This window comes from Euleptes europaea, chromosome 13 (genome assembly GCF_029931775.1).
Source record: "Euleptes europaea isolate rEulEur1 chromosome 13, rEulEur1.hap1, whole genome shotgun sequence".
In the NCBI taxonomy this organism is placed as follows: domain Eukaryota; kingdom Metazoa; phylum Chordata; class Lepidosauria; order Squamata; family Sphaerodactylidae; genus Euleptes; species Euleptes europaea.
Window position 1 is genome coordinate 50647513 of NC_079324.1, and position 133302 is coordinate 50780814.

Genomic DNA, 133302 nt, shown 5'->3' on the forward strand with positions numbered 1-133302 from the left:
CTTCCTCCGCCTGGACTGAGAGAGTTCTGAGAGAACTGCGACTGGCCCAAGGTTACCTGCAGGCTTCATGTGGAGGAGTGGGGAATCAAACCCAGTTCTACAGATTAGAATCTGTCTCTCTTAACCACTACATCATGCTGGCTCTTTGTGGTCAAGGGGATGTAGCTCAGTGGTAGAGCACATGCTTTGCATGTATGAAGCCCTGGGTTCAATCCCCAGCATCTCCACATTTTACGGGAGGGGCTGTGGCTCAGTGGTAGAGCCCCTGCTTGGCCTGCAGAAAGTCCCCAGTTCAGTCCCCGGCATCTCCAGTTAAAAGGAGCAGGGAGTGGGCAATTTGAAAGACCTCCACCTGAAACTGAAGAAGTGAGCTGTGACTCATGAAAGCTCATACGCTGCCAGAAATTTTAGGGGAGGGGCTGTGGCTCAGTGGTAGAGCATCTGCCTGGCATGCAGAAGGTCCCATGTTCAATCCCCAGCATCTCCAGTTAAACGGACTAGGCAAGTAGGTGATGAGAAAGACCTCTGCCTGAGACCCTGGAGAGCCGCTGCCGGTCTGAGCAGACAATGCTGACTATGATGGACCAAGGGTCTGATTCAGTAGAAAGGCAGCTTCATGTGTCATCATGAGTAAGGGGAATACATTTCTCCCTTTTCAAATTCCCCGCCTGATTAATGGTTCAAACCCAAGAAAGAGCTACTTCACCAAAGTAATGAGCTATTCAGACTTGTTTGGCTGGCTGGCAGCACAGAGAGTGCAAGGCTTTCATACACAACCTATGTAAGACTGCGGGTGGGGGTTTATTGGAAACGACTCTTTGAAGCACCGGGGGCAGATTCAAGCAGCAAGAAGTTAAGCTTCAAGAATTTTAGGATTCAAGAAAGAGGCGAGATTGGAGCTTTCCTGACTGGCAGCTCAGGGGATATTTGTGAGCCCTGACTTGGATAGCCCCAGGCTAGCCTGATCTCATCAGATCTCGGAAGCTAAGCAGGGTCAGCCCTGGCAAGTATTTGGATGGGAGTCCTCCAAGGAATACCAGGGTCGTGATGCAGAGGCAGGCAATGGTAAACCACCTCTGAAGGTCTCTTGCCTTGGAAACCCTACAGGATCACTTTCAACTATGGGATCAAGTCAACTGTGACTTTATGGCGCTGTCCACCACCACAGAGAGGGTCCCATGATATAGAACCAAATGAAGTTAGGTGAGCAATCCCCACAACCTCTCCATTCATTTACCTTTCAGAGGATTGCCCTTGGTTTTAATGAACCAGGGTGTATAGAGCCCTTTCCTGGTGTAGTGGTTAAGAGCGGTGGTTTGGAGCGGTGGGGTCTGATCTGAAGAACTGGGTTTGATTCCCTGCTCATCCACATGAGCGGCGGAGGCCAATCTGGTGCCCTGGATTTGTTTCCCCACTGCTACACATGAAGCCAGCTGGATGACCTTGGGCTAGTCGGTTCTCTTACCCCCACCTACCTCACAGGGTGTCTGTTGTGGGGTGGGGAAGAGAAGGTGATTATAAGCTAGTTTGATTCTTCCTTCAGTGTTAGAGAAAGTCAGCATATAAAAACCAACTCTTCTTCTTCATCATCTTTGATGAAAAGACCCCAGGGAAGGACCTTTTAGCATTAATGTGATAATTTGGAACATGTTTGCAGCTGCCGGTTTTATCACCATCTCTAATGGCACAGCCCTTTCCCTAATTACCATTCCTGAGCAAAACAAAACCTTTTCCTTCTTGCTAAAGAGCGAGGACGGGCTCAAGAACCCCGGGATTATTTCCTTGTCCTGCCCAATCTGTCAGTTATCTCTTTCTCAAGATAACAATCCACGAACGTTACTGCATTGGCAGTTAAGCTGTCCCTGGATAAGAGAGTTAAAATCTGCACTCAGTAACAAAGTCAAGTCAAATTAAAGTCGATTCTACAAATAAGGTTGCAACTTAAAGCTTATTTACTTCAACCACCCTGTCTGTCCACCGCCTTTTTAGCTGGCTCCTAGAAACTCAGGGCAGTATGTGTGGTTCTCTTTCCTACCTTGTCTTCACAATAACCCTGTGAAGTAGGTTATACTGAGAGAGACTGGTTGTTCAACGATCATCCAGTATGCTTCATAGACAGGGTTGCCAACCTCCAAGTGGTGGCTGGAGATCTCCTGGGATTACAACTGATTTCCAGGCCACAGAGATCAGTTCCCCTGGAATAAAATGGCCACTTTGGAAGGTGGACTCTATGGCATTATATCCCATTGAAGTCCCTTCCCTCTCCAAACCCCACCTCCTCAGGCTCCACCCCTAAAGGAGGAGCCAGCCAATGTGGTGTAGTGGTTAAGAGCAGTGGTTTGGAGCGGTGGACTCTGATCTAGAGAATTGGGTTTGATTCCCCACTCCCGACTCCTCCACATGAGTGTTGGATGCTAATCTGGTGAACTGGATTTGTTTCCCCACTCCTACACATGAAGCCAACTGGGTGACCTTGGGCAAGTCACAGCTCTCTCAGCCCCACCTACCTCACAGGGTGTCTGTTGTGGGGAGGGGAAGGGAAGGTGATTGTAAGCCGGTTTGATTCTTCTTTAAGTGGTAGAGAAAGTCGGCATATAAAAACCAATTATTATTATTATTCCTTCTTCTTCTTCCTCTTCTTCTTCTTCTATCTCCAGGTATTTCCCACCTCGGAACTGGCAACCCTTTTGCAAGTGCTAGGAGGGGCAGCAAGCAAGCAAGTGACATGTGGGCAGGCAGCGGGGTAGAAGCACAAGGTCAGGTGAGGAGTACAAGCAGAGGTGCTCGATGTCAAGCAGAAGAGGGGCGGGGGAAGTGAGCGGTCTCTTCTCGGACCCAACAAAACCTGGAACTGAACCCAAAAGTTTCTGATTTCAGTTTTAGTTCCTTGGCCATTTCTTAAGCTGCGGCTCAGTTCCTTACCTAGTTTTCCAAGTCGACATGGAGAGGAGATGAGCTGTGGCTTGGGGCTAGAGCACCTGTTTTGCATGCAGAAGGTCACAGGTTCAGTCCTCGGCATCTCTTGTTAAAAGGTTCTCAGTGAGCAGATGATGAAAAAGGACCTTTCTAATTAGGGCTGCCAGATCCCTCTTCGCCACTGGTGGGAGGTTTTTGGGGTGGAGCCTGAGGAGGGCAGGGGAGAGACTTCAATGCCATAGAGTCCAATTGCCAAAGTCGCCATTTTGTCCAGGTGAACGGTTCTCTATCGGCTGGAGATCAGTTGTAATAGCAGGAGATCTCCAGCCTGCATTCTGCACCTTTACTGTCCCAGAATGTCACTTGGCTGATCTGTGTTTTATTCCTTCTTATGTATGTATGTGCCGTCAAGTTGCAACTGACTTATGGTGACCCCAGCAAGGGGCTTTCAAAGCAAGTGAGAAGCAGAGATGGTTTACCATTGCTTTCTTCTGCGGAGTCTTCCTTGGTGGCCTCCCATCCAAGTATCGACCCATCATAGCATATAAGATCTGATGAGATTGGGCTATGTCATGTTGCCTGCATTCCTTCCTAATTGTGGTTTAACTAGGACTCCATTCCTAATTGTGAAGAACTTGTGTAATTCAACAAGAACTTGAATTAGAGTATGCACACTTCACTGAAACTTTCAGTAATCCTCCAGTGTGGTGTAGTGGTTAAGAGCAGTGGAATCTAATCTGAGGAACTGGGTTTGATTCCCCACTCTACCTAGGGTTGCCAACCTCCAGGTACTAGCTGGAGATCTCCTGCTATTACAACTGATCTCCAGCCGATAGAGATCAGTTCACCTGGAGAAAACATCTGCTCTGGCAATTGGACTCTATGGCATTGAAATCCCTCCCCTCCCCAAACTCCGCCCCAAAAAACTCCAGGTATTTCACAACCCGGAGCTGGCAGCCCTTCCACCTGAAGCCTGCTGGGTGACCTTGGGCTAGTTTCAGTTCTCTACAAACTCTCTCAGCCCCACCTACCTCACAAGGTGCTTGTTGTGGGGGAGGGGGAAGGGAAGGCAGTTGTAAGCCACTTGGACTCCTTTCGGTAAAGAAAAGCAGGGTATAAAAACCAACTCTTCTTCTTCAGCATTTTGTTTGTATCTTCTGTCTTTCTATTGCGCACATCTACATTGATTAAAAGTACTGCCTTCCAAAAACAGCCTTTTGACCACACCAATGATTGCATTGATATTCTTCAATGTGCAGTGTTTTATTGATGTACACATGCGCTCCAGTGCATTGGAAACATACCATGCAAAAAGAATCTTGATATGACTGTACATAAATCTAATCAAGAGACAGGAAAGTCCAGAAGGTAAATGATTCCAGTTGGGCAAAAGCCAACCACATGAGGATCTTACCTAGACTTAGGGTTGCCATCTTCCAGGTATTAGCTAAAGACAACAAGTACCTACACTGAAATAGCAAAGACTTAAAACGTGAACAGCGTGCAAGGCTCTCTTAGAAAATACATAAATGAAATACAAACTCATAAGTTATATCTCAATTGTTATCTAGTTTTCAACCAAAGTGTTCTATATGCACACACAACAACCCTAGTCTAACCTAAATAATTGTTCATGAAAATGACAAAGAACCAAACAATATAGTTGATAGGTTCTTGTAGGTTATCCGGGCAGTGTGATTGTGGTCTTGGTAAAATACCAAGACCACGGTCACACAGCCCGGATAACCTACAAGAACCAATGAACTCTGACCGTGAAAGCCCTCGACAATAATATAGTTGATAATGTCTCAAATTTACATCAACTCATATAAATGTCCCAGAGGGTTTCTGAAGTCAATTTCTGTCGTGCTGCATACAGCAGCAATCAATCAAAGCGACCAGACGGTGCAGATAAGGTCCGGGGAAGATCTTCAAAGCGGCAACAGCCTAAGATACGTGATCTCCCGGGCTGGAGATGGCAAGGGACGTGGCATCAATACACCCACGTTTCAGACTTTCTTCAGCCTGCCACAAATGAGTTATTTCTTCCGTAGAAGTTTTACTTGCAGCACATAGCCGCCCAAAAAACCTCCCACTGGTGGCAAAGAGGGACCTAGCAACCCTACCTAGACTGGACTTTTGTAATGTTTCATAAATATATTTGTGCATAATAATTATAATATACAGGAGGGAAGATACAGAGGAACTGAAGGTACGATAGCTGTGACAAATTGCAGATAAATGGTGCGCTGTCCAAAAAATATGGTTTTTTTTTGGGGGGGGGGGACCAGCATAATGGTGATTCCTAATGCATCAGTTCTATTTTGGAAACAAGACCTGTAATTTGGAACTATTCCTTGGCTCCACCATCAACCAAAAGGGAGACTGCAGCCAAGAAATCAGAAGGAGATTGAGACTGGGAAGGGCAGCCATGAAGGAGCTAGAAAAGATTTTAAAGTGTAAGGATGTGTCACTGGCCACCAAGACTAGATTAATTCATGCCTTCGTATTCCCTATTACTATGTATGGGTGTGAAAGCTGGACAGTGAAGAAAGCTGATAGGAAGAAAGTAGATTCCTTTGAAATGTGGTGTTGGAGGAGAGGGCTACGGATACCGTGGACTGCCCAAAAAACAAATCATTGGGTTATAGATCAAATCAAGCCTGAACTGACCCTAGAAGCTAAAATGACTAAACTGAGGCTGTCGTATTTTGGCCATGTCATGAGACGACAAGAGTCACTGGAAAAGGACTTCCGGTGGTGTGCTGGGATGAGTACGACGTTCTCTCAGGCTGTCCTGAGAGAAATCCAAGTTTGCGCTAATTTAGGGGTGATATATGCACCCCAATCCGACCCTTGCAAGTGGGTCGGACAGCAGGAATTCCCTGCAGCCCGCAAACGCAGTTTGACCTCCCAAAGACTCTGAGGGAGCTTTTATAAGTCCCCCAGAGCTCTGGACGCCGGTCCTGCGAGGGCAATTAGGGAAAGGAATCGCCAAAACGCAGCTTTGGCACAAGGCTCTACCCTCCACCACCTTAACACCAACACAAGGACTATTTTAAGAAAAGAACCTCACCTCTCGATGCCCAAGTGAGTACAAAGAACCCTTCGTTTTTTACTGGCATCACCGTATAACTGGGGGGTAGATGAAGATATTCCCAGTGCCCCTGCTCCTCCCTTATCTCAATCGGGAAAGTTTGATTCGTAAATTCCATCAGGATTAGCGGCAGGAGCCTTATCAGACAGATCAGCTTAAATCAAAACAAAGAGTTGGAAGGACGCTTAGATGATGGACTAAAATTTCCACCAATGAGAAGCAACTTCGAGGGAAGGGGAGGGTGAATTTCTTCCTGATTTTCTGGTGAAAAAGAGTTTCCTGCCACGTTAGCAGCAAGGGATTCATCAGACCGGAAGCCCCTCTATACCACCCTCTCTATCATCTGAGTCACAACAACAGGAAGCAAGCTGGAGGACCGGATACGCGTCGCACTTGAGTTACACAGAAATAGTTCCTAAAGGAAACAACCATCGAGATGAGGCGGTAGAAGGTCCACGGCAAATACAACTTCCGGAATACTTCCTGGTAGACCCGACCTAGAGCGTCCAATAAAACTCGTTGGTATTTCAAAACTTTATTAAGCTGTTTTAAAGCCAAATTTAGCTCTTTTCAACCCGAAAAAATTATCAAGCTGATCATTGAACTACCTTCTATTAACTACCACCTGGAGGGCCCTGTCTGAAGACATGACTTTTACCAGTCTTATTCCAATGTAAATGTCTGGAACTCGACCCCGTTCTGGCTCATTGCATAGCCCTGCCTATACTAAATTGAAGGACTCAGTACAAGTCTTAGCCATGGATAAGAAATTACAAGATATGCTAGCCAAACAAACAGAGGCAACAAATAAGCAGCTTGAACAGATGTCTACACAGATGTCTACACAGATGGCACAGTTAACTTCTATGATGACAAACCTAGGTCAAGCATCTCAAGCTATTGATCACAAATTGGGTGTGATAACAGGAGATCTTAAAGAAGTAAAAACCCAAATGAGCATTATGCAGTCAGATATGCAAACAATGGACTTATCAATAAAGAAAGTGATGGAAGAGCATAAGGATACAAAGAAAAAATTAGTAAGCCAAGAAAAACAGATTGAAACAATACAATTAAATCAGATAACTGTAAAAGATCAAATAGCAATGATGGAGATGAGAGTGAGAGAGACCAACCTTCGTCTGCGCAACCTTCCAGATATGATGGGAGACAACAAAGAAACTGTAATCCCAAATCTGGCTTACCTGTTTCAGATGGATCAACAAGAATTGAACCAAGCTATTAACAGAGTATACAGAATACCATTACCTGCTAGAATGAAAAGATCTAAGCCAAGAGACTTGATGATAGTGTTCTATGACACTAGGATTAAGGATAAGATCATGAAGATGCATTATGACAACCCGGTGTCAGCAGGAGACATTCCTCTAATTTTATTAAAGGACATACCAAGACATTTACTCTCACAGAGGAATAATTACAAAGAATTTGTGTCTGTTTTGAAAGCTAATGGTATCAAATATCGCTGGATTATGCCACAAGGCTTGGCTTTTACCTACAAAGAAATGAAAATGACAATTACATCTACAGCAGATGTGGGAAAATTTCTGAGAAAATATAAATCAGATCTTAAAGGATTAACTGGGGATCAAAAGGAAGAGGAAGAAGAACAAGAAGAAGAAGAAGAACCACAGGGAGCAGCAGGAGGAACTAAATTATAGACTGCATATTTTGCTTCAATAATCATTGTACCATGGCAAAAGTAATTTCTTGGAATGTGAATGGTTTGAATGAAAAAACTAAAAGGGCTAGAATTTTTAAATATCTACAGAAGTATAAATACTCCCTAATTTGTTTACAAGAGACTCATATAGCAAAAAAACACAAAAAATATTTGGATAGGCAAATGCTTGGACAAGCATTTGTGGCATCGGCCGAAACAAAAACTAAGGGAGTAGTAATATATGCTCATTCTAGCCTTAGTCCTGAACTACTATATAAAGACAACGAAGGGAGAATTGTAATTATAAAAACCAAAATATTGGGGCAAAAGACGATTGTAGTAGGAATATATGCTCCCAATGAAGGAAAAACAAAATTTTATGGACAATTGCATGAACTGATCTCTCAGTATGCTAATGACCAGATTTTATTGATGGGTGACTTAAATGGCGTTATTCTCCCAATTTTGGATAAAAAATCAAAAGCAAAAGACGAAAATGAAGGATGTTTACCTAAAACTTTCTTCACCATGGCTACAGAATTGGAATTACAAGACATCTGGAGAACAATGAATACTACAGCCAAAGAATATACCTTTTATTCAGCGAGACATCACTCCAGAATAGACATGATTTGGTCTAGTAAATCAATTTTTACGCAACTACGTAAAATACATATTTTACCAAGAACTTTCTCTGACCACAATCCGGTTACATTTGAGTGAAACAATAAACAAGCATTTAGATGGCGATTGAATGATAAACTTCTAAAGGAAAATAAGATTCAAAAAGAATTATATGATCTGATTAAAGATTTTTTTGAAGTCAATCTTAATGGAGAAACTATGTTGAATATAGTGTGGGATGCGTTTAAAGCAGTTCTAAGAGGATTTATGATACAGAAACATGCAGCATGGAGGAAAACTCAACTACAATTTACCAATAATATACTTTGGGATTTACAAAATTTGGAACAAGAACTTGTTATGGCGTTACAAGAAGAAGAGAAAAATGAAATACAAATGAAGATTTCTGTATCTAAACATCAATTAAATTTGGTCATAATGGAGGAAATGAACAAAAACTTAAAATTTGCCAAACAAAAATATTTTGAACATGCTAATAAACCTGGGAAATTTTTAGCAACACAACTGAAAGACTCATTTCAGAAGAAGATTATAACAAAAATTCAAACTGCTAAAGGACCAGTTCATTCAACTACAGATATACAAAAAGAATTTGTTTCATTTTACACTAAGCTGTATCAGAAAGAAAATATTTCAAAACAGAAAATAGATAAGTTTTTAAGTTCAATACAGATGAATATCCTCTCAACAGACCAACGAGAATGGATAGATGCTCCAATCACAAGGGAAGAAATACAAGAAGCAATAATGAAACAAAAGACGGATAAGACACCTGGACCAGATGGAATAACTGCTTTATTTTATAGAACATTTAGGGACAACTTAGCAGACTTCTTTGTATCACTTTGCAATACAATTTTGGATAAGGGAGTAGCCCCAGAAACTTGGTCGCATGCATACATATCGTTGATACCCAAGGAAGGAAGAGACCCAGAAAGAACATCAAATTATAGACCTATTTCGTTGTTAAATGTGGACTATAAGATTTATGCCTCGATCTTATCGAATAGGATAAGAAAATTCATCAAAGACCTTATACATGAAGATCAGGCGGGCTTTGTTCCAGGAAGGCAAATTAAAGATAATATAAGAATCTTATTGGACTCATTAGAATATTATGACCAGAATATACAACGATCAGCCGCCTTTGTATTTTTGGATGCGGAAAAAGCCTTTGATATGGTCTCATGGGACTTTATGGAAAAAACATTGGTAAAATTAAATTTTGGAGACCATTTTTTGAAAGGTATATCAGCCATTTATACATCCCAACATGCGAAAATTTTGGTGAATGAATCAATGTCGGAAAATTGTCAAATTAAGAAAGGAACTAGACAAGGCTGTCCTTTGTCTCCGTTATTATTTTTGTTGGTGTTGGAAACACTATGTTGTAAACTAAGGAGTATGGAGGACATTCGTGGTCTAAAAATTAAAAAACATGAATTTAAATTGAGAGCATTCGCGGATGACCTCCTGTTAATTCTGGAAAACCCAACACAATCAATGAAGTTACTACAAGAGACTCTGGACGACTTTGGGGAAATATCGGGATTTAAAGTCAATCAAGAAAAAACAAAGACAATATTCAAAAATTTATCAGAAATAGAACAACAGGAATTCAGTACGTTTACAGGTTGGGAGAAGGCCAATAAAGTTAAATACTTGGGAATCTGGATCTCAGCGAAGAGCAAAGAATTGTTAACCAACAACTATCTTAAATTATGGGGTAAAATAAAAACTGATATGATTATTTGGTCAAATAAAAAGTTGTCACTATTGGGACGTATTTCAACAATTCAAATGAATGTGTTACCAAAAATGCTCTTCTTATTCCAAAACTTGCCTATAATATCACATGTTAAATACTTTGATACTTGGAGGAAAGACATTTTAAATTTCATCTGGCAAAGGAAAAAACCGAGGATTGCTTATAGATATCTGGTGGACCTTAAAGTTAGAGGAGGCTTAGCACTACCAAACTTTCAACTTTACGCTGAAGCGGTAGCCTTAACATGGCTAAAAGACTGGATAACCTTATCAAATACACGTTTATTGGAGCTTGAAGGCTTTAATAATATTAGTGGATGGCATGGCTATTTATGGTATGATAAAATTAAGATACAAGCATCATTTAGGAATCATATAATCAGGTCCTCTCTACTGCGCATCTGGATGAAATACAAACACATTTTGGAACCAACAACTCCGATGTGGATTTCACCGCAAGAAATGCTAACACTTCGACCACTTAGACCGGACAAATTCATAATCTACCAGGAATTAATTAATTGGGAGGGGAAAAAATGTTATTAAAGGAATTTCAATTTCTCAAAGAGGATTTACAATGGTTGCAATATTGTCAGATTAAATCAGTTTTTGTACAAGATATGAAAAATGGATTTTCTAAAGAAAAGTCCCCTTTCCACAAGATGTTACTAGAGAACAATCTGAAATTGATCTCTAAAATGTACAATCTACTCTTAACATTATATTGTGAGCAGGAGACAATTAAACCAACTATGATTGATTGGGCTCAAAATATTGGACATGATATTCCTTTAAACAAATGGGAAAGACTTTGGTCAAAAGACTTGAAAGGAATAAATGCGCAATCAATTCGAGAAAATATTTATAAAATGATGTATAGATGGCATTTAACACCTAAGAAGATGGCAAAGATATATAAAGTGACATCCCCCAAATGTTGGAAATGCAATAAGGAAATTGGTTCCTTTCACCATATGTGGTGGACTTGTGATAAAGCTAAAGACTTTTGGGATATGATATACAATGAACTGAGACTAATAGTACAAAAAAATATACCCAAAACACCAGAAATGATGCTATTAAGTATGATACCTGACGACTTGTTAATACAAAGAACTTTTTTGATTTATGCTACAACAGCTGCGAGACTGCTTTATGCAGCAAAATGGAAGGGGGCAGAAATTCCCGAGAAAAAAGACTGGATTGGGAAAATGTTCGAATTGGTGGAAATGGCAAAACTTACAGCCATTTTAAATGAAAAAGACAAAGTTCGATTCTTAGGGGAATGGGAGGATTGGATGAAATACTGTGAATATGAATTAAAACTGGGGAAAATGGAAGAATACTTATTAATCTGATCTAGAAGATACAATTAATAGTAAGAGTTATAATCATTTAGATTAATAGAAAATGTTCTATGAAAGTTAAATGAATTTATAACAGTTAAGATCAGACCAATTACGATGGGATGAATATTTTATTAAGAGGCGGAGAGAGGTGATGGGGAAGTCATAAATTTTCCTCTAATTTGTTTTTTTTGTTATGAATTCAAGAAATTATAACAACATAGAGTTAGAATTTTGATTTTGAATTTCATATTGCTTTTATTGTTGTTTACTATCATGGAAAATTTGTATTATAAAAACCAATAAAATTATTATAAAAAAAAAAAAAGAGTCACTGGAAAAGACAGTCATGCTAGGAAAAGTTGAGGGCAGCAGGAAAAGAGGAAGACCCAACAAGAGATGGATTGACTCAATAAAGGAAGCCACAGCCTTCAATTTGCAAGATCTGAGCAAGGCTGTCAAAGATAGGACATTTTGGAAGACTTTGATTCATAGGGTCACCATGAGTCGGAAGCGACTTGACGGCACTTAACACACACACAATTTGGAACTCCAGACTCCAGGAGAAGAATTTTGGAAGCTCTTGTACCGCACTGCTGAGATTTCTTCAACCCTAAACGTTTTGAATGTGTACAGTGGCCATTTAATGCATCATTTCTTCTGGGCATAATGCACTGGTACAGGCTTGTTTGCACTTTATAAAAAGCACTTATTGCATCTGCCATCTATGAGAAATGGAGAGCAACTTTTAACCTGTGATGGTCATTAATCTTAATTTACAAAACATGCTAAAGGTTGCATGCGCATGCTTGGACTAAAAATAAGAATAAAAATTTTGCACCCCAAAAATGTGGAGACTGAAGACATTTGCAACTCATTTGCCCAACTGATTTGCTTCTGCTAGTCAAAAAAACTATGTAGGGCATAAACCGCACCTCTTTGCATTTCATGGTCTTTTAAACACATGAAAAAAAATGCCTCTAAATCTGTGTGTGTGTAGATGCTGACAGAAGATACACTTCATTAAGCTGATGATGAAGGCTCTGGTCCACAAAGGTTTGCACCACAATAAAGCTGATAGGCTATAATGTACCACAAAACTCCTTTTTGGTTTTGAAATCAGGATACTGAAGCATCCAACTTCTGGGTATCCTAGTCTAGTCTTTGTGATTCCACCACATAAAAAGGATTAGAATCTTGTTACTTTTTAAAAAGAAGAATGGAATATCCCAAAGTTTACATTGAGAGCCAGTATAGCGTAGTAGTTAAAGGTGTTGGCCAATGAACTGGGAAACTGGATCAAACCCGCATTTGTGCCATGGAAGTTTGCGGGGTGCCCTTGTGTCAGTCACACACTCTCAGCCTAACCTACCTCACAAGGATAAGAGGATAAAATGGAGAAAAGGAGAACGATGTAAGCCAATTTGGGAAAAGGCAGGAGATAAATTTAATTAATTAATTAAATAAATACATTTAGCACCAGGTTCTGCACCTAGAGGAGCCCCGTGGCGCAGAGTGGTGAGCTGCAGTACTGCAGTCAAAAGCTCTGCTCACAACCTGAGTTCGATCCCGAGGGAAGTCGGTTTCAGGTAGCCGGCTCAAGGTTGACTCAGCCTTTCATCCTTCCGAGGTCGGTCAAATGAGGACCCAGCTTGCTGGGGGTAAAGGGAAGATGACTGGGGAAGGCACTGGCAAACCACCCCGCAAACAAAGTCTGCCCTGGAAACGTCCGGATGTGACGTCACCCCATGGGTCAGGAATGACCTGGTGCTTGCACAGGGGACCTTTACCTTTTTTTTGCACCTAGGCACCACTTCGATGTAATCAGTTCAGCCCTTAATAATATTTCACTTTGACAGATTGGTGGAGCCAAGATGAAGTTACATTAGGGTTTCCAACCTCCAGGTTCTAGCTGGAGATCTCCTGCTATTACAACTGATCTCCAGCCGGTAGAGATCAGTTCCCCTGGAAAAAATGGCCGCTTTGGCAATTGGACTCTATGGCACTGAAGTCCCTCCCCTCCCCAACCAACCCCCCTCCACAGGCTCCACCCCAAAAACCTCCCGCCGGTGGGGAAGAGGGACCTGGCAACCCTGAGTTACATGTTCAAGATCAGTACAGCAGAGTAGAATTTAACCTTTTGGGTCCAAGTTCAACCCATTCCCCATTAAACCAAAGAAAACCCCGTATAGACACTTTGAAATATTAGGCCTAAAGGAGCTGTTTTCTCTGTGTTACATTCTGGAACCAGAGCAAAGTAGGTTTAAACAAGTGGGAGGCCAGCGAGACTCGCAGGGGGGGGGATCCCAACTCTCCCCCCCCCCCATTACAGCTCCAGGCTCTACTACCCACCCTAAGCTCTGCTCCCAGCTGCTGCAGTGGAGGACACCGGGAGCTGCTCAGGGCTCAGAGGTGCTCCCAGGCGCCACTGGTGTTGCCACCCGGCACAGAGCCGCTCCACCACCACCGCGGCCACTACAGGGCCCGGAGCTACTCCTGCCGTCTGACACCGCGGCCAGACCCGAACCGTTCCAGGCATCTGCCGCCACTGCAGCTGGGCCTGGAGTGGATCACCGTGGTGACGGTGGCCACCGCCAGTTCAAAAGGTAAGAACGTTGTCTGTGCAGACAACACTACTTTTAAATGGGAGAAATTTAAACCCTCAAGGTATTTTTTTTTTAAGTTTTCAGGTTTTTCTGCAAACCTCTGTTTTGCATGGGTGTGTGGTCCCGATCCCCGGATTTATGTATCCACGGATGGAGGTCACAAGTCGCTATTAGATATCATGGCTGAAGAGCAAAGAATGAGCCTGTAGCAGAGGTGGAAACTGATTTTCATTTCATCTTTCCTCTGTGTTTCCCATTCCCTTTGACTGGCAGTATACTTCAATAGACGCATGTTTCTTTAATTAGTGTATAATCTTTCTATCCCAAGGAAAAAATGTATTTTTCCCTTCATTTATATCCTATCCTTCTCCCCCATTGGGAACCCAAGTTGGATTGTATTATTCTCCTCTCCTCCATTTCCTCCTCACAACAACCCTGTGAGGTAGGTTAGGTTGAAAAAAAGTAACTAGCCCAGGATCACCCAGTAAGCTTCCATGGCAGAGTGGGGATTCAAACCTGGGTCTGCCAGATCCGAATCTGACACTCTAACCACTATACACAACACTGCTGTTTCATTCAGCACTGGTTTTATGGGCATTCGCTTGCAAACAAATGTGTTTAGGATTGTGGGGGGAAATGGTTAGCGGTGAAGCATCTATCTGCTTTCCCAACTGGGGCTCTCCATCAAGCATCCTGATGTTCCTCTGTTGGCAGAAAGGAGGTATTTTTCCATAGATGAAGCTTAAACCCACTCTGAGCCTCTCGCCTGATACATATTATGTTAATGCCCAATCAGATCATTGATCATGCAGAAAAGAAAGCAGGGGAGAGGCATTTGTAATGCAAATGAGCATTCTCTCCAAGATAGGTGCATATTCCCATTACAAGTCAATCGATGCAAAACCACTGTAAGCAAAGCAGCGGGCTTCTTGGAACCATTAGCAACAGCCCAAATTAAGCCCTTGGCTAAAATTGGAAAAGGCTGTTTACGAAAATAGGATTGCATGTTTGGCTGTTGTGCTCACGGCACAGCAACAAAAGCTGAACTCCCACAAGCTCTGGGGTGTAAAATAGCAATGCGAGCACAAAGAGGCGAGATACAACTACCAGCATGTCTACATCGTGTTGCTTCCGGGGGCTTTCTGCACCTAGGCTGCAGAAGATGCGAAATAACTGGCCAAGATGCTAAACTGTGAATCACAGCTTCATGATCTGAATCTCATTTCTGCTGCGAACTCGCAGGGTAGCCTTACACAAGTCACACTCCCTGCCCATCACATTTTTCTTCTGCCTTGTGCAACTCGCTGCCACAGGGTGTAGGTGTAGATCCATCACAATGTCTCCACAGGTGGAAGGACTTCTGCTCACAGAGCATGATTGACTTTCTTGCCTCCCATCTCCATCTCCAAAGGGCTTGGTCCACTCACAGGCCTTCTGGGGGAGCCACTGAAGAAATTAGGGTGCCAAACTAGGTAGACCATTGGTGAGGTCCAGCAGGGCTGTTTTTATATTAATCCTGCCGTTTCAACCAGGGCCTACCACTGTGCAGGGTGGGTGGGCAGGAGGGACATTTGTAGGGTTGCCAACCTCCAGGTACTAGCTGGAGATCTCCTGCTGTTACAACTGATCTCCAGCCGATTTAGATCAGTTCACCTGGAGAAAATGGCCACTTTGGCCATTGAAGTCCCTTTGGCATTGAAGTCCCTCCCATCCCCAAACCCTGCCCTCCTTAGGCCCTGCCCTAAAAACCTCCCGCCGGTGGTGAAGAGGGACCTGGCAACCCTAGTCATTTGGCCCACGCCTCATTCATAGAGGGCCTCATTCTTTTGGCCTTTGATATGTTTTACAACTTGTTTTTATGTGCATCATATGTCATCTTTTTATTATGGCTAGGGGCCTCACCTGAATAGCCTGGGCTAGCCTGATCTTAGAATCATAGAATTATAGAGTTGGAAGGGACCACCAGGGTCATCTAGTCCAACCCCCTGCACAATGCAGGACATTCACAACTATCTCCCCCCCACCACACCCCCAGTGACCAGAAGATGGCCAAGATGCCAAGATCTTGTCAGATCTCAGAAGTTAGGCAGGGTCGGCCCTGGCAAGTATTTGGATGGGAGACCTCCAAGGAATACTGGGGGCGTGCTGCAGAGGCAAGCAATGGTAAACCACCTCTGAATGTTTCTTGCCTTGAAAACCCCACCAGGGGTCACCTTAAGACAGCTGTGGCTTGAAGGCAAAAAAGGGGGGGCTTCAAAATCCACAAGTGGCCCAGGTCTCTCTGGACCTCTGAGAGGATTGAATCTGGGATCTTCGGCATGCAAAGCAGATGCTCTACCACTGAGCTACGGCCCCTCCCCATACAAGATCTCTTTGCACTATTTCATAGGACAGCGCTTCAGGTAGCTGAAGAGTCTCCTCAATGCTAAGGATACCCAGTTCATTCAACTTCTCAGTTTCTAGATGAGTCTACGCAGAGGGTTTGTTATTAGGGTTGCCAACCTCCAGGTACTAGCTGGAGATCTCCTGCTATTACAACTGATCTCCAGCTAATAGAGTCAGTTCACCTGGAGAAAATGGCAGCTTTGGCAATTGGACTCTATGGAATTGAAGTCCCTCCCCTCCCCAAACCCCACCCTCCTCAGGCTCTGCCCAAAAAACCTCCCGCCGGTACCGAAGAGGGACCTGGCAACCCTATTTGTTATTATTATTGATACCAAAACCTTTGCCTCTCGTGAGTTCATCTTGTCGAAGTGCTTTATTCTTTGCAGGAGATGTTAGCCATTGGCAGGGCAAGAGGGCTTCCTGGAAAAGGACCAACCGATCAGTGAAAAGGCAAACATTCTCCCCCACCCCCACCCCGAAATAAAATTCATGTCGTTGTGCTGGCTGCTAATGAAATAATCAATTTGTCCTTGGGTCTCACCATCACCACCCCCTTTGCAATTGCCGTTCAAAATAAAGCTATAAAAAAGCCCCGATATGAGAGGCAGCAAAGCAAAGAAGGAGCAAAAATGGGTAATGAAAACCATAAGGCCTAACGATGCCCCCGGGTGTGATACTGAAAGAGAAGCACCAAACTTGGAAGAGCACAGTGAGGGTTGGCAATTAGAGACCACTTCTGTGGATTCAAAGCCAAGAGGAGGAGGCATTTATTAAGAGCAGGGGGGGGTGCAGAATCAAGAAACCTCTAGGGTTGCCAACTCTGGCCTAGGAAATTCCCGGAGATTTGGGGGCAGTGCCTGTGGAGGGGGGAAATGGAAAAGGGATTTCACCTAGAATCTATGATATTTCATAGAGTTTGCCTCTAAGACTGTCATTTTCTCCAGGGGATCTGTGGAGTCAGGAAATCAGTTGTCATTCCAGGAGAGCTCCAGGCCCCACCGAGAGGTTGCAGATGATGCAGGATTACGTTTCGATCCAGAAAAGAACTTCTCAGGGAAATACGGCTCAGTTTAGATTTCATCTGAGCATTACGAATGGTTAGGGTTGCCAGCCTCCAGGTACTAGCTGGAGATCTGCTATTACAACTGATCTCCAGCTGATAGAGATCAGTTCACCTGGAGAAAACATCCGCTTTGGCAATTGGACTCTATGGCATTGAAGTCCCTCCCCACCCCAAACCCCGCCCTCCTCAGGCTCCACCCAAAAAACCTCCCGCCGGTGGCAAAGTGGGACCTGGCAACCATACAAATGGTGCATTCATAATTCAAACCAGGTAGTTACTGTTGGAAGTGAAGAATTCTGTGATGTCTCTTAGCCTCAGACTCCAGAGGGGGACTATAGAGAGTCAGAGTGATAGAGCCGTCAGGATTTGTGCATCCCTTCCTTTCTACTGCTCTGATGCTATCCCTTTGATGTGCAGATTGCTAGTCTTAGGGAATCTTCCTTCCTTCCAGCTGATGCCTCCTCTGCCTCTTCCTCTCCATCTTGCTACCATGAGAGCAGAATATGCTGCCCCCATCTCCATCCACCCTAGCTAGTTAGACTAGATTAGAATCCGGTCTCTGCTCTATCCTGCCTAGAATGGAGTTCCTTACATCAAAGGACTCGTATTAATTGGCTGACATAAAAAGGCTCCACAGCAGCACACACAAACACACCAGGTAATTCCACTGTGCCAGGTGCATTCAGTACGCTGTTAATATTCTATCCGTTATAAAACGGTTGCACAAGACTGCTGCTATCATACTGCCCTTGTACAAATCTACAGTGAGACCACCCTTGGAATGCTGTGTACAGTTCTGGTCACCACACCTAAAAAAGGATAAGGTGCAGAAAAGAGCAAGCAAAATGATCAGGGGCCTAGAGCAACTGCCCTGTGAGGAGCGGTTAAAACGCTTAGGGCTGTTTAGCTTGGAAAGAAGGTGGTTAAGGGGAGACATAATAGAGGTCTATAAAATTATGCATGGTTTGGAGAGGGTGGAAAGGGAGAAGCTTTTCTCCCTCTCTCATCATACTAGAGTGCGGGGTCATCTGCTGAAGCTGGAGGGTGAGAGATTCAAAACTGCATTCCAAACAAAATCCTAAACAAGGATATTGATCCCATCCCAATGAACCTTCCAAAAGGGAAGTAACAGCGTTCAACCCACTAAGTCCGGCACTAATTAGCCACGATTATGAGTGATACATTGGGGTGGGTGAGGGTTAATTGCGCTCAAAAATAGGCTTTTGTCTTTCTCAGGGCAGCTGCAAAAATCTCCAGCCTCCACTGCTAGATCCAAGACAAAGAGCCTTTGAGTGGGAAAAGAACAGGGAATGTGAACAGGGCCGCAGAGTTGCAAGATGGTCTAGGAGCAGAGGTTGACCCAAGTGGCAGCTTTTCCACCTCTCCATAGGATCAGCCTCCAAGAGGTAAAATACACTACAAAACATCGCTGAGGCCAAAAAGGCAGCGTAATGCGAGGAAGCAACAGGCAGATAGTGGTGGCCAAGAGCTTCATTTCAAGAATTCAAGTATGTCAAGGACGACTGCACATTTCTCATCCCAGCTGTTTCCGCTTGAAAATACCGATTTCAATTTCACTTCTCCTTGGTGCAATTCAGACTCATTATTCTTCACTTTCATGCTGTTTTTGATTTCGGCACACTGACTTAGAGCCAATGTGGTGTGGCTGTGCAGCGCTGTACTAGGCAACCCTTGCTATGAAGCTCCCTGCGTTGACTCATTTCTTTCTGCCTAACCTACCTCACAGGACTGTTATGAAGATAGCATTGGGCCAACTACATATGCCACTCCTAGCTCCTTGTAGGAAGGGCAGTAAAAAGAGGTAAATAAGTCTTTCCTATATATGTCTTTTTATTTTTAGTTCTTTTATAACCCACCTTTCTCTCCAGTAGGGACTCAAAGAGGCTGTTCTCCACTCCCCCATTTTATCCTCAAAACAACCCTACAAGGTAAGTTAGGCTGACAGTATGGTCTTTTATGCATGGCTGTTTCACTTGCCGTCACCCCTCTGATGACTTTAGGCCTTTGTGTAGATTATGCATGCCGTTTCCAACCATCAGAGGTCACCTTCGTCTCCCCCTGCATTTTGCCCTTGTTTTCAAATTCGAAATAAAACGCGGGCCAAATGCAGGGAAACATGCATATTTGGATCATCCCTAATGAAAAAGTAGTGACCCAAGCCCTTTTGTGTGCACCTCCAAAACCACAGATTCTTGGCTCCCTGTTTCACTCTGAAGGCAAGGGTCCACCACCGTGCAGGAATGTGGCACAACCGAGGAGATTCCCTCGTAGGAGTGGTTCCTTTCGAGAAGAAACACACAAACGCTTGGGCTGCTGCGTTATCAGAAAGTACAGCCACGTCAGCGATTCTCACAGCCCCGCAACAGAATCTAACTCTGTCGCCGTCTTACACCCTTTTAACTTCGCAGGTTTGGCAAACAGGAGTTTACCGGTGGCGGAGGTGAATGCTACCAGGCCAGCTCCTAGCTGAATGATGTAGCTTCAAAATCTGATAGACACCCCGATACGAGAGTCTTCGCTGCCATTTCCAGAGCCTGAAATTCAAACGTTAAAACTTCCACTTGCTGAAACATACATTCCATTTCAAACAAAATTTCCCCCATGTTCTTTCTTGTCTCTAGTGATTCTCACCAGTGCTCACAAACGGCAGCTTTCCTCCCTCCGTTCGCTCTAAAATAAACTTTGCTCTCAAGGGTTTTTTTTTTCTTTCTTTTTTACATTATAAATTCTATTCTATTGCTGATTTCCTTGCTTTTACTCACTTGTTAAGCTTCTCAAACTTGATTCTGTGTATTTTTGACGGACATTTAATGTATTATTATTAACGCAAGGCCTTGAGAGCTTTTTGCTAGAAGGTGTTGTTTTTAAAAATGAAAGTCAATCAATAAATGCATTCCCTCTTCAAATAAGGGAACAATAAGAAAGCTGGAGAAAAGGGCTACATTTACATGAAAACCTGTGAGGGATAAAGGTCCCCCCTTCCCAAGCTTTCTAGAGTCAATTGCAGTCTCACAGCAGCATTTTAATCTGCTATAGGTATGCAGGGTCTAACAGCCATTACTAGGGTTGCCAACCTCCAGGTACTAGCTGGAGATCGCCTGCTATTGCAACTGATCTCCAGCCGATAGAGATCAGTTCCCCTGGAGAAAATGGCCACTTTGGCAATTGGACTCTGTGGCACTGAAGTCTCTTCCCTCCCACACCCTGACCTCCTCTGACTCTGCCCTAAAAACCTCCCACTGGTGGCGAAGAGGGACCTGGCAGCCCTAGCCATTATTGAGGATTTTGTCAACAACTCTCAGGGTTGTTGTAAGGATAAAATGGAGAAGAGGGAAACTTGTAAGCTCGATGCAGGATGTGTAGGATAAAAATGGATGTGAAGAGCCTAGATTCAGTCTAAGCTAGGATTGCCAACCTCCAGGTGGGGCCTGGAGATCTCCCGGAATCACAGCTGGTCTCTAGATGACCGATCAGTTCCCCTGGAGAAAATGGCAGCTTTGGGGGGGGGTGGACTCTATGGCAATATACCCTGCTGAGATCCCGCCCCTCCACAAACCCCACCCTTCCCAGGCTCTACCCCCAAATTTCCAGGAACTTCCCAATCCTAGAGTCGGCAACCCTGGTTTAAGCCCATGTCTTTTATAAGAGACCCGCGTCTCACCCCTTTCCCTCTTCGCAAGTAAGGAACGGCTGATGGGAAGATCAGGCCCTCCATTTTTAGCGAGGCAAAAACCCACCCTGAAGCATTTGGCAAGTCGAGGCAAGCTCTCTCGCCCTCTCGTGCGTCACACGACTTTTTGGGTGTCAATCTAGGCTCTGCCCGAAGCCGCTTGCGTCACAGCGGTGCTCTTCACAAATAAGGACATTAGCCGGCTTGGCACACAGATGCACAGCCTTAATGCAATCGCTGGAAAGAACTTCCCAGCTGACGCAGCCGGATCTCCACAGCCTTAACTGACGTGAGGTTCAGTCTTGGCAGGAATGGCCCCCCTGCCGCGGCACTGCGAAAGGACATCTAGATCAATCCTAGAACAGCTGTGCTGAATATTTATGTCATATTTTTCTCTCTCACTTAGAAGAAGAAGAGTTGGTTTTTATATGCCGACTTTCTCTGCCACTTAAGGAAGACTCAAACCGGCTTACAATCACCTTCCCTTCACTACCCCACAATAGACACCCTGTGAGGTAGGTGGGGCTGAGAGAGCTCGAAGAGAACTGTAACTTGCCCAAGGTCACCCAACTGGCTTCAGGTGGAAGAGTGGAGAAACAAATCCAGTTCACCAGATTAGCCTCCACCACTCATGTGGAAGAGTGGGGAATCAATGTCTCAATCTTGGTAATCCTTACAAGCAGCCCTGATTATTTAATTACTGCATTTTTTTAAACCAGTTCTTACTCCAAGGAGTAAGGCAGTTTAGGTGGAGAGCATGTGGGGCTCTCCTATATTTCTTTCTTTTCACTTATTTATACTCGGCTTCTCTCCAGCATGAGCCAGCGTGATGTAGTGGTTAAGAGTGGTGGACTCTAATCTGGAGAACGGTTTGAATCCCACTTCTACACATGAAGGCAGCCAGGTGACCTTGGGCTAGTCACAGCTCTCTTAGAGCTCTCTCAGCCCCACCTACCTTACATGGTGTCTGTTGTGGGGAGGGATGCTGATTGTAAGCTGGTTTGATTCTTCCTTAAGTGGTAAAGAAAGTTGGCATATAAAAACCAACTCTTCTTCTCCTCCCCCCCCATGGGGAATCAAGTTCCAAAGAAACACACACACAAATTAGGCACATATTTATTTATTTGTTTCAAAATGTATATCCTGCCTTTCCTCATGGTTCAAGGCAGCTGACAATAATAGCCTGATCTCATCAGATCTCAGAAGCTAAGCATAGATGGTACTTAGAAGGGAGACCAACAAGGCAAGGGAGACTCTGCCAAGGAAGGCGATGGCAAACCACTCCTGCTTCTCACTTGCCTTGAAAGCCCCTTGCTGGGGTCACCATAAGTCGGCTGCAACTTGATGGTACTTTACACACACATACACACACACACACACATATACAAGGCAGCGTGGTGTAGTGGTTAAGAGTGGTGGTTTGTGGTGGTGGACTCTCATCTGGAGAACCAGGTTTGATTCCCCACTCCTCCATATGAGCAGCGGAGGCTAATCTGGTGGACTGGATTTGTTTCCCCACTCCTCCACATGAAGCCAGCTGAGTGACCTTGGGCAAGTCACACTCTCTCAGCCCCCCCCACCTCACGGGATGTCTGTTGTGGGGATGGAAAGGGAAGGTGATTGTAAGCCAGTTTAAGTCTCCCTTAAGTGGTAGAAAAAGTCGGCATATAAAAACCAACTCTTCTTCTATGAGAGAACTTCAGCTCCTGGATCCACTGGAGTAGCTTATCCTGTGAGCTTCAAGGGATAGCAGGGATTTGAATGTGGATCCCCCAGATCCTGGGGCAACATTTTAACCACTACACCAAGCTGGCCCAGATAATGTTTGGGTCAGGGCACTGGGGCAGCCCCTGCCACCCCATCAAAGCTTAAAAAAAATGAAATGCATGCAGCAACCTCTCTCGCCCCCCAAATCCGCATGACAATCTGTTTCCACTTTGTACTTCCTGGCTCCCTGCTAAGCTTAGTTAAAAAGTGTCGCCCAATATTGCCAAAAATGTATTTTGATGTCTCAGATGGAAGGCAAAGCTGGACAGCTGGTACAACTGCTAATGGCAGACGTCTCCGCTATTTCCCGCCAACTGTGTGAGGCAGGATGCTGGACTAGATGGACCACCGCTCTGATCCCCCAGGGCTCTTCTCACGTTCTTCTGTAAAGACAGCAGAGACAGAGCAAAATCGGTAGATGCTGAGTTGGATACATATCTTAGCCTGGAAGGTTTCTCAGAACACATTGCAAAACCTGAAGGCTATAGAATTTCACTGGCGCACAAATTTCTCCCAAAAACTGAGCACAAACCATGGCTGGTGGCAAAATGGTGTCCCATGAGGAGGGAGAAATTCAAGATGAGGGCCAAGAAGTATTGCCATGATTCCTGCTGATACAAGCCAAATGCATTATGGGACTATCGGGTACTTTGAGAAGCACAGAATTAGCCAATCTGCTTGGGAGTCTGGTGAGAGCACCATCCAAGGCCAGGAGGTTCTCATCCCTACAGAAAGGGATTTAGGACGGACACCGTGCCAGCGGCAAGGGGAAGAAGCCCTCCGCCGAACTCAGACAGAAGGGAGATCCCTTCTGCCTGGAGGAAGCCCTTCCCCAAAAGGGGGTGGCAGGGTGGGCAGGCCCCGCGTGGTGCCAAAGGAGGCTGGCTGCCTCCACCATCTCACCAGAGCCTGCACAATGTGCCTATTCTGGGATTCGGAAGCAACAAATAAATTGTTCCAAAAGGCAGCTGAAGCGGCGGCTCCCAGAGCGACAGATGTCAGGACCAGAACAGAGAGAAAAAGGACTTGGAAGGGAAACAACAGCTCAGCAGAATGCCGTCCCCTGCCACCCTCTTTGCTCAGCAGCTGGGATCCATTGTGAGACAAGTCACATTCATTCCCGCGCCTTCGTCCCAAATGGAAACTATTCTCCTCAGATAATAGTCAAACTCCACATTAAAACTGCTAAAATAAAAATAAAAAAAATCGGTCACCCACGTTAACCTCCCTAGCAGCCAATATTTCGCCAGGCATTGACTTCACTCACACTTTCAAAGCCGCTGAATGTGACGACGGAGCTATATATATCCCTCACAAAGGGGGTTGTTGAGAGGATAAAATGGAGGAGAAGAGGACAACAACGTAAGCTTTATTTGGGTCCCCCAGTAGGGAGAAGAGCAGGTGCTTAAAAATCCAAATAAATAAATAAATATAATTTAGATTTTATTATTTATTCAATATATTATAAATATATTATGTATTTAGATTATTAATTTTAGATTAGGGAGAGCAGCAGGTGTCTAAAAATCTAAATATATAATTATATATATATATAAATAAATCTATATTTATATATATATATATTTATATATATATAAATAATTATATATATATATATATATAAATCTAAATAAATTTTATTTATATATATACACATATATATATGTATATGCGTGTGTGTGTACACACACACACACACACACACACACATATATATATATATATATATATATATATATATAATTTATTTAGATTTTTAGACGCCTGCTCTTCTCCCTACCGGGGACCCAAAGCAAGCTTGCATTGTAGTCCTCTTCTCCTCCATTTTATCCTCTCAACAACCCCTTTGTGAGGGACGTTAGGCTGAGTGTGGGTGTGACTAGCCCAAGGTCACCCAGCAAGTTTTACCAGCAGAGTGGGGATTCAAACCTGGGTCTCCCAGATCCTACCGTGACATTCTAACCACGACACCAAAATTTTCCAGTCGCTGTGCTTTTGTACCCAATACTTCCATTATGTGGTGTCTGGGGACCTGGCAAGAGCTAAGCAGGGTCTCTAAACAGTCTGAAAAAATTGCAGATGAATAGGCAGATATAAAAGTTTAAAGAAAGAAATTTGAACGGGGGGGCTGACTTACACAGTGCTAGAATTTGTGGTCACCTCATGAAACAAGACTGGCACTCGATCCAAGACAAAAGTAATTAAAATGTTCAGAATTCACTGCCACCTTAAAGCCACTGCCCTGTTTTAGGTACCTTTAAAGGGAGATGGAACAAATTTATGGAGGGTTATCAATAGCTATACGACAGCAAAATGGAACCTCCAGATTCAGAAACAGTGTACCACTGAATGCCAATTGCTGGAGACAAAAAAAACATGGAAGAGGTATTGTCTTAATCACTCTTCCCTGTGGTCTTCCTAGAAGCATCGCTGGTATTTGCTGGAAACAGGGTGCCTGATTGAATAGGGGCTTTCGTTTCCTCACCCAGGATTTATGTTGCAAGACTACGTATCAGAAAAATATTTTGTGATCCCTTCCGTAATCATTTTAATGGTGCACACATGGAGGAAATGGAAAGACCACGTGTATGTGTGTGCGCATGCACGCACATCAAAACAATTCTAAGCCACATTCCCAACAGGACCCCCAATAGCAGATGTGTCGACACACAGATCCCAAGGAGCACCAATGGCTGACCAAACCCAGTCAATCATAGGCCTGCTTTCCTCTGCCAGTCAAAAACAATGACATCTTTGGCTTCCAGAGACAGTGTGATATCAGCCCAAAAGCTAAAGCTACTGAGATCTGTAGTGGATACTTCTTGTGAAACCTTCTTTTGTCTAAACCAGTGGTTCCCAACCTTTTTTTGACCAGGGACCACTAGGACTTTTTTGTTCGGTGCAGGGACCCCAAGGTTCAAAATAAAAATTCTGAGAATTTGAAAATAAACTTTACTCATAACTGTTAGTTAAACATTAAACTTAGAATAATATTTGAATATATATTTTTATAACAGAACTTTTAATTGAAAATATTAATTTATTATGGGTTTATAACTTTGTTTCGCTGACTTTAATTTAGTTCTCGCGGACCCCTGGGGGTCCATGGACCCCTGGTTGGGAACCAGTGGTCTAAACACTTGAGCTCCCACATTTTGGTCGCAGAACAGCTCAGTTTCACACCAGCTCTTTTTCCTCCCCTTGCTAGCAATTTTTAATTTTACTGGCATTCTTGTTACGCAATGCTTTTTTATGAACTTCATTGCCTTAATCTGCTTGCAAAGCTGTTTTGCAAATAACCCTCCAAATTTGCCTCTCAAATTTCTACCCAAATGAATGGGAGAAATCAATATATTGTTTCTTTCTCTAGGCGGCGGCGAGAACGGCTGCTTGAGCTCTTCACCATCGCTAGCCGATTTCGAAAATCCCAGAGAAAGCGCTGCTGCTGCCCCCTGAAGGTAGACTCGCGTTCTGCAGGAACTCTCCATGGTAGCCCTCCGTGGCGGCTATGGGATTCTGTGAAAGACCCCAGTGCTCCGAATTATGCCTGTTCAGGCTTAGTTGTAAAGTCTTTATGAAAATTGAAGAGGCGCATATGATAACCTTGTGGAATTCTGGTGGCAGCAGGTTGAAATTCTGCTAGCCAGAGATTGATTTGCAAGGTCTAAATTAGTGGTGCTATCCAGTACATTTTAATCCCAGTGTGGTGCAGTGGTTAAGAGCGGTGGTTTGGAGCGGTGGAGTCTGATCTGGAGAACTGGGTTTGATTCCCCACTCCTCCACATGAGCGGCGGAGGCTAATCTGGTGAACTGGGTTGGTTTCCCCACTCCTGCACACGAAGCCAGCTAGGTGACCCTGGGCTAGTCACACACTCTCAGCCTCACCTACCTCATGGGTGTCTGTTGTGGGGAGGAGAAAGGAAGGTGATTCTAAGCCGGTTTGATTCTTCCTTAAGTAGTAGCAAAAGTCGGCATATAAAAACCAACTCTTCTTCTTCTTCTTCTCCTCCTCCTCCAAGGAGCTCAGTGAGGTAGATGAATGCATACATGAACACATGAAGCTGCATTAGATGAGTCAGACTTGTGGTCCCAAAAGGTCAGTAGGGTCTACGCTGACTGGCAGCAGCTTTTCTCCCTCTCTCATACTACCAGAATGCGGGGTCATCTGCTGAAGCTGGAGGGGGAGAGATTCAAAACAGATAAAAGCAAGTATTTCTTCACACAGCACATAGTTAAATTGTGGGACTCCCTGCCGCAGGATGTGGTGATGGCTGCCAACTTGGAAGGCTTTAAGAGGGGAGTGGACATGTTCATGGAGGGTAGGGCTATCCATGGCTACTAGTCAAAATGAATACTAGTCATGACACATACCTATTCTCTCCAGGATCAGAGGAGCATGCCTGTTATATTAGGTGCTGTGGAACACAGGCAGGATAATGCTGCCGCAGTCGACTTGTTTGTGGGCTTCCTAGAGGCACCTGGTTGGCCACTGTGTGAACAGACTGCTGGACTTAATGGGCCTTGGTCTGATCCAGCATGGCTTTTTTATGTTCTTATGCTTTGGTGCATGTTTGTTACATCACCTACTCCCCTGACCCCTTTAACTGGGTGTGCCAAGGACTGATCCTGGGACTGTTTGTATGCAAAACAGCAGGTCTACCATTGAACCACAGCCCCATGACCCAGAAGGAGTGACTGGCCCAAAGTCACCCAGCAAGTTTCATGTTAGAGTAAGGATTTGTCCAACTGTTATCTGGTTCTTTATCCAACACTAACTATACCATGCCTTGACCTGGATAGCCTGATCTCATCAGATCTCAGAAGCTAAGCAGGGTCGACCCTGGCTAGTATTTGAATGGGAGACCTCCAAAGAATACCAGGGTCATGACGCAGGGGCAGGCAATGGTAAACCACCTCTGAACGTCTCTTGCCTTGAAAACCCTACAGGATTACCATAAGTCAGCTGTGACTTGACGGCAAAAGAAAATTATACCAGCATACTGGATCTCTAGCGATGCAAACAAAATTTGCAAATAGGGGTAAACCAAGTTGGCCATTTTTATTTCTTTCTGATTTAGTACCCCAATATATAGGAGCCCCGTGGTGCAGAGTGGTAAGCTGCAGTACTGCAGTCAAAAGCTCTGCCCACGACCTGAGTTCGATCCCGACCGAAGTCAGTTTCAGGTAGCCAGCTTAAGGTTGACTCAGCCTTCCATCCTTCCAAGGTCGGTAAAATGAGTACCCAGCTTACTGGGGGTAAAGGGAAGATGACTGGAGAAGGCACAGGCAAACCACCCCGTAAACAAAGTCTGCCTAGAAAACGTCAGGACGTGACGTCACCCCATGGGTCAGGAATGACCCGGTGCTTGCACCGGGGACTACCTTTACCCCAATATGTCTGCTTTTGGAAGCCGCTTTTTCATTACTGTTGATACTCAGCTATATGCTATTTATACAATATTTACATGCCATTTGAATGCCATCTTTGCACCATTTGTAGGCTATTTTTAAGAATGCTGAAAAATGCAGAGGGGGAAATTGGCATGAAGAAAGAGACTAATGCAATAAGACTGGGAGGTGTGTTTCTCACAAGTGACAAATGAAACCGAAACAGGGATGCTCAAACAGAATGTGACAGCTTTCAAAATTCGGTCCCATCTGTATGCAAACAACAGCTTCCTAGGCTGAGTTTCCAGTATTCAAAACCGTTAGTATTACAAACTGGGTACCTTTCTCTGGTTTGTTTTTGCTGTTGAGTCACAGCCAATTTATAGTGATCTATAAAGTTTTCAAGTCAAGAGATGAACAGAGGTGATTTGCCATTTCCTGCTTCTGTGTAGCAACCCTGGACTTCCTTGGTGGTCTCCCCTCCAAGTACAAACCAGGGCTGACCCTGCTTAGCTTCCAAAAGTCCAAGGATTGTTACTCCACATTAAGGAGACTTATTTGGAGCTGCTTTTTCATCGGCAAGGTCTTCATTCATTAGACCAGACCAGCGGAGATGTGCAGGTGGAATCAGAACGTGACGCATTAACCACTTGTTGATATGCCTACCAGAAATGGACTTGAAATGGCTATCAGGTTTTTATGAAATGCTTTCATGCTGCCACTGCTTATTTTTCTATTGTTTTATTACAGGCCTTTTCATGTTATTGTGTTTTACTTGCGTTAATTAGAGGGACCTGGCAGGACCCCTGTGGCAGCTATTTTATTGAGGACACAGGGCATTAAACGATGTGAACAACTGGTAATCGTTTGAGCATGGGGCGTACGGCTGAGGTTTGCGCAGAATTCTGAAAACGGCATTGCCTCTTTAAGAGGAAGAAAGTCCCCCACTGAGAAGTCTCCTGCCTGTAAATTACTTTTCCCAAGTTTCCCCAGCATGACTTCTTGCAGCCACTGATGGGAATTTGAGTTTCTGTAACCTTGAGAACTGAATCAGAAGGGAAAGAAAACTATAATTCTCACCAACTTCTGCCAGACCTAAGTAACAGCAACCTGTGATAATGAACACCACCCACAGGACAGGCATCAACGCTCAACATCCAACTCAATTTAAACGGCAAACAAATCATAAAATGTGAGCACACAGAATGCTCAAAAAAAAAAACAAGCATTGTAAAGCAGAGGATGCTCAGTTTTCAAGCATCCTGGTTAGCAAAAATTGTAGCTTCATTCCTTCACAGGTCAGATTGTCCTCATGAACATTCTCTGCTGCCATTCCCATGTTTATGAAATTCATTACAACTTAATCTCCAAATTGGAGGGCTTGATCTTGTTCCTTTTTAAAGCAGGCCATCCAAATGCAATGGACTTACATTCCCCCCTGCTGCTGAAATAATGCTGGTATTTGTGTACCTTTCAATGCATCCTTGCATAGGAACATTTCAAAAAAGCTCGTATGGAGTTTAATAAAGCAAATTCTAAATTCTCCATTAGGTAAGTAAACCTAACGCTTAGTTCACTCTACAGAAGTGGTATGAGATGTAAGAAAGAGCTGATGCGCTGCCAATCATATATCAAAGACTCTGCCTTTTTATGTGCCAGCAGAGTCTAAGTGCTACGCACAGCTCAGATTTGCACTTTGGGGGAAATGCCACTAAAATGTTAAGTGGCAGCTGGTCAACAGATGGTAATTAAAAGGTGTCTAAATAAGTTTTAATTAGAAAGGAAAGCTCCCTTTTCAGTTGAAAAAAAACTGCTTTAGAGAGCATCAGTGAATCAGCCTTGCACTGTTTTCAAATCTAAATCAAGCGGCTAAAACTCCACCTCTGGAACTGACCAGGCTAACCAAGGCTGCGCATCACATAACTTGGCCTTGCGCCTGATTCAGGGCCTCAGTCACATATCGCAAGAGGTACGGCGGCTACTTTCCTATGTTTTGGTAAACTGTTCCTGCAGGCAGGCAGAATGGAGCTGCGCCGCTTCTGGCTGCAGGCAGTGGGTTCCAGCACTGAAAGGACCTTTGCATCATCTCCATGCAAATAGAAAGCTAACATAGCAGGGCTTACTGCACTGGTTTTCTGTCTGCAAGTTTTCAGCATAGAGGAGCGTTCCAAAATGTGATCCTCCACCTGCAGACTAAAGTGGTGCAGTCCATTCAACCACCCTCATCCTCCTAGGTGAGTGAACCAGTCCTCAATATCATCGCTAGGTGGGCATTTCTAGGTATGTAGGAACTTCCCAATGTGGCCTGTCGGAGCAGGGGAGAAGTGTGTTCGGGGGACCAAGGATCACCTTCTGTATGAACCCACCCATTAGTTAAGATCCTCTTCCAAGACTCTCATCCAGGGGGCAATATTGGGAACTTAAGGGGGTGCCCATCCCAAAAAGGACCTTTTCTGTAGTTCTTGCTGGACTCTGCAAAGAATCTTGTATTTTCCCTCTGCAAATCCAGTCTGTAACTTTTCCATTCGACCTCTGAACACATGAAGCTGCCTTATACTGAATCAGACCCTGGTCCATCAAAGTCAGTATTGTCCACTCAGACTGGCAGCAGCTCTCCAGGGTCTCAGGCAGAGGTCTTTCACCTCACCTACTTGCCTAGTCCCTTTAACTGGGTAAGGCGGGGATTGAACCTGGGACCTTCTGCATGCCAAGCAGATGCTCCACAAACTGAGCCGTAGCCCCTCCCCTCTTTAGTAATGCATCTGAAGACCCAGCAATTCTTTCTTTTCTGTGCCCTCTGAGGATCAGACATTTCAAAAGGGAGGTCGGGAAATGCACACAACCCAAACACAGCAACGGATTCCTCTTTACAGAACACAATTTATTTGGCATTTGGATGAAATATTTCTCACAGCATCTTGAGAAAAATAAAAGATTAGTGTCATCCCATCCCACCCTCTTCCGCCTCAGTCTCCTAAAAAACAAAAGATTAAAACATTGAAAACATAAAATGCCACAGAGACCAAATTATTACAGTATCAAATTTCATTTCTACATAGTATTTAATGGAATATCAAAATCTCTGCACATACACACGCGCACACACCGCCACAATTAAATCCAGCCACAGATCAGTGACACGGGAGGAGCCTGCAAACCCAGCCTCGGCTGTACAGGTTTTTCCGAAAGGGCAAAAAGCAGTCCCTCATTCATTTGCACAAGCACACGCACACCTCACACACATGCACACAGAACATGCCTCCCAGGCACACAGGAAGTCTGGCATTCAGCATACGGCACTCAAGTGCAGTCACAAAAAATCTGCCATTGCTCACACGCGAAAGAAGCGGCCCGGGTGAATCAGAACCGTCCACTTTGTGTTCACAGGGGACGTGGTAATAGCTCAGCCCACAAACTGCAACACAGGGGGCATAAATACTTGCATTTGCCCCTGCTGCCAGGTAGCCTTTTGATCTACAAGCCGTTTCCAAGAATGCAAGAGTAGGGGCAGGAGACACGCCTCGTTTTAAATTCGCACCACAACCTGGCCACGTAATGGTGTATGAAGTGAACACAGGGAAAGGCAATACCCTTCTGATTCTGGCATCTCAGGTGAAAATGGGAACACAATCCCTGCTCCCCCCCCCCACATGGAGAAAAGTGGCAGGTGTTTTGTGACACTCCCCCAAGCTCCTCCTCTTTTGCACTGAAAAGGTTCACACACACCCTCCCATTTTTCACTTAGCGCCCAAGTCTACTAGACAAAATGCAGTTGAAAACTGAACTGGTCATGGAACCCAAGTTGGAACGTAGTTGCTACTGGCCCATCTTTAATCAACCGGTGTTTATTAGTCAATGCAGGACAAAGAGCACCGGGCACACTGAAGAAACCCAGCCCCGCCAGCCATATTGAAATGAACGGTGGATGTGTAACGCCGGGGTGCTTGTTGGGGCACCCCATCAAACACATACACCCGGGATCTCCAAACTAGGGAGGGATGTATTCATGCAGAGATCCTAAATGAAAGTGTACCTGATTATTTTTTTAAAAGAATGCTATTAATGGAGCATATGACCAACTATAGGCAACAAGGTGCCAGTCCACAATGGAAAAGTAGTCTCCGTGTTCCTGATGCAGTCCACATACAAAAGAGAAGTCTCACCAAAAGGTACTTCAGTAAATTAAAACTCATGGCAAAGATCTGTCTGTGTCAAAGGAATAATGGTACTTGGACTGCTTCCATTGGATGCACCAAGATGTCGTTCAACAGGGAATTCTTGGGACTGACCAATGCATTGGCATGCTTAGGCTCACAGCTGAATTTATTTATTTTCCTTTATAAAATTCATATGCCACCCCTCCAGCCGTGCTCAAGGCATCTCACAACTAAACCATATGAAATCAAACAACAATAGAAACTAAGGAGACAAATAAAAACGAAATGAATAAAAGCGGTAAAAGCATGCCAATAAAAGCAAGCCAGCGTGTGGTGGTAGAAAGTGCTGTGATAGTCGCGGTTGACTTAATGGTGACCCCACAAGGTTTTCAAAGCAAGCGGCAAAGAGGTGGTTTGCCACTGCCTGCCTCCGCATAGCAATCCTCGACTCCTGTGGCGGTCTCCCCTCCAAGTACTAACCAGGGCTAATTCTGCTTACCGTATATACTTGTGTATAAGCCGAGTTTTTCAGCCCAAAAAAAAGGCTGAAAAAGCTGAACTCGGCTTATATGCGGGTCAATACGGTGGGGGGGAGGGGGGGAGGGGGAGGGAGGGGGGAACTTGCCGCCGCCAGGCCTGCGCACCTTTCCCCGGCCGGGAGCAGTCTCCAAAACACTCGTGCGGCCGCAGGGAGGCCGCTCCGCCCCCCCCCCCCCGCCGGGCCCGTGCCGCTTCCTGCCACCGGGAGCGGCCTGGGGCGGCCTCCTGCAGCTGCAGGGAGGCTTCCCTGGCCTCCGCCGGGCCGCACCGCCCCCTCCACCGGGCCCGCACCGCTTTCTGCCGCCGGGAACGGCCTCAGGCGGCCTCCTGCAGCTGCAGGGAGGCTGCCCCGGCCCCCGCCGGGCCACGCCGGCACCTCCGCAGGGCCCGTGTCACTTCCCACCGCCGGCTGCAGGAAGGCCGCCCCCGCCGGGCCCACGCCACTTTTTGCCGCCAGGAGCCCGTCAGGTAAGCCTGCGGGGGGGGGGGAGAGGTTATAAGCCGACCCTCGGCTCGGATTATACGCGGGTGCCTAATTTTTCCCCATTTTGGGGGAGAAATTAGGCACCTCGGCTTATACGCGTGTTGGCTTATACACGGGTATATACGGTAGCTTACGAGATCTGATGAGGCTGTACTAGCCTCAGCCACCCAGGTGCATAAAAGCACATAAACAGAGCAGCCTAAACCAGTGCTGATAAAAACAGACTTCAGGCCAGGAGCAGACTATAAAAAGCTTAAAAAGACAGAACGCCTCAGTTAAAAGCCTGGGTAAACAGAAATGTTTTGGCCTGGCATGTAAAGGAGCATAAAGGAGAAGCCAGGCAAGCCTCCAAAGGACAGATGCCACCACTGGAAAATCCCTGCTTCTGGTCGCCACATGCCTTACCTGCGCAGGAAGGATCAGACCAAGGTTTTTGTTATACATACCTGGCTGTCCTCCTCACCCAGCATTAAATCATAGATGAGGGATGCTTTATTGTAAACCAACCTAGCATTCAGCAGTTGCACTTTTAGGCTTGATGGGTGACCAGCAATACTGCCTGCCCTCCCTCCTGTTGAGACAGAGACTAGAAGGAATGGCTGCAATCTGATGATCCTTTCTTCCCCTTACCTGGCCTGTCCTTCTCCCATCTGTACTCCCACTAGCAACACCTCATCTGCCTCCCCTCCCCAACATACAGATAACCATGCATAGAAGACCCGTCTTCTAGACCTCAAGTGCTGCTCCTGCCAATTGTAGTGCTCAGTGTGATGAGCTGGTGCTGCCTGCGGTGCTGAGAACCATCAGGGCCACAAGGATTGAGCCAGAGGATCGTTTTGGCTCCTGCCCTTTGGCTCACACCTCCGGCAAGTTGCCCTGCCTTTTATCTGTCCCTCCAAAAGGGGAATGCATGGGACTGCCACCATATTCTTCAACGAACGCCATCAGGATGTTCCCATGTCACACACGCAGTTAAAATTGCTCCCCGATGTAAAAGAAAAAGATCTCAGCCAATCGTGCAAGCTTCAGTTGCACAACTAAAACTTGCACAAAGTTATGTGAGAAAAACAAACCAGTTCTACAAACAGCAGCACGCTTTGTTTTCAGATGAGGCCCATCTTTAAAGAGGTTATTCCCTCTTTTACACAAAAGGGAATGCCTCGCTCAAGCTGCAATTTGTTATCTGCCAGTTTTGTAAGTACTTAAAGACTTTTAAAATCTGCTGCTGGATTAGGGAGTCATTTTTCATTCAAACCTTTTCCAGGTTTCACCAAACATATGCTTAGCCGGATAATTTAGCCGATTAACTGATTAAATATTGCAGCCTTATTCATAATTGAACACATGAAGCTGCCTTATACTGAATCAGACCCTTGGTCCATCAAAGTCAGTACTGTCTACTCAGACAGGCAGCAGCTCTCTAGGGACTTTATATTAATAGCTACTTTTACATTCTCCATGCAGAACTGACCATGGAATTTTAATAACAGGACAATATATATTGAAAGTTCTTCTTGAAGGAAAAAAAATGGGGGGGACCCACAGCACTGAATAAAAGGGGTGGGAGGAGAGCCATGATCCAGCCAAAGTTTAATTCAGTGGGGGAAGATGTCAGCATCTTTAACTCTCCCATTCAAATGAATGAGAGACACAAGCATTTAACTTTGGCTGGACTGTGCCCAAAGCGAGATCAGCAGGCTACAGTAGTACAACATCCCTATATAGAATTTCGCATTACGTGAATATTTTCACACCTATTTTTAATCTCTTTTGCTTCCAGCAACTAACAACAATCCTCAACATCTTATCCTTGGAACTGGTAATAGACTCCTTCCCAACTTCTCAGCTGTTTCAAGTTTAATTTGTAAACATTAACTGTCACCCCATGGAACCATTTAGAGTTGTCTCTGCGTGACCGCTGTAACAACACAAATCTATTCTCTTTCTTGAATTGAGAGGCTATCATTAAAAATACAAATAAAATAGGTTTCACCCTCCCCCAGCATAATGCCCCTGTTCCACAATTATTAATAACAGAAACCCCACAACCAATCTTCTATTTAGTCATTATCAGAGGGAGTCAATGATACTGCAATGTTATCGCCTTCCTCCAATTGGTCCTGAACCCTTAGATAACGTTTGCAAATTTACAGAGACTGCAGCTATAAAGATCAAACCCTAGAGACACTTATGCACAAATGTGCTTGTTATAGAGCAGGAGCCCAAAGCAGCCGTTTACCGGAAAGGTCACGCAGAACCATTACTGCTAAATTTACTTCACCAACAAGAGGGAAAGGGGTTGAATCCAATGACTCCCTTTCTGCTAGTGACTCCAACCAAGTCACTGGCAGACTGAGACAAACTTAGCAGAAGGGAGTGACTGGATGCAACCTGGAAAGCTCTAGAACATTTGAACGGACAGCAGCAAAAACAAACTAAGTCGACTAGAGAGCTTTCAAGCGGCTGCTTCCCTCCCAGGGATAGCCATGCCATTGGGAAGTGGGGGGAAACCTGAGCAGCCATACAATTTTCCCTCTTCCTCCCCAGACACTTGTAAAAGCAATTCACTCACAATGAAATTGTGTAGGATGCCACTAGTTGCAATGCCCAGCTGACGCAACCCGAGGACTGTTAACACAAGCCCCCAGACAAGGTTGTTCATTACTAGCCTTGGGGGGGGGGGGGAGAGAAAATGAACACTCAAATTATGGGGGGAGGGGGGGAGTCAAGCCCAGCACATAAGAGCATTGCAATTTAAGCACGATGTTGCACCGTGGGATTTCCATTTTGCCCAGTGGTGCACTGACCACACCCTGGTTCTACTGCACAGTGAATCCAGACGTCAGGGATGCAGCCAAGCAATCGGGTTCCTACCTCAGCATTTGCTGCTGTACTTCGTGTAAGCTCACAAAGTGCAGTATACATAGGTATATTCTCCGCTGGGAACACATGTATACACTCTCTCTCTCGCACACGCACATATATATAAAACTAAAGAAACAGGTCAGTACCTACAATGTATAAAACTCATGAATGTGCTAAAAACGCACAAAACCCGCTTTTTTATTTTCACACTTCAGAAATGCTTGACAAACCGCCAGACGCTGAATGCAGGACTCCGGCAGCAGCTGCCCGCTCAGTCGACAATTAGGGACTCGCAGTTCACGAGGCCCAAAGCCGCTGAGAGTCCTCCGGGTGAAGAACTGCTCCCCCTCGCTCTGTACAGCTGCGGGGGGGGGGGGGAGTTTACAGAGCCGATCTTCTCCGTTCATGCAAAGATTTCTGCAGATGTTACCAGGACCTTCGTCTTGTGGGGGGGCAAGGCATCCAGCTCGGCAGCCACCATGCAAAACGCCATGCACGGCCCCACCCCCAAAGGCTGCTGGTTGCACGTGGGGTACTTCTGCAAGACAAAGTTCCATCATTTCTCCCTAAGGGGAAGCAACTTCTGGAGAGCCAGGTATGCAGTGGGGGGGGGAGGAATTGTGTGATTCTAGCCTGCAGCCAAGTCTATAATAACCCCATGAACGGGGGTTCCTAATGCGCTTAGACATTAGCATGATTGCCACGTTGCAAATCGTCTCAAACGGGTTTATGATTGTTCACAGGCAACCATCAACTGATATGTGAACAGACAAAGCCGCCTTAAAACTAGAAAGACCACCCAGTCCAGCACTGTCTACTATGGTGGTGGTCTTCTGGGGTCTTTCCCCTGCACTGCACTAGAGATCCTTTTCACTACAGGTTGAACCGGGGGGGCCCTCAGTATGTGCTCCACCAGTGAGCTGTGGCCTCTCAGCTCGCATGGCGAATAGCATCACAGTCCCCACACAGAAATCGGACCAAGAACCACCTCCGCCAATCAAGTACATGGAACGATTCCTAGTCCTAAGTAGCATTTACGCTACCGGAAGGGGCAACCGAAATGGGATGGGGCCCTGGCAAGTCGGGTTTAGAGCCAGTGAAGCTGGACAGCAGGTGGAACTCATCCAGGGGTGCGCTCACCTCCCGTCGTGTTCCTTCCCGATCCCTCCAGGCTCGCTGCCTTTCATAAGGCAACGGGAAAGCAGACATGGGCAGAGGAGTGCAAACTGATTCTTTTGATTCCGGTCCTCCCGGCCGCAACCGACGAGCGAACATCATCAGCCACAATCTTCACTGCTGCACTATCATGAGTCAACATATCATTACGTAAATAGATCCCTCCCTGATTGTTTAAGGCTTCAACAAACCCCACTGCGTAGGGCCAAACTACATGCTACATTTTTTTGGTAAGCTGGGCTGGGGTTCCCTGGACTTGACTCGATTTCCCTGCAGTCATCAAAGCAACTAAGGGGAAAGGCATTTTTAAAGGCCCCAGGAGCCCAAGTCTGCTTGGAAATGTGGCGGGGGGGGGGGGTGAGCGGAGGTTCCCGCCTTCCCCTCCACACGGTTTCCCTGAGCCGAAACAGCCCCTGCAGGAAGTTATTTGCATAATTTTGGAGCAGCATGTGTTGGGAAATACTCCATGTGGAGATCCGAAGGTATGAAAACAGCTCCCCGCATTGGACATTTCAGCTTGGGAAAATGCCGTGGAAGGGAGGGCAGGATTCCCCCCTACTCTCCACATGGCAGAACTGGGATTCTGTGGTCTTCAGAAATGCCTTTCCCCACAGTGGCTGTGTGACTGCAAGGAAAGCCAGATGAGTACAGAGAAACCCCAACCAAACTAACCCAAAAACATCACTTGTACTTTGGCCCCGAGGGAGGCAAGATAACCAGTTCAAAATGAAAACCACTGCGAAGAACAGGGGGAAGGGGAAAGAAGAACCTGAAGTGACTATTCAAACTGGGTGATCTTGTTCGTTTAAACAGCTATGGGGTTACTCCCACACCACCACCTCCTTCCCCTCCCCAAACACTTTGGAACCTAAAAAAGCACAGAGCCTGTTAAAGGGTCCGAGTTTGTTCGCAGGTCACCAAGTTTACCAGCCACAGTACAAGACTTGCAGTATTACAGGAAAGCACAACAGGTTGTTACTCGCCAAATCCACACCAGGATCTTTGTACTTTTCATTCCCCCCCCTCACAAAAAACCCAACTTAAGTGTTCATAATCTTTCACCCTCATGATTCCCTCTTTCAAGACAGCGGTGGAAGCTACACGATGATCAAACTGTGCCTCAGTCTCTCTCTTTGGCCCGTGTCTTAATCTGCCAGGGATCATTGTTTTGCTAAAAAGGAAAAGAAGAAAAAAGACACAACCTGGCAGCTCCAAACTCCAGCCTTCTCTGCTCGAGGACTGGGCACAAGAACATGGGGACCGCTACATTCTGTAACAGCTGGCTGATCTCTACATTTGTCTTCAAAATCTGCTTCCTAGATAACTGCAGTCCTGAAGTCTCCCTACAACACAATGTTTCATGGTTTCCTTTCCAAAAATGTAAAAGGGGAAAGGGGGGGGAACAACAATAAAAAAACTATCCATGCCGTTTCCTTTCTTCTTGAAAAATAAAGTCTTAAAAAAAAAAAAACTTTCACGCTCTTCCCACAGCCAGTGGGGGGGGGGGGAGGTGTAGCTTCCACGATCCGCTTTGTTTTTTAAAGAGGGCAACCCAACCAGAATGGAGAATGACAGCAATAGCCGAGGCACAATTCTAAACTAGAACAGGAGAGTAGTGTTCAAAAAGGGAAGGGGGGGAGAAAAAGCGGAGCTTATTTCTGAAGTTCGGTCCACGGATTATCGTCCATCTGTATCTCTGGTGTGCAAACAGTTGCTCAAATTTATTTCTGACCGGCAGCAAGCTTTTTGTTGTTGTTTTATTTTCCTTTACACAATGGTGTTCAGGGAACTGTGACTGTGTCGGCTTCCTGCCAGAGTCTCTGCCGGTGCGCCTTCGCTTAAGGGTGTATCGGGAGGTACGAGGAGGGTGCTGCTGTCGGCGGAGTCTTCCAGTTCCACCGGGGAAGGGCCGACCGAAGGAGGAAGTGACTCCTCTGTGAGCTGCGGCGACACGTCGCTGTTTCCTAGCGACGGCTGGCTGTTCAGTCCTGTCTGGGAATGGATTCCATCTATAAATGAACGGCAAGAAGACATTAGGGGGGCGTGGAGAATCGTTGCATCCAAAGGCTGTGTTTGTGATACAGGTTGCTATAGGGGTTCCAAGAGTCCAAAGAGCTTCAAGTACATAACAGCTTGCTCTAATTCTTACGGCAACACACAAACACAAGAAGCTGCCTTATACCGAATCAGACTCTTGGTCCTTCGAAGTCAGTATTGTCTACTCAGACCGGCAGCGGCTCTCCAGGGTCTCAGGCAGAGGTCTTTCACATCACTTACTTGCCTAGTCCCTTTAACTGGAGATGCCGGGGATTGAACCTGGGACCTTCTGCATGCCAAGCAGATGCTCTACCACTGAGCCACGGCCCCTCCCCAACCATGCAAGGCAAGTGAGCATTGCTCTTCCCATTATTCTCTCCCTCTGCCTGCACCAGAAGGAGAGTGTGCTGCCCAAGGATCAGATGGCCTTCCCCTCCAGAGCTGTGTACATCAGTGGCCATTCCTGCTGGACACTGGGCAATTCAAGAGTGGGCAGACGTGAACCCAAACCTCGTCGCTCTGTCCTCCAGAGCACACTGGATCTAAAGCTAAGAACGCAAGATGCGTGTGTCACCAGGAGCACAGGAACCATTTGCTAAGGCATCAGGCCAGGGCTAGCCAATATCTTAAGAGGCTGCCCTCTTTGCTGGCCTGAAGCCCAGAAACTGATTTTGCTAGTCAAACCCGGTTATGGGGGGCCAGATACTACAATACCATTAGCGCTGCACAGCCATGGTATTTTCCAATTATAACGCAGTAAGAACTTCTTTGATGGACTGGCCCAGAAGTCAGCTTGGTGCAGTGGTTAAGAGCGGTGGTTTGGAGTGGTGGACTCTGATCTGGAGAACCGGGTTTGATTCCCCACTCTTCTACATGAGTGGCATAGGCTAATCTGGTCAACTGGATTTGTTTCCCCACTTCTACACACGAAGCCAGCTGGGTGACCTTGGGCAAGTTACAGCTCTCTTAGAGCTCTCTCAGCCCCACCTACCTCACAGGGTATCTGTTGTGGGGAGGGGAACGGAAGGTGATTGTAAGCTGGTTTGAGTCTCCCTTAACTGGTAGAGCAAGTAAGCATATAAAAACTCTTCTTCTTCTAAGGCATTAGGCCAGGGCTAGTCAATATCTTAAGGGGCCGCTTCTTTGCTGGCCTGAAGCTGAGAAACTGATTTTGCTAGCCAACCCATTATGGATGGCCAGATACTACAATACCATTAGCACTGCACAGCCATATTTTTAAGTTATAAGACAGTAAGAACTGCCTTGATGGATTGGCCCAGAGGTCAGCTTATATGTAAAGATATATTATCCACACATCTCCCCAATGCAGAACCAAAGCAACCTACGATATCATTCTCCCCTCCTCCATTTTTATCGTAGCAACCACCCTGCGAGGTAGGGTAGGCTGAGCTAAAGTGGCAGATCCAGGATTAGCCCAGCAAGCTTCCATGGCAGAGTGGGGACTCAAACCTGGGTCTCCCAGATCCTAATGTGACCCTCTAGCCACTACACCATGCCACCTCAAGTCCATCTCATCCACTGCCCTGTTTCCGACAATGACCAACCAGACCAGCCAACTGAGGGAAGACGGGACAGAGGTTTACAAAATTATACATGGGGTGATAAAAGTGGACAGAGATAACTTTTTCTCCCTCTCCCAAAGTACTAGCAAGTTGAGGGCATCCAATGAAGTTGACGGGCAGAAGATTCAGGATGGACAAAAGGAAATACTTCTTCACACAATGCATGATTAGCAGAAGAAGAATTGGTTTTTATATGCCGACTTTCTCTACCACTTAAGGGAGACTCAAACCGGCTTACAATCACCTTCCCTTCCCCTCCCCACAACAGACACCCTGTGAGGTAGGTGGGGCTGAAAGAGCTCTAAGAGCTGTAACTTGCCCAAGGTCACCCAGGGGGTGTAGGAAGGGGGAAACAAATCCAGTTCACCAGATTAGCCTCTGCCACTCACGTGGAGGAGTGGGGAATCAAACCCAGTTCTCCAGATCAGAATCCACCGCTCCAAATGACCGCTCTTAACCACTACACCACACTGACTATCTTAAAATGCGGAATTCTCTGCCAGAGATTGTCACGATGCCTAAAACCATGGATAGTTTTAAAAAGGGATTAGATAGATTCATGGAGAACAAGTCTATCAGTGGCTGCTAGCCATGATGACTAAAAGGAACCTCTACATCAGAGGCAGTAAACCTCTGAATACCAGTGCCAGGAGGCAACATCAGGGGAAGGCCTTGGCCTCTGTGTCTTCCTGTTAGCCCTCCAAAGGAACTGGTTGGCCGCTGTGTGAGGCAGGATGCCAGACAAGATGGACCACTGGTCTGATCAAGCTGGACTCCTCTTATGCTCATATCCCTCTGGGATGAAGCTCACCAGCTCACAGACAAAAAAAAATTCTGGCCAAACCCCACCTGCTTGTGCCCCAGTACTTGGTCTTCGGATATGCTGCCTTTGAAGATGAAGGCTCCATTCTCAGCTATCGTGGTTGACAGCTGAGAGTAGACTTGACCTCCCTGAATTTATTTCATCCTTCATAAGGCGAGTAAGAGCCAGCATTCTGCTCCCAACAGTGGCCAGTCAGATACTTTCAGGAAGTTTGCAAACTTGCAAATAAATAAATAGATGGGCTAAGAGCCCGATAACAAATTAGCCGTAGTGGAGTGGGATGTCCTGAGCACAGTGCTAGCACAATGACAAAAATACGGCCCTTTAAGCAAGCAACGCTCCGGCGGAGTACCTGGGGCAGAACAAAGGATGCTGTCTGGGTTGATGGAAGCCTCGTAGGGGGGAGGAGGGTCATCTGGATGCTGAATATCCGGATACTTGTAAGCCGTGTAGGGAGGAGGAGGGTCGTGGAAATGGAATGCCCCGCCTTCCCCATCGTCAGAAAGATGCAGCGGAGTGAGGCCGGTCCCGAAACCGTCTGGGCCGTAGTCGAAACCGGGCATCCTCCGGCCCAAGTTGAAATGGTGCACTGTGGGAGAAAAGAGGACCAGAGCCCAAATTTGTCATTACAGCACAGCCTCATTAGCCATTCGTTCTGCGCAGAATCCCACCTAAAAGGGGTACTTCGAGGCTCGTGTCAAAAGCTCGGTTCTTCGCTAGCAACGAGAACAGTGCTCAGAACTATCACCCAGAAGCCTGCTTGGAGACTCTGCTTAGTACCTAAAACGCAGCACTGACTGCCTCTAAGAACGCAGGCTTCATTCCACAACAGCTAACGCCCAAGACTCCTGATTTGTTTTTCGGGGGGGAAGCAAACAGACGATACCCAAGACCGGTCGGCTTCCAGACGGCAACTTACAGTTTGCCCCGATCAAGGACTCAATGCGCTCCCGACGCCTCTGCCGCAGCCGATGGACCATGAAGAGCAACAGGGATAATATCAGAAAGGAGGAGATGCAGCTCACGATGAGACGCATGCCGCTTGCCATAGAGTCGAAGAGGCTGCTGCCGTCTGTGAGAAGGAACCAAAAATAACAGGTTCAGTGATGCTGAATAACACCACTCCGGGTTCTCTTTCAAACTGGTGGAAGGCGCTGTCAAGTTGCAGCTGACACGTGGCAACCCTGTAGCATTTTGAAGGCACAAGATGAACGGGGGGGGGTTGCTATTGCCTGCCTCTGTGTAGCAATCGTGGACTTCCTAAGTAATAACCATCCACGTACTAAGACTTTGCTTAGCTTCCGAGATCGGGCTACAGCCTGGGTCATCCAGGTTAGGGCCTCGAATCGATAGAGCGCCTGTTTTTTTTAATGCACCTTATACAACAAAATTCATAGCAAAACTATTGAACAGTTGCTAGAAAGGTTTCCCGGAAGATCTAACAAAATTAGGCCTGAATATCTTCTGTCAGATGAGAACCACCATACGACACAATTGACTGCCCGGTTTTGCACCCTGGTCTGTAATCACAGAAAGATTGGGAAAGGCCTTCAATCCTGAAGAGTGGCAGAGATTTCAGTTACTGAAATGACCTAATTTTTAGTATTTGCCCAGGAGAGTGTCAAAGTGCCAATTTGTTGTCAGACATGTGTAGTTTTAGCTGGTATCTATTAGGACTATCCTGTGTTTATTAATGAACTTTTGTATATTACTTTGACTCTTTTTGTAATTAATGTTCCTTTTATTTATCTACTGGTCGTGGCCTTTAATAACAAAGAAGCAGAAGCAAACTGAATGGGGAAAGATATCTGCAAAAAAATTATATTACATAGGGTGGGGGGATAAAGAAGGTCCCCATGGCAAAACATTCGTGCAGATCTCATTACAGTGAGAACAGCAGACAGTTCTAACTGAAAGACCTCCACCTAAAGCAGTGGTTTCCAAAGTAGGCAGTACCACCCCCTGGGGGGGGGGACTACCTAGAGGGGCACTAAGAGGCAAGAGGGTAGCAGGGGGCACTAGAGGCGGGCCCCTTCAACTGTGTTGGTCACTAATTTACAATAGCTCAATCTATGGCATCATGCTGGCAAATTTGGTAGAAACAATCAGAATTTTTTTCCAGATTTGAAAAACTGGTACCACTGGATCAAGTTCATGAGCATTGTTGAATAAAGTTCAACTATAAAGTTTTAATTTGATTTTGGATAGATGTGCAATTAATTGTTACTGTTTTGAAATTTTGTTGTTATTATCTTCTTTAGTGAGTCATACAAACCCCTATTTTGAATAATGCTTTTTATAGGATAGGGTAGGGGGCGCTGGGGTTGAGTTTGGGGAACCAAGAGGGCGGTGGTCTGAAAAGTTTGGGAACCACTGACCTAAAGGGAACATTTTGATGAACATCGAAGAACTGGTTGTAAAACAGAAGTTGGTGAAATGGTGCGTTACCACATATTTTACAGTCACAATTTCGCTAACCCAACAACATCCCCTCAAAACAGGCCGGCAGGAGGTCGTTCACCGCATCTCCCCAAATATTATTTTTAAATTATTGAATACATCTCAACGGTTGCAATTTCCTACTCCAAATTCGAGGAGCTAGTTCCCAAGCACCCTTGGAAACATCAACCAACATCGATGCACAAAGATTGTACACGGCCCACCCTATTAAAACATCTCGGTGGTGTTGACAGCTCGAAGTAAAGCCCTTGGTATTTTCCTGAGCTCAGGATAAAAGACAACACAGGCCTCCAAAAACTGTGAATCAGATTCACAGTCACTACTCTCGCTTCCCTACAAGCCTCACTTCTCCATGGATGGTTATTAAAAGGAAGCTCGTGCTATTCAAGTTGCCAGGGATGTGTCTGTGCGCATTCTACAAAACCTTAAAAATGTGATGAGAACGGAGTTGCACATGACACCAAGTATCTAGAAAAAGAATGCAACACGCGCCATGACTGCAGAGCATAACAATCACACGCTTAAGCCAATTTAGACCCATTAGATGCACTCCTACTGAAGTCACATGATAATAGTCTAGCCTGCACGCTCCGCACATTACACTGAAGAAGAGGCTGGGGGGGGCACAAAACCAAAAACTTCAGGCCTCTCCCCATTAAATGGATAAAGTTATCCGAGCCCAGCAATGTGAATGCTCCGCAAATTCTTCTAATTGTAGAGTTATTCCCCCCCAACCAATTCTGCACAGAAAAATCTGCCTGCTGCATCTTGATGGGCACTTGACAAAGCACCTGACATAATAAATGTATCTTTAGTGTGCCACACGCCACTGGTTGTGTTACAGAAAAACCCACAATCATATCTTCCAATCCAGAATTTGCCTGTTTTGTGTCACCCCAAAGGCTGTGGCTTTTTACTCAAACTTGAGTCTTTAAGTGATTACAACATGAGTCTTTAAGTGATCTGCATGCATGTGAGTGATGTTCCCGGCTGAGACTGCAAAAGGCACCTTTTCTGCTTATCCCAACCTACTGAGAACCACCACAACCTTCTGCTTGAATGAATGACAGTCCAGAAACATACCTGTGCCTGGCAGTGTACAATATCCAGTGTGAAGGAGGGAGTTACGTCTGTGGCCAATGCCTCTGATAACCATCAGTGGTCATTGGAGTTACCCTGACCCGGGATGGTAGGAAAGCATGGACACAGTCCCTCAGAAGTCTAGTAAGGCAGCAAAAAAGTTCTTGTTGACTCCATTTTTAATGTGGGCGGTATGGCTGCTGGCAAAAAACACTTCCACACAGGTGATGCTACAGTATGTGCAAAAGCTCCCCTACGGGAACTGGAACTCTTGCAAGAGAAATTAGCCCCCAGTCCAGTCCACCAGTTTGGAGCGGTGGATTCTGATCTGGAGAACCGGGTTTGATTCCCCACTTCTCCACATGAGCGGCAGAGGGTAATTTGGTGAACTGGATTTGTTTCCCACTCCTACACACAAAGCCAGCTGGGTGACCTTGGGCAAGTCACATTCTCTCAGCCCCACTACCTCACAGGGGGGTGTCTGTTGTGGGGAGGGGAAGGGAAGGTGATTGTAAGCCGGTTTTTGAGTCTCCCTTAAGTGGTAGAGAAAGTTGGCATATAAAAACCAACTCTTCTTCTTCATCATCGCACAGAAACAGCTTCAGGGGGGAAAGCATTGCTCCCCTTCTGTATATGAAACTGCTCTCAAAGTGATGGGCTATAAGCAGATGTAGTAAGACAGACTCCAACTTCCTACTGACAGTATAGTAAAGTTGTAAGTCAGTTTGCCAAAGGCAGGCTACTCTGAAAATAAGTGTGCCTCATCTTGAATCTGCATCAAAGGAAGCTTTAATTCTGCCTAGTGAGATCCCTTGAAATTAGAAGACACCTTACAATAATTGCCTTGTTGGGAGAAATCTGTTCTGGTAAATGTGTCGGCAGTTGGATGGTGTGTATCCTGTACAAATAAAATTAGGAAGGTTTTAATCTGATTTTGTATACAGATGGATGCATACACTTTAAAAAACCAATAGGCGCAGGCTTTTAGAAAACCAGAACACAAATCCTACTCTGAAAGAAGTATGTGCCCTCTTGAGGATACTAGCTGTTACAGACAGTGTCTTTTCTGTTGCTGCCCCACTGTTACAGAACAGCCTTCCAAAAGGGGTCAGGGCAAGCATCGACCTTTGCGGCCTTCTGGCAATACAGTAGCTGTAGCTATTGTTCACTGACTGGTCATCTGTGCAGTCTCACACGGGAACCGCGCATGCGCAGGCTGTCCTGCGTATGCGCAGTTACCAGGTGGGACTGCACGGAAACTACAATGATGAACTATTTTTAAAAATGTTGTGGGACAGCTCAAACAAGTTCTGGTTTATTTGTTTTAACGTATTTTAATAGATGGTTTCCATACTGCATGTACTGTTTACCACGTCCTTGGGATCCTGACTTGTGCGTACACTTTAAATATAGAGAACAGCAACTTAAAAGGTCCCACTTTATTTTAAAAGCCCCTCCTTTCTAGCTATCTCCAATACAGTTTTACCAGCCATTATCAGGTGCTTCCAATTCAGCAACGGGGGAAGTGGGGGGGGGGGGGGCAGAGCAACCTGAAGATTTCCAAACTTAAGTTCAGGCAGCACCTGGAACCTGATCCTCATCAGCGCTGGCTGAAGTCTCTGGCCAATATCAACAGCTCAGCAAGCAAGAGAGCCCAGCGTGGCGTAGTGGTTAAAAGCGATGGACTCTAATCTGGAGAACCGGGTTTGATTCCCCACTCCCCCACATGAGCAGCGGACTCTAATCTGGTGAACCAGGTTGGTTTCCCCACTCCTGCCCATGAAGCCAGTCACAGCTCTTTAGAGCTCTCTCAGCCACACCTACCTCACAAAGTGTGTGTTGTGGGGAGAGGAAGAGAAGGTGATTGTAAGCAGCTTTGAGACTCCTTAAAAGGTAGAGAAAGGCGGGGTATAAAAACCAACTCTTCATATATTTCACAGCCCAAGTTTAAAAAGCCCAGGGTACATTTTAAAAGGCTAAGAATAGATCATCAGGCACCTTAAAAGCTAAGGAATTTATTCGCTCCTTATCATTCTGGGAGCCAGGACCCTCTCCATCACACGCAAATGGGCTCTGGCTCTCAAAATGCCTGGGCCATGACAAATATGTTATTCTTTAAAGGTGCTGGAGTCACTGATGTCCCGGCGGCAGCAGATTAACACAGCTACCCCTCTGGAATATTAAGAGCAGGTTCTCTCAACAAACTTCAAGACCACAACAGATATTTCTATTTGCTGATGGCTTTTTTTTAAAAGCCTCTCTCGTTTTACTGACACACCAGAAAACGTGGGATTCCATAGAAGGTTATTCACTGCATTTGAAGTATGTTAAAAGCACACACTATTTCAGAGTGGAGGGGGGTGGCTCTCCATTTGAGTGCTACCGAAGACAAGCATTATTCACCTTAGGTGCAAAGAAGGAAATTTTCAGGTAACTGGATCTTTATGCAGTAGCAAGCATGGCTTCAAATTTTAAACGAAAAACAGCAACAGCACCACCTGCTGGCCATCTGGGCCTATTAGACACTGAATTCGGTTACAAAAATGACTCCCAAGACAGACAATTCTTCTGGGGCTACTATTCTCTAAGTGTGGCTGACTGATGCCCTTTTCGGGAAGTGATACTTGTGTGTGGGGGGGGGGAGTTCCATGGAATGAGTTATTCCCACCCCCCAGCTACAGCTGAAGTAGACTGAATGCCCCCTTGCCACAGAATTCTTACATATACACATAGGATTTGTTCGCTTTTCTGGAACCTCCATCATCCCCAAACTGATACAGAGAAGAAGAGTTGATTTTTATATGCCGACTTTCTCTACCACTTAAGGGAGACTCAAACCGGCTTACAATCACCTTCTCTTCCCCTCCCCACAACAGACACCCTGGGAGGTAGGTGGGGCTGAGAGAGCTCTAACAGAGCTGTGACTTGCCCAAGGTCACCCAGCTGTAGGAGTGGGGAAACAAATCCAAGTTCACCAGATTAGCCTCCGCCACTCATGTGGAGGAGTGGAGAATCAAACAGTGGAGTCCACTGCTCCAAACCACCGCTCTTAACCACTATACCACATGGTAAGAACAGATGCTGCTCTTTCCAGTTCTAGATGTGGTTTAGGGAAGGGCGTCATCTTCTCCTCATCTTTCCCTGTTCCTTTAATTAGGGCTAAGCAGGGTCCTGGTTAGTATTTGGATGGGAGACCATCAAGGAATTCCAGGGTTGCTACACAGGGACAGGCAGTGGCAAACCACCTCTGAATGTCTCCTGCCTTGAAAACCCCACTGGATCGCTGTAAGTCGACTGCAACTTGATGGCACTTTCCAACACCAACACCACGGATCATTAGAAGGTAAGAAAGGCCATGCTGGATCGGACCAAGGCCCATCAAGTCCAGCAGTCTGTTCTCACAGTGGCCAACCAGGTGCCTCTAGGAAGCCCACAAACAAGACCCCTGCAGCAGCACTGACCTGCCTGGGTTCCAAAGCCCCTAATATAAAAGGCATGGTCATCTGATCCTGGAGAGAATAGGTAGGCATCATGACTAGAATCCATTTTGACTAGTAGAATTTTATTCATTACATGCAGCAGCAATTTATTTAATGTATTTACTTCGTTTAAGACCCACCTTTCTCCCCAAAGGGGCTTACATCGTTCTCCTCCACTTTATCCAAGGTCGTTCTCCTCCACTTTATCCAAGGTCACCCCGCAAGCATTCATGCCAGAGCGGGGATTCCTGAGAAAACCTGAGTTTTCCAGATCCCAGTCCAACACTCTATCCAGTACACCACACTGCTTCCCAGTGAGCAGCATGCGCGGGAGAATCTCCACATCTTCACCTCTGCAGAAGAGGTTTCAGGAAGGAAGCTTCAGCCCACGTAGCGTGAGCTGAGAAATCTTCCGCCCCCAAGTTTAGAAACATTGCCATAATTGCCCCACGGAGTCAAAATTGCCCCATGGACACAGGGATGCACGAGCTGCCGAATTGTCGCTGCCTTCCAGCATGGCACCTGTAACATGACATTTGCTATACTGCAGCAAGTCAGTGGCCGTGTAGGGGCTAGAGCTGGACAGAGAGAGGAGGGTTCTAACCCCTACTCAGCCGTGAAGCTCACTGGAGACCTTGGGTCAGTCACACTCTCTCGCAGCCTGACATACTTCACAGGATAGCAAGGATAACACAGGGAAGGGTGAATATGTACAATGCCATGAACGCCATGGAAAAAGGGTAGGATGATATTATGAACACATGAACAAATGAAGCTGCCTTATATTGAATCAGACCCTTGATCCATCAAAGTCAGTATTGTCTACCCAGACTGGCAGCGGCTCTCCAGGGTCTCAGGCAGAGGTCTTTCACATCACCTACTTGCCTAGTCCCTTTAAGTGGAGATGCCAGGGATTGAACCTGGGACCTTCTGCATGCCAAGCAGATGCTCCACCACTGAGCCACAGACCACTGAAGAAAGCCAACTGGCCGAAACATGTTTGGTCGGGGTCAATAATGGTTTTTGGACATTTGTGAGGCCAGGCTATGTTTTTTTTTATTATAAAAAGTATATATTTTTTCCTACATTTGTTTAGATTTATACCTTTAACTCATAGATATTGAGCCCATATATTTATTTTGCCTTAACCTTCTTGGTTCTTTCTTTTAAAAGCCAGCCATTCTTTAAGAAGCCAACATCCACACTCCAAGATGAAATTGCTTGTGATACCGTGGATCTGCTTTGAGCATCTTGCAACAGAGTGAAAGCTCCTTCCAACAGAAGAGGTGCCTCCATTTGTGGAAAGAACCTGCAGGATCCATCTCAGAACCTGGCGGATCCATCTCACAGTCTGCCAGAAAGGTATTCATGTATTCCCCTTCTCTCCTACCTTTCTTCCACTCTGGAAGTTAGGGGCTCTTTACCCTTCAGTCGGACTGTGCTCTCAAAAGGGTCCATTGCTGCGGCCATGATCTGCCACAAGCAGGGACACGCTGTGTCGTTTTTATATCAGTTGGCCTCTGACGCAATTCTTCTTCTGGTCCTCCCTCTCACACAGTAAAGCTGAAGTTGAATCAAATGGGATCTGACAGAGGGCCAGATTCATTTTTTAAAAGGTTACGAGTTGGCTTCAAAACGTTCATTTGCATTGAAGCCAGGCTGATTTAATTTTAAACCAGGTTACAGAGAGGCTCAATTAGAAGTACATCCATTCAGAGAGTGATATTGATTTTTATCCACTTAGGCATCCTCTAATTCTCAGCTGTTGTGAATGCACAGCAGGCACACGAATGGCGTGTGGGGTATTCATGTATATGGACCGCACCACGCTAAAAACCTGTTAAACGTTATGCCGTATGCATGGAACACTTGCCTTTCCAGATTAAAGCTTTCCACCAGTCTCCAGGCAGGAGCTGTAAGACTTAAGATCAGCCTCCATTAATGCTCAACAACATCTAAACAAACGCGAAATGCTCAAGGAAGGTGCGTGTCTGATGCCAAAGGCAGCGGAAAGTGAGCAAAGAACTGACAGAGGAACAATTTTGCCAGCAAGATGCATTTCAAACGAGTTGGAATTGCAAAACTACAAGCAGCTTGGACTTTAAAATTCAGCACCAACAGTATGAGGTGAGAAGATGCAATCTTGGCTCCCGGATCAGTATTTATAATGTGGAGATTACATACAAGGCCACAGAGGGCCCATTCCAAGACGTCTTTCTGGATTAGCATTCAACAACTGCGCGTTCTAACATGCTATTTATTTAAGAAGCTGACGAGTTTGCTTTGAGCTTCCAAATACGCAAAAGGCAAACCCTGGTTTAAGAGGCACTGTGCGCAGCATATGGAAGATGACACGAGATTGTGCAATTGCTCTGGGGGTTTCAGCCAATGGACAGTTTACAGGCAATGTCAAGCTCCCTCTCCCCACATCACCCATCCATAGTCCACAGTTGGGAGATGCCCTCCCTCAGATTTCTCTTTCCAGGGGAGGGAGCAGTGGAAAACAGTAAGGCTTGTTACTGGCTACTGGAGAGGGAGGGACTATGGGGAAGAACTGAAAAGCTGGTTTGTTTTCTGCCCATCATGAGCCATCTGAACTTCAAGGGCTGGAACTCATATCGTGGCTACAAAAAGACGCAAAGGACGCTTTTTGTGTTTGTCGCTTATGCAAAAGGTTTCCAGGCAACAGCTTTCCTTCCAGCCAAGAATGAGACTATTCTTTTAGGACTTTGTAGTAAGAATTCATAACAGAATTTTTTTTAAGCCACAAATACCTTTACTCTCAAGATAAAGCTAATATAGTCTGGTTCAACTCTTACCTGGATCTAAGCACGTGAATTTGCAGCACTCTTTGGGGTCTTTGCGATACTGCTGGCAGGTCTGCGGCCGTTCGCACAGGGCCGCCACACACATCTCCGGCTCTCCTTTGTGACACGTGCAACTTAAGCATGGGTCGTCTCCTTTGGGGGTGAAATAGTAGCCTTCGTCCACGATGTTGTCCTTGATATCCACACAGGTCTGGCCTGAAACAGAGAAAGCCCACAGCCATGTCAGTTCCTGTTACAGGGTGCTTGCCGCACGAGTGAGAAATTCTTAAGAGAAGGGCTGTGATCTGAATTCTTGGGAATCCCTCGCACGAGGGAAATGTTTCTTGAGCCCAGAGGTAATGGCTAGGTTGAACAGGTGGGGCCTCTGGGCGACAGCTGCTTTGCAGTTCAAGCTTGCCAGATAGTCTTTGCAACGGTCAATGAATATGCAGCTGCTGCACAGCAGGGGCAGCATCTGGATCCTTTGAAACAGACCGTACCCCGTTGAAACAAAGCCCCTTTTCTTGGCACTTAAACCCCACTATTTTTGTTCCTGGGTCAACACGAATCTTCCCCCAAGCCACTGAACCTGCCACTTTTGAAAGTCCTTTGTATGATGCGACTTTGCAAGTATCACTGGCATGTATTGGCTAGTGCCAGTTACATCACAGATAATGAGCAATGCTCAAGAATTACAGATGAAAAAGCTTTACACTTTCCCTAATTCTCTACAAGGCATGTCTTACAAATGGTGACCTAAAGGAGCAGAGAGCCTCGTGCGTATATTTTATTCAAGAGAAACAGTGGGGCACAATGGTTGGAGCACCCAACTGACACTGGAGGGAGCCTCAATTACACGTTCCAGCTCAGCCATAAAGCTCATTATGTGACTCTGGACCAGCCACTCTCTCTGCCTTACCTACCTCATATGGTTATTGTGAGGATGAACTAGTAAAGGGAAGAACTGTGTACACCACCCTGGGCTCATTGGAGGTACGGCAGGGGAAAGGTGGAATGGGCTAGATCCTACAGCTCTGGTTCACAGGGACTTAAGACAGCTTGGTCTCTGGAACACATGTGTTAAAATAAAAGCCACAGACCGTCTCCATAATCCCAGTGCTCAAGGACCATTTTCTCGGATACAAACCAACTTGCTTGGGTCAACTGAAAGGGCCTATTTTAGGCCCTTCTGCCATCGGAGGCCTCGCAAGCCAGGTACATTTAACAGGGCCTTTTCGGGGTTGGCCCTCAGTCTTTGGAACTCTCCCCCTACCCAAAGTACATTTGGCCTTTTCCCTCTAAGTTCCAGAAGGTTTGTCAAAGCCACCCTCTTCTGTCTATGTAATGACGCTAAGCCGCTAAACTGCTTTTTCTACTTTTACCCTGCCTGTTGATACCAGACCATCACTGGTTAGTGGATAGCTCTGTTCCTCTTGATATTTGGCTGGCTTGCCTGTAAATCATGATTTAATTGCCTTTGACCATCATGCAATGTTTTCAATTGTCTTAACATAAGAGGTCGTGATAGTTTTTACTGAAATGCAGGATACTGGGCTTTTAAAAAAAAATAAAGAACAAAATGGCATTTTTGCCTGCTTGAACTCTCAAGCACAGGAGGCACAATGTAAAACAGAAACCTCCAAGTAGGCAACTCACTTCTTTTGCAAAGGAATGAAGATTTCTCATAGCAGTTTTCAGCATACCAGCTGTGAAAACCACGGTGCCGAAGGGTCGGGAAGTGCGAGCATTGAAACTGGGCGCAAAGGATGTTGTCGTTTTCAGACACTGCCGCGCTAAACGTAGGCTTGGGGGGCAAAAATACTTCCGATGAACCTAAAATGACAAGAGCGGTACATGGGCATAAGACCTTTCCTTGGCAGCTGCTAAAATACACTGAAAGGCTTTTTACTTGAGTACACTGCTAACTTTCACAATGGTCTTTATTGTTGTTGGTAAGAGGAAGATACAACAGTACCTATAATTTTATCAAACGTTTGGTTCTGTGGTTGCTATTTTAGTGCATTACTGAACTGATGTTTTGCTACTGTATGAGAACAACATATCTATGTCATAAATCTGTAAGATGACAGAAGCCGACTTTTTGGCTTTGCACAGGATCTGTAAAAACTTTTCCAAATACATTTAAAATGGAAGTTTTATAAAGCTACAGGGCCCCAGAACAGTACTGCCAGATGTGCCCTATCCCCATATCCACTGTTGGCCCAGGTATCAGCTCTACCACACTTTCCCATGCACACACTGCAGTGGAGTATGCAACATGTTGTAGTTCCAGCACTATTTCTGAAAGCCCAGGTGATGGCAGCATTGCCCTCATAAAATTGGAAAATGCAAGAAAAGGAACTGTAAGTAGCTGCATTTTATGCCAAATGAGGGGTTTTTTTTCCTTTGGAAGAACAGATTCAGTGAACGTACCCTAAGTGCCATCTGCAGTTTTGCCAGCAGATGGCAGTGCAGGGGTTGCATCCCCATTCTCCCCCCCCCCCGCCAATTAACATGAGTTGTGCAATTAGATTCAACAAAAAGCATAACACGTACCAATTAACATGCAACTGAACAAGGAACATAATGCCACTCTTGTACCAGAACTGAACCAAAATGCTGAAGTACTTGGCCTTCAAGCTCATAAGGTAAAGGTCCCCTGTGCAAGCACCGGGTCATTCCTGACCCATGGGGTGACGTCACATCCCGACGTTTCCTAGGCAGACTTTGTTTACGGGGTGGTTTGCCAGTGCCTTCCCCAGTCATCTTCCCTTTACCCCCAGCAAGCTGGGTACTCATTTTACCGACCTCAGAAGGATGGAAGGCTGAGTCAACTTTGAGCCGGCTACCTGAAACCAACTTCGGTTGGTATCGATCTCAGGGGGTGAGCAGAGCTTGGACTGCAGTACTGCAGCTTACCACTCTGCGCCACGGGGCTCCTTTAAGCTCATAAGAGACCAATAAAAACATTCTCTCCCCCTTGAACACACGAACACATGAAGCTGCCTTATACTGAATCAGACCCTTGGTCCATCAAAGTCAGTACTGTCTACTCAGACAGGCAGTGGCTCTCCAGGGTCTCAGGCAGAGGTCTTTCACATCGCTTACTTTCCTAGCCCCTAAAACTGGAGATGCCAGGGATTGAACCTGGGACTTTCTGCATGCCAAGCAGATGCTCTGCCACTAAGCCATAGCCCCTCCCCTTAGCAGCTACTGTGTGGATTTCCAAGTTAGTTTGCAAGAGTGAGGAGGAACACCCCTCTTTCTCACTCACTCACTCGCACACCAAAACACTAAAACAGGCAGAGCTGTCCGGGAAAGCAGCAAGTAACCCCTGGAGATACAGAAGGAAAGCAAGAGAGGCAAAGGGGCACACAGCTCAATGCAAACTAGCTGCCAGAGGTACAAGTAGCTAGTGAGAGATCAAAGGCTGGATAATGGGTTAAGAGTGTTGGACGAGGACCAGGAAGACATAGCATTAAATCCCAGTTTGGCCACAAAGCTCAGCCTGGGCAACTTACCAATCTTCAGCCTCAACCTCACAGGGTTGAGGTGAAGAGCAGTGGGAGGAGGCGACCCCAAACTCCTTATAGGAAGGGCAAGATAAAAATGACACTGTTTTTTTCAATTCAAGCAACACATACATGAAGAAAGCCATTACAACATGCGCATTTAGCTGGCTTCCAGCCTTAATGGAGACGCACAAGAATCCATGCCTCTTTTCAGTCCTTACCTTTAAAGGAAACTTCCCAGTGACCTTCCAGAGAATGGTTCCGGTTCGTGATGACAAACTGGTATCCAACCCATAACCTACAATGGGAAATTTTCAAAAGACTTCTTTTCAAAAAACGCCAAGGAGGAAGACCAGTTTTCAGAAATGCGAATACAGACAGGAAAGGGGGAAGGGAGTATACGCTCAAGAGTATCCTGATGCTGACTGTCACTCTAAAACAAGATCTCATTAGAAGAAAATGATAGACGCACATATCTAAAACCAATAACATTAACAGGAATAATCTTCGGAAGGCCAAGGAACACCCGAAGCAGGTGAATCTTGTGATGATGTTCTTGTGTGTGCAGAAGAAGAAGAAGAGTTGGTTTTTATATGCCGACTTTCTCTACCACTTAAAGGAGACTCAAACCGGCTTACAATCACCTTCCCTTCCCCACAACAGACACCCTGTGAGGTAGGTGGGGCTGAGAGAGCTCTAAGAGAACTGTGACTGGCCCAAGGTCACCCAGCTGGCTTCATATGAAGGAGCGGGGAAACACATCCAGTTCACCAGATTAGCTTCCACCGCTCATGTGGAGTTGTGCGGAATCGAACCCGGTTCTCCAGATCAGAGTCCACCGCTCCAAACCACTGCTCTTATCCACTACACCATGCTGGCAGATGTATGAGGTGTGCTATGCTTCCTGCAGCCCATTCTAACTAAAAGGCAGGACACAGAATCAGGATCAAACCTTCGTGCTAAGTTGTCAGGCTGAATCAGGCTAGCTGCAGCCCCATCCAAAAAAAACCACTTTCAAGGGCAGCCCCATGAGAGCGGCTCATTATAAACGGATGGTCACTGTATGCTATTTTTAAGCATCAGACTATCTAGACAAGGGAAATGATCCCAGGAGGAAGGCAAAGGCCAAATTTCAAAATCACTGATATGTGGCTTTATATTTTCAGCAGTCTTGAAGAGACCCCAGAACCACCGCTGCAGATGATTGAACGGCAACCTGTGTGTGTGCCTTCAGTTGTCTGTGGTCCAACAGATGACCCAATTCAGTTCACAACACAGGACAATTCAATTCAAAGACCGCGGTGACAAAAATAAGCATTGCTAAAGCCGTTGAATTACAAGTTCCGATTTGGTGGAAACGAGACAGCGGGAAGCTGTAGCGAGTGTTCTGCCAAACCTTAACAGCTACTGGGGTCTCTCCTGAGCAAGATCACCTGCGATGCCCAGGTTATTATTTTTTCTGTAGGGATACACTTCCAGGAGGGAAGCCCTTAACAGCAAGCAGAGACACTGTAAGGTCTAGGTAAGAGGTTTAAATGAAAGCAGAGGACTGATACCTGGAACACTCCCTCATATCCTCTTCATCAACTGCCAGTCTTACTGTTCTCTCAGGCCCCCATAGGCCAGGGATATCGAACTCAATCATTACGAGGGATGAATATTATATAAATGTCACTTGGTCAGGCCAGGCCTCGCCAGCCCAGATCGAGAGTGAGGGGCCGGATCTGGTTCGCGGGCCTTATGTTTGACACCCCTGCCGCAGGTGGTGTAGCATTTAGTGAATTTATTGTGGTGGGGGCCCTAACCAAAAGGCATCAGCAACAAACTAACTATAAGGCCATTTATGCTTGGGAATTAGCAGCGCATTCCAGGCTGAATTGCCCCACATATTTTTTTGAGTTTTTCCACGCTGAACCGTCATTCAGGAAGTGACTGCGAAGCTGGCGCATACCTGCTTCGCATACCTTAATAGCCCCTGTAACGTGACTTTTTGTGCTTGCTCCACCCCCGCCACGAAGAATCCCCTCAAGGAACCATGCAAAACCACAGCTGTGCGTTAGCTATTCACACGGCGGTTGCTAATGGCTATGCAAACAAAGGAACAAAGGAGCAGGCGAGTAGGGGGGTGGAATTTCTCCTTTTGCGTCGGGACCACGAATAGGCATTTTAAAGGTCACATTTTTAAAAAGAGCTTTGAGCGAGGATCAAAATTGACCCTGCACAAATAACCCAAGAGTTATTCATTTTTATAAGCCACTTTGGCAGCCAGTGTAGGGTGAAAAGCTGCATTAGCAATAAATCTGTCAATCAGCTTAGCAGAAGCCACATGCTGAATTGAACTACTGCTTTCCTTGGGGAATTCTTCCCCGCTCTGGGCACACTCACCTCCGTTGGTCCTTCCTCCCAAAGGCCTTCTCTTCCGAGTCCCACTCCTGCTGCAAGATGAACTTGAGCTCCAGGTCGGTGGTGAAGGTGGCCAGAGAGCCGTTCACCCTCTGGCATGTCTGCACAGCATCCCAGTAGTTCTCCCCGTTCAAATACACCCGGTAGCAACTGGCGGTGCCATCGTAGTGATGCCATCCTGACGGGCATTTCCCTAGGAAGCATGAAGAAGAGAAGGGAAACATTTCCCCCCCAGTCAGGATCTCAACCTGGAGCATCATGTTTTTAGCCAAGCTCTGTGTCATTTCAGACTGGAAATGGGGGTTCACATGACTGAATGAACCTCGCATTAAAAAAAAATTAATTGGTGGAGATGGGCAAAAGATTTACAGCACTTGTTTTCTACATGATGAGAGATGCTAGAAGATCTGTGACATCCAGGCCACTTGCTAAACAGCTACAAGAAGCGGCGTAAAATGGCTCCCTCGAGTTGCTATTAGCCTCTTGGGATTACTATATAGGCACCTCCCCACACACATAAGGGGAAATAGTAGCTGATGAGTGTGTGTACGGTGAGGTCTGGAAAACAGTAATTTATTTCCTTTATTTATACCCTGCCTTTCTGCCCAAGAGGAACCTCTACTCCACTATATCCTCACAACAACCCAGTGAGGTAAGGTTAGGCTGAGAGATACTAACTGGCCCAAAGTCATCTAGCAACCTTCCATGACCAAGCGAAGATTCCAACCTGGGGCTCCCAAATCCTAATCCAGCACACTAGCCAGTATACCGCACAGGCCCTTGACATAGGAAAGGGTTACATACTACCCTCCCCTGTGGCACGGAGCCAAATCCCTCCCCCCTATTTAACCAAGAACCATTCTGGACAGCCAATCATCAGCACCTGACCTTACCTGAGCCTCATTGAAAATTAAACCTAATATGTACCTTGGTACATGTACTATGGTACATTAAGTCAAAACGCTTTTCTACAAGTTAAGAGGGTATGGGATAAACAGCTGATCAGATAACAAGGAATATACAGAATATCTGTAATATGAGAAAGATCCAGACTTGATCCTCATAGTTCCTTCCTGGGCTTGCCAGGATCAACCTTTTGTTTTCACAAACACCACAGATTCCGGTATTGCAAAGACTGCCATGTGATTCTCCCTTAAACCAAATCTTCAACAGCACCCTATCTCAGTATGCACAGCTGACCAAATGAGAATCAATAATAGTTTAATTTGTCTAACCATATCTGTAGTAGGTTCTTGTAGGTTATCCGGGCTGTGTAACCGTGGTCTTGGAATTTTCTTTCCTGACGTTTTGCCAGCAACTGTGAAAGGCATCTTCAGAGGATTAACACTGAAGGACAGTGTTAACCACGGTCACAGCCCGGATAACCTACAAGAACCAATGAACTCTGACCGTGAAAGCCTTCGACAATATGTCTGTAGTAGGTTTATCAACTGCCCTGACCCAACAAATCTGGAAAAGAGATCAAACAACTTGCTCTTGCATAGCAAGTTAAAAGCAACAGAGTTTCTATGTTCATTAAAATTAACAAAAAAAGGGTTGACCTTAAGATGCACACACACATCTTAAAGTCATTTCTGACAGCTGACTGGGAAAATTAATAAGAACGTTTAATACACATGACAGAAGTCAAATGTTTAGCTCTGTCAAGGATATCTTGAATCACTTTAGTTAAATTTCGCGTGTATTTCAACAAAGCTTAAAAGCCACTGGAACTAATTTTGAGAGTCACTCATTTAATGTGCTCTGTATGCTGAAGTATTTCTAGAACTCTTTGCTCGACCGACACAGGGAAACTGGACTCTGCTTCAAAGTCCGCAACTTACTGCTAAACCGAACTGGCTGCGCCACGTTGACAGTGTGAAAGCGGGTTGTGTCCCCTCCTCTTCCGCGATTATGCCTGGAGTCCACATTCTCCTTCCCGTGATAATTTCGTTGGTCCCCGGTAAAATCTAGAGCGAAAAAAGACAAATTCAGAAGTTGTAGGGAAGTGATAATTTTTCATTCAATCAACCAAACTACAGGGAATTCTCCTCAAGAATTCTTCCTAACATTCAATCCGCCAGGTCATCTCAAAGCGCAATTTGCAACTGACCACATTCTAAAGCTACAGATAACAACGTGAAACATTTCCAAAAGGAAAAAGAGCAGCGATAAAAGATTCCTGCAAATTAAGTTCTTTCTTTTTGGCCAGAGATATCTGTTTGTTTTATTAATAGATGCCTAGCACATACATAAGTAAGGATCTTCTAGGGCTTAAAAGTTAGACCTCACAGATCTGTTCCACTAGTAGTTTCCTCTGGCGCAAGGAGCCTTCCCCTGATGCAAGAGACTCTTCTGCTGAGATTTTAATCCATAACGAAGACACAATGGAATGCTGCAGCCCCGTAGAAGCCAAGCAAAAGAGTGTGAAGAACTAACAACTGAGGCTCGTGTGTGTGTGTGTGTTTGTGTGTTAAGTAGCGTCAAGTCACTTCCGACTCATGGCGACCCTATGAATCAATGTCCTCCAAAATGTCCTATCTTTGACAGCCTCACTCAGATCTTGCAAACTGAGGACTGTGGTTTCCTTTATTGAGTCAATCCATCTCTTGTTGGGTCTTCCTCTTTTCCTGCTGCCCTCAACTTTTCCTAGCCTGATTGTCTTTTCCAGTGACTCTTTTACAACACATCAATTACACCTGACATCTTCACAGCACAACTCATGCAACTGCCTTACAAACGGCTGGCCAGACTTGAGTAAAACGGATAGAGTTCCACTTACTTCCATCCCCACTTCAGCTGAACTCTGCACACAATGCATAACGCCAGTGGAGCACACCAGATGTGTTTTGCATCTCAGCAGCACATACATTCACTTTTGTCAGAAAACCAGATCCACAGGTAGCTTAATCAGTATATCCATACCAATCATGAAAACAGCAAACCCAGGTCACTCCAAGACCAGACAGGGTCCTCTACATATTCGAAGGACTCTCCAGGTTTGCAGAAAACTGATGTGTAAAGACATCAAAAGAAAAACTCATTCCCCTCCCAAAAAAACCACCCTGGCCTGGGAAAGACTATGCTCCTAGAGCACAGAATGTGGAGTGCAACTGAAAGTCCATTAAGAGGAGGGGCCCAATACTAGCCTGCTGAATACCAGCCTTCAAAAGCCCCTGGCAGCTTACAGAATCCTGGAGAAAGAGCTCTTGGGAGTGGGATTTCCAAATTGCTCCCCCTTTCCCATGATCCCTCTTGGTCACTCAGCTTGGGCAGACAAACACCAAACCACAGTTAAGGAAGCTTAGCGGTCATCTGGAACAAAATGTGATGGGCTGGCAAATGAGAATCAGAAGCTATGGCTTCAAATGGGCTGCAAACCACGGGTCATACGAACAGTGACTTGGCAAGGTGTCTGAACTGACAGGCCTGAGTGATTGGTCGTTGTGCCACTTCCAAGGGCCAATGCTCCATGAAAGTGAGAGTGCCAACAGAGGATGAAAGCGACGAACCAGCTCTAAACAATGGTTTGAAGTTATGTTGAAAGGAGCCAGAGTAAAATTCAACTGTATCATGAGGCAAACTTACTACAGCCTTCTTTTTTTGATGATATTTTTTTTATTTTTCATAAAATTACATATAAACTTTCCAACAAACAATCAAGTTAGAATATTTCATATCAGCCAGTTGTTGTTGAAAATACATCATTACATATTGAAAATAAAAAGAGAAACTTCCCCTTCATCCCTCTTCATCCTTTTAACCTGTGTACTCTTTTGCACTCAAAATTCTAATCCAGATATTGTTTGATATTATATTATATTTAAATGTACTTGTTTTATTGTATCTCTTATCAAAAGTTCTTATATCATCAATTTAACCATAAAACAATTTTTAAAAGAACAAAACATAATATCTTCGATTTCCCGTTGTATATAGCAATAAAAAATGAAAAAGCAAAGTGGCATATTAAGTATACCATAGAAGTGATTCTGCTTGTCAATGGATTAGATCAGTGAGGTACTACAGCCTTCTTAAAGTGCAGATCACAAGCTTAAGTGACGTGTGGCTTCCCTTCCAAATCTATGATGCTATTTCTGCCTGTCCATACCATAATGTTTTTACAGGGGGTGGGGGTGGCAAGCTTTCTAAACTCTCCTCCCAGTACTAATTTTCTTAAATTATTGTGCAGCAAGATTAGCCTGCATTGAATACATGAAGCTGCCTGATACTGAATCAGAGCCTTGGTCCATCAAAGTCAGTATTGTCTACTCAGACCGGCAGCAGCTCTCCAGGGTCTCAGGCAGGGGTCTTTCACATCACCTACTTGCCTAGTCCCTTCAACTGGAGGTGCCAGGGATTGAACCTGGGACCTCCTGCATGCCAAGCAGATGCTCTACCACTGAGCCACAGTCTTTCCCCAAAATGCTGAAGCATTTTCCTCTCCTCACAGGGAAGATGTTCCAAACCCCTCTAATGGTTTTATTTACCCTTTTTGGCCCCGTTTCCATCTCTGTAATGATCGTTTTTGAGATGGGACAACCAAAACTCTATACAGGATGCCAAATGAACCATAGATTTTTAGAAAGACACTATTGTATCTATACACATAAAAAAAACCAGAACTAGCTGAACTTGTGAAGCGTGCAGCATAAACACACGGCATGGACGCAGCATAGAAACATGAGTGACTTATTCCAGGACAAAAACTGGGGGGAAAGGAATATGTTTTTTAAAAGGTGATTCAAACCCCTTAATGTTATTTATTTAGTATTTTCGACTCCTCTATCAGTCACCAAATGATTATACTTTATATACTCTATGTACTGTCTTCTAACCCCTTAATGTTTGATAAGCGTGTTCTAGGAAAAAGGGGGACACATTAAGGAACATGGTGATTTTAATACTGATTTGCTTACATACACATCCCATTGCAAAATTGTAGCTCATCACTCTCATTTCCAGAGGCCACTGGCTGACAGGAAAAGCGGTAACACTCCAAAGAAATCATGAGAGGGTCAGCAGAGGTCAGAGTCGAAGCTCTTGACCTGTGGCCCACAACATGCACAAACATTTTTCAGGGCTACAACAGCACACATTCATTTGGTGCCAAGCCCTCGGTGCCCTCCAGAGCAGGGAAGATGGTGATACTGTACTTACTTAAATGCAGGACTATTTTTTACTTTGAACTATGCCATAAAAGAAGGGTCCCATCTTAAATTCACATACCAGTTACAGTTATGTGCAGTAATAAATGTTTTATGTATAATACTGGTGGTACTACATTCAGGATCATCCTGCATTTGAGTAAATACTGTAATAGGGCTATTAGAAAAATGTGGGAACAGAGCGCAGACCGTGCGGGGAGCAGAACACTTGTAAGAGAGTGAAACAACTGATTTCTCTATAGAAAAAATAAATACGCCTCTCTCCCCTCCAAGTGTGAAGAGTTCAACCTGACGGACATGCTCAACATGGAGAGAATGAACCGAAATGAAACTTCAACCAAAAAAGGAAATCTAATATTAGAAGTGTGCAACCATTTCCACATTTCAGAATCAAATGCAATCAACAACTTGCATCTCGATTTCTTGGGCTTGGCAGATGTTCAAACACAGCTGACGGTTTTCATAGTGCCAATTCTACAATGGTCTTGGTATTTCTTAGCAGAAGCCAGATGAGGTAAAAACCCTACGGGATTCCTGTCCTCCTCCATGACCTCCCTGTGGCTTTCCAGTCCTTGGTGTACTGCCTTCAGAATCCAGTTCCTTTACTCCAATTTTAAGGAAGAGATCTTGGTTCTGCAGGCACCATACAAGGGCCTGATCCCTGGACACAAAGCGGGAGCAGGAGGAAAGTTCCAAGAATAGCTTTCAGAAGATGTTGTTGCACTTCGCTAACCCATGCAACCAATTGCTTTTACCAGTCGCCCACTTGCAAGAACAACATAATTCTGGGGAGAGAGGGAGGATCCGTAGAAGCTACTTCAGCAGCTCAAGAAATCCCAAGATTTTTTTTTCTCTCTCGCTGCTGCCGTTTTCCTGGTAGCCCCACTTCAAATATTTACTTATATACCAAAAAAGCATTTGGAATTGCCTTCCAACACATAAGATCTGTGCCAGCTCTTCGATGGGAGCTCCCTGGTGGCCAACGGATATGCACCAGTGACCAAGCACACGATCATTTGCAACTCTGATTTAGAAGCGGAACACCTAAAAAGCTGAGCCATCAAAGCCTCTCTCCAATTAAGGTTTTGTTTTTTGTTTTAAGTCTGAACGAATGCTTTCAGCTCAACAAGACTAACATTGTTCGGGGATGATTCAGCGACCTACTTTTTTTCTGGAGTCGCCAATGAAGTTAACTGGTCTAAACTAGCGTTAAGTGGCACTAGGATCAACCTGCATTGTCCACAACTTGGGAATTAACAGGAGCCTTCAAGGCTGCCAATTTATCAGCCAAAAAAGGTTTCACGCCAAGAGACTTCTTCAGAGGCAATTCAACTAGTTTTGTCAGCTGGCGTGGTGGAGAGGTCATTCTGGTATATGATTAGGGTCCGGAAGACCCAGGTTCGAACATATACTCTGCCTTGGAAGCTTGCTAGGTGACCAGTCATTCTCTCTCAGTCTAACCTACCTGACAGGGCTGTTGTAGAGAGGGTAAGATGGAGGAGTGGAGAATGGTATTGTGAGCCACTTTGAGACCCTATCTGGAGAAAACTGGGGTATAATGACAAACATAGATAAGCTTCTTATTTCTCGCTGCCATCCAACAATCATTGTCAGAAGCCTAGAGGCTACATAACAGATGTCTTGGCCTAGACATTTCCTTCTGCCAGTCAGCCTTATCATCCGGGAATCAGACACTGGCCAGCTGACTGCCCAGCAGGAGGGGCTGTGGCTCAGTGGTAGAGCATCTGTTTGCCATGCAGAAGGTCCCAGGTTCAATCCCTGGCATCTCGAATGAAAGGGACTAGGCAAGTAGGTGATGTGAAAGACCTGTGCCTGAGACCCTGGAGAGCGGCTGCCAGTCTGAGTAAACAATACTGACTTTGATGGACCAAGGATCTCATTCAATATAAGGCAGCTTCATGTGTTCATGTGCCACATCTGTGGAGGCTTCTCCCAGCATCTCTGCCCACACCAAGCTCCAAGACAACCTCAAACACAGGCTAGGCATTCGTTTGTCTAATAAGCTTCATTAGACATCGTCTAAAGCTGCTTAAAATGCTGGTGGGAAGCCAAACAAATACCAAAACCCAAGAACCGCCGCCATCAGAAACCAGGAGCATACTCCTACAGTGACCAGGGGATGAAAGCACATTTTGGCCCTCCTACTCCCTCACTGGAGCCCCATGGCACAGGGTGGTAAGCTGCAATACTGCAGTCTAAGCTCTGCTCACGACCTGAGTTCGATACCGACAGAAGTCGGTTTCAGGTAGCCGGCTCAAGGTTGACTCAGCCTTCCATCCTTCCGAGGTCGGTAAAATGAGTACCCAGCTTGCTGGGGGTAAAGGGAAGATGACTGGGGAAGGCGCTGGCAAACCACCCCGTAAACAAAGTCTGCCTAGTAAACGTTGGGATGTGACATCACCCCATGGGTCAGAAATGACCCAGGGCTTGCACAGGGGACCTTTACCTTACCTTTTACCCCCTCACCCACAGAGAGACAGCCATTAACATTGCTTCACTGTTAGGCAGCCCTATGGAACCTATCAGAGCAGTAATGAACCCCCGATGGAAAGAATATTCCAGCTCAGTACCATGGAGACTCATGTGCTTCTGCTGCATAGGAAGATATGGGAAATGAAGATGGGGGGGAGGGTTATAAGGCAGACCAGATGAGACAGAAGCAAGGTCCAGCAAAGTAACCAACAAGGGCGGAAATGAATCAAGGTGTCAGGCTGCAAAGTGAGACATGAAAAAAAGAAGGAACTGGGGCACAGCTGATGTGTTGGGGGAAAGCGTCTGGAAAGCCACTTTGGGTGGAAGCTTCTGAGTAAACGTAACAAGCCAACAGACCAGAAGAATAGGGCAAGGTACTTCAAATCCAAAGGAAGAGCAACAAGAGGAACTACTTTAATGCGCAAAGGAGCAACTGAATGCCAACCATGCATTAGAGATACAGTATTACGACTTGAACAGTCCAGAAGCAAAGCAGGATTGGCCATGGCTCTCTCATCAACGGCACTTAGATGGGAGACCACCATGGAAACCAGGGTTGCTACATATAGGAAGGCAATGGCAAATAACTTCTGCTGATCTCTTGCCTTGCAAATCCCTTGGGAGATGGCTGTAACTGGTTGCAACTTGACAGCGCTTTACTATTATTATTATTATTATTACAATACAATCAGCTAAAGCAACATCCCCCAGTGAACTAGAAGGCAACATTAATGATAATAGAGAACCTAAGTAGCCAAACAGTGGCGGAACATACCTCATACAGCTTAGAGAAAACATGGCTGCTGTCTGAGCTGGCAAATCTTTCGGTTGTCTATTCCTCCCCCGCCCCAGACCCCAGTAGAATTTGATTTCATAAAAGCAAGATTCAAGGCAGAGAGGAATTGAGGGTGCATGATGTGGAAATCCTCCTAGTAATTTCTAGCATGCAGGAAAGTCAGCGGCAGCAAAAGGACTTTATCCTTTTTAAAGCTAAAGATCAAAGATACAAAACCACTGGGCTGGTGGTTGAGGAGAAGAACCAACAAAGAAGAAAGAATTTTTGAGTGCCAGGGCTTGCATTTAAGCTGGAATTTAATGTAATTTGGTGTTAAAAATAAAATATGAAGAGTAAGGAGAGATGCGAGAGAGAAAAAGAGGCAAGTAATAAGCAGAACTTAGTGCTGATATACATATATACACACACACACAGGGCCCCTTAATGATTCTGCTCTAGTGTAAACATACCATGAGGATTAGGCTTTCAGTTCTACCAGAGTACAGAGAGGCCCCTGAAGGGCAGGCCCTGTGTAAAGTCAGACTGAGAGATCGCTCTGATTTGGGAAGCAGGAATGGATGCCTCTACTCAACACTTCTAGTCCCTGCAATACAGATGTTGGGGGTGCTTCAGTGCCAGAACCAGCCACTGGTTTGTGCAAACTCCCTAGCTAGAGTAAGATGATCACAATCCACACCGCTGGCTCTCTCATCAATGGCAGTTTTAAAACGGTCCAGTTCTTCTGTAATTGGTTGGTTTCCCCACTCCTACACATGAAGCCTGCTGGGTGACCTTGGGCTAGCCACAGTTCCCTCCAAACTCTCTCAGCCCCACCTACTTAACAAGGTGTCTGTTGTGGGGAGAGGAAGGGAAGGCAATTGTAAGCCAGTTTGAGACTCCTTAAAGGTAGAGAAATTGGGCTATAAAAACCAACTCTTCTTCTCCTTCTAATTGGGCATTGGGAGGGGCACAGAAATGCATTTCTAAGGTCTCTAATATATATTTTTTTGCCTTCCCCAAAAAGCCCTTCAATCAGCAGCTTTGATATTTATATGTGTGTGTTAAGTGCCGTCAAGTCACTTCCAACTCATGGCGACCCTATGAATCAAAGTCCTCCAAAATGTCCTGTCTTTGACAGACTTGCTCAGATCTTGCAAACTGATGGCCGTGGCTTCCTTCATTGAGTCAATCCATCTCTTGTTGGGTCTTCCTCTTTTCCTGCTGCCCTCAACTTTTCCTAGCATGACTGTCTTTTCCAGTGACTCTTGTCTTCTCATAATGTGACCAAAATACGATAGCCTCAGTTTAGCTTAGAGGGTCAGTTCAGGCTTGATTTGATCTATAACCCACTGATTTGTTTTTTTGGCAGTCCACCGTAACACTCTCCTCCAACACATTTCAAAGGAATCTACTTTCTTCCTTTCAGTTTTCTTTTATATTTATGCCAGTTACAAAAACAAAGCCTTAACTTCTTTAAGTTCAAGCAACTGCAATGAACCATTATAACCTTTAACAAGGGACAGTCATTGACCTGTGCCACGGATGACTGCTCGTGCTCACGTTCTCGCTTGGAAACACTGGCAACTACAACAGATACTAGTTGGAAATGTTTTGCTGCTAGGTTCCACAACTGACTGCTCCCAGGCTGAAAGGCAAGCAACCCTCCCCCCTCCTACTCTCACCAACAACCACACCGGAATGAAAAACAGAAACACACAATGCCACCTACACAACAGCATTCTTGCCTTCAGGGAATGCTGATGACATGCGATGGATCAATCGGGCCAGTGTGCCAACCCCGTGCTCAGTAGTGTAAACAGACGTTCCTGAGCACCAAAGACAATGCCCCAAAACTTGCTGTTATCCTCGCCTCAAGGAAAAGAAAGGAGTTAGAAGCATGGCCGGAAGATCCCAACCGCATGCCTTAAGAGGCTGCGAGGACCAACGAAAAGCAAAAATGACAGGAATAGTTCCGTGGATCCTCCTCAGAATTACCCATCACCAAACTAGGCACAACTCAGAAACTCTTTGCCATCGCTTGGTAGTCTTTTAATGTTATTTTATGATCTTTTTATGTTATTTTAATGTTTTGTATGGTGGATCGTGACGGCCTTCAACCACAGACAAAAAACTATCAAATCACTTGGTAGTCCACTGATGGGTTCACTGGCAACCAAAATGATCAGGGGGGCAGAACAACTGCCCTATGAGAAATGGTTAAAATGCTTACACCTGTTTAGCATGGAAAGAAGGCAGTTAAGGGGAGAGACGATAGAGGTCTATACAATTATACATGGTATGGAAGGAATAGACAGGGAGAAGCTTTTCTCCCACTTTCATAATACTAGAATGTGGGGTCATCTGATGAAGCTGGAGGGGGAGAGATTCAAAACAGATAAAAGGAAGTATTTCTTCACACAACGCAGAGTTAAATTGGGGAACTCCCTGCCCCAGGATATGGTGATGGCTGCCAACTTGGAGGGCTTTAAGAGGAGAGTGGACATGTTCATGGAGGAGAGGGCTATCCATGGCTACTAGTAAAAACCAATACTAGTCATGATGTATACCTATTCTCTCCAGGATCAGAGGAGCATGCTGAATATATTAGGTGCTGTGGAGCACAAGAAGGATGCTTCTGCAGTCGTCTTGTTTGTGGGCTTCCTAGAGGCATCTGGTTGACCACTCTGTGAACAGACTGCTGGACTTGATGGGCCTTGGTCCAACCCAGCATGGCTTTTCTTATGTTCTCTTATCCTGCAGCAATCAGAAGGGTTGCTTGGTCCTTTGCCTCTAGATCCATTATTTGGGGAAGCCTCAGACCAAACCACACTATCTACCCAAGATTTTATGATCTCCCACCGCATTTTGCCCCAAATGCCAGTGAACCCATCAGTGGACTACTGAGTGATGGAATTTAAGCCTTTTAACTTCAATAATTATTTCCATCCTCATTTTTCTTGTTCTTTCTAGGATTGTTCTGTTTGAGGAGTTACTGAAATGCATCTCTTGGGTACTGCTTAACATTGCTCTTACACCCAAGGTTTTACAAATCACAAAATCACACAAGGTTGGAAGAGACCACAAGGGCCATCCAGTCCAACCCCCTGCCATGCAGGATCCCACAATCAAAGCACTCCCAAAAGATGGTCATTCAACCTCTGCTTAAAGACTTCCAAAGACAGGGACTCCACCCCCGCCCCCAAGGCAGCACATTCCACCGTCGAACCGCCCTCACTGTCAGAAAGTTCTTCCCAATGTTTAGGTGGAATCGTTTTTCTCATAGTTTAAATCCATTACTCCCTGTCCTAGTCTCTGAAGCAACAGAGAACAAGCTAGTTCCCTCATTAACATGGCATCCCTTCAAATATTTAAACATGGCTATTGTGTCACCCCTTAACCTTCTCTTCTCCAGGCTAAACAAACCCAGTTCCTTAAGTCTCTCCTCATAGGGCATAGATTCCAGACCTTTGACCATTCTGGTCGCTCTCCTCTGGACATGCTCCAACTTGTCAACATCCTTCTTAAATTGTGGAGCCCAAAACTGGATACAGTATTCCCAGTGAGGTCTGACCAATGCAGAATACAGTGGTAGTATTACTTCCCTTGATCTAGACACAATACTCCTGCTGATGCAGCCCAGCCGCCATATCACACTGTTGACTCATATTCAGTTTGTGGTCCACTAAGACTCTCAGATCTCTTTCACATGTACTGTTGTCAAGCCAACTATCTCCCATCCTGTACCTGTGCCTTATGTTGTTTCTGCCTAGGTGAAGTACCTTACACTTCTCCCTACTGAAATCCATTTAGACCTCCATATTTTTATGTATCTGGTTTGTGCATTTTCTGCACTGTTTTGCAGCTCAGGGAAAACAAGGCATGCAATTAGCTTTCTGAATTCACCAGTAAGTATGATTCACTTTGATACGGGCACCGCCCATCCTCCCCTAATTGCCTCCCCGGCTCCTGCCCTCAGCTTCTCTTCAAACATTCCCTCTAATGTGGTCTTCTGACTGCCGGTAACACTGAAGCTCCCAGTTCCTAGCCTCCTTTGCTTAGTTATTAGACACATCCTTAATCTGGGTGCCTAGAAACAGCTTCTTTGTTACAAATTACCCCACATCATTCTGGAAAGGCAAACAGAGCTCTCCATCTGCACTGAAAACAAACTCAAAACGACCAACGTGAAAGAGAAGAAATGGGGGGGAGAACAGCTGGCAACTCCCCACCCATGATAAAGTGTGCCTCTTATGCAATCTTGCGAGGCTCTTTGATTGCTAAACTCCATGTGGCAGATTCCCTTCCTCCCAAGCCGTCGCTCAACATTCTAGTCTAATAGCTTAAGGTGAACACCGCATTTAAAAAATAATGAAGCAACTACACATGTCAGAGAGATTTTCACCAGCTTGTTATGAAACATGACTCATTGAAAGGCCTTTCTCGAAGTCTCAGGAGCACAAGAATACAAACCGCTGCTAAAATCAGGTTTATTCTTCTGCCAAAACCAGCTGGCTAGAAAGCTGCAGGAAAGAGCATTAACCTATTCAGGTAAAGCAGCGCCCAAGTAACTGTGAAGAGGCAAATTAAATCTGAATCGGAGCTGAAACGTGGGGTAGAAACTAGGATTTCTAACTAGGATGCGCTTGCAAGGAGTCTAGTTAATATTCATTTAACTGGATTTTTACTGTGGTGCTGTTAAGATTTTCTAGATTCGACAGCTGGCGTTGGGCAATTTTTGTTTCTGTACAAGACACAGAGCCAGGATTCAAAGAGCTATTTTAGGCAAGGCCAAGACCTTGTGTGTGCCAGGAAAGTGTGTTGATTTTTCTCTCTGAGCCGGATCCCCCAACCCCTCTCTGCCATGTCACCGAGCGCTTTGCCAAGGAGCACGGTGAGGGTTGCCGTTTGCCTCTCGGGCATACAGGACTGGCTGAACGGCTTTTCCAATCTTGGCCTGTGTCTAGCTGTGAACAGGGGATGGGCAGAAGAACTCTCCAGCCTCACATGCCCTCCGTCTCTTTCACCAATTAGCTGCTGGAGTGGAGCGAATGAGAGGCAAGTCCCGGCTAGCTTTTCCCACTGGGAGCGAATGTGTATACTACCAAGTACAGGACTGGAGAAAGGAACTGGTCTTTCCAACTCTCCTGTACCTGTCACAGCTAGTCAATTAAAAAAAAATCAAGGATCAAGTTCATGTGCAAAGAACTGTGAAAACTCAACTGCAAGGAAGCTCATTTCTATCTACCCCAAAGGGAAACTGAGGCCCTAGTCTATGTATGTGGCAAAATTAAGTGGTAGGATAGGCCATACCATGTCATACGGGGGGGAGGTTGTCATATTCTGAATGCTCTTCCACAGGCAACCCTGCCCCCATAAGTCAGCACATCAGGGAGAAAAGTTCCAGCCTAGCCAGCGTGATATGGTGGTTAAGAGCAGTGGTTTGGAGCGGTGGAGTCTGATCTGGAGAATCAGGTTTGATTCTCTTCTCCTCCACATGAGCGGCGGAGGCTAATCTGGTGAACTGGATTTGTTTCCCCACTCCTACACACTAAGCCAGCTGGGTGACCTTGGGCAAGTCACACACTCTCAGCCCCACCTACCTTGCAGGGTGTCTGTTGTGGGGAAGGGAAGGTGATTGTAAGCCGGTTTGAGTCTCCGTTAAGTGGTAGAGAAAGTCGGCATATAAAAACCAACTCTTCTTCTTCTGTGCCAGTTTTCCCCATTCACAGAGAATTAATAATGCAAGAGAGCTTTAAAAAGGATGCAATCCCGCAACCTGCAGTCAGAAGTGGTGTAACCCATTCTACTACCCTGCATGTGCGAACCCCTTCATTGTGCCACCTGTTTTAGACCAGGCTACTGTCACTGTCACTGTAGGCATAAATAGACCTCTAGTTTGGAAACTGCAAAGAAAAAGAAGACCACGAGATGGTTCTCAAAATACTGCAGGAGATCAGCAGTCCTACTTCCTCGACAAGAGTCACAACTACAAAAACTTGTGTTGCTTCTGGGTTGATCAGGCTGATGAAAGGACGACAAGGACAAACTACAAATTATCTACACATTAAAACATCAACCACAAAGTCCTACTTGAATTTGCATAACAACCAGATGCAATTTGGAAGCCAGAGCTGAACGCCATGCCTGGCATTCTTGAGGCAAGGCAGACTAATTGACATATCCCATCTTCTTGCTTTCTTTCAAATTTCTGATTGCGTAGCTTATTAGATGTCTCATCCTGTTGACTGCATTAACTTACATTATTGGAGTCTCTGTGAGAAAGGCAAACTATAAATAAAGTACTATGACAGAGAGCTCTCACAGACACGGACTGAAAACTCAGCAAGATTTCTCCTAGAAACACAGACCAGAATAGGCCTCCTTTCTAAAAATCCATAAAGGACTTCAGGTGAAAACACAAGCGCAACAAAAGACGTAGGGGGGGGGGTCTTAGTTTGGAGCACATTTGAAAATATAGGCTTGGCCTTTTGAAACAAGTACAAACACACGGGGACTGTGAATAGAGATCAATTAAACATTTTTAAATATTCATCATTATTATGAGCTGGAGGGCTCTGGAAAACCTGTATATTCTGCAAACTATGCAAAACTGAATTATTCACAGACTTACTTGAATAAATCCTTAGGGACTGTGGTCTACACTGCTGTGTATAGCTTACTCTAAGTAGACTCCTATTATGTAATTTTTGTACCACTCACTGCAGCACGTTAATACTTATGGCATGCTTCAGTTCTTTCTGGTGGTTCCAGACTTCTAAAATCCTAATGCAAAATCCTAATACACTGGTTAATGAATGCCCTATTTTGTTGACTGTACTGACTCACCATGTGTAATCCACCTCGAGCTGCTGTGAGAAAGGTGGACTATAAATAACACAAATAAATAAAATACATAAATATTTTAAACAGCAAGCAATCAACATTTTGCACAAAATTTTCATGAGCATGGAGGATAAACTACAGCTAGTGAACTAATGGACTAGCTATACAGTACTTCAACTCTGGATACAAATATGGACCTCTAGAATCCTGATGAAGGTGTAGCATGCACAAAACCTCCTTGAAGATGTGCATGCTATTCAAAATTAAATCTGGATTTCGGGCACGCAGAATGGGATATTCAAAGCTAATCCAGGAGTTGAATCCTGCATGCAGAAGGCATCGGTTGCTCACAGGACAGCTGTTTTATACTGTATGCCAGAGCGCTGTGTGAAAAAAGCAGAACAAAATCCAAAGACGTTGCACAAGTTCTCCTGTACAAGCAGAAGCATGGGAACCGCTGCAGAACTTTCCTGTTACAGCACTGCCTGACCTCCTTCGCAGGCATTTGGGGAACAGTGCCAGCAGCTATTTTGCTTCATGGCTCTTTGCTACAACCTCAATTTAACAACACCAGTGCAATCAGGTAACCTGCTGCATGCATGAGAATACACCGGTACTATTTTTCGTGGTCTCTGTGCAGAACATGTACTATGAATGCAAAAAAAAAACACATCCAGTTGAGCCTCCAGTATCTCCAAATAGCAGTTGTTGCAGAAGAAGAAGAGCCAGTGTGGTGTAGTGGTTAAGAGCAGTGGTTTGGAGCGATGGACTCTGATGTGGAGAACCGAGTTTGATTCCCGACTCCTCCACATGGGCGGCAGACGTTAATCTGGTGAACTGGATTTGTTTCCCCACTCCTACGCACAAAGTCAGCTGGGTGCCCTTGGGCTAGTCACACTCTCTCAGCCCCACCTACCTCACAGGGTGTCTGTTGTGGGGAGGGGAAGGCGATTGTAAGCCGGTTTGATTCTCCCTTATGTGATCGAGAAAGTCGGCATATAAAAACCAACTCTTCTTCTTTTCATACCCATTTTTTCTCTATCTTTAAGTAGCCTCAAAGTGGCTTACAATCACCTTCCCTTCCCCATAACAGACACCTTGTGAGGTAAGTGGGGCTGAGAGAGTTCTGAGAGAACAGTGTCTGTCCCAAGGTCACCCAGCAGGCTTCACATAGAGGAGCGGGGAATCAAACCCGGTTCTCAGATTAGAGTCCGCAGCTCCTATTCACTACACCACGCCTGCTCTGCAAAAGACCTTTCTCTGCCCGAGTCCCTGGAGAGATACACCAGTCAGAGTAGATAGCGCTGAGGTAGGCGGACCCCTGGTCTGACTTTGTATAAAGCAGTTTTACATGTTCAGTGTATGAGCACAGCTCTCAGATCACTTCCTCATGAAATGTTCACGGGACCCTGAAGCAGAGAACACAATTCATTTCAGGAGCACTTACTCGGACAGTCCACTTCGTCGCTCTCATCCTCGCAGGTGGGCCATCCATCGCACTGCCAGTTCAGAGGGATGCACTGGATCGACCCGCTGCGGCAAGCAAATTGCCCTGGTACACAGCGCAGCTCTGCATAAAAAACAAACAAAAAAACCTGTTTGAGAGAGAGATCGAATAAGTTTCCCACTGGGAAACTTCAAAGGACTATAGCACCACACAACCAGTAAATGCTGCCAAATAAATGTATCCCCTTAAACTAGTTTACACGTCTATGTTTTTGAAGACGAAATAAGTATTCAAGACTGGACATGTAACCACCGGGAAAGCGTTGTGTCAAATTTTGTAATACGGAAGTAGTAAAAAAAGCTTTGAAAACAGGTGGGGCTCCTCCACCAACACCAATTATTTGCTTAGGGCTGCTTCTCACAATACGCATTGATGCCAGCAACCCCCAGCTTTCCCCTGGGACGGGCTAGCACGGGCAACCACAGCCAACCGTGACTCTTACAAATCAGGGAATCCACAGCTTAAATCTTGCCTCTGCCACACTACAGATGGCTTTAAGACAAGCCAGCCTCTCATCCTCAGTCTCTCCATCTGCAATATGGATATGATCCCCCTGTGGAGTAGATAGGCAAGGATAACGAGACAGTGTTTGAAATAAGTTAAAGGTCGACATAACGTGCTTTTTATTGTCATCACCAATATGATCAACCTCCATCTCTATAGTCACAGCAGCTGGGCAAAGTGACCTCGATTGGTGTAGTGGTTAAGAGCGGTGGTTTGGAGTGGTGGACTCTGATCTGGGTTTCATTCCCCACTCCTCCACGTGAAGAAAGGCAACAGAGAACCACATTCAAAGTAACACTTATCTGCACCACCTATGAATTTCTGCCATCCCAAGCAGAATCAGAGAATCATAGAGCTGGAAGGAACCACCAGGGTCATCTAGTCCAACCTCTTGCACAATGCAGGAAATTCCAATGGATGACTAAACAAAGACACAGGCTTAACAGGTGAAAAGGCAAAAGTGTGAAAAATCTATTCTATAAAAGTTTAGCAACCTGAGAAAATGGGGTAACAAATCTAGGCTAATACAGAGACAGTAAACACCACAGGTTCAGCCTGGCCCCAACTGAATAGCCCTCCGGACAAAATGGTTCACAGCTGCTCTGCCACTGGGCTTTTCACTCTGCTTTAGAAGCTGTGCAAAAGCAAGTCGTTCCTGTAATAACTGATCTAATAAAGTAACTGATCTAATAAAATGGGAATCACACTAGCCACACACACACACACACACGGGGCAGGCTTCCACATACTTACTGAAGCAGATCTGCCTGCCAAAACCTGTTTCTGACTGTGCTGGGGACTCTATTACATTCTCTAAAACCAACAAAACGGCAACTAAACTATACTACACAACCTGCTCCCATTGCCGTGCGCTGAAAATTTAAAATGCCAGCAATTCTAAATACATATTCAACCATGATTTTTTTTTTAAAAAAGCACTGCTTGAACATTCAATCTCCTTATTACAAAATGCTTTTAATGAACGTGCATAGTGACGGCTGAGAACAGTAGTCTGCAGCCAGACTTCTGTTGCCGCTCAAGTGACAGACAGTGATCATTATCAGCAGAACTGCCTTCGCAGTTCCACAGTGGTCTGACTCTCTGCCATTCCAAATCAATTAAGGCTCGAAGCCAGGATACACCCTTCTCTTGATGTTTCAGTGCATTAACAGGATTATTCCCCAGAGTCAACAAAAGAGTTACCCGAACTGGCACAAGACAAATGCAGACTGAATATCAACAACTTTGAGAATAAAGTTCCCACTTTTCACACGCGTGAAAACGGATATTTACAACGAGGCAAGATAGAACTTGAGTGTTACTCCTATTATTCCTACTGTGGCATAACTGCTCAACAGGTTAATGACGCAGGCTGCTTCAAAAAAAGAAGAAGAGTTGGTTTTTATATGCTGACTTTCTCCATCACTTAAGGGAGACTCAAACCGGCTTACAATCGCCTTTCCTTCCCCTCCCCACAACAGGGAGGTAGGTGGGGCTGAGAGAGTGTGACTGGCCCAAGGTCACCCAGCTGGATTCGTGTGCAGGAGTGGGGAACAAATCCAGTTCACCAGCTTAGCCTCTGCCACTCATGTGGAGGAGTGGGGAATCAAACCCGGTTCTCCAGATCAGAGTCCACCGCTCCAAACCACCTCTCTTAACCACTACGCCATGCTGGCTCTTAATACTAAAATTAGTATTAAGTTATTTTACTTCAAACTACATACGTACAGAGAACCAGCGTAGTGTAGAGGTTAGAATGTCAGATGGATCTGGGAGAAAGAGGATCTAACCCCCCCCCCCCCCAGTCTGCCATGGAAGCTTGCTGGGTGACCCTACAGCCAGTCACACATTCTCAGCCTAACCTACTTCACAGGGTTGTTCTGAGGATAAAATGGAGGAGGAGAATAATGTAAGCTGCTTTGGGTCTCTACTGGGGAGAAATATGGGTTATAAATGAAGAAATCAAATGGGGGGGGCTCATAGAAAATAAAAGCATCGAAAACCGAAGAGGAGGGGGAGAATGCAATGGAAGACAAATGAGGAGTTTATTGGTACTATAAAGTGCCTTGCCTCACAGAGCATAAAAGCACTTCATGCCAAAGCCAGGAAATAAAAATAGGCCTATCCTCTTTGATGGATCGCCCACTTGGAACAATCCTTCAGGTCACAACATGGCTAAGAACTCAGACCTGCCAGACTACCATCGAAGACAATATACATTATGGCAAGGCAAAAAACAGCTTTGACCCACTTGCTATTTTTCCCCCAGAGTCATCACAACATACAACACAAAACACATAACAAAATGAAGCTGAAAACACTGGCTTCTCCAAAGCCAAGAAAAGGGAGAACGCTAAACTCTGAGACCAGGTTTTCTATAAATAACGCGGGGGGGGATGGCGGGACCTTATGGATTACCACCACTTAATTCAAATCTTAAGAATGTCCAATCCATGCTCAAGCCTCTTTTGTGTACTCAAACAGCTTGGGGGGGGGGGTTACCATTTGTGTTTACATGAATCACGGAGCCAACCTGTGGCACGAAAATCAAAGTTGAAAGTCCACATACTTCACAGCTGTCAAGAACAGCACATGTCAATCATCCCTTTTCTTGTAAAAATACATCCCAAGTGAGGCCATGAAGAATCACAGAGTTGGAAGGGACCACCAGGGTCATCTAGTCCAACCCCCTGCACAATGCAGGAAATTCACAACTACCTCCCCCCTTACACCCCCTGTGACCCCTACCCCATGCCCAGAAGATGGCCAAGATGCCCTCCCTCTCATCATCTGCTTAAGGTCACAGAATCAGCATTGCTGCAGACGGCCATCTAACCTTTTTTTAAAAACCTCCAGGGAAGGAGAGCTTACCACCTCCCGAGGAAGCCTGTTCCACTGAGGAACTGCTCTAACTGTTAGAAAATTCTTCCAGCAAGGGTCAGATCTCCTAGGATCACAGCTTGGTGGTAGTTTACCTGGTACAGAGACAGATGGACAGATTGCCTCTGTCACCAGCCAGAGGACTAACTGCTCCCCAACTCACTCACTCTCCCAAGAGCTTTGGAGGGGGACTTCCTGCTCGTTGCTGCCACCACTTCCTGCTTTTTACCCCTCTTTCCAGTTTGATGCCAGGCGGACCATCAACTGGGGCTGTTCAGTAGTGTTAGCATCCAGGTAGGTATCCAGGCAGTCAAACAAATACAAGCTTTTTTCCTACTATCAGCATCTCTATAGAGTAAACAGGCTGCAGAAATTATAGTATGGATACTTTTATTTATGTTATTAATTTTATTCCATTTATACACCACCCTTTCCTGACTACAGTCAGGCTCAGGGTGGCTACCCAAAGAATATACAATTCAATATAAATACACATTATAAAAGTTAAAGCCTTATACTTGCTAAAATTCAAAAGACGCCCTAATAATAATCAGCAACAAGGGATAATCAAACAGGAAAGGGTGGAGAAAAAGGTAAGGGATGCAAAAGCCAAAACCCAGCTAATACATAAGGAAGAATAAACAAACACAGGGGTAAGGGTAGGGAAGTCAGCTGTGATGTAACCGTTGCTGCCTCAACCATAGGCCTGGCAGAACAATTCAGTCTTTCAGGCACTGTGGAACTAAGCCAGGTCCCACAGGGCCAGTCTCACCTGATACAGGGTTCCACCAGGCCAGGACCCGAGTCAAAAAAGCTCTAATAAAGAAATAATAATAAAGAAAGGGTGTATGTGTCAAAAGGATGCTCTCTCGCTGTTATTTGCACGGATGCACTCCCCACAGACATACACACACACACAAAATCACGATCCTTTTCTATCCCCCCCCCCAAAGCATGTGTAGAAAGTCCTAACCAATCTGGGTAACTGACTGCAGAATCCCACCAGATCACAGCAGTCAATAATCAGGTGCTTGCATTTCAGAGGGATTTCTTCTCTTCCTCGCAAGATATGAAAACACACAGGTCTGGGAGAAATGAAGTTTTCCCAGCCCATCCATCTTCACAAACAGAAAAGAGAGATTCACGTGCACACATGCCATTCTCAATTTATGTATTTACAGCTTGGCTTTCCCACTGAGACTCAAGGCAGATTGCAAAACATAAAACCGTGCAATCAGACAGAAGATATCCTATAAGGAATGCAATGGGACGAGGATTATGAAATTGGAACTGACAGGAGGCATGGCATACTCTGTACTCTCGCATCTGATCTTGGGTGTAAACCTCAAGCGAGAAGCGGCCCATTTGTGCCAGCAAGGAAATGGCTAATCAGCTGCGCCAGCAGCATGTCACAAACCTCAGAGACATCCTAGCACCGTGTGCTACTATGACAGCACAAACCATTCAAACCAGGCAACAGCTGCTAGGGTTGGAAGGTCTCAGGGCTTAACCTTGAAGGGTTGAGACTCCTTCTCAAGGTAAGTGGCCAGGCTCAAGGAAGCAGGGTAATTTCCACTCAGACTGAGTGCTTTTTTTTGCACTTCCTTCCCTCCTACAGCTACTGGGCTCTGCCCACAAACCATTAGGCAAATTGCCTACCAGATTACAGAAGTACTATGGGCTCAGTAGCAGATCACACATCTTACACCCAGAAGGTCAGACAAACACATCAAGCTGCAACATGCGAAGTCAGACCATTTCTTCTATCAAGGTCAATAATGCCTACTCTACCTGGCAGCAGTTCTCCAGGGTCTCTTTCACTTCACCTACTACCTGATATTTTATTTTTCTTAACTGGAGCCAGGAATTGAACGGGGGGGGGGGGTTTCTACTGTACGCACACGCCAAGTCAACACCATGGCCCCTTCCACAAAGTCCCAACTTCAATACCTGGCATCCCCTATTAAAACATCTGATAGGGGAGGGGCCCTGGCTCAGTGGCAGAGCATCTGCTTGACACGCAGAAGGTCACAGGTTCAATTCCTGGCATCTCCAGTTAAAAGAATCGGGCAGTAGGCGATGTGAAAGACCTCTGAGACCTTGGAGAGGTGCTGCCGGTCTGAGTAGGTAATACTGACTTGGATGGACCAAGGGTCTGATTCAGTATAAGGCAGCTTCATGTGTTCAGGTACTGGGAACTGGAACAACCTTCCTTGTCTAAGATCCTGGAGACCAGCTGCCAGTTCAGAGAAGGCAATATGCTGCTACAGGTCGGACTCCGCATAAAGCTACTTCATATGTCCCCTGCCATCCACTATTAGGAACCACCCCTACTCCTCAAGCCTCAGAGCCTTTAGCTTCAGAAGACCTGGCGTGTGCCAGTGTGAGCAGGAAGAAATGTCCCCCCGACTCCCCTTTATTCTATAGAACGCCATCACATTTCAGCTTCAAGCACAGGAGTGGTTTGGTTGTAATCAAATAAATGGCATGGAGGGAGCTTCTAAATTAGAGTCCATCCACCTCGTTTTTCAAGGGCTTGCCACTCACATTCTGGGAAGCCAGACAGCTATTTTACTTACTTGAAGCCATTTTAAAAATTAATGCGCCATGGACAGGATACTTGAAGGACTCTCTCTCTCTCTTTTTTTTAATTATAAGCTGTGTGCGCAAGACATAAATCTCTAGCTTTTAACAGCAGAAAAATCTATAGCCAATGCACAGAGACAAAAATGCGAGCGCTATGAAGAGTGGAGCACCGAGAACCAGTTGATGCATGACTCGGGACACTTACCACTGTGGAGATTCACATGGCACAGCATCTCATTTTAAATATTTCACCCGTACGTGCTGGTCCCTCTGCATACACCTTGGCTACGCTAATGAGCAATAGCCTAGAAAGAAGCCGCCCTGGTGTGCTAGCAGCGCATGATAAAGGACCTCTGGCATCTACTACAGCATTGGAAAAACGCAGGAAGCCTCTCAGCCAGGAAGCAGCAGCAAAAGGGGTTGGCCCGTTACAGATGATCGCACTGGGGAACACTGCCACCTAATCACGACATAGCTGCTTAAGAAACTGACAACTGTCCAAGCCAACAGAGCACTAGGGTGGGGAAGCCCAGACCAAGAGGAGGAGAAAATTCTGCAAGGGCAGGAAAGCCTGAGTTTTGGTAGAGGGACCCCCCCCCACTCTAGTGGAATGTCTGCAGGAGAATCATAGTTGGAAGGGACCATGAGGGTCATCTAGTCCAACCCCCTGCACAATGCAGGAAATTCACAACTATCTCCCCCCACACCCCGTGACCCCTACTCCAAGCCCAAAAGATGACCAAGATGCCCTCCCTCTCATCATTTGCTTAAGGTCAAAGAATCAGCACTACTGACAGATGGCCATCCAACCTCTTCTTAAAAACCTCCAGGGAAGGAGAGCTTACCACCTTCTCAAGGAAGCCTGTTCCACCGAGGAACTGCTCTAACTGTTAGAAAAGTCTTCCGAATATTTAGAAAATTCTTCCTGATGCCTAGACGGAAACTCTTTTGATTTAATTTCAACCCGTTGGTTCTGGTCCGACCTTCTGGGGCAACAGAAAACAACTCGGCACCCTCCTCTACTACACTGATTGGACAGTGTGGCTCTGAGCATGGAAGTACCTGGAGAAAACACAACTAAGGTAAGCCCACTGACATCATACAATGCTGGGATGCTCAGGTGACCAGTAAGCCACAGCTGCAAGCTTAGGCTGTACCCTCTGAAGCCACTGCACTGTGGGGTGGCACGACAACAACTGTAAAGGACAGAGGAATTCTGCCCTTTCTTTAAGACGCAAAGGAGAAGAGAAAGCAATGGTACATGCAGCTTGGGAGTACATCCTGAAGACCACAGACTCAGGTAATGTCCAAATAGTTTATGAGCTGAACTTAACAGAATTACAGCCTTTTAAAGAATTACAGCCTTTTAAGGAATCTAAGCGTAATAGTATTTTTTAGTTTTCAATTTGTTTTATTTTACACAGAGAAGCAAAGAGTCAGTTACAGTTGTATGAGGTGATCAGCAGCCTCCTACATCAATACCCTGCGCACATAATAAAAGCAACTGGTTTGGAAGTGTTTGCACAGCAGCCAACTCAGCAGTACTTTTGATTTTAAAAGAATCTTATTTCAAACCCACTGCATACTTCTGCTAAGTGCTAGACCATATAAATGTTTGGAGAGGAAATATAGCCTTGGTTACTCACCGTGAGGGCTTATTCTCCTCTGAGGCGAAGGGCATCCTGAGCTGTGGGTTGTTTTCCTTCTCCATCCGGGTAGGCAGGACTAAGGTTTCTGACTTCCTGTGTCCCTTGGCGGGAAAACAGCCTGAGGAAGCCAGTTACCGTCTGTACTAGCTACGTTGACAGGAACGAGACAAACTAACGAGACACTGCATTATAACATATGAATAATCGAACAAAGAGACCAGGCGTGCTATCATTTGTGGTTATACACGGTACTACAGCTGGCGTGGGGAGATGCCAGGGTTCTATTTCTAAAAATTGATTATTTGAAAAGGGCGGGGCAGGATGCCCTTCGCCTCAGAGGAGAATAAGCCCTCACGGTGAGTAACCAAGGCTATATTCTCCGCTGAGGCAAGGGCATCCTGAGCTGTGGGACTTATAAGAGCTCCCAATAGGGTGGGAAAGAACATATTACTCAACCACACTTTGTAAAACCCTGTGACCGAAGGAGGCTTGGGCTGAAGACCAGGTATGGATTCTATAGTGTCTGACAAAGGTTGAGACTGAAGACCAGGTAGCGGCTCTACAGATCTCTTCTACCGGTGCTTGTTTGTCAAACGCGGCCGTAGTGGCGGTACTTCGAAGAGAATGTGCCGTGATCCCCCCCGGTACAGGTTTGCCTTGCGCCTTGTACACCTCTGCAATACATAGTTTGATCGTGTAACTAATTGCGGCAGCTGACATTCTCTGTCCCTTACCGGGGTTTGAAATCCCTATGAACATGTAGTCGGACCTTCTGATGTCTGATGTGCGGTTGATGAATATTCGAATAGCCCTCCTTAAATCTAATGTGTGTCATGTGGCCTCCCTTGGACAGTTTGGTTTTGGGCAGAATGAAGGGAGGTTAATCTCCTGAGTCCTGTGGAAGCGTGAATTTATCTTTGGTTGGAATGTGGGGTCGGGAGTTAGCATGACCCTGTCTTTGTGAAAGACACATAATCCTTTTCTGATAGACAGCGCCCTGAGCTCGGATACTCTTCTGGCCGATGTGACTGCCGTAAGGAACAGTACGTTCATGCGAAGGTATCTCATGGGTACTGTTTTGAGAGGCTCGAAGGGTGGTCCCGTAAGAGCCTTTAGGACAAGGTTAAGGTTCCATGTAGGGAACCTGTGCAATACCGGGGGTTGTATTTGGGAGACTCCTTTTAGGAAAGCAGAAATATGCCTGTGTTGTGACGCGGGGACTCCGTCTGAGAGAGGTATTACTGTGGAGATGGCGGCTACCTGTCGTCTCAGGGTAGAGGCCTTGAGGTTTGTCTGACTCCCTCTTGGAGAAATTCTAGTATTGTGGGAATATCTGGGTGAAGAGGGTCGCGTTTCTTTCTCCTTGCCCATCGGCAAAGGCTTTCCACGACGCGTTATATATGCGTCGGGTGGACGGTCTGCGTGCTTCTATGATTGTGTTGACCACATCTGTAGAGTACCCAAAGTTTAATAGAGTCCTCCTCTCAAGCGCCAGGCGGTCAAACAGAACCATTGGGGGTCTGGGTGTGTTATGGGTCCCTGGTGGAGAGTGGTCTGTTCCACTGGGATCCGCCACGGTTCTTGGTAGGACATGCGCTTGAGGGTTACAAACCATGGTCTCCTGGGCCAGTAAGGAGCTATCAGTATCACGTCTGCTCTGTGTTGGTGTATTTTCCTGAGGACCTTGGGTAAGATGGGGATTGGAGGGAATGCGTAAAGCAGACCCTTGGGCCATGGACTGAGAAGGGCGTCTGTGCCTTCTGCTCTTGGGTGGAAGTACCTGGAGTAAAATCTGGGAACCTTGTGATTTGACTCGGAGGCAAAGAGATCGACGGAAGGGATACCAAAGATTTCTGTAAGCTGCTGAAATGTTGTGTGGTCTAATTCCCATTCTCCCTCGTCTATTGACTGGCGAGTTAGCCAATCGGCGCGCAGGTTGAGGTTTCCCTTGATGTGTTCCACCCTGATTGAGGGAACGTTGGCTTGTGCCCAGGTGAATATCGCCACTGCTTCCCTGTGCAGGGAAGAGGACTTGGAACCCCCTTGTTTGTTGATATAGGCTTTTGTTGTGATATTGTCTGTTCGTATAAGTAGATGGTGGTTCCTGATTGTATGTGTGAATTTTTGTAGTGCCAATTTCACTGCCCTGAGTTCCAGCAGGTTGATGTGGAGTCGTGACTCCTGCTGTGACCATTGGCCTTGGGTTATCTGATCGCCTAAGGTGGCGCCCCAGCCCGATAGGCTGGCGTCAATGAAGATTTGGAGGGGATCTTCGTGTATGTACTGTGTGGCTTGGCAGAGATTGGATGGGTTGGTCCACCAGCGAAGGCTGTGAATGACCTTTGAGGGGATAGCTATTTTCTTGATCTTTTTCTTTACTATGTCTAGCTGGTGAGGTTTTAGAAGCCACTGTAGCGGGCGTGAGTGAAATCGGGCCCATGGTACTATGGCAATGCACGACACCAGGAGCCCCAAAAGGGCCGCTAGGGACATGAGCATTGCGGTGTTGTGATTGGCCGTGTTGCGTGCAGAGGAAATTAGTTTCCTGATCCTTTCCTGAGGTAGGGATAAGGAGTTGGTTTTGGAGTTGATTTTGGCCCCCAGGTGCGTCATTACCTGTGAGGGGTGCAGTGAGCTTTTTTGGAAGTTTATGATGTACCCGTGTTCCTGAAGGGTCTGGATGACCCTTTGTGTGTGGGTGTGAGAGAGACTGTGGGTTGGGGCACAGATAAGGGTGTCGTCCAGGTACGGATGTACCTGGATTCCTTCCTGTCAGAGGGATGCAATGATGGTGACTAGTATTTTGGTGAAAACCCTCGGAGCTGAGGTCAGTCCGAAGTGGAGGGCCCTGAACTGATAGTGGTCGGGGCCATAGGCAAATCTGAGAAAGGATCTGTGTAGCGGGTGAATTGGAATGTGGAGGTAGGCCTCCGTGAGGTCCACAGCCGTCATAAAGGTGCCAGGGAGTAGTGATTCCACGATTGATTTGACTGTTTCCATACGGAAATGCCTGCGGGCCATCCTGTTGTTGACGTACTTTAGGTCCAGGATGGCCCTCCAGTCCCCGTTCTTCTTCGGGACGGTGAAGAAAATGGAATATACTCCCTGGCCCTTCTGATGGCTGGGCACTGGTTCTATGGCCTTGATATGTACCAAATGCTGGATAGCTGTTAATGTTCTTTGGTGTTTTCCCTTTTTGAATGAGATTGGGGAACGTAGGAATCGGTCCCGAGGTTGGACCGTGAACTCCAGGAGATAGCCGTTTGTTAAAATCTGTGAGACCCATTTGTCCGGTCTGGACATGGACCACCTTGCCGCAAACTCCTGAAGTCTTCCCCCCACCTGAATGTGACTGGCGTCACTGAGGGGTGTGCTTAGTGAATCTGTCTCCTTTTTCCGATCTGGGCTGGAAGCCCTGGGGTCTGGAGGCTCTTCCCCCCCTACGAAAGGATCTGGTAATGCCCCAAGATCCCCTGTTTGATCCCCAAGAACCTCTTCTAAATTCAGACCTGAATTTGGGTGAGAACTTGGGGGGACGAAAGGAAGGATATGAAGGGTGGCGATGGTCCTTTTTGATTTGCATGGGGAGCACTTGCTTTTTATCCTTTGTTTCGACGAGTATGCTGTCAAGCTTCTCGCCAAACAGTCTTCCCTCTTTGACGGGATAGGCCATGAGGGTGGTCTTGGCCTTAAAGTCTGCAGGCCAGGCCCTGAGCCAGAGTCCCCTTCGGATAGAAGTGACCGCTGCCATGGATCTGGCCACTGAGGACATGGTGTCAAGAGATGCGTCTGCCATTAATGTTACTGCGTTAAGGACCCTGTCCAGGCCCCCCAAAACCCTGAGGTTTTCGTCAGGAACCAGTTGTATAATCTTTTTAATCCACAGGTATGAGGCTCTGGCAAAAATAGATGTGGTGGCACTGGCTTGAATAGCCATAGCCGAAGCTTCATGCGCCTTTCTCGCCAGGTAGTCTGATTTCCTGTCTAGTTGGTCCCTCAGGGAACCCACCCCATCCTCAGGGACTAAGCCCGGGGATTGTAGGTCCAGGACCGGAGCATCTACCAAGGGAACTTTAAGCATTGACATTGCGTGGGAGGCCAGATTGTATTGCTTCCTAATATTGGTGGGAAGCTGCCTGTTAGGTGTTGGGTGGTCCCACTCCTCTCTGACTGCATTAATAAAAAACTCCGGGAATGGAACTGTATTAGATAGTGACTTGGGTCTAGGAAAACATTCATTGACTCCCTTCTTTAATTTGGATTCGGGTTCATCGGTTTGGTCTGCCTCTGCCTCTTCATTAAGATCGAGAGCTAGGATAGATTTGGCTAAGAGGGCCTGGTAATCCTCCCCCGAGAACAGTCTGGTGTGCTGATCTGTCTCTTGGGGTGGATCTTCGTCCGAATCAAATTCACCTTCCTCGATCTCTTCGTCTTCATAACAGGCTGAAGAGAGAGGGGATCTAGAAATTTCAGGCTGAGGCTCCCTAGTCTCGGAAGGCCTGGCCTTCATGGCCGCTTTTGTGGGCCATGCCTTGGATTTAGTAGTAGAGGAGGAAGAAGGGTCACCATTCTCCTCAGTATGGGGGAGAGTGGGTTGAATGGGCTGAGATAGAGGGTTGGGGGAATCCCATAGGGGCCCGCAGCCATGGAGGGAGGAAGGCGAGCCTGGAAGGATTGGAAGGCTTGCCACTGGCGTTGCAAAGCATAGTTGATGAGATCGTCTGTGCTTTGCCAGGAAATAAAATGGCCGCCCTCTGCCGCCTGGTTGGGGGGGGTTGCCAGCTCCCGCCTGGAATGCTCCCACAGCCGCCATTGCCGCGTAATTACCAGTCCCCGCCGGGAAGGGTGAAGATGCCGCCGCCGGGAGGGATGAATTCGCTGCTGCCGCCTGATCTGCGTTCTGGGCAGTGCGGGATGCGAGGGAGACTTCTGGCGAAGAGTCGGGGGTTTTACGCCCGGCTTTCGTCCCGCCCGCAGGCTTAGCGCCGCGCCTCTTTCTTCTGGCGCCCGGTTGCAGCGGCGCTGACTTTCACGCCTTTTTGTATTTAATTGGGGCCGAGGAGGTTTCGGCCGCTAGGGTCTCTCCCAGATTTGTAGTGCTCCCTAATGGTTCGTCTGGACGGCCGTTGGGAGATCCGGAGCCCGTGGGGGTGGTCTGAACCAGCCCGCTTTGGAAGTCCTTCTCTGAGAGAAGGTCGTCTTCCCTTGCTAACATGGCGTCGGCCATGTTGGAAGCTATGGATCTAGCACACAGAGGGAAAGGGAGACGAAGGATAACAAGAGGAAGGTAGGAGGGGATTCACAATGAAAGGGAAGACGAGGAAGACTCACGATACTTAGAAGACAAGAAGACAGGAAAAAATTCCACTGAAATGAGCCTAAAGGATCCTCTGGCACAGAGCTGTGCGAAGTTGCCTGCTCCACCCGGATAGGCAGGACGGAAACTGGCTTCCTCAGGCTGTTTTCCCGCCAAGGGACACAGGAAGTCAGAAACCTTAGTCCTGCCTACCCGGATGGAGAAGGAAAACAACCCACAGCTCAGGATGCCCTTGCCTCAGTGGAGAATAAAAGGAGGCCTGGTTCTCTAAACAATAGAAACTCGAAATTCAACAGTGAAGCTTACTCCTAACAGCCGCCAGGTTGATGGGCTACTACAGATTTCACCAGATTTCTATAGATTAAAATTGCTTTCATTGTTGGGTCTCATAAAATCCTAGACCATGATCAAATGTAGGAGGCTTTCTGAAGGAAAGCTTTAGGCTGCAAACCTGCACACAATCTCAAGTATCAAGTGGCATTTACTTCTGCATAAATGTACTTGGGACAGGTTGCCAGAAGATGATGTTAATTTCCATCCAAAACTTGACAGCTACCAATGGGTTGGATTCCCAAGATCCGTTCTACTCAGAGAGGAAGCTTTCCTCCACCAAACACATCTTGTATCAAGGGAAGGCTTCTTATGTCAGAGGAAAGTACGCCTGCTAGCAGAATGGATCCACAAGATGCAACCCAGTGAGTACAACGGTTTGTTATGCTATACTTCAAGCTGAGTTAACTTTCAGCTTACATTTTAAAAGCATATTCTTACAGCGTGGCTAATGTCAACCTGCCTTGCTTTTACTCCAAACATAAAGATTTAAAGCACAGAGTGCTGAAGAGACAGGGCTTTTATTCACCCAGAAATCCAAGGCAAGAATTCCACTACGATGGGCCACACTGTTATAACACATCCATCATTTTCCAGCCAGTTACCACCAGTTCCAGTGCAAAAAGAGTGCCTGTATGCAAATGCGCATTTAGGCGTAACCTGATTGTAACTTTCGGCATTAAATAGTAAACTACATTACCAGACAGCAGATAGATTAAGTGGTAGTCATGAGAACATACAGGAAAGTGTGAAATCAGTGGAGTAATCAAAGAAGAATATAAATCACAACTGAATTAAAAAATGGATAAGCGTTTCTGTCTTTGCCTTTCCACACGGGCAGACTCGCTGTTCGACTGGGGTTTTCAAAAATCTGCCAGTTAATTAATTGAGGAGTAAGGCATTATGTCTGGCCAAAAAGAAAAGTCTTCGAAAAGTTGGAATAGTTAAGAATTCAAGATAATCTGGGAGCACTGGAAAAGATGGACTATCCCTGTGCCTCTAAACTGGGGAAAAGTAGAAACATGCTGCATTTTAGAGCACTGTTCAAGGAGGTATGTACAAACTCATTTTCCCTTTGTACATGTTAATTACACCTCAACAGGGTTACGAAAGCAACTCTGAGACATCCAATCTCTAAGAAGTTCTTGTAATTTCACTATCTGGACATGGGTACCATGGACAGTGGAACACCAGATATTTCGGACTACTCTTAAAGGGCTTACCTTTATGTCCGCTAGAACCAGCCTATAGCCCTGTCCAAATTCATATATCCAAAGAGTGAGCTCCTGAAGCAGAAATTCTACTTGCTTGGCCTACCAAAAGGCAACAGACCTGTTAGACTGGAAGGAATTCTTGAGTTCCCAAGTTCCAAAGAGCCAGGAAATTACCCCACATCATCCAACTAGAGTATGGTACCAAGAGAAGTTCTCAAAAGAACATGACTCTTAAGGCAAACCTACTTAGATCTATGGCAGGATCTCAGCGCAATGATCAAGCACTTGCTTCATATGCAGAAGGCCTCAGGTTTGATCCCCAGCGTCTCTTGTTTAAAATGATCTAAAGTAGCTACAGAGCAGCCACTCTGAAAGTCTGTGATAAAAACAAGTGTCTTGTATTTGGGGCTGGGATTTCCAATTGATTCCTAGCAAGTTTTGCACTTGATGGAACGAGCCTGGGGCATACAGATCGTTCACAGAAGCTTTGGAAAGCTCACAAGTCAGCAGGTTTTATGAAAAACATACATCTTGGGTTTCTTGCAAGTTGTGTCAAGCAAAATGTCATCCCCGTGTTGAGAAATGTGAGGACTTGCTTTGTTTAAAAAAGTCAGAAAAATCTGAAACGTTTTAAGCAAAGCAACAGAAGTGACATACGAGCAGCTCTTCAAAAGGTTCGCAACTGAATTAAATAAAATGTATTAGACCCTTCATGATTTGAGCTAAAAATACACTAAGGGATTTTTAAAAAAGTGATGAGAGAATGTAAAGGACTGTGCACTCAAATTCCTTTCCCCATTTTATCCTCTCACCTTCCCTCCCTAAATGCTGCTTCTGAACGTCAGGAACCTTCCCACGCAGCCTGCGGACACCACAGGCACTGAAAACTGGCCAAGTGCCTGCGTACTTTAGACAGTCATGCTGGCACAGGTTGAGTATCCCTTATCCAAAAATCCGAAATGATTCAAATTTTAAAACTTTTGAGCGCTGTCATGACGCCACCTGACCTTGTGTGACGGGTTGGAGTCAAAACGCACGTGCACAACGAACAGTTTATTCAGTGTCCCCAAGGGTAAATTGCTTATCGGTAGCATATAAATTCAGAGTCAGGAATTATGGTGATGCCAAAAAACCATAGACTGTCCACATGGGTGGCTGAGACAGTGACATCTTCATTTTCTGATGGTCCAATGTTACACAAACTTTGTTTCGTGCACAAAACTATTAAAGATATTGTATAAAATTACTTTCAGGCTATGTGTATAAGATGTATATAAAACATGAATGAATTCTGTGTTTAGACTTGGGGTTCCATCCTCAAGATATCTCATTATGCATATGCAAATATTCCAAAAACCAAAACACTTCTGGTCCCAAGTATTTTGGATAAGGGATACTCAACTCAACCGGTATCACTCTGAAGGAGCGCTCCACCAGCGTTTGGCTGGAATGAGCCTGGAAGTACCTCAGAATTGTTCACACACCCTTTTTCAGCTTCTCTTCATATCCAGCAAGCGAATTAGCTAGTTTCAGGCTCCCCACGAACCACACTCTGACATAACATCTAAACTGGCAAATTACGGTTTCTGCTTGCCCTGGCAATCAGAACTGCAAATTCCAGGTAGTTCCTGGTTTGCAGGGCAAACACAAGCTACCTGAATGGAGCTTTGACTCTCAAACGCTTATACACGGGGGGGGGGGGATCTTGTTCGTCTTTCAAGTACTACTGGACTCAAATCTTGCTCTTCTGCAGACCAACATGTCTACCCACCTGAAAACAGGCTATAGTTTGTGATTTCATTTGCAGTGGTAGACAACCATTTGCTGAAGATCCAGAAGTGCACAGGAAAAGAAGGGTGCATGAAAGCAAGCTCAAGGCTCTCTGATAGCTCCAAACTACGGTTCAGGGCTCATCATGCCAGAGAGCTCCTTGATTCCTAGCTAAAGCCCTTTATCTAGAGTTCTTTGTTAAGTTCAACGTTATTTAGCTAGAAGTATGCCATTTTAATTAAGATGTCATTCTCTTCTATAAAAAGGCTGTTGTTGAAGGAGAGGGGGAGCTATCAAGCTACACAGAAGTACCTGAAAGGTCAGGAACAACACTGGGGCTTGACATTTGAAACCTTTTCAAGGTGAAAATGGCACAAAGCATGACATTTAACAGTTTATGGGAGACCAGACCATTTTGCTGGGTTACTGAGACCCTGTAAGCCACCTGCCCAGATCAGACACTCACCTGAAAGAAGTCTTGCCAGAGCTAGTCGCGAACCTGCAATTTGAAATGTAAAAGAAAACTTACAAAAGAGTAAGGGACTTAAACATACCAACACCAGAAAGGTCAGCTGACTTCTTTCCCATTTCAGTTTTAGGAACTGACAAAGAAACAGAACCCTCGTTTCACTACAGCTTCTCAGACCCATCCAACAAAGGTGTTGCATACAACCTAGACTTTTCAGAGGAAAGAAGAGGGGGAAGGAAATGGTGACAGCATATGGAAGGGCCCCTTGCATCAACCTGTGAGAACAGCCTAAAGATGCAGAATAAATCAACTCTGCAGGGGCTATACAGGTCTGGTTAATGTTTGTATGGGAGACTGCTGCAAAAGTACAATATAAATTTAACAAATGCATAAGCAAGTCAGTTTCTCCCCACCACATGCAGGTAATCTGAAGTTTGGCTAAAAGAAAACTGTCTAGCAGCACCTTAAAGAGTCACCAAATTTTATTACAGCATGACCTTAAAGAGTCACCAATTTTATTACAGCATGAACTTTTGTGGACTAGAGCCCAGTTCTTCAGATACAACAGTTGGCTGCTCACTAGCCAGACCTATTATGTAAGAGAAAGGTGGGTGCAAATGAAATGAATAAATAAAATCAGGAGTTATAAAAGGTCCTTTTAATTTCTGCATGCCAGTTCTGGCATCCAGCCTAACATTCCTTTGGAAAGAATATGAGAAGTGGAGCCTGCAGGACACACCAAGAGCAACGCCATGACTGAGTGGAACAACATCATGAGTGAGCAGGAAAGCACCTGGCTCAAATCTCCCATCCGCCAGAAAACACTAGAGGCCTTAGGAACAAGATGTATTCTTGTGCAATACCTCCAATCTATAGTGTGGGAATAAACATAATCCTGCATTGTGGGGTTGTCGAAATTGACATGAACCCCTTTGTAAACTTGAAATGTACGAAGTGTCATGATACCTTAACAAGTGACATCAACACTGCTGAATTTCTCCACCCCAGATAACCTAATTACCCTAATATAAGAAAAATTTGTGCTTTAAAAATGTATTTACTTTCATGCTCATTATCCGCCTTTCTACCTTAAATTGTAAGCCGCCATGAGTCACGCAACTAAAACGATAAAAAATGCATTTGTAATGTTTAAATTTTCAATAAAAAATACTTTAAAAATAATAAATGCATAAAAGACGAGTTATTTCCTTTTCATCAGGGTTAAGGGTGAACACCTGAACTCAGAACATTCTAAGTTAATGCCTTGTATTCAAGGAAGCAAACACAGAAAGTGTATGTGGTTTGCCCATGTTTCTTTCTACTTCTCCAGTCTTGTTTAATTCCCCAAAACACTCATCTTGGGAGTCATATGACCCACAAGGAGCAACAGCCATGTGGGGCTGAAGTTGCAGTAAGAAGAAAGTTAAAATACCCTTCCTCTTGCATCCATGGGGGGTTGGGAGATGAGGCAACTCCATCCCCTCCCCCACAATTGTACCCCCTCACAATCCACATGGCTATACAGATCCCATGACCCCAGGAATGAGCTGCAGGAGTGGAGAGGAATATGGAGAAATCAGCGTTCCATTCATGCTTCACCAGACACAAGACATTGCTAATCCTTATTCCAATCTAACAAGCAACTGAATGACATTCAATAGGACAGAACAGAGAATGTTTTCTGGAATCCCAGCTATGAATGCTCAAATCCTCGATCGGCTTCCGGGGGGGTGGGGGGATACCAGTCAGCATTGCAAGTCACAGCAGCAATCAGCCATTTCAGCCACTCAAGATACAGGACACTGCAAGAGTTAGAAGTGGGAAGAGAAGGTGCATTGCCAGCAGCTGTTTGGTCAACGACAATTGGCTTTTCAGCATGGGATGGCAACGATCACAACTTCTAAGATAGAAATTTGTTAGAAGCTAGAAAATGGTAATGCAGCAGAGTCTATTGTTTAAAAGGCAAATCAGGGCATGAAAGCAAACAAAAAATGCTCTTTATTTTATAGTTTAGCACCCAGTGTAGAATCTGCCTTGCTATGAGTAATAAGGCAGTTTGTTCCTCCCTGTGAACCACAATGGCAACATGCTAGGAATGTAAAGACTGCAGGCCTCCTATCCTATGAGCAGGACATAATTCATGTAAAGGTAGTCTTTATATTATTGTCACGGGCAAGGCAAACGCAAAGTCAGGCAGCATAGCAAACCTTGGCTAGCATGACGTCAGAGTTGACAAGCAGCAGTTCACTATGGGCCAAACTACAAGAAACCATGGTTTACATCATGCTTTGGAGGAACACCTCAATCAATAAACCATCGCATTATATCCAGATAATAGCGAATATAGCTTGGATTCTAAACTATCGTTAGCACAAACCACAGCTTACCTTGATGTCACAACTGAGCTCAGTACTTGCTCCAGTATTGTACTTTGTTCTACGCAATGCCAATTCTCATAGACCCACTGCGACAGACACTGTCCCATACACACACACAAACACACCCCTCCCTACCTTGAGATTCCAGCGACTGAACCTGGGATTTCCTGCATGCAAAGCACGCACCCTACTCTGAGCCATCAATCCCTCGGTCATCAATTGGGCTCGTTTCAGCACGGCATGCTGAGATCCAGGGTGGATAAAAATCAATGATTTTTTAAATTGAATTTTTAGTTTAAAACAGATTTAAAAAAAATAAAATGCTTTTTGAGGAAAAATCTATTTATAGTTTTCTATTTAAGATACATTATAAAGGTAAAAATCCCCTGTGCAAGCACCGGGTCATTCCTGACCCATGGGGTGACGTCACATCCCGGCGTTTCCAAGGCAGACTTTGTTTGCCAGTGCCTTCCCCAGTCATCTTCCCTTTACCCCCAGCAAGCTGGGTACTCATTTCACCTACCTCGGAAGGATGGAAGGCTGGGTCAACCTTGAGCCGGCTACCTGAAACCGACTTCCGTCGGGATCAAACTCAGGTCGTGAGCAGAGCTTTTGACTGCAGTACTGCAGCTTAACACTCTGCGCCACAGGGCTCCAAAAATACATTATAGTCCAAAGGTTATTCATCATGAAATAAGGATTAGTTTTTAATTATGTAGCATGAGGCTGTATATTGATGCAATGTTTACATTTTTTCGTAAATTAATTTTATTAATCCATTCACCATGTCATGTTCTTCTAAAGGTTTCTATAAGATTATTTTGGGCATTTTTTTTCCTATCTAGAAGATATTATCACAGATGCCTGGTTTTGCAGTTCTCAAAACTGGATTTGTGTTTACAGAGATAACATGCCTCTTCTTCACAGCAAAAATGTTATTAAATAAACACACAGTCGAGAAAAGACCTTAATCCCAGTGCCCCTTTGCAAATCTATGTACACAGAAACAACCCTGCTGAGATCACAGTCAAAATTGTTTCCGGTTTCCATATGAACTTGGATAGCAGTGAATTTTGCCTTATCCCTGCAAGCCACCAAGCTCAGACTCCGCATTTGCAACTTTGTCCTTTGTTCCAAAAGGACCAGATGTAGTGCCCAGCGAAGACCAACAAGCTAAAGAAATGTGTCGTTTTTGGCTGAACATCAGGATTGGCAAGAACACCAGAGCTATGTGAATGGAATGCCTGGTTAAATATCCCCCCAACTTCCCCCCCAACTTGGAAGACTTAGGATGTTTAAACAGGGACCTTTTCTTATGCTGAAAAACAGAGAGGTGTTTTCCAACCTTCCAAAGATCTTCAAATATGAAGGAAAGGGGAAAAGCCTCCCCTTCAACTGAACAGCGCTGCAAGTTATATAACACAGGAACTTGAATCAAGCACCATGCTTCCTTCCAAACTACTGGTGAGGAAACTATTGCTTCCTGACACCAAGTAAACAAGGGAAGTAGTCCGAGTCAAGTGCTGACACGGGGGAAAGTCAAATGACAGCGACAGCAACCGCCATTCAGCTTTGAGCCAGCAGTACCACCTCTGCTTAGAGTTACACTTTCCAAACTCATTCTGCTACCTCTTTGCTTAGAACGGTCATACGGCACTGCAAGGTGCTCTTTAAAATTTAGCTTGTTAAGTTAGGAGAGAAATCTGAAACCAAAAATAGGATAACAGTTTAAAAAAAAAAAAGAACCAAGTAAAACAACACAGAGTAACAATCAAGATTTTGAGCACACCTCTTTAGGCTGGAAGTTAAACAAAAATGGTGTGTGGGGGTGGAGCCTAAACCAAAGATTGTCTCAGCCATAAAATGGAGCAGAGGCAATTTGATGCAAGCTTCATTAGGTTAAGCTGTGCTACTATCAAGTTGCACCAAAGGGTACAGGGACAAAGGCGTAGTGGCCGGTCTGCCTTTGAAAACATAAAGGCCTCAGCCCTTTGGCTTAAGATTTGGTAAATGAAATGCACAAGTTCTATTGAGCTTTGTCTGTTATTCTAATGGATTGTGGTGACCTACATTCCTGACAATAAACTCTGATCTTAAAAAAAAAAATCTAAAATCTATTCAATCTTTGTTTAATGCTCAGAGTTGGTGAGAAGGAGAGGGACCAAAGAAAGATGGCACAGATTCAGTTTTCTTTGTGACATTTAATGAAATACAATTCTTAACAGAGGAACTCTTTCCTATTATAGTTTGGCAACCAACAACTCCCTCTGCAGCCTTATGACCAACAAAGAAGTCACAAAATTAGCAAGGGCAACTCACAGATTGCCATCGTAATGATTTCATGCCTCCTCAGGATGGTATCAAACAGCTTTTCTGCCTTGCTTGAAGTAACAAAAGTAACAACCTAAAGTAGCAGAAACAATTGGCCATGACTTACCACCTCTTAAAGCCTGCCTCTCAGGGGTTAGTATTTGTGTGATCCATCTTTGGTAGGACCATGCGAAATGTTACAGAGAGGAAGTACCCACAAGCAAGCACTCCAGCCAGCACAGTGTAGTGGTTAAGAGCAGCGGACTCTAACCTGGAGAAGAGGGTTTGATTCCCCACACTCTAATCTGGTGAACCAGGTTGGTTTCCTCGCACTTCCACATTAAGCCAGCTGGGTGGCCTTGGGCTAGTCACAGTTCTCTCAGAACTCTCTCAGCCCCACTTACCTCACAAGGTGCCTGTTGTGGGGAGAGGGAGGGAAGGTGATTGAAAGCCGCTTTGAGACTCCTTAAAAGGTAGAGAAAAGCGGGGTATAAAAACTAACTCCTCTTCCTCCATAAAGCCTTATTTTGAACAGGTCTTTATAACACGTACACCAGCACAGAGCTGACAAGAGAGGGGAAACAAGGGAACAAAAATTCCAGGGGCCCTGATCACCTGAGGCCAGGCAAATCGTGCGATTTTCCACATGTTTGGACTGGGTCTAGGTTGTGCAAGAGGTGTTTAGATGGAACCTTTGTCTGGTGCGGGGGGGACCCCTCCCCAGCCCTTTGGAGAGGCAAACAGGTCACTTCAGGCCTGATAACAGGCTGGGTGAATGCAGCCTATCAGGGAAGCACAAGGCAAGCACAATGCAGTTTATGGTTCACATTCACTGAAAACAACAACTTCATCCAGTTTTTGTAGCCCTGTAAGTCCCATGGGTGCTAATCAACCAACATGCATCCTTCAAGGCTCATTGATTTCAATGCCAGTTAGCCAGTTCTGTTCCAAAGCCACAAGATGCACCAACGGCGCCGAAGGTCAGCAGGGCCTTCTCTGCATAGTCGAGAACCTTACATACGACACCTTGATTTCAATGAAGAACAGCAGGGTGTAAATTCAATTAGTATACAGTTATCTCTCAGCTGCTGAGATCAAGGAGGCTTGGCTTTGGGTAGACTGTGCCCTGTAAGTATACATGCTAGTACGATCAAATATTTGCAAAGCTGCAAAATGGCCATTTAAACAAGGAGCCCTATGCTGATGTTCAGCGTGTTTGTTTAGTGGAGCTTGCCCCCACACACACACAAGAGCCCATGATGCCCCAGACTTCACACAGATTTTTTAAAGGCACACAGTGTCAGGCGTCTGTTTCTAGTATCCCTCAAGCAAACTCATCCAGACAGGTAGATCTGAAGCAGTAATACTTTCTTAGGAACTAATAGAGAAATTAAAGAACTGACCGCTCACAGGCAAGCAAAGTTAGCATTAGAGATCTCTAGGAGGTTACTTGCTTAAAAACACTAGTGCAGAAGAATAAGATAAACATTGCTAGACAACAGCGAGATAGTGGTTCTCATGAGTGGAGACAAAACACTCTGCAGCTGTGGCACAAACCAAAGTATACACAGGAGCTTCAAAACCCTGGGAACCAAGGACTTGACTTGTGGCCAGAACTTGGCCTGAACTTATGTCAAGAGCCTGACTGGACCTTTCATTCAGTTAGGAACCTGACACACAGGCACATAAACGCAAACTGAGCACTCTTCATGCCTCATTTTTTTTCGTTTAGCTCATGTGGTTCAGACTTGTGCATGCACCATGATGGGCGAGCAGGAACCGGAGCCCTACAGTAAAGACACCCCAAATGATTACATAGTGTGACAACTGAATACCAAGTCCCACTGGCATTCCATGTTGCCTCCAAGATGGCTCACACATCCACACCTCTCGGCTCAAAAGCGGGTGACCAGCCTGCCACAGAACTGAAGAAGCAGCGCTACACAGGGAACACCGAGGGCCACTAAGACTCAGCCTCTCCCTGCTTTGGCCAGTACAGGTCAAACTGCACGCTACGTGTAACACATGACTTCCATTGTGAAGTATTGCAGGGGCTCAATTCAGATCAGGACTGTAGTGAAGTGGGAGCTTCAGCCCCCCACACACACACACACACAAATTTCACAACCTGAAACAGCCCCAGGGAGCATTGTTTGCCGGGGGGGGGGGGATGATCCAGAATTGAGTTCCCATTTGGAACTCACAGCTGCCATATGGCTACATGCCCCATGGCTACCACGTTACACATAATGTGTAGAAGTTGTTTTTTATATGCCGACTTTCTCCACCACATAAGGGAGACTCAAACCGGCTTACAATCACCTTCCCCTCCCCAAAACAGACACCGTGAGGTAGGTGGGGCTGAGAGAGTGTGACTAGCCCAAGGTCACCCAGCTGGCTTCGTGAGTAGGAGGGGGAAACAAATCCAGTTCACCAGATTAGCCTCCACCGCTCATGTGGAGTGGGGAAATCAACCCCGGTTCTCCAGATCCGAGTCCACTGCTCCAAACCACCACTCTTAACCACTACACTATGTGTAGTTTGGGCCTAATGCACTTCCTGAGCATAACATATAATTACCCTCATGGCCAGTTCAAGGCCAGCAGCAGCATGGTGTGGAATCCAGAGCAGGGAAGAGAGCAGAAAAAGCTATAGGGAATACTTTAGAATTAAGATACTTCAACTTTCACTGCTAACTGGTAACCCTTTTGTGATACTTCTCTTGCAAGGGCATGATAACTTTCTATCTGGCAGAGAACAAAGATTTATAGATATGAATTCTGAGCACGCTAAACCACAGCAGCTAAGAGTTCACGCCCACCACTGGAAGTCTAGCAGCCTTCGAGACAAAACATATACTTGACCAAACCGTTTATTTGATGTACATTTCTTGGATTTTGCTTTGTTGTTTTCACGTATTTAATACACAGAACTGCTGACCCTTAAAAACAGGTGGTGTTCAGAAGGAATCAAGGAGCTGTGGCTGCACTTATGGCCTCAGCACATGAAAAACCCATGCATATTCTCAGACAGCTCATTTTTCTTTACTCTGTCCTTGCAGTCTTCTCAGAATCATCTGGTCAAGGGCATAATATCAAGAAGGATCAGGAAACAGCAACCCCACAGGCTCCTACATCCAGGACAGTCAACATGCCATAGTTACACACAAATGAAAAGCACGGAGTACAAAATTCACCAGTCCTCAGTCTAAGATTTACACTTTTAGCCTCTGTGGCTGTGAAAATAGGCTTGGGAACATGTGGACAACCTCCACCACCAGAAACGCAACTCGTGGGATTTCGACAGTCACATCCTGAATTCATCATCCCACAACTTGCAAACTACAAGGTGCTTCTTGCCAGCTGGTGTAGCACAGTGGCTAAGACAGTGAGCCAGGAATCACGGAGTCCCCAGGTCAAATACTGCCTCACTACAAAGGCAAGCCACTCCCTCTCTCACGAACACATAAACAGTGGATTTGCATCCAATCCAGGGTGGGAAAAAAGATTAAAAAGGACAAAGGTAATGCACAGGCCGGAGTTGACGTAAAAACTGAAAGCCACTGCTGACCAGGATTCTCTGTTTTATTTATTAAAAGATTTACACTCCACCTTCCCTCATGCTACTATGAAAGCAGAGTGGCACTACTCTACCCTTGGGGAGGGGCTATGGCTCAGTGGTAGAGCATCTGCTTAGCATGCAGAAAGTCCCAAGTTCAATCCCCGGCATCTCCAGTTAAAGGGACTAGGCAAGTAGGTGATGTGAAAGACCTCTGCCTGAGACCCAGGAGAGCCGCTGCCAGTCTGAGTAGACAATACTGACTTTGATGGACCAGTGGTCTGATTCAGTATAAGGCAGCTTCATGTGTTCATGTGTACCCTCTGACATCCTCACACACTTTTGCGCTGGAAGTTTAGTATGAGAACCCAGATTGATTTTTTTTTAAACCGGAAATGCCAATGAAGACTACAAAAGTGTGCGACTCCAGATCCTTTTTTTCTGTCTGTGTGAGGAAGAGACGGCAAGTTGACAGCTGCTTCCTGAACCAATCAAGATGCACAATGTGGGTGGTCAAGACAAAGATGCTCGGGCGTCTGTTCAAGGCAGCTTAGGCAGGTCTTGCCTCTCACACTTGGAATACTTCTGATCAGTCAATACACCAGCTGGACTAAGGGCTGCTTTCAACACTATTTTGACAGAGGTAAGTAACCTGTTCCATTTCCATAGAGCCCCACCTGAGTGCAACCTCCAGCAAACACCTGCTTAAAAGAGGCCTCTAATACTCTGTACTGTCCTCGTAATATCAAAGTAGGGTTTTTAACACTTACTAGTTGTAATATTATGCAGGAAGATTTGTGCGCCGCTTAGTTTTTAAAGGGCCAATTTTATCATCCCAATCCCTTTACTATTAAGAAAAAACAACAATAATGATCTTCCCCACTGCAAAAATTAGCCTGGCACTGAGCTTGGATCTTTTGCCAAAGTGAAGAAATAGCCAGAGTGCCTCTCTTGCAATGCACAAATCATATCGGGCAATAGAACACAATTTAATAAGATTCTAATTTTCACAAAACTGCAGCAGCAGCAAAGATGTTCTCAAGAACAGCAGCAACGGCCAAATGCCTCCGACTCAAGGATTCAACATCAGCAACAGGATTCTACTTTGTCAGTTGTTTACTCAAGTTCACCACATTTCAGAGGTGGTCCAGTTGCAGTACACCACATTTAAGCCTCTGCAAGACAACAAAAACAGCTTTACTGGAACAGAAGAAAGGTCCATCTGCTCCACTATCCTCATTCCCCAGATGCCTCCAGGAACCCTGAAGACAACCAGATTTCCCCTACTGCTGCCCCCAGCAACCAGAGCTCAGGGGTACACTGCCTCTCAACACAGAGGCTTCATTTAGGCAGCACAGTTAATAACCACTGTCCTCCATGAATTTGTCAATTTCCCTTCTAAAGTTCTGCAATCTAATGATCGCGACATCTTATGTCAATGAATTCCTCTATCTGTACTAAACCTACTACCCAAATTCACCGGGCGACCCCAACTTCTAGTATTATGGCAAGGGAAACAAAGCCCTCTCTATATTGTCGAAGGCTTTCACGGTCAGAGTTCATTGGTTCTCGTAGGTTATCCGGGCTGTGTAACCGTGGTCTTGGTATTTTCTTTCCTGACGTTTCGCCAGCAGCTGTGGCCAGCATCTTCAGAGGAGTAACACTGAGAGAGACACTGTCCTTCAGTGTTACTCCTCTGAAGATGCTGGCCACAGCTGCTGGTGAAACGTCAGGAAAGAAAATACCAAGACCACGGTTACACAGCCCGGACAACCTACGAGAACCAAAGCCCTCTCTATCCACTGGGCTCTGTATCATGTATAATGTTATAAACCTCTGTCATACTGTAACCCTCTCTCTCTATTCCCATAAAAGTAGTGTTTATTTTGTAAGTAGTCTCATGCAAACAGCATTAATTCACACCACTTTAATGCTTTTTAAAAAAATTAAAGATGGAAGACGGAACATCTGAATAATATAAAAGCTATGAGTTTATGTGTTTTTACTGTTCGGGCCAATTTCTAGTCCAGCGTGCACAGCATAAATGAAATGAAATCAAAGTATATTCAGATTAATGACAACCCTAGATCCAAATCAATTTTTAATTATCTTTGCAATGGCAAGCCTTGTAGCCAACACTGATTAGCTGAGAGGCACACAAGATTTTAACAACATTAAATTATTTCCTCCAGGTAACCTTGATTACCCATGGTATGGGGAGATTGCTATAAAAATGAGAAATCAATGGGTGATTAAGCAGCCTAGTGAATGGCTTGCCCCAACACCCAATGACACCACGTAACAGCAACTCAGCACTGCTGACTGCTAATAAGATTAATATTTTTTTAAAGCTAGCCCAGGCTAAAATCCTTACCCAACAGTTAACAACTCTCTGAAGAAATATGTAAAACATTCCATTGCCCTTAGCAATAATCATCTGAATAAGAGTGCTACACAATAAACCAATGAAAGACTTCTTGCCCTGATCATTTCAGGCATTAAATCGAACTTGTCAGCATTTCTCAAGCCCTATTAATCTTACGGCAAGAAAGTTGAAGGGGGGAAAGAAAACAAGAAGTGGATGCAACTGAAAAGGGTTAATGCTAATGTTAATTAACACAAGCAGGTTAGTTATCCTCAAACACTGCGGCATTAGAATAATTCCAGAGGGGCAGCCACGTTAGTATGCCACAGCAAAGAGAAACTGGAGCCCTGGGGCATCTTAAAAGACTAACACAAGCTATTATAATACCGTCTGTGTTGTTGTTGGTCTTCCAGGTGCCAAAAGACTCAAGTTTATATTTGCAGCATTACAAAGGCTGCAGTCTTAAGCAGTGTTTTTGTCAGCTTTGACATCCAACAGGCCAAGGCTATACTGAAGACCAACTTCGATGGCTTGTACAGGCCATCGAAGTTGGTCTTCAGTATAGCCTTGGCCTGTTGGATGTCAAAGCTGACAAAAACACTGCTTAAGACTGCAGCCTTTGTAATGCTGCAAATATAAACTTGCCGCACACAACAGCCCTTGGAAATCCCAGTGACATCTGGGAATTTTTTTGTTGTTGCCATCAAGTTACAGTTGATTGATGGCAACCCCAAAGGATTTTTCAAGGCAAGAAACGTTCAGAGGTGGTTTGCCATTGCCTGCCTCCACGTCTCAACCCTGGCATTCCTTGGAGGTTGCCTATCCAAATACTAACCAGGGCCAACCCTGCTTAGCTCCTGACATCGGACAGATCAGGCCTAGGGCTATCCAGGTCAGGGCACCTGGGACCTAGATAATATGTAGTGATCAAGATGTTATTTGTCCCTTCTCATACAACATCTTTTAACATGGTTTTATAATGTGGGTACTGATGGATTTTAATAGCTTTACTTTGGTGTAGTATTCCTTAATGCAATCATTTTTTTCCTAGACAGGTGCAGTTGGCTTATGCCTTTATATTCCTAACAAGGGAAACCAACTTTACTTAATGCATGTGGTGGGGAGGGGTTGCACTTCCAACGACACAAGCATAGAACTAGGCCTGCAAAATAATAATGGTTCAAATCAGAATACTTGACTGAACAGGGCAGGGAAACCAGAAGAACCCCAATCCCATCTAAATTGTTTCCCTTCATCCCAATGTAGGTGATTTTAATATAGTTCTTGAAATGTTTAGATGAATAAAACATTGGAACAAGATTTAAAAGAAAACTCTAAATGAAGACTAGTTTAGCAACAAAATTAAGGTACTTAATATTGTCACCAGACCTTACTAACCAGAAGGGGATTATGGCGCAAGATTCATTCATTCAAATACGACTTTTCAACATAAATGTTGCCAAAAATGGAGGATGGAAAGGGGCTCTCAGCTGCAGCCAGACCGAGATGTTATACACATTTCTTAGCTGCTGCTTCCTCTGTTTGATGGCCCTACTCGGGCAGGTGGCGCAAGGAGAAGGGTTCTTGGCTGGATACAGGTACGATGGAGTGATCTGGGAGGAACATCATACCTTATTTCACCAAAATATTCTCCACCCTCAAAAAAACCTGACAAGAAGTCTGTCCTTATGAACTTCTGCCTTCCATTTACTTGACCCACCTGCAAAATCCCTAGCATTTCCAGCTCTCAGGGTGTAAAGTTTAGGGAGGACGTCCCTTAAACAGGTTTGCGCCCTGCTGTTATCAACTGCCTCATCACACACCAACAGGAGAAAGCACAACTACTTCACTAACTATTGTTTAAATGCTGTCTCTGAGACATTTCCTGATGAAAGCTGTCGGAGCAAGATTAGCAGCCCAGATCTCTCCTTCAGGATTGACAGGCTGTGCACGGTAAGTTGCTCCAAGTGACAACCAGTCACCATGGACAGCTCAGCAAAGAACAGACACTAGGCAGGAGGCATCTATACTGTACTGTGCTTCTGGCAGTGAATCCTCTCCACAAAGAGAGCACGGAGTCAGGGGCAGAAGGGAAGACAGATGGGAGATTAGCTCTGCTACCTCCTGAAACTCACCAACTGGCAAGCTAAGCAAAGAGGGGAAGCCGAGAGTGACAGGGCAAACTCCTTTTCAAAAAACTATAGAAGTTCGCCTTCTGCTCCCTTCTCCTCAGCTCCTTGAACAGGTAATTTAAAAGTAGCTAAAGAATGTTTAAAAAAAAAAAACAGGTCCTTGAGGTAGGACGGGACAACTGAGTTCAGAGTTGATCGGCTCTGAAACACTAACAACATTACACAAGAAAGGACTTTTGAATGCATGCATTGAAGATTGAGGGCGAAAGCCTCCATCTTTACAAGCTGGAAGCCAAAAAAAAGAATAAGGGACACACTGCTACAGATGAGCCTGTTTGTTAAGAAGGGAGAAAAGGTGTTATTACAGTAAGAGCTTGAAGAAATCTCCCTGCTCTGGAGGTTGCTTCCTAATCTACAACGTTCAACTCCATTCTGCTAATTTCTTAATGAATGGGACAGGAGACAGATTCCACTGGCCTACAAGCTAAACGTCCAAAATATAAGAATTTCACACACTAAAAGAAGGCATCAGTAGTCACTTTTAAACTCTTCTCACAATACAGACCACACACACTAATGAAGATACACATGGATACCTGGCAAGTAACCAAAGGCTGCTCCAGAATTCTCATCACAGGCAATCACGCTGCTGAAGAGACAGGGCAATTTAGAGCTTAAAATGGAGTGCCTCTTTAAGAGCATGAGCAACCTCAGCAGAGACTTAAAACGAACTCCTGTTGAATGCACAGCTTCCCCCCAAACTACATAGTTCCGCTGAATCAAAACCACGGTTCCCACAAAGGGACGCAACCCCAAGTGTTAGGCAGAAAGTTCGTGCAGAAGGACATTTTTTTGGGGGGGGGGTGGAAATCCAACAGACTGTTTCCTTGGTGCTTTGTTTGTTCTGGGGACTAAAGCTTCCAATTGTCAGCCCCACACACATTATGGCCAGTTTTTTTTTAATGCCACTAAAATAAAAAGAGAGGAATGAATGTGCTATATAAAAAAAAAATCGATCATCTTGCACAGTACATCAGGTTCTTTCAAAGCAGGACACCTGAAGGCCAGGGTATGTCCTAAAGGTTTTTATTGCTATCATCTTAAACTTTGTGCTACATAACAGTGCTTGCACCAGCAATCAAGCAAACTGACAAGCTGCAACTTGGTTTTGCTATGAGATCATAGTTCAAGTTCTATCATAGTCTTATACACAAGAACACAGACAGCAAAAGCTATTAAATCCTGCAGGCAACAATATTATATAACACAGCAAGAGCATTTTCACAAAGAAGATTTATAATTGTTCCTCAAGGTCAGCAATAAATACAACCTCAATCCCCTCCCCAAACTCCTGGTCATGTTGACAATGCACATGCAACAGACCCTTATGTAACTCAGCCACATTACTTTGGAAATGTTACATCAAGGCCTCTTGATAGAAGCACCATCATGGCCTCTTGATACAAGCACCTTTCAAAGCAATCTAGCTTAGCAAGAGAGGGTATGCATCACAGAGTTAATTTCATCTACACATTGCACTTTCTCCAGGTGCAAATTCTGCAGAAAATTTAACAGTCTGTAGCATGCCAAACCACATTACAGATAAATGAAGCACAGCAACAAATCCAGTTACTATCAGTAGCTAGAACTCCACTGCACTGTGAACCTCATTCTGCACACGCCCCTGCTTCTCCTACCCCCAAACAGCTTCTGTACACAGCAACAGGCGGGGAAAGCAGTTGTTTTTCTTAAGCTGGCTACCTGTAAGCTAAAGCACCTTCAAGAAACCGCAGGCTTAAATCAATAAACAAATCTTGCAGGAACAGATACCTCAGAGAAGAACCTGCAATCAAAACACTGGAGCCATTACTGCTTCCCCCTCCACCACCTTGGGAAACAGGCTGCTAACGCACTCTTACTGGCATATTACTAGAGAAAATAATATTTATTTATTTAATTGTTTTTGCGGTTTATAGCCCTCCCTTCCCGGCTGAGGCTAGGAACAGTTTAGGCACTCCAAACTCAAGAATATCTTCTTAGCAAGGCTACCATAAAATCACATGTAAAAAACAGCTTGTACTATACCATGGTCTGTTATTCATCATGTGTCCCAGTATCTCATCTGCCTTTCCCTTCTTGCGCACGTGTGCGCTCCCCTCCCACACACACCCTTGGACTCAATGCTCTAACACACAACACTTCACCTGAAGGATTCCTCAAGTCACACTTCCCAAGCCCCTGAAAACTTGGTTACTCGATTTCCTGGCAACTCCTTCCCCCCAGGATCCTAAACCTTGGCCTTAAAGAAACTTTAGGATCTGCACTTGTTAAAACATATTCTATGGCAACCATCAATTTTCGTGCCCCAAGCAGTCCTCTAGTCTTCCTGCTCCCTACATCTCTTGGGCAGCTTCCAGAGCCCTTTCTAGGCTCCACCTCATACTTTGGACCAATCGCTTCATACAACCACTCCAGAGATGCCCCTTTGACCTTGGCTGAAACTCAGTACCTTACTCTTCCGCGGGCTTCAACCACTGCCATTTATTTCCCTCTTCTGGACTGCAGATCCAACTGACCTTTACCCTTACCGTCTTCAGTTAAAGCATCCCTCCAAACTCAGGCCTGGTTTACATATACCAAAGAATGAGGTAGGAGAATGGAATGCAATACTGGACTGTAGGTGGTGGATTCCAGCTCAGAACATTCATTTGCATAAAATGCCGGATGCAAACAGAAACGTAGCACAGCAGGGAGTAAGATTCTCCCCCCCCCCCCAATCTGCTGCGCTGATTTTCTATTTGCAGGTAGCTATTTACATAGGGAAGCATTCCAAAATGCAAACCTCCCGGTGCAATCTGAAGGTACAGTCTCTTCTACCACCTCTGCACCCGACCATCTTATTCTGCTGCATGTGTGAATCAGGCCTTTGTGTCCTTTTACAAAAGCAAACGCCGAGAACTTCCTCACTCTGAGAACTTCCAGTGTTGTAATCCAGTTCCTAGGAAACTAATGGAGGCTCCCCACTATTCACAAAACAAAGGAGAGGAGTCTCACTTCGGTAAGCGTAACCCTCACAAAACCTCCACCCAAGTATTTATCAATACTTTGATGCATAAATCTCAGGAAAACACCAGGAGCTCCCCCACCTCTTTCAAATTTACAGTTCAAGCCCATGAAGATACTCCAGGCTATAGTGGCTTCAATGGGAACAAATTCAAATACCTCTGTATAGAATTGCACCCTGTCACCTATTACAGACACCAACGTTCACCCCGAGGACCATAGCATCACTCTAATTCAGAATTCATGGGAAGTCGTCCCATGCTACCCTTTAGCAAGTGGAAGTCTCCCATTACAAGGCCTCACCCCCCAGAATCACTAAGAGATCCCCCCTACATCATCCTCTCCAGGAGAAAGGCCTCCTTCACTTTGGAAAGGCAAAACCCGAAAATTCAGACAAACCCCACACTACAAACACTCAACCTCCCCTGCCCTAAGTACGTACTGATATTCTGATCCACCTGCAAAGAAACAAGCACGCTCTTTCCTTCCCTAGCCAAAAAAGTGGCTTCCTCTACTGAGGATCCAATCCCCCGCATTATCAGAACAAACCTTCACCCCCAAGCCCTACTAATACCCAGAGGTCCTGAGAAAACACCACAGGGGCTCTCCTCCCCCCCAACAGTCACAAAGACACCTCTCTTTTATCAAAACTACTTAACAGTGCTTTGGTTCAGTTTCAAAGAAACCACCAAGCTCTTCCCCTTCTCCCCTACCCCAACAGCAGGGATCCCCCCATTCAGGATTTAATTCCCCAAAATAAACCCTGACCCCCCTCCAATACTTTCAATATCCACAGTCTCCAAGAAGCCACAGGGTCTCCCCATTCTTCCCAGATGAGAGGAGCCCCCCTCCTTCAATAACATTAAAGCTCTCCCCCCCCCACCATCACCCCCGGTATTCCAACTGATGCAGGCTCTTGGGAGACCCCCGAGGCTGCCCACTCTTCCCAGTCCCGAGGGGGCCGCCCCCCAACTTCAGGCAGGGCAAATCCCCAAATTCAGCCCCCTCTTTAAGATAACCCCCCTCCAGGCACCCCCTTTTATCCCACCCATTCAAACTGATGCAGGTTCCGGGGGGGGGGGAGGACCACTTTCCCAAGGGGGGGCGCTGAGCCCCTCTCCCCCCCCCCAGACCAACAACTCTCTCACCTCTCAGGGGGCCCCCAACTTCAGGCAGGGCAAATCCCCAAACTCAGCCCCTCTTTAAGATAACCCCCCCTCCAGGCACCCCCTTTTAACCCGTCCATTAAAACTGATGCAGGTTCTGGGGGGGGGGGAAGGACCACTTCCCCAAGGGGGAGCGCTGAGCCCCTCCCCCCCCTCAGAGCCAACAACTCCCTCACCTCTCAGGGGCCCCCAACTCCAGGCAGGGCAAATCCCCAAATTCAGCCCCTCTTTGTTAAGATAAACCCCCCTCCAGGCACCCCCTTTTAACCCGCCCATTCAAACTGATGCAGGTTCTGGGGGGGGGGGAAGGACCACTTCCCCAAGGGGGAGCGCTGAGCCCCTCCCCCCCCTCAGAGCCAACAACTCCCTCACCTCTCAGGGGCTTCCAGCTGAGGCTGGGGGGGGGGGCTTCGTCCCTTCCGCCCCCTCCCCTACGCGGAGGCTCCCCCTAGGCCGCCGCTACCGCCCCGTCCCCCGGCGCGTGTCCCTTCCCAGCCCCCGTACCTGGCCGCAGCGGCTCAGTGATGCTGAGCACTAGGAGGAAGAGGAGGAGGAAGGTGCCGCTGTCTGCCTTGGGCACCATTTATCCTCCGTTCATCCTCCCTCAGCGCAGCACCACAAACCCAACCGGGAGGGAGGAGAAAGGGCCGGGGGAAGGAGGCCTCCTCGCCGCCGCCGGGTCTCCTGCTTCCTCCTCGGCTCCGAGAGAGTAATCCCCCCCTTTTTTTTTCCTGTTCCTCCCACAAGGAGGCCGACCTGCCGCCGAGGGGCCGCTCGCCCGCCTGGCTCTAGGTACTCGCGCAAGATGGCGGCCGCGCTCGCCCCCCTCCCCCCCACTCCGCTCCTTCCTCGCGACGCCCCCCTCCCTCTCCGCCGCCGAGGCGCGCAGCCAATAGGGAGGCGGGGGGCGTGGCCTGGAGGCTGGGAATCTGCATAGGTGAATGGCTACTGAGGGCGGGGATGGAGAGCGGGGGCGTGGCCTGGAGGCTGGGAATCTGCATAGGTGAATGGCTAATGAGGGCGGGGATGGAGAGCGGGGGGCGTGGCCTGGAGGCTGGGAATCTGCATAGGTGAATAGCTACTGAGGGCGGGGATGGAGAGCGGGGGCGTGGCCTGGAGGCTGGGATAGGTGAATGGCTACTGAGGGCGGGGATGGAGAGCGGGGGGCGTGGCCTGGAGGCTGGGAATCTGCATAGGTGAATGGCTAATGAGGGCGGGGATGGAGAGCGGGGGCGTGGCCTGGAGGCTGGGAATCTGCATAGGTGAATGGCTAATGAGGGCGGGGATGGAGATCGGGGGGCGTGGCCTGGAGGCTGGGAATCTGCATAGGTGAATGGCTACTGAGGGCGGGGATGGAGATCGGGGGGCGTGGCCTGGAGGCTGGGAATCTGCATAGGTGAATGGCTACTGAGGGCGGGGATGGAGAGCGGGGGGCGTGGCCTGGGGGCTGGGAATCTGCATAGGTGAATGGCTACTGAGGGCGGGGATGGAGAGCGGGGGCGTGGCCTGGAGGCTGGGAATCTGCATAGGTAAATGGCTAATGAGGGCGGGGATGGGGAGCGGGGGGCGTGGCCTGGGGGCTGGGAATGAGGGCTAGACCTTCCATTCGTGACTGCAGAGGGAAACTTGGGATGTCTATGAGGATGGCCAAATTAACAGCATTCCTACATGGGAAAGATAGGGAAGAATTTAAAAAAAAACTTGGGCAAAGGCCGTCACCTATTGGGATAAACTGGCAAAGATGGATTTTACTACTTTACTTAGTGAGTTATAGAAACAAGTCTCATTATCTTTCTGTTTTGCTGTCAGTAATGTAATTGTTAAAACTGTTTAGACACTTCTTCGGAAGTTTGGTGATGGGTCACTTTTTAAGGTGGGTGGAGGGTCGAAAGGGTATTTTTGTTTTTTGAACTTTATAACTTTGTCACTACGAATGTATTAACTAGAGCGTACAATGGATAATCTTTTGTATTTTCTTTTTATTATTGTATTTGTTTTGTTTTATGTTATAAAAAATTATATTAAAAAAAAAAAGAATGGCTAATGAGGGCGGGGATGGAGAGCAGCTGTGGCGGGCAAAGGTGCCGGGCTTAGGTGGGGGAGCACACCTGCGAAGGAGTCCCATTGGACTTTGCGGGCTTCCTCCTGAGTAAACATGGGAAAGGTGTACGGTGACCACCCCGTCGACTGATCTCCGGAGAAAGGCTGAAATCCTAAATGCCTTTATTGACTTTTTTTTTAAGGGGTTCCTTTTTTTAAAATTGTTTCTTTTTATACAAGTTTCAATATATATTTCTTATTCTACATACATTGTATAACGTACTTTTCTCATTCCCTTCCATCCCTCCCATCCCCCTCCCTAGCCCCACTCCTTCTCCTTATAATTTTTAGTCTCTTAACCCTAGCCACGGGCACAAAATCTGGATCTTCCACTGAATGTCTTTTCTTCCTTCCATGATATCCACTCTAAGTAGGTCTTCCATCTACTCGTGATTTCCCTGCTCTTGTCTTCCCATGAAGTCTTCTGGCGCATCATCTCGACGATATCCAACTGTATAAATTCAAACAGATAGTTGTGCCCGATTTCTATAGTCCATTTACTTTTATCCTTCCAACCCAGAGCTATTACTGCTTTGCTTGCTAATAACATAGCCTTGAATATGAAATGCCTTTATTTAGACTAGGGCAAAGCTTCTCAAACTGTGGGTCGCGACCCCATATGGGGTCGCATAACTGAATGTGGGGGGTCACGAAAAATCTGGCAACAGTAAATGGTAAAATTATACATATACCAAAGAATTGTTTTTAAAAAAATTCTTTATGATTTATTATCAGTAAATGTTTGATTTGTGTACCTATTTTATATACCCAGGGTCACGTAACAATTTCTCGGGCAAAAAGGGGTCGCAAGTGGAAAAAGTTTAAGAAGCCCTGGAGGAGGGAGTAAGGTTGTTTTCTGAGTTGTTTTCGGTAGCCCCAGTAGGTCGGACCACAACCAATGCCATCTTCTGGGCATGGAGTAGGGGGTCACTCACTGGGGGTGCGGGGGGGGGAGGTGGTTGTGAATTTCCTGCATTGTGCAGGGGGTTGGACTAGATGACCCTGGTGACCCCTTCCAACTCTATGATTCTATTAAATTAAATGAAAAGAGTTTCCGTCTAGACATTATGAAGAATTTTCTAACAGAGCGGTTCCTCAGTGGAACAGGCTGCCATAGAACAGCTAGGTTTGAGTCCAGTACCACAGGTTGGTCTCTAAGGTGCTACTGGGCTCAAATCTAACCATTCTACTGATTTAAGGTGACAATCCTAAACGTTTAAAAAAAATCTTGTAGCATGTTAAAGAAAGGTTTATTGTGACATACAAGTTCTCATGGGCTACCCTAGAAGCATGTAGTGTTTATTTATTCATTGCACTGAGAGTCCCGCCTTTCTCACTGAGGCTCAAAGTGAATTACCAAATTAGAATGAACAGTGGGGAGAAATAAAAGAGTGTTAGGTATACCGTAAATGATGCAGCATCTAGATAACAGACTCAGAGCAATCAACTGCCACTTATTCCCTACGTAAAAATGCTCTCCTGACCGTTTACTGCAACCCTAGTCCAACCCTCAGCTGGCAGAAAGAAAACTGTGTTCAGTGAAATCAAAAGGCTATGAAACTTTATGAAACTCTAGAAGTAAAGACTGCCATATCTATGCAAAGCTCAAAAGTAAACAACATAACGGCGGTTGCAGTGACCGTTCATAACAACAGCAATTAGGCAATAACACAATCTCCCTCACTTCCCTAAGCTAATTTAATTATCTTATGCGGGAAAGAAAACCCTGCTCGTTATTTATTTGTTTATTATTTACTATTATTATTTACTTTATAACACCTGCCTTTCTCCCTGTGGGGACCCAAAGCAACTTACTCCCAGGAAGCCGGCCATTAAGGGCTCTGCCACCTTTTGTTTTACCACCTGGATGATCCAGCCAGCCCCCACCCCCTGAAAGAGTATAACTGAATCCTGAAAGTCCATACGATCCCTACCTTAGGACTGGCCATTTCATACAGACTGCCACTCTCTGCCGAAGTGGGCAGCCATGCTGGAGCATGCAGGGGACAACCCCTGCCCTCTTTTTATCCCAGACCTCCCCTGCCCCCCTTTTATTCATTTTTTGATCCTATGGAACTCTGGACTACAGGAAAGGTATCGTATATCCCGTGAAAATATTCCTGCCACCTGGCAAAAGTCTCTTCCTACTACCTTTTTATTCCTAGATTCTCTGTATGTTTGTGATGCACCATTTGAATGCTTGAATACGTAAAACACTATTAATTTGGAATCCTTTTGCCTCTGTCTTTATTCCAAGGTCACAGAATATCGGCTCTGGTATAGTTGGCTGCGATCTCGCTATATAAACACATAGTTACCGATTGCTCAAGCTAATTTCCCCATTCAAAGAGCAATTCGGGTAACACAGGCTAGCTGATAAATTTTCATTCAGCAGTTCCATAGTAAACTTGGAAAATCTCTTTGAGGTGGTTCTTATGGTGGTGGTGTTGCTAAACAATGGGAGCTTTCGGGGAGGGGCTGTGGGTCAGTGGTAGAGCATCTGCTTTGCATCAGCCTGAGACCCTGGAGAGAGTGTGTAGTCTGAGTAGACTGCCAGTCTGAGTAGACAATACTGAATTTGATGGACTGATGGTCTGATTTAGAGAAAGTGTTCATGTATACTTGGGGAAGTAGAGATTCGAGAACATGTGTTTCTCTGTTGTCCTTTTTACAACGAATGCAAGTGAAGTTTATTTACCCTCTACTAAAGAAAATCCCAGGTCGTTCTGAAAAAAACTCGACTCGAAAAACTCCTCTCTGATAAAAATTCACAGGTCACAAGTAATGCTGCTAAGTTCTGTGCTTTTGTATATAAAGTTCGCCGCAAGTACAATGAAAAAAAATGTTAAATGAATTTAAATCTCAAATTTTATATTCATATTTTTACTGTATTTTATTTTTATTTTAGCTTATATAGATTTATGTATAGACTCCATTGTCATTGGAATTACATACACATTGGTGACACTGTATTTTAAAATGATAAAATCATGTGCCAAAACCCTGAATGCTGGGTTATCAGTGTGAATTAGCCAACATACGCAGTTAAGTATATATTTGCTTTTGGTACAATTTTAGCGTCTGTTTATCGCAGGTAGGAGTCAGGAGTTTTGTGATGCAACAAAGTCCAGCATTCAGACTGTGAGAAATCCCACTGAGCAATTTACCCATAATTTGAGATTTTGCAATCTTCCCCATTGTGATGCCTCTAAACTGACTTCTTCTTTTTAAGAGAGCTGTGGTGGGCAGGATACTGAATTCTGTTCCTCCGTATTACTTTTTGTACTTGCTCATGAGCACAAAATCTGCTGTTGGCTGCAGGATTTGGCAGCCTGGACATAGAAGCAAGCGCCTGTTCTCGAGATTTGCATCACACCTCTTGCAAAAACCCCTCAAAGCTGCAGAAGTCAGCAAGACCTCTCTGGTGCTGCCTGCTTTGGGGTCATGGGAAATGTAATGGGGCCAACCGCTGGTTCGTCTCCGATAGCATTTCACAGAACACGGGTCAACATCTGCTTCCTTGTGGTTTGGGTGCATCTTCCCCTCCCTTGTATGGAGAGGAGAAACACCTGGCTGTCGCAAGCAAAACAAAGCACAGGAGATCTGATCAAAAATTTCAGGGTTGGCTGGTGGATGTTTTCATCTAGCAAACTATTGCCATTCTATACACCTTCCACAGACTTCAAGCTGAATTCTTATTCTGCCACAAGAACAAAACCAAACTCGACCTGATTTGTTCAAGCTCTCCCGAGGTTTTTAATAATTTTAAAGAGAATTTGAAGGGGGAATAATTCAGATTAGAGTTGTATTGCTGGCACAGAGGTTCACAGTTCATTGCCGCGCCATTTTCCCCACTGCAATGTGCATCTCTCCCCCCTTAGACCAGCTCAGAAACATACAGTTGCCACAGATGGGAACTGATGACCAATTTGCACATTACAGAGAGTCTTCTTGCCTCAGTCCCCATGCCTGCCCCAGGTAGGGTTGCCAGCCTCCAGGTATTAGCTGGAGATCTCCTACTATTACAACTGATCTCCAGCCAATAGAGATGAGTTCACCTGGGGAAAATGGCTGCTTTGGCAATTGGACACTGTGGCATTGAAGTCCCTCCCCTCCCCAAACCCCGCCCTCCTCAGGCTCCACCCAAAAAAACTTTCCACCAATGGTAACGAGGGACCTGGCAACCCTAGCCCCAGGTCTTGTCAATCAGAGAATTGTGTTCTTAAGCATGGAACTCCACGTATAAGGGAGGAAGGGTAAGGACTTCGCAATGTGTGAATTTGCCCTCTGTTTTCCTCCAAAGGGCAAACAACACATCCAGGGGCAGCATGACCCTTACCCAAATCACCTTCCTGCAGCTTCCTTCCAGCATGGCGTAGTGGTTAAGAGCAGCAGACTCTGATCTAGAGAGCCAGGTTTGATTCCCCACTCCTCCACATGAGTTGCAGACTCTAAACTAGTGAATCAGGTTGGTTTCCCCACTCCTCCCCATGCAGCCTGCTGGGTGACCTTAGGCAAGTCACAGTTCTCTCTGATCTCTCTCAGTCCCACCTACCTCACAAATGGTGTCTGTTGTGTTTGGGGGAAGGGAAGATGATTGTAAGCCACTTTGAGAATCCTTAAAGGTAGAGAAAAGCAAGGTATAAAAAACAACTCTTATTTTTGCAGGACATCTGAATCTCCTCTGGTTTGGCACATAGTTCCGCATCCGGCCCCTAACCTGCCCTCATAGCATGCAGGAATTGTATTGCTGGGTTTCTGTTCTTTAAAAGAAGTTCGATTGCCTCTTCATTAGACAGTGTTCTTTATTCTCCAAATCTCTACATGATGCCCTCCCTGGAGGGACTTTATTATAAAACCCTGTGAGATCAAAGGCTCTGTATCATTTGACAGTATGTGTCATTAAGCGAGGCATGGAGAGGGGTGAAGCTGAGATGGTAGACTCAACCCAGTCATCGCCCAACACTCTAACCCAGGGGTGTCGAACTCAGTTGTTACGAGAGCCCAATATGACATAAATGTCACTTGGTCGGGCGGGGACATGCCTCACCAGCCCAGGCCAAGAGTGTGTGTAGGGGGGTGGCTGCTTCAGCTGGCTCGCAGGCCAGATAAAAGCTCTCAAGGGTCCATATCTGGCCTGCGGGCCTAAGTTTGACACCCCTGCTCTAACCACTACACAGCATTGAATCACGAGTTGCCTTTTGGTCCCAGCCAAACAGAAAGCAGGCTGAAGCCTTGGCTGGCATCCATGCCAGCTCTTTTCTCTCTCAGGAAACAGATGCCTGGCAGTAAAAATGTGTAAAGGTTCCCTCCCGTTTTCATTTCATGAGCTTGGTTTTATTTGTTGTTATTCCCATTCATTTTCATTACTACTGTCATTTCCTTTGGTTTTAGCTGGAAAAGCTCCTCTCTCTCTCTCTCTCTCCTCCCGCTGACCTCCGCTTGAACTTCTGTTGAAAGACATGTTCGACAACTCAAAAAGCTTTAGATATCTAAAATAACTTAGAAATTACTCGCCAGGGTTGCGGGCAGCAGTCAGGGTCACAGAAGGGGGAACCACAAGGCAGGGACCGACTTGAGAAGCCATCCGAGAAGCCATGAGACCAGAAATGCAGACCTCACTGGATGAGCCAGCAGGAGTCGAGGTCACTAGGAAAGGCCAAAGTCAATTCCAGAGAGGGGAGAAGAGCTAAAATAGAACCAGATCACTAGATGGAAGTCAAGAAGAAGCACAACATGTTGGAAGAGTTGCAATGTCTAGCGTGCAAAGAAATGGAGAAGACCCAGCAGGGGGTGGGCAAGTGGTCAGCTAGTTAGGGCTGTAAGGTTAGAGCCCTCTCCACCCTTCTTTCACACCTCTTGTCTGTCCTTAGACTGATATTCTTAGGGGACAATTTCCTCCTCCTTCTCGGAAGTCATTCTACCCTCTCCCTCCCTCCTTAGCTAGATAGACAGCTAGAGGCTCTGTCTCTCAGCTTTCCTATCCTAAAATGTAGTTCCCTCAATAAAGGCAACTTTATCTTTAATCAGTGAGTCTGACCCTTCTCTGCGTACTTAGCATACTCTGCCAACACTTCACACCAGGACAAAGCAGTAAGGCTGAGACTCTGGGCCTAAGCAGATGTGGCAGTTGACATGGGTATGTTGACAGAATGCTAAGTACACAGAGAAGCATCAGACTCCCTGATTAAAGAAAAAAATCGCTCTTTATTGAGGGAACTACACTTTAGAATAGGGAAGCTGAGATCGCCTCTAGATGCCTGTCTAGCTAAGGAGGGAGGGAGTAGAATGACTTCCGAGAAGAAGGAGGAAATTGTCCCTGAGAGTATCAGTCTGAGGACAGTCAACAAGTGTGAAAAGGATGGAAAAGGTCTCTAGCTTTACTGCCCTAACTAGCTGACCACTTGCCTGACCCCTGCTGGGTCTTTTTCTCAGTTCCTTTGCATGCTAGACATTGCAACTCTTCCAACAGAGTATACTTACTTACAGGTTACTTGTAAGCGTTGTTCCCATCCAGTTCATCCTAGACGTGACAATCTTAGACCCTTTGGCACAGTTGGTCCCTCTAGCTGTCCATCGAATATCACTTTGATCGGCAGCAACGATCAGGTGACGCTATTTAGCTTCATGCCGTGAAAAGCTTCAACTGCCATTTCTGCTGCTAAACCTCTAGTGTCTTCTTTTAATCTACTTACTTGATTGATAGTCTGCCTTTCAAGTGGTAAAACAGCACAAGACAACCAATGATCGATGCAGTAGGACTACGATTGCAAAATTGGGGAACAAGGCAAACAACAAACAAAGGCAAGAAAACTATAAATAATACAGAAAGCGGATTAAAAGGGAAAGGCAATGCAGTGAAAGCAGGAGATACCTGCCATAATAATTGCAGTGGACGGTTTCAGTACAAAGACACCCTCCTGAGTGTTCATTCTACAGCAGTTATAATCTCTTTTTAAAAGTGTCCTCTTGAACATTTTTTTGCACATTCTGCTGGAATCCTTCCTGGTCTCCTTAGGCAGGCTGTTCCACAAGGCAGGAGCTGCTACTGAGAACACCTGAGAACAGGTAGATGGCGATCTTACCCATTTGCACAGTGGCACCTTTAGAAGACTTTCCTCAGATAAGTAAAGCTGTTGCAACTCAGCAAAGCAAAAAAAAAAGGGGGGGAGTCCTGCAGATATGTGGGTTCAAGGCCATTCAGGACTTCACTGGTGATAACCATAACTTGGCAATTGATCGGTAACCAGCACAGGCCATTTATTCATGGTCAATTTTGATGCTCACTCAAAGCTCTTTTTTAAAATGCGACTTTAAAAATGCCTATTCAGTCCCTGCTCCTTTGTTCCTGATTGCAGAGTCATTAGCATGTGTATAGCTAACGCGCCTCTGTTGTTTGGCATGGTTCTTTGAGGAGGATTCTTCGAGGCAAATGCAAAAGATCGCATTAAGTGAGCTCTTTAGTAATGCGAAGCAGGTCTGTGCCGGCTTTGCAGTCACTTCCGGAATGACGGTTCGGCATGTAAAATTAAAAAAAATATGCGGGGCAATTCAGCCTGGAACGCGCTGCTAATTACCATGAATAAATAGCCAGAGTGTCTTGCAGAATGGATGGGACATGCATGTCCTGACTGGTGCCCGATAGTAAATGGGCTGCAGTACGCTGCACCAACTAGAATTTCCAAGTTGTCTTTAAGGGCAGACCCATTTAGAGTGTATGACAGTAGTCTAGCCTTGAGGTAACCACAGTATGGATCCATGTGGCCAGGTCAGACAAATCAAGGTAGGAGGACCATCTTACAGTCTAAATGAAGCTGGTGAGATGCTTTTCTCTTTTTGCAGCTGCATTAACTTGCTTCTCTAGCAATATTGCTGGATCCAACTACCCCATGGCCAGCTGACAACACTGCAGGTGACTTATGGCAAATCGTTTGAAGGCTTGTGTAGCAGGAGGAGGGAACAGCACAGGCAGGTTTCAACAAGACTGTATCTATGTGGGATGCAATAATATACCCTTTCCTACAGCAGTGGCAGCAAGTTATGTGGCGACAACGTCCACACACCTCTGTTCCCAAGTTGCTTTCTACTGCCTCCATCCCTCCCTTTTCCAGTCATGACTGCACAAAAGCCAGACATAAGGGGGATTTTGCCAGGAAACCCCCTGGCCCAGGAACCCTCCCTTTCTCATCACTTTCTCCTTCCCAGCCATGTCATGCTGTTATACTATGGCTCACTCCAACAGAGAAATGGGGGGAAATCCTTTAAAGAGCTGTAAGGGGAAAGAAATGTGGAGCACCGCCATTTTGAAGGAGGGTTGCCAGTCTCCAGGTGGAGACTAGATAACTCCCAGAATTACAACTCATCTCCAGATGACAGAGATCAGTTCCCCTAGAGCAAATAGCTGCTTTGGAGTGTAGACTCTATGACATTATACTCCACTGAGGTCCCTCCCCTCCCCAAACCCTGCCCTCCTCAGGACCCACCCCCAAACACCCAGGAATTTCCCAACCCAGAGTTGGCAACCCTATTTTGAAGGCAGAGCTTGGCTCCAGCCCTCCCCATGGTGTCTGTGGGGGAATGTCCAACTGGGAACTCCATTTGCTGCCACCCCACGGTTTTCCCTTCAGAGAAAATGAGGTTTAGAAGAAGAAGAGTTGGTTTTTATATGCCAACTTTCTCTACCACTTAAGGAAGAATCAAACCGGCTTACAATCACCTTCCCTTCCCCTCCCCACAACAGGCACCCTGTGAGGTAGGTGGGGCTGAGAGAGTGTGAGTAGCCCAAGGTCACCCAGCTGGCTTCATGTGTAGGAGGGGGGAAACAAATATGGTTCACAAGCTTAGCATCCACCACTCACGTGTAGGAGTGGGGAATCAAACCCGGTTCTCCAGATCAGAGTCTACTGCTCCAAGCCACCACTCTTAACTATTACACCACGCTGGCTCTGGAGCAAAGGGGGAAGAAATGGGAGCCCTAAGAGGTTGGGCACGATGGTGTCTGGATGCTCTTCTTTACTGCAAGGACTTCTTGTGGTCCATGTAGGGGGAAATTCCCATGTGCAAGCAGCCCAAAAGCAAGACTGTTCTTCTGTTGGATGATGAACTGCCCGTGAAGAGGAGAAAGGAACAGTTCAGCTGCACTGTCCTGACAGCAAGAATCGACGGAGCTAAGGTTGGTCAGCCATGAGAGCAGAGGAGGAGAAAGTTGCTCGGAGAGCAACAGAGAGGCACATAGCAAAGTGTTGCTTCATGATCACATAACCAAATGCAGAAATCTAGAAACACATGGGAGGAACCAATTTAACACAGGTGGGGTGTGCTGCAAAGCAGAGAGGGGGAGGCCATGTAGGTCACAATCCAGGTAACAGGTAGACAGCCACATGACTGAAAGGATCCATAAAGAGCCTGAGTGGCCACTGGACAGACAGAAAACAAGCTGGATTTGGGAGACTCAGATTCGAATCCCCACTCTGCCAGGGAAGCTTGTTGTCACACACTTTCCGCCTACCCTACCTCACAGGGTTGTTGTGAGGATAACATGGAGGAGGGAGAAGGATGTAAGCTGTTTTGGGTCCCCATTGAGCAGACAGGTGGGGTATAAATGAAGTGAATTTAAAAAATGAATGGTAGGACCAGAAACATATGTGCTTGCAGATCAGAATGGTGTTTGTGAAGGGACAAATGAGGACAATTTCCAAAGGATTCCAGATTACTTCGTCCTCTCCATAGCTCTGTTCTGTTTTTCCAAGGTGTTGTGCTTGTGCATTTTCTGCAGACATATGAAAGCCATACAAATCATCTTCAAGGGCCTCTAATCCACTCTTTGCCATTATTGCAATTAAATAATAAATCTATATTGGAAAAATATTCTGTATGGACATTACTCAAACCAGCCAGAAAGCTTGTATATATGACTATCTGTCTAGTCAGAGATACTTCCAAATTTCTCCTCACCTTTTAGAACTGCAGTTGGCTTGAGCCTACTCCATTGTTCCATATTTCCTTTCCAAATATTGCAGGGAGTGTTGTGCATGTGCGACTTCCCTTGTCAGTTGCTGATTACCCTCTGCAAGACGCAAGGGAGCAAAGGCAACTGTTAGGCATGTCTCCGTCATGTCTGGATCCAGGTTCAGATAAGACTCATGAGAACATAAGAGAAGCCATGCTGGATCAGACCAAGTTCACACAGTGGCCAACCAGGTGCCTCTCGGAAGCCCACAAACAAGACAACTGCAGCAGCATTCTCCTGCCTGTGTTCCACAGCACCACATATAAAAGGCATGTTCCTCTGATCCTGGAGAGAATAGGTAAGCATCATGACAAGTATCCATTTTTACTAGTAACCATGAATAGTCCTCCATGAACATATCTATTCCCCCTCTTAAAGCCTTCCAAGTTGGCAGCCATCACTGCATCCTGGGGCAGGGAGTTCCACTACTGTGCAGTTGAGATTCCCTCCCATCTCAGCTACTAACAGCCCTCTGCAAGGCCCAAGGGAGCAAAGGCAGCAGCTCTTCTTCTTCTTCCATCACATCTGGATCCAGCCACAGCTGAGAGCTCCCTTCCTCCTTCTAGTTGGCATCAATGAAGTGAGAGGGGGCAGAGGCAGCAGGCAGACATTCTTCAGTCATGTCTGGCCAACACCACACTAAAAGAATATGCTATTTGGTATTTGTCTTTTAATTTCTGTAAGCAACTCTGAGAGCTATTGGGAAGGTTGAAAAACAAGATTAAAAAATATGATCAATCCATCAATACACTGAAATGGTCCCGAGGACCCTCCTCAATTAACTTGATTCCTAGAAAAGTGCCTAATAAGGCTATACGCTGAGTCTGTGACCAACGTTTAGTCTCTTTTCCAGGCTCCCCAGAATGTTATTTAATCCAGAGCAAAAGGGGATCAAATGCTTTGACAGTGAGGCCAAAGGGTCAGGGGAATCAGCTGCCAGGAGATTTAAATCTACTGAGGCAGAGCGTTGAGGCCGCAACGGCCGGGAAGGAGGAAGCTAAGAAGACAGTGCGGGTTAAGCAAATACACCCGCCGCCAGCGATATACAGTATCTGGGAGGAAACACACAGCTAGGTCAGAGGACTCTCTGCCTCCCTTCTGGAGGCTAATTAATTGTAGCTTTGAGAAATGCAAGAATCTGATAATGCCCAATGCTGTGCACGAGGAAGAACGTTTCCCTCAGATCTCAAACGATGTGCCTTGTGTAAATTGAAAAAAAGCCATGCTATTTTTTGCTAGGTTTATTACGTGTTTACGGTGTGTGACCCGACTTGCATTGTACTGAAAATATAATCCCAAATACTTGAACTGCCTAACTGGCTCTAATTTATTCCCATTGGTGTTCCCTGTTAAGGGTTTCCACGTTTTTGAAAAGACCATTACTTTGGACTTTTCATAGTTCAGCGAGAGCCTATTGGAGAGGCTAGAGTATGACCCCTTGACACCCCCGTAGGTCCATCGCCACTAAATCTTGGCATCAGACCCTAAGGGGTCAGAGAGCATATTATTTAGCATACAGCATGCATTTTCTTGCCCGCCTCCCTCCTCGATTTCCATATGGTGAGGTGTGTTTGCAATTATTTCCTCTCTCTTTGACAGATGATTCCTCGTTATAGAGAATGGGGGGGAGACTGACCTTAGTGAGACCCACTCTTAATAACATGCCACCCATTTGGCAGCTAGACGGAAAGAGGTCGAGGTTATTTCCCCGCTGCCCAGCGTAGCTTCTGCAGCCTCAGTAAGGAAACAAAATATAAATCAGCTCCTGGGTAAAAAATGCTTCGCTCTGTTAGAGCAGCCAAGGGTGGCCTCCATGAAAAATGTCTCCAACCAGATGTCAGTTCCAAACCCGTGGAGAAACGTCCTGAGTTCTCAGATCTGATTCATCATTAGGCTGAATATATATGACGCTACTTTATGCTGACTCAGAATGTTGGGCTAGCTAAAGCCAAGATTGTTTACTTGGAGCGGCGATTGCTCTCCAAGGTCACAGGCAAAGAGGTCTCTTCCCAGAACCTGCAACTTTTTTAAATGGAGATGCAGGGGATCAAACCTGGGACTTCCTGTACACAAAGCACACATTCTGTCACAGCCAGAACGTCTTCCCACCGTCAGAACCCAAGCATAATTTCAGCGGAACTGGTACACACACTAGTAACACCACCTCTATCACATGCATGCGCTCTCGTGAGTCTTGAAAGATAATTGCCTTTCTGTTTCTGAAATGACGTCTCAAGAGCATATCATGTTAACGCTCTTGCAGATCAGGCCAGACTTCCTTGGCTATCTGCCTAGCCTTCCGTGCTCTGCTCACAATATATGTGAAGATGCAAAACTTATACCTTATACTAAGTCAACCCATTGAGTACTATCAGCTTTGACAAGCAGCAACTGTCCAACAGCTTCTAACTGAGAGCTTTTTAACTGGAGAGTGGGGACCTTCTGCATGGAAAGCACACAGCGCACCAGGGAAGCTCACCCTTTTCCTGAAGCCATATCATCATCTGAAGCTGCTTCATACCGAATCAGACCATCTACAGCAAGAGTGGTGTAGTGGTTAAGAGCGGTGGTTAAGAGCGGTGGACTCTAATCTGGAGAACCGGGTTTGATTCCCCACTTCTACGCATAAAGCCAGCTGGGTGACCTTGGGCCAATCACAGTTCTCTCTGAACTCTCTCAGCCCCACCTACCTCACAGGGTGTCTGTTGTGGGGAGGGGAAGGGAAGGTGATTGTAAGCTGGTTTGATTCTTCCTTGAATGGTAGAGAAAGTCGGCATACAAAAGCCAACCTTCTTCATCATCCTTATTTTCTACTCAGAGCATGGTGGCTTTCCAGGGTCAAGAAGATAAAGGCCTTCCCTCAGTACCTGTTGCCAGAGATCCTTCAACTAGACATGCCAGGGAATGAATCCCAAACCTGTGTACAAAGCATGTGCTCTACCAATGAGTCACAGGCCATTTTTGCATGGTAATTAGCAGTGCGTTCAACTTCCAGGCTGAATTGCCCCGCATATTTTTTTTTAATTTTGCACGCTGAACCATCATTCCGGCAGTGACTGCAACACCGGCACATACCTGCTTCGCATTACTAAAGAGCCCAATCTAACAAGACTATTGGTGTTTGCCACGAAGAATCCTCCTCAAAGAACCATGCCAAACAACAGAGGCGTGTTAGCTATGCACATGCTAATGGCTATGCAAACAGGAACAAAGGAGCAGGTGAGTGGGGGTGGTGGAATTTCTCCTTTTGCGTCGGGACCGTGAATACGCATTTTTAAAGTCGCATTTTTAAAAAGAGCTTTGAGCGAGCACCAAAATTGACACTGCAAAAATGGCCACAGTCTGCAACAGAAGTGTGTAAAGTGCCGTCAAGTCTCAGCTGACTTATGGCAACCCAGTAGGGTTTTCAAGGCAAGAGATGGTTTGCCATTGACTTCCTCTGCATAGTATGCCTTGTATTCCTCGGCGGTCTCCCATCCAAGTACTAGCAAAGCCGGATTTAGGTTTGATGAGGCCCTAAGCTATTGAAGGTAATGGGGCCCTTTATATGTCCAGCTGTCCTTTGTCAACAACAAATTGTCGCTGTTTTTTTGTGTTGAATATATGCTATATGGTATAGAAATGAGCAAACCAGTGATATTTTAGGGAGCAGGCTAGCAGGCGGGGCCCATTACTTACATCATAGGAGCCTACACAACACAAAGCACTGTTGCTGTATGTAGGTTTTATTTTATTTGTTTTTTATCCAGTTTTTTTTCCTTTAAATTTTTGGGGGGGCCCCAAGAGAGTGGGGCCCTAAGCTATAGCTTGTTTAGCTTATACGTAAACCCGGCACTGAGTACTAGCCAAGACCAACTTTGCTTAGCTTCTATCTGACAAGATCAGGCTAGCCTGGGCCATCTAAAAGCGGGTCCCCAAAAATGAGGCTTGTGCTGGAATATCTATTTGGGGCATTTCCCACAGGGAGGAGAATGCCTCTGCTACTCCTTCCCGCTGGACTCCTTCAAAAATTCTCCTGCTCTTCCAAGCAGATGGCTGTTCCCTTATCATATGTGACAAGAGCGAAGCTGCTGTGCTCCCAATGGAGGGGAAACTTAACAGAAACTGGCTGCCTGCCCAAGAGAAAAAGGACATTCATGAGCAGTGTGGTGCGGCTAGCAGTGGATTTACAAGGTCTTAGTACAGCAGCTGTGTTTTGCATAGGACAGTTCTACCCTTTTAAGTCACGGTCTGGTCCAGCAGAGTGAGGTGGTAGAATCCTGAAGTGGTGGAGAGGACCGTACCACTGCAGGCCATTTTTGAATTATCTCTCCTTTAAAAAAATCCTATGTAAGTAGGGTTGCCAGCTGTGGGTTGGGAAAAACCTGGAGATTTTGGGTGCAGAGCCTGAGGAGATCAGTTCCCCTGGATAAAATGGTCACTTTTGGCAATTGGAGTCTACGGCATTGAAGCCCCTCCCCAAACCCCGCCCTCCTTGGGCTCTACCCCCAAAATCTCCACACCAAACCCTGCCCTACTCCGGCTCCCACCAACAAAATCTCCAGGTATTTCCCAACCCAGAGCTGGCAACCCTACCTGGAACCAGTCCTGATCAAAATCATTAAAGAAATCGGACGTCATGATGCTGGTAAGTATCAAATCTCATCCACGCCGTGTCGGGAATCCAGTCCTGCGGTTCAAAAGACTTAAAGGCACTTAAATCATCGGTAAAGAGGGTGGCAATTTCTGCTGACTCCCCTTTTCCCCTGCAGACCCCCCTCCACTTTGCCTCCTCTGTTGTTCCTAAGAGTCTGCTGACCCCAGGGAAAAATGGGGAGGGGTCTCAGCCAGCATGGTGTAGTGGTTAAGAGCAGTGGTTAGGACCGGTGGACTCTGATCTGTAGCAGTAGTAGAATTTATTTGTATGTGGCCATAGGTCTTCACAAAACATCATCCACAGAGTAGCACAATGTATAAAAAAAGAGAGAGACATGTACAAGAAAATAAAATCTAGTAGAATTAACATTGATATGAACCACCAAAAACAACATCATTTGTGGGTAGTAGCTAACTACCGTAGCTCTTATTTTTCTTGCTGCCAGAGCAAACAATGATGTTCTATGAGAAATATACTCACTGGAGTCTGACAGCAAGAATATTATTTTCTCCTTTTCTGAGTGGAGGTTTGTACCCACTAGTAGCCCATCAAGAAACTTAATCCTGGGGACTCTGATCTGGAGAACCGGGTTTGATTCCCCACTCCTCCACATGAGCGAAGGATGCTAATCTGGTGAACTGGATTTGTTTCGCCACTCCTACATACGAAGCCAGCTGGGTGACCTTGGGCTAGTCACTAGGCTTGCCAACCTCCAGGTAATAGCTGGAGATCTCCTGCTATGACAACTGATCACCAGCCAATAGAGAACAGTTCCGCTGGATAAATTGGCCACTTTGGCAATTGGACTCTACGGCATTGAAGTCCCTCCCCTCCCCAAACCCCACCCTCCTCAGGCTCCGCCCCAAAAACCTCCCACTGGTGGCGAAGCGGGACCTGGCAACCATACTAGTCACACTCTCTCAGTCTCACCTGCCTCACGTCTGTTGTAGGGAGGGGAAGCATATAAAAACCAACTCTTCTTCTTCTGTAGATTGTAGAAGGAGCAGGAAGTGGGAAAGTGCTGCTTCGTGCGGTCGGCATATTTTTGGATACACGCCGATACTCATTTATCGCTTCATAGGTCAGTCATTAATCATGCATGTAAACCATACACCAAATCCTGAAATAAACTACAAACACACTTAAAAAAAAAAGATATTTCAAGTGTTGAAGAAAGTTTGGGGTCAAAGATGATCCTCGCCTGGGGCACCGTGCAGTCTCGGGATGACTCTGCAGCGTTTGAAAATGATATCACACTCCCTCCCCTTGCAATCTGAAGCAATCCATCCTCCCATTTCAAAATCCTACCACTACGTTCTCCTGCCTGTTCAGACCAGACGAAAGTATGCATAATCACATTAGTCTTTGCACGGTGCTCCCATAAATCCCTTTTCAGCTGCAAAAAGCTTTCTGCCCCATCCCTGCAGAATCTTGCTATGGTACAGAGAGAGGGAGTGCAAAGCCTCATAAAAAATATTTCGAAACTAAAGATGTTCACCCTTGCTAAGAATTCTGACTATTTATTTCCACTTCACATAAGAACATAAGAAAGGCCCTGCTGGATCAGACCAAAGCCCATCAAGTCCAGCAGTCTGTTCATACAGTGGCCAACCAGGTGCCTCTAGGAAGCCCACAAACAAGACGACTGCGGCAGCACCATCCTGCCTGTGTTCCACCGCACCCAAAATAATAGGCATGCTCCTCTGATACTAGAGAGAATAGGTAAGCAGCATGACTAGTATCCATTCTAACTAACAGCCATGAATACCCCTCTCCTCCATGAATATGTCCACTCCCCTCTACCACTTAAGGGAGACTCAAACCAGCTTACAATCACCTTCCCCTCCCCACAACAGACACCCTGTGAGGTAGGTGGGGCTGAGAGAGCTCTAACAGAGCGGTAACTTGCCCAAGGTCACCCAGCTGGCTTCGTGTGTAGGAGCGGGGACACAAATCTAGTTCACCAGATTAGCCTCCGCCACTCATAATGGAGTAGGGGGGAATCAAACCCGGTTCTCCAGATCAGACTCCACCGCTCCAAACCACCGCTCTTAACCACTACGCCACATTGGACTATGCAGAACTATTGAACTGCTGAACCGTTGAACTCAGCTGTGCTGAACTGTGTTGAGATTGTCATCTGTTTCTCCTATTGCAGGGATGGGGAACCTCAGGCCCGGGGGCCGTATGCAGCCCCCGAGGACATTTTTTGCGGCCCTCGGGAGCTCCGGGCCCCCGCCACAGAGGCGCAGCACAGGGCAGCCCTCCCTGAGGGTGTTCCTGGGGCCACGGCTTGCAGGGGTGCTGCGGTGCCCTTTGGACCTCCTCTTGCCGACTGACAGCTGTTGGTCGGCAAAAGGAGGGGGAGGGACGCTTCCCCCAAGGCTGCTCCCTATAGCCGCAGCGTGCAGAAACGCCGGGGCACACTATAAGCCCCTCTTGCTGCCTGTCGGCTGTTGAGCAGCAAGAGGGAAGGGGGAAAGAGGCCTGTGGCTCCCAGCGGCAGAACATGTGCGCAGGAGCCAGTCGGGCTTTGGGGAGGGGCTTTTGGGGACTCTGGGGATGGGAGGGCATGGAGCCTGTACCCAGGTCGCGTGGGGCAGGCGCGTGTGTGTGTGTGGGGGGGAGTCTTTTCTCTCTTCCTCTCTTTGTGTCTTTCTTTGTCTGTCTCCCTCTGTCCTTTTCTTTCTCCCCCTCTTTCCATTTCTTTCTCCCTCTCTCTTTTCCTCTTTCTCTGTTTTCCTTCCTTCCTCCCTTGCCGATCAACCGTGGGCTGCGCCCCCCTGGCACCTCGTTTGCTTGGGCCCACCTCTGGCGGCCCTCCCGCCTGGGAGGGGGGAGGAGCGGGGGTGCCCTCCAGGCCTTCTCTGTGTGGCCTCCCCTGGGGTTGCCAACCTCCAAGTGGTGGCTGGAGACCTGGCAACCCTAGCCTCTCCGCCCCCCCGCACCGGGAGATCTATACCTGGTATGGCCCCCGAATGATGTTATAAATGTGCAAATGGCCCTTGGCAGGAAAAAGGTTCCCCACCCCTGTCCTATTGGATGGTGGACTTTGGCCGTCCAGCCACGGACTGGGGGGGTGGCTCCAGGTGGTTGGGAACTGTATATAAGTTGGGGTGTTTTGCAGTTAATTCTCTCTTCGCTGTCAGCTGAACTCAGTCTCCGGCCTCGTGTGTAACCTACACATACATAATAGTTGTGTCGTTTTAATTAATTCTATAGATGTTTGTATTGTTTGTGCAGTGCAATTTCAATATTGGGTAAACTGCATTCAGCAGCTGTTTTGAAAGAGGGATGTAAATGCCCTGCACAGATATTTGTCAGGGAGTGTCCTCATTTTCTGGTACTTGTCAGGGCCTGGTACTTGTCAGAGGGAACCTGATACAATTGCTTCAGGTGGCAGATTCGACAGGGTGGCAACCTCTCATCCAGCCCACAGCCAGCCAGCGACCTGTCCTCCTGCCCACTCCGAACCAGCCCAACTGCCGTCCCCGCCCAGGAGCCAGAGAAGATAACCATTCCTGCTTTCGCAGGCCTCTTTAAAACCAGCACACCCAGCTGCGTATGCCAGCTCCTGAACTCTTGCAAGGCTCCTTTTTGTGAGAGTTCAGGTACTGTTTCTTGTCCTAGGCTTGACGCAAATGAGGCCGTCCCCCCCTTTTCCTCTCCTGATGTCATGATGTGACTTCCTGCCATTTGCATGCCACTCAGGGGGTCCCACATGCATGTCTAGAAAAGCTGGAAATCGTAGGCCTAGATTAAACACAGGTTTAGAATCTTGGGCTGCTTTCATGCATCCTGAATATTGCACTTTCAATCCACTTTCAATGCGCTTTGCAGCTGGATTTTACTGTGTGAAACGGCAAAATCCACTTGCAAACCATCATTAAAGTGAATTGAAAGTGCATTATTCAGGATTTGTAAAAGGGTCCCTGGTTACCAGCTAGGGTTGCCAGCCTCCAGGTGGTGGACTATATCTCTCCATTGACTTTCTAATTTGATTTCTTAAGTTCAGCTAATTATTACCTTATTCCTACGGGAATGGACTGGGTCGCGTTGCTGACGTCATTCAACACTTCCCATTTACCGCCTCACAGGGGATTGACACAGAGCGCGCAGCTTGTGCTGGCACGGAGCGCACAAATAGCATCTCCAGAGTGCGCACAGCATTGAATAGGAGGCGTCACAGGGATCATTCTCTATGCCCCTTTTTTTGAACTTTCGCTCCCAAACCAATTGATCATTTGTAATCCATCTCACAGGAACGGCACGCCCGGGGTGCATACTATATGGAGGAGGAGGCTGATGCCTGCAATTAGCTCAGTATATGCACGTGCATTGTAAGGGAAGCTAGTGCCTTGGCAATTCTTAGGGGTGCATAGTTTGCACTACAGGCTCTGCACTCAGTACATCATTTTTGGCCATTAATTATCATTTATACATCTTTGTGGGAGACTGCACTTATAGTGTGGGCTGTAGACTTTAACATCACTGTCATTAACATCACTGTCATTACAGTTGTCAGAATATAGTGGCTTTGTATATTATATTATTGTATTAGACATAGGAATATTTGTCACATAGAAAAGTGTAATAGTGTATGTATATGCTTATATTGCTATTTAACAATACAACTTGAATCGGTATAGGAATTCTATTTTGGTTTCATAGTTGTATTATTGGAGTCTTGTGCTGCTTCTTGGGTTGTGAGCCTCCAGGTGGTGGCTGGAGATCTTCTGCTATTACATCTCTAGGTGACAAGAGATTAATTCCCCTGGAGAAAACGGCTGCTTTGGCAATTGGACTTGATGGTATTGTAAGCCCCTCCCCTCTCCAAACCCTGCCCTCCTCAGGCTCTACCCCCCCCCCCCAAATTTCCAGATATTTCCCAACCCGGAGCTGGCAACCCTATTACTAGCCAACAAGCCAGCCAACAAACCATTGTGATTCAGGTTGCTGTCTGGATACAGCTCTATTGTAGGGTAAGTGTCCGTAGTAGGGTTGCCAGCTCCAGGTTGGGAAATACCTGGTCATTTGGGGGTGGAGTCTGAGGAGGGTGGGGTTTGGAGAGGGGAGGGACTCCAATGTCATAGAGTCCAATTGCCAAAGTGGCCATTTTCTCCAGGGGAACTAATTTCTACTGCTTAGAGATCAGTTGTAATAGTGGGAGATCTCCAGCCACCAGTTGGACGTAGGCAACCCTAGTCAGCAGGCTAGTGGACACTTCATTAGAGGTGTGAAATACATATTTACATATATCTTTCCTACGCATATATAATAGTTTTATGCATATTTCACATCAATGGAGATTTACTTACCATCATAATGACAAGCTGAAGAAGGAACGAAATGCGCTACTATCCGGAATACGCGTCCTTGTTGGATCCTATCCTGCTGGATCCCACCGGGATCTCTCCCTGCCTGTTTTCAACCTCAGATGGTGTTTTCTGTTCCAGGGTGTTAAATTAGTACCTTTGCGGCTGCTAGATGTTGGATCGATGAACTTTTTATTGAACTTTTCATTAATGATTTCTGTCCTTGTGGTGCTTTAATCAACACACTGACTCTGGGTTATGGACGTTGTCTCATATTTAGTATTGTATGTTATAGGATTTGTGGTGTTATGTTTTGTTTTTTTGCATTACAGTATATGAGTATAATTGTAGATTAAGCCTCCGTGCTGCTTCTTTGCACTTAGCACCACTGGTAGGATGGCAACCCTAGTCAGCAGGCTAGTGGACACTTCATCAGAGGTGTGAAATAAGATCTCGGGAGGCAGATTAGATCTCACAGTGGGCAGGAAAAATAGTTAAGAGGTTGTCTGGGATTAAGAAGTCACGAAATGCAAACAATAACTGCCTGTGACATTTCTAAGCAACACTCACAAGGATAGTTGGGTTCGAGTCCAGTAGCACATAAGAGACCAACAAGATTTAAGGGGTATAAGCTTTCGAGAGTCAAAGCTCTCTTTGTCAGACACGAGCTTTCGAAAGCTTATACCCTGAAACTCTTGTAGGTCTCTAAGGTGCTACTAGACCGGTGGATTCTGATCTGGAGAACCAGGTTTGATTCCCCACTCCTCCACATGAGCGGCGGAGGCTAATCTGGTGAACTGGATTTGTTTCCCCACTCCTACACACGAAGCCAGCTGGGTGACCTTGGGCTAGTCACAGCTCTCTTAGAGCCCTCTCAGCCCAACCTACCTCACAGGGTGTCTGTTGTGGGGAGGGGAAGTGATTGTTTGAGTCTTCCTTAAGTGATAGAGAAAGTCAGCATATAAAAATCAACTCTTCTTCTTCTTCTTCTTCAATCTAACTGTTCAACTGCAGACCAACACGGCGACCCTCTGAAACTCAAAAGGATGCAATGTGAGTGTGGTGACCATTCATGACAGCTCTGCAGAGGAACTTAATGGCCAACCACCTCTGCTTCTCACTTGCCTTGAAAGCCCCTTGCAGGGGTTGCCATAAGTCAGCTGTCACTAGATGGTTTTGCCCGCGTTTTCAGGGACCTGTTTTATCTCAATAGGGAGAGAGCGAGGCGACCTCTGATGGTCAGAAAAGGTATGCATAATTCAAACGAAGACCCAAAGTCGTCGGAGGGGTGACCACGAGGGAAACAGCCATGCATAAAAGGCCTTTGTCTCTAGAGGCCATGCTTGTAAATTAACACTAAGATGCCAGCATGCCCTGCAACTTCTGAAGCACATTCTGGACTTACGACACCCCTGCACCACAATTTCGGATGTATATCTAGTATGTCAATCAATCACTGCTCAACTTGGCAAAGTGCAATAGAGAAGATGCTCCAGAAACACGACCTCTCTTCTTAAGCCATATTGCGCATGGGATACCAAAAAGGCAAGGAAACAATCAAACAGAGACTCTTGGACCATGCCCTTCAATCAGATAGGGCTCAGATTCATAAATATTCAACCATCCTGCAATACATCAAACCTTTCCACCCTGCAGACTACCTTGGATTCCTGGAGGTATCTAAATATCGAAGGGCCTTTACCCTTGCGTGTTTCAATGCCTTACCTTCAGCTCTCCTGGTATCTCTGTACTCCCTTTCATCAACAATTATGCCCATGCAAAACAGAGAAAGTGGAAACAATAGAACATGTTCTGCTGCAATGTCCCTTCTACAATGACATAAGATTGCAGTACATTCTCCTCGTATTGCCATCCTTTCCTGGGAGATCGGAAGAAGCTAAAGTTTCCCTTCTCTTAGCAGACTCCTCCTGGGAGATAACCACTCAAGTAGCCAAATTTTGTCTCCGGTCTAATGGAATTCAAAAATGGCTGACTGAAAACCTTTCCCCATAGAAGATCTTTCCTCCTCTTCTTCAAACCATCCCTTCCAGAATCATCAACTTTTATTATTTTATTTTATTATTTTAACCTAACTTTGGTTTTTATTAAGAGCTGATATTGTATCGAAATAAAACTTGATTGAAGTAGCCAAATTTTGCCTCCGGTCTAGTGGGATTCGAAAACGGCTGACTGAAAACCTTTCCCCATAGAAGATCTTTCCTCCTTCAAATCATCCCCCCCAGAATCATCAACTTTTATTATTTTATTTTATTATTTTAACCTAACTTTGGTTTTTATTAAGAGCTGATATTGTATCGAAATAAAACTTGATTGAAGTAGCCAAATTTTGCCTCCGGTCTAGTGGGATTCGAAAACGGCTGACTGAAAACCTTTCCCCATAGAAGATCTTTCCTCCTCTTCTTCAAATCATCCCCCCCAGAATCATCAACTTTTATTATTTTATTTTATTATTTTAACCTAACTTTGATTTTTATTCAGAGCTGATATTGTATCAAAATAAACTTGATTGATTGATATCTAGTATGTCTTTCTTGTTCTGGAACATCTTTATCCAAAACAATAAGTGCTTTCATGTCTTTTAAATTGGGGAAGGAGAGACTTTTGTGGCGTAAACAAGTGCTGATCAGAATCTTCAGCGATGTCAGGGTGGAGCCACAGCCTAGTGGTCGAGCATCTGCTTTGCACACAGGAAGTCCCAAGTTCAAGTCACAGCATCTCCTGTTTAAAATGAAAATAATCAGGGGATGTGAAAGACCTCCATCTGAGACCCTGTGAAGAGCTACTGTGAGTTAAGGTAACGGTAAAGGTCCCCTGTGCAAGCACCGGGTTATTCCTGACCCATGGGGTGATGTCACATCCCGACGTTTTCTAGGCAGACTTTGTTTTACGGGGTGGTTTGCCAGTGCCTTCCCCAGTCGTCTTCCCTTTACCCCCAGCAAGCTGGGTACTCATTTGACCGACCTCGGAAGGATGGAAGGCTGAG

General features: G+C 45.8%; 1 protein-coding gene and 2 non-coding genes across 4 annotated transcripts; 2 read left to right on the forward strand and 1 right to left on the reverse strand.

Annotated features, from left to right (window-relative positions):
• The first annotated feature begins 155 nt into the window (after positions 1 to 155).
• TRNAA-UGC (transfer RNA alanine (anticodon UGC)) lies at positions 156 to 227 on the forward strand. The gene has a single exon. It is a non-coding gene; the product is annotated as a tRNA-Ala (tRNA).
• A 39117-nt stretch (positions 228 to 39344) lies between these two features.
• Positions 39345 to 108875, reverse strand: DGCR2 (DiGeorge syndrome critical region gene 2). Of its 2 annotated transcripts, none has more exons than XM_056859357.1 (10): positions 108743 to 108875; positions 74488 to 74610; positions 59606 to 59731; positions 57744 to 57954; positions 55580 to 55656; positions 53503 to 53679; positions 51859 to 52062; positions 42940 to 43092; positions 42373 to 42609; positions 39345 to 39586 (listed from the first exon to the last, which is right to left on the reverse strand). In XM_056859357.1, the coding sequence occupies exons 1-10, from the start codon at positions 108819 to 108821 to the stop codon at positions 39345 to 39347; spliced, it is 1629 nt and encodes a 542-aa protein (XP_056715335.1). In that variant the 5' UTR covers positions 108822 to 108875. The 2 variants fall into 2 exon arrangements, with proteins under 2 accessions (XP_056715335.1, XP_056715334.1); XM_056859356.1 differs by having other exon boundaries at positions 57744 to 57961; positions 59604 to 59731.
• Positions 64648 to 64720, forward strand: TRNAG-GCC (transfer RNA glycine (anticodon GCC)). Its single transcript has one exon. It is a non-coding gene; the product is annotated as a tRNA-Gly (tRNA).
• Positions 108876 to 133302: the final 24427 nt, after the last annotated feature.

Excerpts from the sequence above, each read along its gene's own strand:
- DGCR2 (XM_056859356.1), bottom strand. The coding sequence starts at position 108,821 with ATGGTGCCCAAGGCAGACAGCGGCACCTTCCTCCTCCTCTTCCTCCTA. Across the intron at positions 59,732-74,487 it reads CGACGAAGTGGACTGTCCGA|ATTTTACCGGGGACCAACGA; the intron begins GTAAGTGCTCCT and ends TTTTCGCTCTAG. Across the intron at positions 57,962-59,603 it reads AGCCAGTTCGGTTTAGCAGT|TTCCTAGGGAAATGCCCGTC; the intron begins AAGTTGCGGACT and ends TCTTCTTCATGC.